Source organism: Vipera ursinii (genome assembly GCF_947247035.1).
Source record: "Vipera ursinii genome assembly, chromosome: 9".
NCBI lineage: Eukaryota > Metazoa > Chordata > Lepidosauria > Squamata > Viperidae > Vipera > Vipera ursinii.
In genome coordinates this window covers 22,489,285-22,591,354 of record NC_139523.1, presented here as the reverse complement: position 1 = coordinate 22,591,354, position 102,070 = coordinate 22,489,285, and the positions used below count along the sequence as shown (strand labels likewise).

Sequence of the window (102,070 nt, the reverse complement as noted above, 5' to 3'; positions counted from 1 at the left end):
AAGGGATCTGTTCTCCCCCCAGGCCCCGTGTGGGTGGGATTTGCAGCTGGGTGGGACAAGGGTTGACTGGGCTATTTAAAAACTTCACCAGCCGAAGGAAACCAGGCTGCTTCTTTTGGCAAAGCCTGGCTCCGTTTTGAAACCGAACTCGCAGCCGGACCGAAGAGGTGGGCATCTGCTTCCCCCGGTCTGGCAGGATGGAGTGTCTCTGTTATGCCAGGGTATTTCCCCCCCCCCACACACACACCAAAAGTGGCTGAGACCAGACACCGGGGCTCTCCGTGGGATGAATGGATCCTTCTCTGGGTCAGACAATGATGGATTACACAGCAGGGTGGAGCCGAGTGCGAGGGAGGGCTTGAGGGCAGGAAACTAACCCAATATTGCTTTTGCTCGTTGGCCAGGTGCTCCAAGAGGGCAGGGAGGGCCCTGCCATGGTGAGAATTCCGGATTTTTTGGCATTCCCTTCCAGAATTGAAATTGGAGCACTGGATTCCATTAGGATGGCTCCATTCATCCAGAGGAAGATCACATCCCTGGGACTGGCATCTAATTCAGCATCATCATCGTCATCATGTCATCAAGGAATAGTAAAAGGTGAAGGTTCCCCCGCACATGCGTGCTAGTCGTTTCCGACTCTAGGGGCCGGTGCTCATCTCCGTTTCAAAGCCGAAGAGCCAGCGCTTGTCCGAGGACGTCTCCGTGGTCATGTGGCCGGCATGACTAGACGCCAAAGGTGCACGGAACGCCATTACCTTCCCACCGTAGCGGTCCCTATTTTTCTACTTGCATTTTTACGTGCTTTCAAACTGCTAGGTGGGCAGAAGCTGGGACGAGTAACAGGCGCTCACTCTGTTACGCGGCACTCGGGATTCGACCCGCCAAACTGCCGACCTTCTGATCGACAAGCTCAGCGTCCTAACCCACTGAGCCACCGCGTCCCTCATCAAGGAATAAGGCAGCATAAAAAACAGACAAAAGGAATGACATCTTCACGGTTTGGGGCTGGGCTACTTGAAGGGCCCTCTTCTTCCTGGTCTTTCTACCTGTCTGATCTGATCCAGCAGGACAAGAATATTACAGTCCCTTGATTTAGTGGTTAAGGTCCCAGGCTAGAAAACTGGGGAAGGTGAGTTCTAGTCCTGCCTTAGGCAAGAAAGTGGCTGGGTGATTTGGGGCCAATGACCAGGAGACGGTGAGTTCTAGTCCCATCTTAGGCATGAACTAACTTTAGGCTGGCTAACTTTGGGCCAATCACTAGGAGACGGTGAGACCTAGTTCCACCTTAACCGTGAAAACTGGCTGGGTGACTTTGAGCCAATCACTAGGAGACGGTGAGACCTAGTTCCACCTTAACCGTGAAAACTGGCTGGGTGACTTTGAGCCAATCACTATGAGACGGTGAGTTCTAATCCCGCTTTAGGCATGAAAGCCAGCTGGGTGTCTGTGGATGAGTCCAACCCACCTTACAAGATTGTTGTTATGGGGAAATAGGAGGCAGAAGGTGTGTTAGCTATGCTTGCCGTTTTGAGGTTATTTGCAAACCTAATAAAAGCTGGGACCTCAATCAATCAGAATTGAGCCAGAAGGGACCTTGGAGGTCTTCTAGTCCAACCCGCCCCCCTGCTCAAGCAGGAGACCCTACCGTTTCAGACAGGTGGCTGTCAATCAAAAACCTAGACAGCGGCCATGCCCAAGACAGGATTGTAGCTGGAGCTCTGCAGATGGGTTTGCGGGCACACGCCGCCGTGCCATGGGCGAGGAGGCGATTACCGAGAATTCTGAATAACTGGAGGAGGCAACCATTTCTTCCTCAGCATCCGAAAGGAACCAAGTGTTTCCAGCTGACAAGGCTTTGCAGCGGGGTGTGCATGCTTCGCTTTGCACGGTCTCCAAAGGTTTAGAGGAGGGGGCAGACGCAGGATTAAGAAAACAAAACAGAAACAGGTCTTCCCGTGGCTGAATCAGCCCTGCCGGGGAACTGTGCCACGTTGGGCAAAGATGCCTCTGTTTCTGCCTGCGTGGGAGGAGGGCCCCCCCACCCCTTATCTGCAGTGTTTACTCAGCTGCCGCCCTGCCTCCTGTGGTCCCGCAGCACCTCTCCTAGGTATGAGTCACTCCCCGGGCTGGTGGGGGCCTGGGGCTGGGACGAGGCAGGTGACTCAAGGGCTGATGGTGTAATTTCGGGCCGTAAAGAGGTATCATTAAAACTGCCCACGGAAGATGGAAATAGCCCCAGGGTCCTCTCCGACCCGGCCCAGCCCCGCAGCCGGGCCTAAACAAAAGCCAGCCAAGCGATGGGGAGGAAAAACAAGTCCTTGGGTCACATCTCCCTCTAGGTATCCAACGGCTACCGTTCCTACCTTGTTCCCAGCTCGTGTCCAGGTGGCTGCTTCCATCATCTGCATCCCGCTACTGAGGATGCTTATCATCCCCTTCCAAAATTCCAAGAATTCCCCAGCCGGGGTGTTTTAAGATGGGTGGACTCTTAGCTCCCTGAATTCCCCAGCCAAAGTGCCTTTAAAATGGGTAGCAGAGCAAAGCCCCATATCCCCCTTCTAGCACTGATGAGGTTACCTAGCCCGGTAATGAAACGTCTGGAAGAAAGTCTATAGAGATTCTCGGTCCTCCAGGGCATGCTTGTCCCAAAGGTGGTTTCTTTTTTTCCAGGAGGCAACTGGACTGCCTTGTTTTTCTTTTGAAGACGTTTCGCTTCTCGTCCGAGAAGCTTCTTCGGCTCTTCCATTGCCCACCGTCCAGTCAGAGCCGAAGAAACCTCTCGGACGCGAAACGAAACGTCTTCAAAAGAAAAACAAGGAAGTCCGGTTGCCTCCTGAGAAAGCATCTTGCGGTCTGCCAGAAAGCCCCACCCTCAGGAAGCCTGCAAAGGAATCTGCCAGGGCTTTTATCTAACCAGGTTGTGGGAAAGCAACCTGGGTTTTGCAACGTTGGAGAATACAAGACCCAGAGCGGAGAGCCACCATCCAGGAAGGCTCAAGAGAATTGGTTTCTTGAATTTTAGACTCCATTGATCTTTGACCATGATTTAAGTATCGCGTCGCCCACCCTTTTGGGGGTAGGGGGGGTGGGGAGAAATTCCTGGGACGCTAGCCTGGCCAAACCGGACTCCCACATAAACCTGGGAACCTGGGCGACAAGCAAGGCAAACCAACAGTTGTATCAAACCACAAGCGTCTTCCAGCCCAAGGGTACCCTGCAATCTTCAAAGCGGTGACCTCAGCTTGTTAAAGGTTTTCTCTTCTCCCCTCCTGGGAATTCAGAAACACGGACAACAGTCAGCTGGATGACCCAGGCCATATGTCCGGGCTCTGCCATAAGCCAGGGGAGAATTTTATGGCTAAGAAGCCTTGCCGAGGAGGGAGAGCCAGGTTCGAATCCTTCCCCCGGATCCCCAAACGCGCTCGGCGACTCTGGATCGGTCACCTCTCTAATTCCACTTTATACAGTTGCGCAGGTAATGCCCGCCTTGCAGCCCTTCGCTTTAGGGATGGTTCAAAGTTATGTTGCGGCACTGAAAAAATGACTGATGACCCGTTTTCGCACTTTTGACCATCGCAAGTTGAAGTCCACGAGTCATAAAAGAGCCAAGGTTGCCTACCCCCCCCACCCTAGGGCAAGAAAGGCTGTGAAATGGGGCAAAATTCGCTAAACAAATGTCTCACTTAGCAACAGAAATTTGGGGTCTCAGTTGTGGTTGTGAAGTTGTTGAGGACCACCTGTAAAAAAAAAAAAAAAGCTAGGCTTCAAGCTGCACGAACCGCGGGTTGCTCTCAGGAGCTTCTGGAAAAACCGAAAGGGCGCAAGGGAACGAGCTTTCTCTGTCCCAAATACCTGTTGCACAGACATGCCTGGCTTTGCACAACGTGTGGAATGGCAAAAATCCTCCCCCTTCCCTGCACAAAGTGGGTGTCTTTTGGGAAGCACAGAGGACGTGATAAACGCACATGCGCACACACACACCCCGTCCAGGACCTCTTACCTTTTCGTCTGCTGGCATCCTCGTTTATTTGTTTGTTTATATCCCACTTTTCTTATTTTTGAGCTGAGAGGGAGCAACCGACCCAAAGTCACTCAGCTGGCTTTCATGGCTAAGGTAGGACTAGAACTCACTGCCTCCTGGTGATTGTCACAAGTCACCCAGCCGGCTTTCATCGCTAAGGTAAGACTAGAACTCGCAGCCTCCTGGTGATTGTCGCATGTCAACCAGCCGGCTTTCATGGCTAAGGCGAGACTAGAACTCACTGCCTCCTGGTGATTGTCGCAAGTCACCCAGCCGGCTTTCATGGCTAAGGTGGAACTAGAACTCACTGCCTCCTGGTGATTGTCACAAGTCACCCAGCCGGCTTTCATCGCTAAGGTAGGACTAGAACTCGCAGCCTCCTGGTGATTGTCGCATGTCACCCAGCCGGCTTTCATGGCTAAGGCAGGACTAGAACTTGCAGCCTCCTGGTGATTGTCGCATGTCACCCAGCCGGCTTTCATGGCTAAGGCAGGACTAGAACGCACAGCCTCCTGGTGATTGTCGCATGTCACCCAGCCGGCTTTCATGGCTAAGGCGGGACTAGAACGCACAGCCTCCTGGTGATTGTCGCAAGTCACCCAGCCGGCTGTCATGGCTAAGGCAGAACTAGAACTCACTGCCTCCTGGTGATTGTCACAAGTCACCCAGCCGGCTTTCATGGCTAAGGCAGGACTAGAACTCGCAGCCTCCTGGTGATTGTCGCATGTCACCCAGCCGGCTTTCATGGCTAAGGCAGGACTAGAACTCACTGCCTCCTGGTGATTGTTGCATGTCACCCAGCCGGCTTTCATGGCTAAGGCAGGACTAGAACTCACTGCCTCCTGGTGATTAGCCTACCAGGGCCAATTGAGCAGTGGGTTCAACTCAATTATTCTAACCCCATTGGGATGGGGATCAATCACTCCAGCTCCGAGTCTTTCATTCTGCATTTTTTCAGTAATCTAGAGACTGAAATGTAGCATTCTATGGGCATCTTCTGTTTGTTTTTTTAATTGGACAACAACCAGAGTCCCTCTGTGAATGAGATGGGCGGTCAAGAAGAGACTGGACAGCCGTTGGTCCGGAATCGTATGGGATCTCTCCTGCCAGGGGCAGAGGTGGTGGTGGGGGGTTGGACTAGAAGACCTCCAAGGTCCCTTCCAACTCTGCTATTCTGCTTTGTACTCTGCTCGTTTGCTTCTGCCAAAATCCGTGACTCAGGCAAATGCTTCGGGCCCATGGAACGGGGGGGGGAGGGAGGGGCGGTGGGAATACCCTCCGCCGGGCGCAGACAGCATCCTGTTTGCAAAGTAATCCACACCGGGCCCCCGAGTAAGAAAACAGCAGCAGTGCCAGGCAGAAGTCGGCCTTCCTACCAGCCTCGACCACGGCAGGCTGAGGCCTGAATGTTGCCAAGCAAGGGATTAATCATTCGGGAGGTGGGGGGTTCCCCGAGGGGTCTCCCCACCACCACACCATCTCAAGGGAAAGTGGTGTCAGATCCAGCCCTGAGCTGGCAAGTCTCTCCTTGGTTGGTTTGTTTTTTTTCCCCCGTCCTGGGGCGGCAGGATAGGGCTGGGTTGAAGCGCCCACGGTGCTGCGTTGCAGCTTGCCGAGAGCCTCAAGCGGGTGCCGGGCCTCTGTGGGCATTCAGGAGAGCAATTGGCAGCTGGCAGGGAACCACGTTGGCAGGAAGGAGAGGCTCCCGCTGGAGGAACGGCCGTCCCGATGCCCGGCTCCCGGCGGTTGGCAGAGAAGTTTTGCAAGAATTTAAACTGCTCGGGGTTTCTAACACCGCGGACTGTGCTGAAATGGACAGGCTTGCGTTGAGGATCAAAGAAAAAAAAAGAGGCAGAATATTTTCAAACGTGGAACTTATTTTATCACTGGCTGGGGAAACGGGATAGAGAGTTTAAGAACTTAACTTGTATTGCTAAGCAAAAAGAATCAACCCAGGCAACACGTTAAGCACTAATGAACTGTAATAATAGAACATTAATCAAATACTATAAAACAAAACTGCTTGGGGTTGGGTCTTGTGGGGTCGGGGGAAACGCAACGGTTTTGGATTCACAAGCCGCCTCCTCTTTTGGCCTTTTTAAGAGGTATTGCTAGGCAACTGACTGCCCGGCCATGCTGCTAGTCCTCTGTGAGTCTGCCCCTGGCAAAGTAGAAGAGGCAATCTGGGATTTGGGAGGACTCAAGTCAATTTTAGTAGGGGAGTATACAGGTAGTCCTTGACTTACAACCGTTCATTTAGTGACCATTTAAAGTTACAACGGCACTGAGAAAAAGTGACTTAGGACCACTTTTCACACTTTACGACCGTTGTGCATCCCCGTGGCCACAGGATGAAAATCCAGACGCTCGGCAACCGACTCATGTGATGCCCTTTTGCGACCTTCCGACAAGCAAAGCCAACAGGGGAAGAAGCCGGATTCGCTTAATAACAATCCGGTTATTAACTTAACAACTGCAGTGACTCCCTTAATGACCGTGGCAAGACAGGTCGTAAAATGGGGCAAAATGTACTTGACAACTATCTGGCTTAGCTCAATTTGGGCTCAATTTTTAACTGGGGTTTTATTTGTTCAGGGACGGATATAATTTTTTAAAATTGTTTTTAACTTTTGTATTTTTTGTTTTAATCACCCTGTAAACCGCCCTGAGTCCTTCGGGAAAGGGCGGTATATAAATATAATAAAATAAAATAAATAAATAAAATAAATTCTGGCCGTATTCCGAGGACTACCTGTAGCGTCTTCTATACAATTTGATTCTTCGCTGAAAAAAGCGGGACTTCCCAGACTTTCCCAAACTTCCCAGAATTCCCAGGGCTTCTCTGGGTGCAGTTTTGCCAAAGGATAGATTTAATTTGGGGGGGGAGTTTTGGCAAAACTATCGTAAATCTACCAAGCTCAGGGAGGGCCAGGGACCCCACGGTCCCCCCGCTTCCTCCTCTCCACGAAGCCCACTCCCTCCTAGCCCTGATGACGTTACCTCGTTGGGTCCTGAAAGGGCCTCCCAGTTTAACCCTGAGCTACAAATAGTCTCTTCTATCAGCACGGCTGAATTTGCCCTTTTCGCTTTTCCAGGCCTTCCTATAATTTGCGGAGATGCTCTCGGGGAAACGTTCCACACTGGGAAACCTGTTTATGAGCATCTGCGTACTTGTGCAAAACAGACAATGAACAAGCCGAAACAAAAAGACCAAAACGCTTCCCCACCAGCCATCAGTGAGCAGAGAGTAACTCCAAGATTTAACACCAGACCGACGATCAGGAAGCGAAAAATACCCCAGTCAAGGAACTGCTGAATAAGCGGTGGCTCAGTGGGTTAGGACACTGAGCTTGTCGATCAGAACGTCGGCAGTTTGGCGGGTCGAATCCCGAGTGCCGCGTAACAGAGTGAGCGCCTGTTACTCGTCCCAGCTTCTGCCAACCTAGCGGTTCGAAAGCACGTAAAAATGCAAGTAGAAAAATAGGGACCACTACGGTGGGAAGGTAACAGCGTTCCGTGCGCCTTTGGCGTCTAGTCATGCCGGCCACATGACCATGGAGACGTCCTCGGACAAGCGCTGGCTCTTTGGCTTTGAAACGGAGATGAGCACCGGCCCCTAGAGTCGGAAACGACTAGCACGCACATGCGGGGGAACCTTTACCTTTACCTTTTAAACAGCCAAAGAAACTCCAAGGCCTCTCCCAGCAACTCTGACAGGGCAAGCCAGTCGAATATAAAAGGAGAGCAGTGAGGATGTTAGTTTGGGTCATGAAAGGCCTGCAAGAAAACCATCAAGCTCAGAGAGCACCGAGGACCCCACAGTCCTCCTTCTAGCACTGATGATGTTCCCTAGCTGGACCGCAAAACGTCTGCAAGAAAACAACCCAGCTAGGAGAGCACCAAGGATCTCTCGTTTCAACCCTGAGCTGGAAATGTTCTCCTTTATTGATGAGCATCTCATGAGGCCATGGGTGCCGCAGCCCACGGCTGGGCCACTACACCTTGAAGGCAGGGGACGGCGGTTCTGCAAGCCCAGTTAGCCTTAACCATAAGATCAATTGTAGCGATGAGGGTCAGATTCCTCTGTGGTGAGAAAAAGGGAAGCTTTTGCGTCACTCGGATGTGACCAAAGCACTCCAGGAGGCCTTGTTGCCTAAGATGAAGTCAGTGGCAACTGGGAGGCAGGATCTGCTGGGACGGTGTCCACATTTCTCTGGACGCCCTGCGTGCCGGACGGACGCCCTGCGTGCTTATCCTTCCAGTTGCCAAAAGCTTTCCACATTCTCAGGTGCTTTCACTTCCGTATGGTAAAATGTGGCCCTCTCTCTCGATTTTTCGCTCCAAATGTTAGGATTAGAACACAGAACATCATCAGAGTTGGAAGAGACCTCGGAGGTCATCTAGTCCAACCCCCTGACCCAAGCAGGACACCGTATACCACTCCAGACAAAGGGCTGTCCAGTCTCTTCTCAAAAGCTTCCAGTCATGGAGCACCCACAACTTCTGGAGGCGAGTCGTTCCACTGGTTAATAGTTCCCACTGTCAGGAAACTTCCCCCTAGATCCAGGTTGCTTCTCTCTTTTGGTTAGTCGGTTAGGAATACATTTTGGGCTGAATCCTAAAATCGCCGCAGTCACCTAAGGAACTCTGGAATCAGTTAGTGGTTAGCGGAGAAACAGGGAACAACAATCAAACAACGAAGGAAGGGAAGAGAGATGCCGTGTGATCAGCCCAGCATCCTGGAGACGGCCTGACCTCTCACGGCCAAATTTGGTGTTTTTTTTCTGCAGTTTCTCCAAACTGGATCTAAGAATCCAGATGTTTACTGGAGACGTGCTGCCCCCTCCTGGCCATAGCCATCCAAAGCAGCTGACAATGATAGGATTTAAGAAATCAACAGAGGTTTTAGCCTATATTTAGGGCTGCGTTCTCGGCTGATACAGAGAAGGATGCTTGGTTTTGCCAGCCCTCTTGGGACTCCAGAGTGTGGGTTGTCGTAAGGGGACAACTAGCTGGGCAAACAGCTGAAATCTCCCCTTGCTCACTTATACACACACCTTGCTTCCAAACCAGATTAAAACTGGAGAGCTGCTCTTACAAGCCAGTTTAGTTCCTCAGAAAAGGGGAAATGGTACAATTTGTATCCTGCTCAAGTCTTTTCAGCTGTAAGGGCAAGTTCCTTGCTCCCTTAGAAGGACTTCAGTTCCTCTCAGTTTATTTATTAACACTTTTATCCCTTATTTCTTTGTTAAGTAATTCAAGGCGGCAAACATATCCAACACAGCTTTCTCCTTCTGTTTTCCCAACAACCACCTTGTGAGGTGGGTTGGGCTGTGAGAGAGGGACTGGCCCCCAAAGTCACCCAACCAGCTTTTGACGCTTAAGGCAGAACCAGAACTCACCGTCTCCTGGTGATTGGCCCAAAGTCACCCAGCCATATTTCAGCCCCATGGGAGAACTAGAACACACCGTCTCCTGGTGACTGGCCCAAAGTCACCCAGCCAGCTTTCATGCCTAAGGCAGAACTAGAACTCACCGTCGCCTGGGGATTGTTCCAAAGTCACCCAGCCAGTTTTCGTCATTGTCTCGCAGTTTCTAGAATGGGGCCTTAACCAAACTAACTCTTCTAATTCCAGAATTAGTGTGAACTCCAGAAGTTCAAAAAAAGTTCCCCCCTTCTGTTTTTTCAACTATACCCCGTTAGAGACAGGGACTGTATCATGCACAACGTTGGACGTCCAATCATTGGGAGCAACGGGGCCCTACGGGAGCTTTTACTGAAGCGGCGAACTTGCTGCGTATTCTGACGAAACCGCTAAATGACGCCAAGCCTTATTTAACAATTTTATTGTTCACTTCCAAATGCTGGAAAACGCACACTTGGTGTCCCAATTGCCACTGAATAGCAGGACACTGGCAGGGTCGGCAGGACGTTTGATTTGGGGCAAGGGCAAACTTTGAGGCCAGCAATGTCTCTAACGGAGACTGATTAAGTTAAAATAGTGTTTCTCACAACCTCGGCAATTTTAAGAGGGGTGGACTTCAACTCCCAGAGTTCCCCAGTCAGCATGAGGAGGTCCACCCCCCTGAAAGTTGCCAAGGTTGAAAAACACCGATTTACAAGTCAAGGGGAAAATGTGGACCCGAGAAAGGAACACGCCTGTAAAATCCACAACGAGCGTGTCCAAATAAAGGGACGGGGCAGGTCAAACCCAGGCTGGCATTCTCTGATCTTTCTGTTCTGCCCAATCTTTTCCTACTGGGCCCTCAGGAGAATTCAGGAAGCAACGTGGTCGTCTCCCCACCGCCTGCGCAAAATGTGTGTGGGCCTCCCAAGCTTCCCTCGGCAACGAGTTCCGGTTTCAACACTCCCATCGCTCTGAAGGTGAAGCTGATTCTTCCACCCAATTCAGCCAAGAGAAATAGAACCTACGATGGGGCATCACAAGGGTATATTTCCCTGCCCTCTCAACAGGATCAGGGTGCTAAGGTCTTCGCTCTGTCTCTTCCGTTTCCATCGTGTCAGCGACTTCAGGGTCCTCCCCGTCAAAATAACGTTCCTCCTCGTCTCTCGAGACAATGTCGAGGTTGTCAAAATCCGGATTCTCGTCTACTTCACTGAGGGAGGAGCGGGAAGTCAGGGGATGAAGGAGAGAAGGAAAAAGGGGTCAGCTTCCACCGCAGGCAGTCCTGGTCTTACGGTCACAACTGAGGCCAAAATTATTGTGGCGAAGCGAGGCAGTTACGTTTGAGTTAATTTTGATTGTGTGACCCTGGGGATGCTGCTGTGGTCCTAAGTAGGAAAACTGGTAGTAGCAAGTCACTTTTTCCCATACTATTCTAACTTTGAACAGTCACTAACCAAATGGTTGTAAATGAAGGACTAGACCTGCATTTCCAAGATGGCGTGCACAGAATAGAAGATATTTTTTAAGAAGCTCCTTGTATTGCTCCACACCTGCATTTTTCATGGAACAGCTACTTAAGAGGCTACTTAAGACAAGTAGCTAGCTCCTGGGACCTGTGTCAGGCCCAAAGGACCCAGAACGGTGCGTGGAGTTACTTTTGAGTAGTTCCCGTGGTAAAAACACTAAGTTCTTGTGCATTTTTCCTCTTCCTGCCAGGGCCGCCTTCTGTTCATGCCGTGACTTTCTGACGACTGGTAATTCAGCATGGGGGAACGTATGTGCTCAGCTACCTGGGCTTGGCTTGCACGATCCGTAAATCCAGCTTAGTATTAGGTGTGCATGCCACTCCTGCAGAGATCTGTCCTGTCCTGAGTCGTCCTCTCCTTACCTGTAGTCGAAGTCCAGATCCTTGCCTTCCAGGAAACGCTGGTACATCCGGCTGGTGAATTCTTCCCGCAGAAAAGCCTTCTCCTCTGTGTCGGGGACCCACTCGTCTGCGTCGGGATTCAAACCCTGGTCTAAAGAAGGAAGAACAGCAGAAGGGATGGTCAGCGTCTCTTCCGGGGCTGGGAATGCCCTGCCCTTCCCTGCTTTTTTTAAAAAAATGACTTCCTTATTTTTTATATATTTCTACCCCAACTTTATTAGGTGGGATATCAGGCAACAAACATATCCAACACACCTTCCGACTCCTATTTTCCCCACAACAATCATGCCAGGTGAGTTTGGCTGATTGATTGACAAAAGTCACCCAGCTGGCTTCCATTCCTAAGGCGGGACTAGAACTCACCATCTCCTACTGATTGGCCCAAAGTCACCCAGTTAACTTCCATGCCTCTTAAGGTGGGACTAGAACTCACCGTCTCCTACTGATTGGCCCAAAGTCACCCAGCCGGCATTCATGCTTAAGGCAGGATTTGAACTCACAGTCCCTTAATTTCTAGCCTGGTGCCTTAACCACTAGGCCAAACTGGCTCTCCTACTACTTAGGATAGTAGAGGCAGCTTCTCCTCCCCTTTTGGGAGACAGAAACCCTCCCTAGCAGTTTATGAGAGAATAAAAAATGGATTAAATTGTATTTAATTTACGATTAAATTGTACATTAAATCCTATCCATTATTCCCCATTTTTTCCACAAAGCCACCAATCCAACAGGTTCTCCACCATTCCCTTCGAAGCAACTCAGCTGCTCTCAGACTTCTGCAGGGCCTGGATCTCTTGAGATCCAACCACTAGGCCCCATTTCCTTGTTTCACCAACCTTCGCTCTCCTGGTCGCTGTCTTCCTCCTCCTCCTCTTGGCAGGCGTCTTCCTGCTCCTGCTGGACCAGCAGCCTCTGCTGGATCACCTGCTCCTGGTAGGAATCTAGGAGGACGCCGGAGAGGGAGCAAGAAGCCTCCAGCTTACAGTGGCCAAGCTCCTGCAGCTCCTCATCGCTCAGATACTGTCCGATGTATTGCTCGTAAAGGAGGGGGTCACGGCCCCGCATCTGCTCATCGCTGAAATATTCCCCACCTACAAGGAACGGGGAGAGAGATGTCTGAGACAAGAAACCTGGAGTCAGGAGTATAGTTGGTGCAACAGGCAAATTTGGACTAGGCCAGGGGTAGGCAACCTTGGCTCTTTTATGACACGTGGACTTCAACTCCCAGAATTCCTGAGCCAGCATGGGGGAACTATGGCCCCCTCATGACTCGTGGACTTCAACTCCCAGAATTCCTGAGCCAGCATGGGGGAACTATGGCCCCCTCATGACTTGTGGACTTCAACGCCCAGAATTCCTGAGCCAGAATGGGGGAACTATGGCCCCCTCATGACTCGTGGACTTCAACTCCCAAAATTCCTGAGCCAGCATAGGGAAATATGGCCCCTTCATGACTTGTTGACTTCAACTCTCAGAATTCCTGAGCCAGCATGGCTCAGCATGGAAACCTCTCCCTTTCCCCTCAGCATGGCTGGCTCAGGAATTCTGGGAGTTGAAGTCCACGAGTCATAAAAGAGCCAAGTTGCCTACCCCTGGACTAGACAAATGGCAATTGCTTCTCTCTCCTACCCTCCTTTTCTCCCTCTCTTTCCCTCTCTCCCTCCCTTCTTCCATCTCCCTCCCTCCATCCTTTTGTCTGTCTCTCTTCCTCCTTCCTCTCTCTCTCCCTCCCTCCCTCTCTAACACACATCCATCATGTGTAGTCCAGACACTAGCAGAACAGTGCCTTATAGTTCAATCCAAGTGAGAGCAGCAAAATTACTGCACCACAACCCTGGAGAACAATTAACAGGTCTTCGTGCCCTCTCCTTCTGAAAAAAAAGAAAGAAACGATTTCTATTTGCTACAAAGACACCTGCGGCCTCTGATCCAGCCTCGTGCGAAGGAAATAATATCACCTACAGCAGACATGTCAAACTCGCGACGTCGCGTGAGGTATCGGAGCTTTTTCCCCATTGCTGGCAATAGGGTGGGCACGGTTTCGTCGCGACGCGTCCGACCTGCGGGCCAGCAGTTTGACACCCCTGACCTACAAGATATGTGGCTAAAACGGTGCCTCATCCTACCCTTAGTCCACAAATCTGCCAATCTACAGGTTTACTTTTAAGCAAACTGTAAACCCTCCCAAAATTCATTCAGGCCCCGGCACCTCTGATGAGTTGTTGCAGAGCTGCGTAACGCTTGTTCCTCATTCTAGTATGCAGAGTTTTGCCCCGGTTTGCTTTGCGGACCTCAGCACAGTAAAAGTCTGCCTCATAATTGCCAGAGAGATGGCGGAAGCAGGGCAAGTGTTCTTCGCGCAGGACCGTCTGGAAGCGCTCCAGGAAGACCAGAGGCTTGGTGTGGTATAAATCCCGTAAAATGTCCAATTTCTGGGCTGCAGTAAAATCTGGTTCATCTTTCTGCTGGCTTCGGACAGCCAAGCGGCTGTTGGCCACAGCATGGAACATGGCAAGCAGAGCGGAGTCTTCCTCCTCCATGGGACTATCGGTCACCCTGCTTGAAGCCAGGGACTTAAAATTTCCATGATTGTAACATGACTTTTTGTTGCCGGAGGTCTCCTCCCCTCTGGGGGTGCCATTTTCAGCATCTGGGTCCTCCAGTTTTTCAGTGCCTTGGTTACCATCTTGGGTAGCCTTGCTCCCATTATTCATGGCTGGGTTTTCTGTCTTTAATTCAGCCCAGCAGCGGGAGAGAGGGGGCATCTCTCTGGACTCGCGTTTGCCTGCAGACATAGTTTGGCCTGGATTCCAAGATTCCCCTTCCCTACGAGAAGGTGATTCAGATGTTCCTTTCCGGCTCAGGGGATAATTGTGTGAATTTGGGATTCCTGACATTTGTTCTCCCCAATATGTCCGACTCAGAGGGGAACTGCCAACCGTTCTAAAGCTGCACATATCTGAGGCTGCAAGATTCTGATCATCACCAGGAGACGCTTGGAAAGACCTATCAGAATCTCTGTTGCTTTGCAAAGGGCAACCTTTGCTTGCTGGAATCTCCATCCTGTGATTTCTAGCCTCGGTTTTGTCTGGGAAAATTGCTCTCCACCCTCTGTGGCAAACTTTCTCCTTTTTTTTTTCCTTAGAGAATTAACACCTTGGTAGAGAAAATATTTTTGTTAGCATTAATTCAAACAGATATCCAATGTCCCCAAGAGAAGGAATCACACCTACTGTACTAGGACAACCTGTGGCTCAGAAATAAATACAAAGAAGCTTGTATGACACTGTGGCCTGAGCCCAAAGGGGTGTTCTGTGAAGTAAATTATAGAGAAGACAAATTCAAAATTATTTTAATGGCTACAAATTTTGGAAGGAAGACCCAAGATGCTGCTGCTGTTATCTTAATATGGAGACTTTAATGGCATTAAAAAGACAGAATAACTTATCCAGTGGGTTTGAAGGAGGGCAGGAGGAAGAAGAACATGGCTCCCCCTTCCCCATTGATACTGATGGGGGGCAGAAGGCCACTCCACCACCCCTTAAGAAGCTCTGGATCCCATCCAAGCAGCATTTCAAAATATTCAGATTTAAGGACACTCTCCCCCCCCCCAGCTGAACAAAACTTCTAATGCGGCTCTCCAAGATCCTTGCTCTACATCCACCGGACAAACTGGAGGGGACTGGAGGCTAAAACATACAAGGAACGGTTGCCGGAATTGGAGGTGTCTAGTTTAATGAAAAGAAGAACTAGGGATGATATGACAGCCCCATTCCAATATCTGAGGGGCTGCCCCAAAGAAGAGGGAGTCAAGCTACTCTCCAAAGCAACTGAGGGCAGGACAAGAAGCAACGGATGGAAACTAGTCAAGGAGAGAAGCAACCTGGAACTAAGGAGAAATTCCCTGACAGTGAGCACAATTAACCAGTGGAACGACTTGCCTCCAGAAGTTGTGGCTGCTCCATCACTGCAGATTTTTAAGAAGAGATTGGAACACCCTTAGACTGAGATGGTATAAGGACTCCTGCTTTGGGCAGGGGCTGGACTAGAACAGCGTATCCCAACCTTAGGAACTTGAAGATGCGTGGACTTCAACTCCCAGAATTCCCCAGCCAGCTGGCTGGGGAATTCTGGGAGTTGAAGTCCACGCATCTTCAAGTTCCTAAGGTTGGGATACGCTGGACTAGAAGACCTCCAAGGTCCCTTCCAAGTCTTGTTATTCTGGACCAAGGAGGACCCGAAGGGGAGCAGGTCGGGGTCGTCCCCAAAGGAAGGGGCGCCTTTCCAGGGCAACCATCCCTCCACGTCAACAGAAGCAGGAGGTGGGGCGGGGGGAGGCCAGGACGGAAGCTCACCGCTGGAAACGGCTCCCGAGGCGTCTCCCGCTCCTTCTTGGCCGACCGTCTTGCCGGGGGAACGTAAACCAAGACGAACAAGCTCTCTCCGAGCGACTTCCGGTTCCCGGGCGGGGCCGCGGGAAATGGCGCTCCGGGTGGGAATCTGAGCTGCGGAAACTTTGGTTCCGGGAGAGTTGTAACTGGACGCCTCCATCGAGCTTCTCAGGCATCCAGGGGAGGGTTGTCCCAAAGGCGCTTTTCCAACAGGCCTTTTTGTTTTTCCCCCTTTTTAAAAAGACGTTTCGCTTCTCATCCAGGAAGCTTCTTCGGTTCTGTCTCCCATCTCAGCACTGAAGAAGCTTCTTGGGTGAGGAGTTTTCTGAGGAAAAATAAAAGCCCAGCTGCCTTTTGGGGAAAGCACCTTTGAGATTCTAACTCAGGGGTAGGCCACCTCGGCTCTTTTACGACTCGTGGACTTCAACTCCCAGAATTCCTGAGCCACCATGGCTCAGCTTGGAAACCTCTCCCTTTTCCCTCAGCATTTCTTTGCTGAGACACGAAACGTTTTCGAAGATAAAAAAAAAACCCAAGAAAGGCCAGTTGCCTTTTGGAAAAGCATCTTTGGGTGGGACCACCATGACCTGTATCAGGGGTAGGCAACCTCGGCTCTTTTACGACTCGTGGACTTCAACTCCCAGAATTCCTGAGCCAGCGTAGCTGACTCAGGAATTATGGGAGTTGAAGTCCACGAGTCGTAAAAGAGCCGAGGTTGCCTACCCCCTGACCTGATTTCAGAATCTCTACAGATATTGAAGACTTGTGGACTTTCAACTCCCAGAATCCCCCACCCAGCCATGCTTTTTTTTTCGTTCCTCCTTTGGAAGGACAGATATTGAAGTTGGAGCTTGATTACTCTGGAGACCTAAGAAGAGAGGACTCATTGGAAAAGACCCTGATGTGGGGGAAAGATTGACGGAAAGGATGTGATGGTTAGATAGTGTCACTGACACCACGAACATGAATTTGGGCGAACTCTGGTGTGTTATGGTCCCTGGGGTTGCAAATAGGTCGGACACAACTTAGCGACTGAAGAACAGCCACAACAATTTTTAAATGCTATGTGCACAGGCAGAGATAGAAAAACACAGGGGCAGTTTAAAGTTCAATATTCATTCTTTTTTCTTCAGATACAAAAAGCTGTTACAATTCAACTCAACACAAAGCATGTTCAGAGTTACAGAAACTGAAACATTGTATAAAAAGTTACACATTTAAGATGATTTTTCTCCCCCTCCACCCCTCCCCTTTTTTAAATCCTCTCCTGTACTGAACAAACAGAAATTGTTATCTTGATGAAAATATTAACAGCTACTGACCCACGGTAAAAAGTTACAGAAAAAAAATATTTCTTTAAAAAACAAAAGAAAAAACAATCGTAATTAAATGTAAAGATAGCCATTTCTCTCCTCCCTCCAGTTTTAATGGTTATTTGCAAAAAACAAAAAAGAGAGAGAGAGAGAGACAAGATTAAAAACACCTCAGAGACAGGTGACACCAAACTGCAAGAAGTTTCCAAATGGTGTAAAGCAAGGGTCTTCAAACTTGGCCCTTTTATGACTTATGGACTTCAACTCCCAGAATTCCTCAGCCAGTCATGCTGGAGGAGGAATTCTGGGAGTTGAAGTCCACAAGTCATAAAAGGGCCAAGTTTGAAGACCCTTGGTATAAGGTTTATGGCCACTAGCAGATTGGATGAGGCGGGCTGGAAATGAGATAAAATGAGTCTGCAGGATGTGGTGAGCAAACAGGGTGGCCACAATACGACCCCTCATTTTTTTTTTAATGTGCATTTTGACCACCCTCTTCTTCGGACCACCCCATGGACACCCCTGGAGAGAACGGGGGGGGGGGGGGGAGGAGTAAATCCTAAGAAGGCCCCCTCCAGAGCTGCCTGGCCTAAAAAAAATAAACAAAAGAACGACGATATGACATTGAAGACCATACTAGCTTCTTTTGGAATCAAAGAAATCTTAAAAGAAGAAGAAAAAAAGGGGGGGTGGGGGTGCTAAAATGGTCTTCAACAAGGAGAGACAAGGAACCATGTAACTTCCTCCTGAGTGATGGTACAAAGGAGATATAACGTGCCTAGCTGTACAAGTAAAAACGCAACCATCCTCAAGAAACTCTAGAGAGGGAAGCTGGGCGGAGACACAAAAGCTTCCTTCTTCTGGATCTCTCGAGATTCAGAAATGCCCGTCAAGATTAAGAACGTGCTGTTCCCTTTCCCGGGGGTAGGAGGGAGAACAACTACCCCCCCCAGCTATCACTGTGTGCTTGAGCCTCCCTGCGAGGTGCCTGTGTAGCTCCCGTAGTCGTAGTTGCCGTAGTACGGGGGCCACTGACTCTGGTTCTGATAGTACTGGTTCCACTGCTGGGTGTACTGTGGGAAAAGGAGAAAAGTGATCGGTGGACAGCTAATATTTCCTCCCCCACTCTCCCCCCCCCAAATAACTTCCATTTCAGTCCGCTGACTCATCTCAAGACTATGCTGAGGTTTGTTTCCTCCCCTCTACAAGGTCCCCCCTTCGCAAAAACGCCTTCCTTGCTCAAAGGCCAAGGACCAACAAGAGACTCAATAGCTGCGTTGGCGCAACATATTAAACCAGAAGTGCCCAACCTTGGCGACTGATAAAAAAGTTTATCGGTAAGTTTAATGCAGGGATATCCAACCTTGGCAACTTTTTAAAAGCCTCCTGGACTTCAACTCCCAGAATTCCCATGGCTGGGGAAGGACGGCGACGGAACCACCGCTCCGTTTTTATTAAACACTAAAACAGTCCTCGATTTACGGCCACAGTTGGGATTAGAATTTCTGTGGCTAAGCGAGGCAGTTGTCAAATGAACCACAGTCGATTTCGCGACTTTGTTAATGGAATCACAGGGTTGTGGTTGTGAGGCCAGCTTCCCCCCCACCGACACTGCTCGTCGGAAGCCAGTTTGGGAAGGCTGCAAATGGCGACCACGTGACACCCCCCACCCAGGGCACTGCAACCGTCATAAATACGTGGGCGGTCCCAAACCCTGAATTCAATGCCTAAAGGGAGTCTTGCTTTTCCACACTTACTTGTTGGTACTGATTGTAGTTGGGCTGACTGTAGGCTGGCGGGGTTGGGGCTGGCGGAGGTGGCGGCGGCTGGGTGTAACTTTGGCTGTAACTGCCATAGGTTCCATAGTTGTAGCTGGGAGCAGTGTAGCCCCCTTGGCTGTAGCTGGCAGGGGGGCTGTAGGGCTGGTTGTAGCTTTGCTGTGGGTGACAAAGTCACAGTTGATTCTCTAAGCTGAATTGTGCAGACACAGACCCTCTAAACCCCGTTTAGAGGGCCCCCCCGCCCTCAAAAACCTCGTGCCGCAAGCTGAACTCGGCCTCATCTGGCTTAGAGGCACAAGAACAAAATCCTTTTCTCCTTGCTGACATCCCCCCCTTTTTTTTTTACCCAAAGGAATATTTTAAAAAGCTGCGTTTTGGTCTAGTGGTTAAGACAGCAGTCTAGAAAGTGAGAGGCTCTGAGTTCTGGTCCTGCCTTAAGAATGAAAGCCGGCTGGGTGACTTTGGGCCAATCACCAGGAGATGGTGAGTTCTAGTCCCGCCTTAGGTATGTAAAGCTGGCTGGATGACCTTGGGCCAGCCACTCTGTCTCGGCCCAACCCACCTCACAGGAGATGGATTGGGGAAAGCAGGAGGAGGGGCTGTTGGATAAGCTTGCCACCTTGAGGAGTTTGTAAAAATAATAAAGGAGGGATACCAATAAAATTTGTAACATATCGTCATGCCAAAGGCTAATGAAGCACCAGGCCTAGAAAGATGTCCTACCGATCGGTACCACGTAGTCCAACGTGATGCCCACATATAACCTGCTACTCCTCATCTTTCCTTTTACCCACCAAGCCACGCTACTGGGGTTGCCTTCTCAGCTGCCTTGATCGTTCCCAGATTCATCCCTTAATTATCCCCCGCTTGGAGGCGGCTTCAGCATTTCCCCAAAGGGAATCTCGAGTGTAACCCTGGGGGGGCACCCTACCTGTGGTCCTTGACTGTACGACCCCGGAGGAGGGTTGGTGGCAGGGGCCACGGCTGGTGGAGCAGGGGCCAAGCTACTGCTCTTGTAAGGATTCTGGTCACGTGCTGGGCTGTAGCTGCTCGGCTGTTGGTTGTTCTGATTGTAGCTACCTCGGGTGTTATTATTGTTGTCTCGGTTTCCACTCCCCCAGCGATTTTGGTTGTAGCCGCCTCGGTTGAAGCCTGAATGGCAAACCAGTTATGAGCTTCCACTAAAGAGCCAGTCTGGTATAGTGGTTAAGGCGCCAGGCTAGAAAGCAGGACGCTGTGAGTTCTAGTCCTGCCTTTGCCATGAAAGCCACTGGGTGACTTTGGGCCAATCACAGGGGATAGCAAGTTCTAGTCCCGCCTTTGCCATGAAAGCCATTGGGTGACTATGGGCCAATCACAGGGGACATAGTGAGTTCTAGTCAAGCTATACTGAAATATTACATTCATGGGGAGACTTTGAACTTTGAAACAACACATAAGGGACTCCCAGCTAAGTTTATTGGAATGTCCAGCGGCTGCTAAGCGACCAGTCATAAGTCAAGGATGTATAATTAAGGCAAGCAACTTTCTCACCTCACCGAGGCCATTAGTCCAGTCTTACCTCCACTTCCGCTGCCACCACCAACTCCGATTCCTCCTCCTCCTCCTCCGCCTCCTCCTCCTCCTCCTCCTCCACCGCCTCTGTAGCCACCTCCTCCTCCTCCTCCGCCACCTCCACCTCCTCCTCCTCCTCGGTTCTGGAAGCCGCCCCGGCTGCCCACTGGCGGGCCTCGATTGTCAAAGCGCTGAAATCCTCCTCCGCCTCCTCGGCCACGGAAACCACCGCCTCCGCCGCCACCCCAGCTGTCGAAGCGTTTTTCAGGGGGCGGGCCTGCTTTCTTGCCTTCGTCGTTGTACTGCCTCACCAGCTTCTCTGCCTCCTCCTGCTGCACCTCAATGTAAACCACCGAGTCCAGGAAATCGCCGGCTTCCGGCAGGGCAAAGTTGGCTGCCGGGAAAGAAACCAGAGATGCTGGTCAGTCACCGCTTAAGAGGGGTGGAATGGGGACCCGCCGAGTCACAGGGGACGCGACCACGTGGAGAGGAGTTCCAGGGATTCAGGAACAGCAGAAAGAGAATGGAAAGGAGGGGGGGGGGAAACAAGTGGGGAGAGAACAGAGGAACACACCTTAAACAAGGGGTCCTCAACCTTGGCAGCTTTAACACTTGTGGACTTCAACTCCCAGAATTCTGGAAGTTGAAGTCCACAAGTCTTAAAGCTGCCAAGGTTGAGGAACCCCTGCCTTAAACCACAAGCAGGGCGGGTTGTTAGTGGTGCTCCTCCCTTCATGCCATGTGACCAGTAGGGAACCTTATCCTGGTTTCAAGCTGGCGGCTTCATAAAGTCCTCAGCTTACAGCCATTCACTTAGCAACTGTTCAAAAGTTACAACGGCATTCGAAACCGTGACTTTAATCTGACCTTCCAAACTGGCTTCCAAACAAACAGAAGTCAACAGGGAAAGCTGGATTCACTTCATGACCGGATGATTCATTTGAGCTGTTCTGGGGTTTGTTTTTTTTCCCTAGAGAAGGCTTTAACTACAGCTTCCCAGCAGTCAGTGGTAAGTAAGGGTGAGGCTTTCAACTTTCAAGAGAGGCTCAAGGCTAAAAGTGGGAGACCCCGAGTTCAATTCTGGTGTCAGCATGAGAACAGGCTGAGTGACTTTAGGCCAATCATCAGGAGACAGGGAGTTCTAGTCCTGCCTTAACCATGAAAGCTAGGCAGGTGGCTTTGGGCCAATCACCAGGAGAGAGTGAGTTCTAGTCCCGCCTTAGCCATGAAACCCAGCTAAGTGACTTTAGGCCAATCACCAGGAGACGGGGAGTTCTAGTCCCACCTTGGGAGTGAAAGCCGGCTGGGTGCCTTTGGGCCAGTCGCTTTCTCTCAGCACATCTCATCTCACAGGATGGTTGTTATGGGGAAAATAGGAGGAAGGTGTGTTGGATATGCCCCTTGCTTTATTTATAAAAACAATGAAGGGGGGATTCAAATAAATAAATAAATAAAATAAAAAACCAACCAGGACAGCTGCAGACCTAAAGCATCAGAGGTATGGGAGTGGGTGGGAGCTTAAAATATTTCAGAGAAGTGGAGGAAAACGAAGAGGGAACTAGAAACAACCGAAGGATCCCTTTTAAACTCCTTGAAACTACACCCGACACACAGTCAGGATCGACCGTCTCCTTCTCGCCTGTGCCACGAATGCAGAGTTTGGTTTTCCTACTTCTGGCATCCTACCTTTCATTTCTAACACTGCGTGATCAGGCACATCTTTCCCCTCCTCATCCGTGCGTTTTATTGTCCGGTCTTTTAAATCCTCGTCCGTGGGACAAATTACGATGGCTTTGCGTTGAAAACCTTCAAAAGGACGCATTTTTCGTCTCTGAGCAGATCCATAAACGTTTGTCTAGCAATTGTAATAAAGAAGTGTTGTTTTTTAAAAAAAAGACCTGGTTGTTATTAGGCAATTTAAGGCTCCCCCCCACACACACAATGGAACAAGGGTTTCAAAGAAAGAAACTCTGGCTTCCTTGCCCGCCCACCCACCCACCAGGCCCATTCCTCCCTCCCTCTATCCCTTCTGGATAGGTAAGAAGATGAGAATTGTCCCCGATAACAAAGCAACCTTGAAGAGAACCTCTCATTTTCAAAAGATAAAAACAGCAAGAGGCGACGCACCTTTTTTGCAATTCAAAGGAACCCCCCCAGCAGCGGTGGCTTTGCTCAGAAAAAGTGCAGTTTGGCTCAGGAGGGGGAAATGAAGCAGCGGGGCACCCAGCGCCCCTTCATTTAAGTGCACCGTTTACGTATTAGAGCCATCCAAGCATTAGAGTTAACTAGCAGGGGGATTTTAAAAGATGTCGTTGTCTTAAAAGACCATCTCTAGACTTTTTTTTTTTTTAGTTGAGGGAAAGAGGCAGGGAGGCTGCAACAATCTGAAGTGTGTGTGTGTGTCTCCAAGCTTGACAATTTGTAGACTTCAATTCCAGAATTCCCCAGGCAGCATGTGTCCACAGGTCGTTGTCAAGGTTAGACAAACCTGATCTGAATGCATTATGTTTGAAAGGCATGAGCTTCAGAAAGATTTATTAGACGCAAGAAGCCAAAAAAACTGGTTCAATTATGCCTTCTCTACCATTTGAAGGAAGGACTGCTGGTTTGCTTTGATTCTGGAATAAAGGTTGCACAACGGCAACCACCTATGTGTGGGTTGAGTGACTACACTGATTAATTAATAAATAAAATGGGGGGCCCGGAAATCTATCATCTAGCTAGCTAGCTATCATTATCTAGCTATCATATCTAGCTATCTATCTATCATTATCTTTTATCTAGCTATCAATTATCTATCTAGCTATCTATCATTATCTATCTTATCTAGCTAGCTAGGTATCTATATCTATCTATCTATCTATCTATCTATCTATCTATCTATCTATCTACCTACCTACCTATCTCAAATAAATAAATAAAATGGGGGGGGGAGAGAGCACACGTCCACCTACCCTAGGCTGGCGCAGCTTGCTACACATCTGCCCCAGACCCCCTCCCAGCTGTCCCCATGAAGCAAAAGGAGGGGCCTCATACCTGATCCAGGATGTAATTCCGCTTCTTCCGCGCTGCAATCTGGATGAGGCGGTTCAGGCACTGTGTCGCTTGCTGGATGAGAACGTCCCAGCGGCCGGCATAATTGCGCTGCCGTCGGAGTCCCATTACCTGAGAAAAGGCAGGGTGGTGAGGGCAGCTGGGGAAAGGTCATAGCAAGAGCGCCCCCTGGAGTAGCTGGCTGGAAATAGGCCTTGCTTCTAGCATTGGGGGTCCCAGGGCAATTCACGCAGGAGTCATGACAGGAGACTATCAGAATAATATACAGGTAGTCCTCCACTCACGACTGTAACTGAGCCTAGAATTACAGCTGTAAGTCATTGTGGTCGTAAGTCGAGGCATCAGGGCCCCAGACCTGATTTTTCAACATTTTTTTGCAGCGGTCACTAAGTGAATCCATTTTCACTAAGCAGAAATCTGCAGGGACTGATTTTCACTTAGTAAAAATCTGCAGTAAAATCTGCAGGGACTCGTTTACTGTTTTATAGAAAAACCACCGGTGACGAAAGAAAGCCTATCTAAGCAAAGGTCTGGCCAGAAAAACATCATTTTCAAAAGAGAGTGAGCTGATCTAGGCTTGGACATACCCGGAAGCTATAAGGGCCGACCCCAAATGAGGAAGCAGATGGGAGAAGCCGGCATTCTCTGCCTTTCCAAAGCTTACCCTCATTTTGTCCATAATGGCGTTTGTTCCCAAAATATTATACTTCTTGCCTGGATTGGCTGCGGCATGCTTAATGGCCCACGTAGTCTTCCCGGCGGCAGGCAACCCCACCATCATCAAGATCTGAAACACAGGGTGTGGTTTGAACAGCTGCTGCAAGCCAATAATGCAACTCCCAACCAGATTTTCCAAAGCAAATCTCTCCTTTACAGATCGAGTGAAAAAATAAATAAATTGGCAGCTCCGTTGGACCGCATCCTTCTAAGGAACTATTCATTCCAGACACAAAAATATGAGATTACAGGCATCTCTTAGCCTCAGAGGCACAGAGAAACCAACATTTTTAACCCTTACATTTTCTTTTGAAATATACAGGTAGTCCTCGGCTTACAACAGTGTGCTTTGTGACCGTTCAAAAGTTACAACGGCACTGAAGAGTGAGATAGGATTGTTTTTCGCATGACCGTTGCAGCATCCCCAGTCACATGTTCAAAATTCAGAGGCTTCGTCAACGGACTCGTATTTATGAAGGCTGCAGTGTCCCAGGGTCACACGATCCCCCTTTTGCCACTTTCTGACAAGCAAATGGTTGAGGCAGATCCGCCTAACCACTGTGTTATTAACTCAACACATTCAGGGATTCACTTCACAACTGTGGCAAGAAAGATCGTAATATGGGGCAAAATTCACTTTAACATTTTTTTTGCTCAGTTGTGGTCGTTGAGGACTACCTGTAAAGCTTTTATCATTCTAACATCCAGTCACTGTGTTTGAATCTGTTGAGTCTCTCTGACTGGCCCTTTTCGCTGCTGACAATTTGAAAATCTGATTATTATTTTTTATTATAAGCAGTTAAGGCCTGGTCTTAAACCCAGTTGATAGAAGACAATTTCAGAGGAAATAAACTGCTTGTCAATGCTGCAAACACTGACATGTTTTTGCACCGACAATATAAGAGATAGCCTTTTTGTTTAAACTGCTTCACTCTGAATCTTGAAGGGAGGGAACTTTCTAACACTATTTTGAGAAGATTAGAAAAGCCCATGTGCAGAATGGGAGGTGAGACCTCTTATGTAAAACTAATTGGATAATGTGATTTATGACGTGTAGATAAGGGCTGGGGATTGAGATTTCAGATTCTAGCATCCCTCCATGAGTGCTGATGTTTCGTTTCATTACTAAGACATTTTAGATAAATAATATGCCTGCAATTTGTTTGAACTGTCTCATTCATTGGAACCATGACACTGCTCTTGTCCGAGTCCTGGTCCACTCAACCCCCCCCACCTGGAGAAAGACCTGCCAACTGAACCGGCCATGGCTGGCTTCTCATTTGGGGCACCTACTTCACATTCCCTTTTGCTCTTTGGTCCAACTGTGCCCCGAACTCGCTCAGACAGGGGGAGGTGCTGTATGAAGGTGAATCCCGGTGGAACCGGAAAGTAAGTGTCTTCCCTTTGGCCAAAGTTGAATTCGATGGCGCAGTTCTTGGCCAGGACATGAGGGAACAGGGCCTGGCCCCCCAAATTCTCCTTCCGTAGTCGATAGGCCACCCCGAGCCATTTCCCATTCTTCATGTAGGACATTTCCACATCGTCACCACACTCAAAGTCCTGAGAAGAAGAGGGAAGGAATCGTCAATCAATCTAGAGCAGGACATTTGAGGCCGGTGGAAGCTTAAAAGTCTTCCCTTTTCCTGCTAGGAGAGAGTAAGGTAAAGGGGACCCTGAGGGTTTCACTCCATTAGTCACAGCCAACTTTAGGAGGCACTGCCCATCTCCTCTAGGCACGCAGCGGAACATGGAGCGCTGTTACCTTCCCATCGAAATGGTACCTGTTCATCTACTTGCCATTGCATGATTCTGAACTGCTAGGTGGGCAGGAGCTGGGGCAAGTAACGGGAGCTCAACCCGTCACGCACAGCGGCACTCGGGTCTCGAACCTAGGCTGTTGGTTTTCCAGCTGACAAGCCCAGCATCTTAACTACCGAGCCATCGTGGCACCTTAGAGGGGTAGCTTCTGAAACTCCACAGGCCGTACTCACCACAAGACAAGTGATGACGTCATTCTCGGTAAAGGTTTCGCCGTAATTTTCAAACTTGCAATTAGTGGATTTCTTTGCCGTGCCTCCGTAGCCGTAGGAGAAAGCCTCTTCACCTAAGGACGACGATAATTGAGCAGAGATCTGAGCAGCCGTGCCGTGGGGGACCAGGTGGCATTGGTGGAGCAAGAGAACTCTTAATATCCCCAAGGTGGTTTTACTTAAGCAGGGAAATTGCATAATTCAAATGCTCCGGTTTAAACTAAAGATACTCAGAAGTAACGACAGCCCAGCGTAGCATGAAAGCTGGCTGGGTGCCTGTGGGTCAAATCGCCAGGAGACAGTGAGCTCTAGTTCCAGCTCAGGCATGAAAGCCAGCTAGGTGACTCCAGGCCAATCACCAGGAGATTGTGAATTTCAGTCACGGTTTAGACATGAAAGCTGGCTGGGAGACTCTCTCTCAACCCAACTGATCTCACAGGGCTGTTGTTGTGCAGAAAATAGAGGGGGGGGGCGGAAAGATGATGATGACGATAATAATGATGATGATGTTGGAAGGGACCTTGGAGGTCATCTAGTCCAACCCCCTGCTCAGACAGGAAACCCTATCCCATTTCAGCCAAGTCTCTTCTTAAAAACTTCCAGTGTTGGAGCATTCACCACTTCTAGAGGCAGGTTGTTCCACTGGTTAATTGTTCTCACTGTCAGGAAGTTTCTCCTTAGTCCTAGTTACGTTCACCCACTTGAGTCGTTTATAAAAACAATACAGGTGGAATGTAAAATAAATAAATAAAACATACCCCAAGGCTTCCCTAGATCCAGCAATTGAAACTACTCACCTAACTGAGTGCTACATGAATCCAGTGACCAGCCAATCCGCACGACGTGAGGATCCGGTTCAGTGGGAGGAAGGTGCTTGACAGAGATCTCTTCATTGACCTGAAGACAAAAAGAAAGCGCCTGGCGTTTAGCGATACTCTTTTTCCCATAATCTCCTCCGCCATGAGGATGCACGTTCCCTCACCTTCATCTCATAGCACACCCGCCCACGTCGCACGCCGTACGTCGCTCGGGCGCCTGACCAGAGGTAAGCAAACCCTTCGATGGTCAGAGGGTACCCACTGTAGCGATCACGGGCAACTTTGAAATGGAGATCACAATTATCTGAAGAGCAAAAACGAAGGTTGTCAATGAAAAGCAAAGGAGATTTAATTGTAGAGGCAGCTGTGGGCTAAAACCCCGTGCAGATTTCAGCCGATGTGTGGAGGGGAGGCTTTCCTTGATGGAAAATGACTCTCCCGATGACGTTAAGCTAGGATAACAGGCAAGGAGAAATTGCTAACTCATTTCTGGGATCAAAACTGCTGCATGTAAATGACTGTATTTAAAGAAAGGCAGAACTCAAAATGGAATAGGAATGGAGAACTTTTACTGGGGGGGGGAATCACTTCTGCTTTGCAAGCTTAAAAAAAAACCCAACAGGCCTCTATTCAATCATTTTCTTGCCAAAATAGAATGGCTTAATGTGAGGCTAAGATGTCTCAGAGACTCAGGACTACTAAATGATCCACTTAGGGGCCTTGTGGTTTTTAGGGAAGAAAGCAATGCCATACACCTTGCCAATATCTAAGGCAGTTACTGCACCATTTAAATCCCTTTCCTACCACCCCTAAACACCTACATATACTGTACAAACCCAAAAGAATCTTGTTGGTTTAACCCAGGGGTAGGCAACCTGGGCTCTCTTATGACTCGTGCTGAGCCAGCTGGCTCAGGAATTCTGGGAGTTGAAGTCCACGAGTCATAAAAGAGCCCAGGTTGCCTACCCCTGGGTTAACCATTCAATTACATCTGACCCTTGGTGAATTTATAGGCAAGTGCTCTCCATGCCACCCTGTCAAGCACACTTCCTTTCAGTTGCTGGATGTTCAACTTGCATCCGATTTGATGTTATCGAGCCAGCGTGTTCTTTTTCTTCTTCTTCCACTAACCATGCCTAGCATGGTTGTCTTCTCCAAGGCGTTTGCACCAGAAAGAAGGAAAACATTTAAAAGTTTTCGAGGGGAGGATTTGCCCACTCCTGACCCAAACTAAAATAGGCCCCATTGTAAAAAAGCTGAATTTTAAGCCTTCCTGTGACGAGGGTCAGATCTGTCATTTTTCCTCTCGCAGGGAACCCATAAATCTAAAGGACTTTTCCTCAACCCCTTTCCCTGAATTTCAAGAATTGTGACCCACACATCCCTCTACCTCAGCTGTTTTTTTTTATCTTATTGCACCTCAGGGATGCGAGGTTATTGAAGGACACAGGAACAGAGCTGAAGGGGAAACTCTGCTATGTGTGTCGGCTCCGCAAATGAACAAGGTGGGGCAAGAGGGGGTCTGCCTTTGGGGGACGGGGCAGCATAATGTTTCTATTTATTTTTTCACATTTCTGAACCACCCTTCTCCCTCAAAAAGGGACGCTTACATTTGCAATAACATTTTTATATTTATACATACGTGTGTGTGTGTGTGTGTGATGTATGTATATGTGTATGTGTATGTATGTGTATGTATGTATGTTAAGTATTTTAGAAAAAGAGCCTGTGGCCTAAAGGTTAGAACAATTGCCTAATGTGCAATCGGCCCAGGTTCGAATCTCAGAAGGGCATGGCTGACTGATGAGAACAAATGAGTTTGAAATGGCCATATTACTCTCCCTTTAATTTAATTTACACGCATATATGTATGTGTATATTATATACACACACAAACACACACACTATCTAGAAAGAAGTTAAAAACAACACTGCAATCTCTGAATCTCACATGTATCGATGGCCACCAGGGAGTCATCAAAATCGTCCTCGTCTTCTTCTGCAGGCGGCTGAGGAGATCGACCCCTGGAAGAGATGCAGCAGGAAAGGGAGCTTCCATCAACCCAGCTTAGGCAAACTGAGATGTGGCCTGCAAGGCAGGCTGAGAAACAAAACACAGTGCCTGATTCCAGGAAACTAGGCCCACCCCTGTTACCATGTTGAGTAAACTGGGAACACTTGGGAAGCTCCTAGCCAAGTCAAATATGGCTTTCCCAGGACTGCAGCCCTGGATTTAGATATAGGAAATCTTCAGTTTTCCAAAAGCGTCTGGACTACAATTCCTAGCATGGCCAAAAGGGAGGGATGCTGGGTGTTGTAATTCAGGAAAACCATGATGATTTCTTTTGGTGAGATGGATGCCTATGATAGGTAGGTGGATAGGACAGACCAGGGGTAGGCAACCTTGGCTCTTTTTTAAAAAAAAATCCCATTTATATCCCGCCCTTCTCCGAAGACTCAGGGCGGCTTACAATCTAGGAAGCACAAATCAATGTGCTTAGCAATAGCCTTCATTCTATGTATATGCCTGCTTATTAGGGCTTCCCCCCCCAAGCAGCATTATTACAAAGTCAGCAATCTGGGTCCTCATTTTACCTACCTCGGAAGGATGGAAGGCTGAGTCAACCTTGAGCCTGGTGGGACTCGAACCTGCACTAATTGCAGGCAGCTGGTGTTACTTAAGGAGGCATTAGCCCACTGCGCCACCAAGGCTTTTATGACTCGTGGACATAGCTGGCTCAGGAATTCTGGGAGTTGAAGTCCACGAGTCATAAAAGAGCCAAGGTTGCCAACCCCTGGTATAGACAGGCAGACAGATACATATATACGTACATACATGCATGCATAGCAGACTTTAAGACTTATATACCACTTCCCAGTGCTTTACAGCCTTCTCTAAGTAGTGTACAGTCAGCATATTTGCCCCCCAAAATCTGGGTCCTCATTTTACCAACCTCAGAAGGATGGGAGGCTGAGTCAACCTGGAGCCCATCAGGATCAAACTACTGGCAGTGGGCAGTGAGTCAGCCTGCAACAGTGCAATTCTAAACACTGCACCACCACAGCTCCTTCACTTACTCACTCACATACACACCAGTATTTATGTATGTCTTAACAAAAAAAGTTTATCAGATGAGAATATGCATTTACAAAGATGTTATAAAACAGTTGTTCATTTCAGCCAAATATCTATTTTATTGTAAAGTTTAAAACTAAGTATCGGTTAAGAAATAGCCCACTCTTAATGCCCAATTTTTCATCCAATAACCCTTGCAATCTTTACAACTTACTAAAATCAAGCGGACGGCCAATGCATTTGGCCAAATCCTAGATGCCTCTTAAAACAGATTCTGCACTCGATGGCACCGCTGGGCTTGGTTCCTTTCCCGGGTGTTTTGGGAAGATTAAAAACAAGCTAGAACAACGTATGTACCGAATCCTTGTCTGAACGTACCTTTTATTCTCACGGTATTCGTAATAGCCACGCCCTCTGGCCTCATCAAATGTCCTCTTATGACCTTGCTGCGGGGGTGGCTGCTGCTGCTGCTGCTGCCATGGCTGATACGAGTCTGAGGTGTTATAAGCAGAGGGGGGCGCGTTGTAAGAGGAAGCCGAGGCATTGTAGCCAGATGCTGATATGCTGTGGCTGGGAGCTGACTCCTCTTGTTTTAATTCTGTCTTCATTTCTGCATTAAAACACAATGGGCATATTTAACTGGGCAAAGCAATCCACATTAAAAAGGAACAACTACTATTCGCTCCGAAAAAGCCAGCAAAAATCACCCTTACTACGAGAGAAAACTCTCTTTCCGTCGCTACCAAATGACTTGGCTCTGAGCCAGGCAACAGTTAAGAACCAGAGCAGAGACGATCAGCAATAAAAGGATGCAAGGATACGTTCTCATTTATCGCTCGGATTTATGTGCCAGAACCAAAACCACTCAAGTACCTATTTTAATCCCCCACAATTTTCTTGCTTCTGCTCTTAAGATGCGCGGATTCTATTATAATAACATAGAGATATGATTAAGATAACAAGGAGAGGGATACTCAGGCAGAGAATTCTAAGGGGAACAATGTAATTATCAATTAGGGCAGTGATCCCAAGTGGAGCCGAAAGAAAACAAGGTGTGTTCCTCACCTTACTGTGCTTTTTTTAAAAAGGGAGAAGCTACAAGTCCACAGTAAACAGAAGAAAAAAATCCATTACATTTTCCTTTAGTGATATACAACAAAGCAAAAATAAATAATAAAATAAAAATAAAAATGAATAAAAATGCATTAACAACAGATTCCCTTCGTGGAAAAAATGAGAACTCTATCATTCAACAACATGCAAATCTTTTACACATAGGTAGCCCTTGACTTACAACCGTCATAAATGAGTCAGTTGTCAAGTTTGATCGCAGGATGTTGTAATGGTTGTTAAGTTTGAAAAACGGACAGTCTCCGAACAGACTCCGAACGGTCGCTAAATGAACTGTTGTTAAGTCGAGGATGACCTGTGCTACATTTTGGAACGTTTATCCAGTAAAAAAGATTGTCCCTCCGCATACTCTAACCTCCAAAGTTTTTTAGTGCAAAAAATAACTGGGGCGTCTCAGTAGCGCTATTCTAAAACTTCCTACCCAAACTTTGGAAAAACTCTCCAGTCAACAAAACAACAAAGGCTCTTCTCCCGACACTCGTTTTTACCTGATCGATCTTGGCTTACAGGTCCCCGCTCGTAACCCAATTCGTTCTCCTGTTTAACATTGAAATGCTCAAAAGACTGATACCCTTGCCGGCTGTCTTGGCGAGTGTTGTCACGGATGCCATCTTGAAAGACAGGAATCAAAAAGAAGGCAGATCAGCGTCACTGTTTCATGCTACTTTGGGGGATGGGGGGGGAGAAAAAGGACCGAATGCCCTGGTTTTTCTTGCACCGTCAGAAAGCGGTTGTACATGGAGGGAGTGGCCATCCCAGCCAGCCAACCCGCCCTTACCTGGATGGCTGCAGATCAGTTATACCCTCAGCGCAATTAAAGAGGCTGAATCTTTTTTTCTGGAGTACCCACAATTCAAGATGCAGATGGGGAAGAGAAATGGCGGGGTTGTGTGTGAGAGTAATGCCCCATCCTGAAAAGCAACATTATCCGTGCAGCAAACTGAAATGCCAGAGAGGAGGTTATTCTGTGCTGTTTTTCTCTGAATACGACTCCCACCCCAGGGGAAGACCAAAATAGTGCTGCTAAGGAGAGGGTTCGTTCCCTGATTACGGCAAGGCTAAACAACACAGGAAACCAGAGGGTGCAGCATGTCCTCCGCATCACAAGAAACAATTGTGCTTGATGTAAGGGGGGGGGGGGAAGCCCTGTATTTTGAGCCCAAAGCAAATCACAGGTGGGATGCTCCCCTCTTTAAATTTGGTACAGTTATCCACTTTGTTTGATCCCAGCTGGAATAATGTTATATCTTGCTGTGATATCTGTATGTTAACCAAAGAAATAACAGGAATTGGAAGGGACTTTGGAGGTCTTTTAGTTCAATCCCCTGCAGGAGACCGTATGCCACTTCAGACAAATGGCTGTCCAATCTCTTCTTAAGACCCTCCAGTAATGGAGCACCCACAACTTCTGTAGGCCAGTTGTTCCACTGGTTCATTGTTCTCACTATCAGGAAATTTCCCCTTTTTCTAGATTGGGACTCTCCTTGATGAGTTTCCATCCGTTGCTTCTTGTTTTGCCTTCAGGGGCTTTGGAGATTAGGTTGACCCCTTCTTCTTTGTGGCAGCCCCTCAAATATCAGAACACGTGTCTCCCCCTAGTCCTTCTTTTCAGAAGACTAGGCAGACTAGAGTAGACAAACCCAACTGCGGTAAAGATAAATGGGAAAAATGCCTGACAATATGACACACCCAAGACAGAAATTTGCGGGTCAGTTTTGTAAGGTCCAAGAGATTCAGAGGCCAATTAAGAATAAGTATAACGAAGAGAACAAGAATAAATGGATCAAAGATTGCTAAAATCACCGGAATTCTAGGTAGTTATCAACTGCACTGTCTTTACACCCACTGTTCAGGGCATGCTAGGTGCTGTTTGGAGATGCTATGGGTCGTTTCTCTGGCTTTCCAAGAAGCAGCTGTGCTGAACCTTCCCTTAAGGCAAGAGGATCACAGGCACTCAAGACAGGAGTCGCTTGGCAACAAAGGGGAACATCAGGGAAAACAAAGGCCCAGATGCCATAAAAATAACACCTTGCACTTTGGGAAGTGAGAAAAGCTCCGGTCTCTTCCCAACGGGCAGCTTGGATCGCCCACAGGCCTCCAGGCCGGGAGGCCCCCGAAGTGGAAGGTCTATGGCAAGGGTCCCCAACCCCCCCAGTCCGTGGATCGGTACCGGGACGTGGCATGGACTACACAAACAAGCAAAGCTCTATCTGCTGGATGCAGGTAGCACATAAAACCAGTCACGGAAAAACCTCTCTCCACGGAACCGGTCCCTGGTCCCAAACGTTTGGGGACCTCCCTCCGGTCTATGGAGATTCTCAGCCATCCAGGTCACGGTTGTTCCAAAGGTGCTTCCCCCCCCCCCCAAAAGGCAAGGAATGTTGCGGGTCCCATCCCCTAAGGCAGGGGTAGGGAGCCTTGGCTCTTTTATGACTCGTGGACTTCAACTCCCAGAATTCCTGAGCCAGCATGGCTCAGCATGGAAACCTCTCCCTTTCCCCTCAGCATGGCTGAGGACCCAGGAGGGCCTTCCCCGTGGTGGCTCCCTCTGCCTGGAACATCCTCCCCCCCAAAAAAATTAGACTGGCCCCCCTCTGAGACTCTTCCGGAAGGCGCTGAAGACCTGGGTCTGCCAGAGGTCTTAGGGAACCCAGAGCGGGATGGAGCCCATCAAATGGCTAGTTTGAATGGGCGGGTGGGTGATTTATTATTTTTCTTGTTATTTTTTTCCCAATAGGTGTGTTTTTATAGCTGTGTGAGTCGCCGCCTGCGAGTAGGCGGCAGCATAAATTTTCCAGATAAATAAATACAGACATACACACATAAGAACTGGACTTTCTTTTGTTTTCCCTTGAAGACCTTTCCGCTTCCTCGGTTTTTCAGTTCAACCGAGGAAGCTTCTTGGATGGGGAAAAAACTCACAAGTCCAGCAGCCTTTTTTGTGTTGGGGGGGAGCCCCCTTTGGGGCTCCGGGGAGGCCGGTCGGCGCGTTGGAGGAAGCGGCGCCGGGGCCTGGGAGGATCCCGGGCGCCTCCTCCAGACCCATGTTCCGCGGCCATGGGAGCCCATGCTCCGCAACGAGGGGCTGCCTACCGTGGGTCCATCCTCCCCAGCCTTACGCTCCCCGAGACCCATCCTGCCCAGCGAGACACTCTCCACCCATCCATGTTCCCCAGCGAGAGCCATGCTCCCCGGAGACCCATCCTGCACAGCGTGGGGGGGTGTCCTCACTGACCATACTCCCCGGCCACCACATTCCCCCCCCGCCCCGTCTCCTCACAACCCCATCTTCCCCAGCGAGTGGCTGCCGCGCACGGCCCATGCTCCCCGGCCAGAGGCTCCCCCCAGAGACCCATCCTCCCCAACGAGCGGGAGTCTTCTTGCCCCCGCCTTAACGTCCCCCGTGAAGACCCATCCTCCCCAGCCAGAGACGCCTCCTGCCGGGCCCATCCTCCCCAGCGACCATCTGCCTCGTACGGCCCACCCTCCCCACAGCCCATGTTCCCCGGCCACCCCGACCTCCGCCCCGCAGGCCCATCCTCCCCGGCCGGCGGTGTCTCCTCACGGGCCCCGGCCTGAGACCCATCCTCCCCAGCGAGGGCCGCCGCCTCCTCCTTCCCCCGCCCGGCCCGCTTACAGTGTCCGTCGGAGAGCGGCTCTCCGCCCGAGCCCAGTCCGGGCGCCCCGCGGGCCTGCTCGGCCTCTAGCGCCGCGTGCAGCCGCCCGGCCAGCTCGGCCTTGAGCCCGCGGGTGTCGAGGCCGCGGCGGCCGAGCTCCTCCTTCAGCTCGCTGACGCGCAGCCTCCGCACATCCATGGCGCCGCGCTCAGTCCCGGCCGCAGGGTCGCGGTTGCCCGGCCATCGGGGCGCCGTTCCGGGCTCGGCTCAAAATGGCCGCCCTCGCCGAACCCCCGCCATGCAACGGGCCCTCCGGTTGGCCGAGCCGGCGGGCGAGGAATAAGAGGCGCTCTCCGATTGGAGAGAGAGTCCCCTGCCTTCGCCCCCCCTCCTCTCTCTCCCTCCGTCTCCCGCTCATTCCCTGCCTGTAAAAGGAGCTCATGCGTTGGACAAAAATAAAGGTCAATCTATAAAGAGCATTCTCATTGGCTGAAAACGGCTCGTTTCCTGCCCGCCTTCACTTTCTCTGAAACTGGTCAGGGAAAGGAGAGGGGAAAAAACAACTGACTGACGAAGGAGGGGGCCGGACTTAGGTTGCTGAAGGCGAATCCCCAGGCCTCTCCCTTCCTCACGTCTCATTGGCTGAAATGCGGGCTTGTTTGGACTGTTATGTGGAGGGTACCCTTCCTCTCTTTTCTATTGGCTGAGCCTTGCGTAAACTCCTCTAATTTGGTCTCCTCCCACCCTCCCTCCCTGGGGATGATGGGAGTTGAAGTCCAACACATCTGGAGAAAATCAACTTAGGAAAAATTGACTCAAGGCCAAACGAAAGGGGTTTTTTCCCCCCCAAACACCTCTTTATATTTATACCTCTACAAGGTTATATACAAGCTTACACAAGCTTATATTAATAAGCTATATCATATATAACCTGCATTTCTCTTTAATTATGCAACTGTAAAAAGCAATATTGCCTCCAAATCGAGCATAAGCTAGTCAAAATTAAATACCTTGTAGAGCTTATTTTACCTACTGAATAACATGGATTTTAAATATAGAGTAACTTTGGCTAGTCTGAGGTCAGATTTAGACATTGAACTAAACCATGTTTTATTAATAAACCACAGCGTACTAGTTGATGTGCTTAGCAAATGATGTGGTGAGGATGATGCTAGTTGATACATCACCTTAAGAACCAGGACCATGCTGGCTGGGAATTCTGGGAACTGTGGTCTCAAAACATCTAGAAGTGTACATTTAGGAAGACACAGTGAATTTTAGAGCATTGTATCTCAGCCTTAATAGCTATGGACTTCAACTCCCAGATCATCTGACTGGGGAATTCTGGGACTTGAAGTCCATACCTCTTAAAATTGCCAAGGTTGAGAAACATTGAAATTGAGCATTTCTACACAGTGCAGAGATTTAACCGCCAGAGGGTAGCATTGTATCAGCCAGACCAGCAATGAGATATTTCCAATCTGATTTTTGTCCTCTGCAGGCTAAACTTTTTTCAGGGTAATTAATTGAAGCTCTTTACAGCTCCTTATTTTGAGCATATGATCCAAAGATCCAGCTCCTTTAAAAATTCTGCAATTCTGGGAAAATTGGAAAGAAACCATGAGCTTCAAGATGGATAGACTTTATTATAGCGGCAGTGAATGCACCCTGAGGCCCTAGAAGACCAGGTTGAGAACAAATCTTCTGAAAGAAAATCTATCTTGTGTCTGGATCTCCAACTTTGGCTGAGGAATTCTGGGAGTTGAAGTCCACAAGTCTTAAAGTTGCCAAGTTTGGAAAGCCCTAATCTATTTGGTCACTAAATGTTGACACCAACTTGATGGCACCTAATCAATCAATCGAATTGGGTTGGGACCCATTTCTTTTCCTTCAAGGGGAGGAGGATTGGAATCTGTGTCTTAGCCACCATGTTGACTTTTTTGACCATGCCTGCAGACACCCCCAACTGAAACAGAGATTTATCTAACACAAGTAAACTCTTGTTTCCCCATTTCTGCATTCTGTACTATTCACTTTCTCTCTTTTTAATTTCAGTTTTCCACTTATCTTATTTCTTCCGAGAAACTGGAATGCCCCATTAAAGGGCTCTGCGGCTAATCAGAAAAGAGTTCAACCCTGATTAAGAGGAATGTGTTTGGGGAGATGAGAGCTCCCTGTGGTAAATAGACTTTCTTGTTTCTCTATTACTTGCTTGGCTTGATTCAACAATGGTTCTAGGAAGCAGTCTTGAATGTGCCTATTGATGGTGGTTTTCCCTGGCAAGCGGAGAGGGAAAACAAGGGATTATTCCCCCCTCCCCCGGTCTTCCGATACTCATCGCATTGGTTTTTAAGCATAAGCAAAGTTCCCTAACTCAACTACCAACAGAGATGCTGAGATCCTAGAAAGAGTGCAGAGAAGAGCAACAAAGAAGATCAGCGGTCTGGAGGCTAAACTGTATGATGAACGATTGTGGAAACTGGGTATGTCCAGTCTAAGGAAGAGAAGGACTAGGGGCAACATGATAGCAGTGTTCCAATATTAGACAGGCTTCTACAAAGAAGAGAGAGAGAGAGAGAGAGAGAAACTATTTTCCAAAGCTCCAAAAGGCAAAATAAGAAACAAAGGATGGAAGATAATCAAGGAGAGAAGCAACTTAGAATTTAGGAGAAATTTCCTGGCAGTGAGAACAAGCAACCAGTGGAATGATTTGATTCCAGAAGTTGTGGCTGCTCCATCACTGTGGTTTTTAAGAAGAGATTGGACAACCATTTGTTTGAAATGGCATGAGTGGAATTTTCCTCCAATGGGATTTTCCCATGTATTTTACCAGGAAACATACATAGGGCAGGCTAGAAAAGTCAATGCCCTCCTAACCATACCCAAGAACTCTGACTTTGTTGGCGATGTCCATTTTTCTCTGAGTTCAGGGTGACGTAACCCTAACCCTAGAGTCTCCTGCCTGAGCAGGGTTTGAACTAGAAGAACTCCAAGGACCCTTAACCTATTGTATTGTATTGTATTGTATTGTATTGTATTGTATTGTATTGTATTGTATTGTATTGTATTGTATTCTATTCTATTCTATTCTATTCTATTCTATTCTATTCTATTCTTGTTGGACTAGAAGACCTCCAAGGTCCCTTCCAAACTTGGTATTCTAAAATAACTGTTAAGATGGACAGGAGAGCCAGAATTTGGTTCCCCCAAGGTGCTCTTCATCAAAACAATTAAAAAACAAAAGTTAGAATATTTCAGACATTTGATGTGACATCCAGAAAAATATTGCATACTCCATTTAATCCTCCAGGGAAAGACTGAAGGCAAATGAGGTCCATGCAGAAGAAGAACATCATGGCTTCAAAATCTAAGGGACTGGTTTGGACAAAATGCAGCAGCACTTTTTCGTGCTTGCAACATGATCACCAACGTCTGATAACAGATATGGGACAAGAAGAAGAAGGTGCTGATAAAGCAAAAGGGAAGATATATTCAAATGAATTCACTGTCCCAGCATCCTCAGAGTCATGTGATCAAAATTCAGTCCTTTCGCCACTGATATTTATGATGGTTGCAGCATGTCAGGGTCATGGGTTTGCCATGTACGACATTCCCAGCTGGCTCCCGATAAACAAAGTCAATGAAGAGAGGCCAGATTCACTTAATGACCTCACGATTCATTTAAGGGCAGTGACTTGCTTAACAACCATGGCAAAAAATTTTTGTAAAATTGGGCATCCTTCACTTAACAACTGTCTTGCTTGGGAAATTCTGGCCTGATTGAGATCATAAGTCGAGGACTTAACCGTTCCATGTTTTAAGTCCTCTTCCCCCCCCCAACTTCCTAAATTTCCCATAGAAATTAAAACTTCGGACCAGATTTTTGTCTCTTATTTTTTTTAAAAGAAAGTTTTTATTTATAAAGCAAAATATACCACAGAGCATTCTCTAAAAACAGACCTGAGTGGAAAATGCATTTTTACAAAAGTAATGAGTGGAAAAACATTTCATATACAGCATTTTTTCTTTAAAAAGTATATACATTTTATATATATATATATATATATATATATATATATATATATATATATATATATATATAATAAGAATCTAAAGAAAGATAATTCACTGGGCTGTGTGCACGTCAGCTCGATAGACTGTAATCTTAATGTAATAGCAGGTAAAGTCAAATAACACACCAGGTGCGAGGAATGTCAAAAGGTAAAGAGGTGTGTTGCATATAAAAAAGGGGTGGGGTTTAGACAGGGCTTTTGCAGCAACCATCTTGACTTTTTTGACCCACCAGGCATGTCCCTGAAACAAACTAAGTGGAACACATTATAGACCCAGAGGTGTCCAACCGTGGCCACTTTAAGACCTGTGGACTTCAACTCCCAGAATTCCCCAGCCAGCCATGCTGGGATTTGAAGTCCACAAGTTTTTAAATGGCCATGGTTGGACAGCCCAGCTTTAGACTAGCAGAAACGTCTCCTTTCTCCAATCTGGTCATTCCTTACAGATCCCCAAAAGAAGATGAGTTTGCATCAATACATAACTGGCAAGTAGAATGGAAAATATGAATTTGAAGCTGAAATGAAGTCCCTGAAAATATGATTCAGTGGCCAGGAAGAAGTTTGGAGAACTGGCATTGCACAATTCTATCTGCTTGTCCCCAGCTGAATCTCAACGTGGAATCATGGATCTGCTGAGTAACATAAAGTTGGAGGGGTGGGATGTCAACCCCCTTTTTTTTTTGCTCTTAGCAACCCCCCTCCCAGACTGCACCCCTTTTTATTATTCTCCAGGCAGGCTCTGAGACTGCAATCACTATAACTACAATCACAGCGCACCCAGCTGTGTTTGCAGAAACCTTAACTCGATGACTAAGTTAAGCACTTTTTCTAAGTTCACACAAGACATTCGGTTACTTTCTGTTTCAAAGGGCCTGGGAGTTGCAAATCAAGGCTCACCCCTACCTCAAACAGGCAAACTAAAGTTCAAACTAACTAGATTAGCATGTGGGCCAAATGCTGCGTTCCAGATCTGGTCCATAACCGGCAGTCTGAAGATACAGTGGCTGCCCACACATTTGCTCATAAATGTTGTGTTTCCTCACAACAGGGATAAAGAAGAGCCTCCATTGTAGAGCAAGATTTCTCAGCCTTGGCAGCATTAAAATGTGTGGACTTCAGCTCCCAGAATTCCCCAGCTGGCATGCTAGCTAGCTTTAAGATGTGTGGACTTCAGCTCCCAGAATTTTCTACCCGGCATGCTCACAAGCTTTAAGATGTGTGGACTTCAGCTCCTAGAATTCCCAAGCCAGCATGCGAGCGAACTTTTAAGAGGTGTGGACTTCTGCTCCCAGAATTCCCCAGTCAATCAATGCTGGCTGGGGAATTCTGGGAGTTGACAGTCACAGGTCTTCGAGTTGCCAAGGTTGAGTAATACGGCTTGGTATGACACAATCAGCTACATTTATGCTGGAAAGTAACATTATCACCATTGGCCAGGATTGTCCAGGTTGGGTTTTTCTTTTCCCAAGGCAGCAAAAATGGTGAAGGAGAAAAACACACCAGCGGTTATTTTCATCTTCCTGCAGCTGTTGAAGGTAAAGACTTTCCCAGGAAGAAACCAAGATGGTGGTTCCCCCCCCCACCCTTCAGGGCATTTCCTAATCAATGCAGGTGGTCCGTCTCTCGTTTCTGCAAAGGCCTTGCAAAAAAAGGAAGAAAGGAAGCAGAGAAGGGCGAGGGTTTGGACTCAATTTTCACCATCTGGATAGGCACTGGAGGTTTCTAAGAAAAGATTGGACCGCCATTGGTCTGAAACGGTACAGAGTTTCCTGCTTGAGCAGGGGGCTGGACTAGAAGACCTCCGAGGTCCCTTCCAGCTCTGTTCTTCGGTTAGGCCTTTTGCCTTTTGCAGCATCCTTGGTCTGAAAGGGTTCCCCGGAGATCATCTCTCTGCAAGTGTTCACTTATGGCTAAAGTAAAATGCTGGCAAGTCTTCTCGATACTTGGGTCTTCTCGAGAATCCCGTAAGCGGTGGAGGAAACCCTGAAGTTGTCTCCAAGAGCGGAAGGGAGCCCAATTACAAGTCCAACTCACTAGATTAGCACATGGGCCAAATGCTGCTATCCAGGCGTGGTCTGGAACCGGCAGTCCCTTTTTCTTGGGATTTAAGTTCACGAGCCAGATCTGGGTGTCCGAAATGTTTCTTGAGAACCAACTGGGCTATCAAAGTTCTTCAGATTAGAAAGAAAGAAAGAAAGAAAGAAAGAAAGAAAGAAAGAAAGAAAGAAAGAAAGAAAGAAAGAAAGAAAGAAAGAGAAAGAAAGAAAGAAAGAAAGAAAGAAAGAAAGAAAGAAAGAAAGAGAAAGAAAGAAAGAAAGAAAGAAAGAAAGAAAGAAAGAAAGAAAGAAAGAAAGAAAGAAATCACTCTGCTCCCTTCAATCTCAGGTTGATCCTCTGCTTCATTTGTCCTTCGGTGCCAGCTGGCACAATACGCTCCATGGGGATGAGCAGAGAATCGTGGCAGTGAAATAGCTGGACGAAAATGAGAACCACGGATGTGTGTGTGGGGGGGGGAGTGGGTAGAGCTGGCTGGAAATCCCTCTGTCCGGTTGACTTGAGCAGGTCGGGTGGTCCATGTGCTTCTCAGCTTGGGAAAAAGCTCAGCAGAATCAGGAGAGCGATTCCTTGCGAGAAGAAGGATGGCTGTGGGTCTCTCAAGGGTTTGTCTTTGGAAGTCCCCCCTTGGGGGCGGAGAGGTGGGGGGCCGCCAGCAGGGTGTCTTGTGACATCTACACCATCGCCCAGCTCGAGGGCCCTGCACATCTTCCCTTTTAGGCGCCTTCCTCAGTGGCGGCACAGCCGAGGGTCTCGGTCAAGAGTCGGCTGTTTTCGAGGGGAGTGGGACACATCACGTAGCGGCCCATCGCCTGCGGGGGATGGACCTCGGCCGAGGTCACCATGACCTTCAGCAGCTGGCTCTCTTTGGCCAGGGATTCCTCGGGGCCCAAGCCTCCCACGGCACCCAGCTCCGCCTCGGCGGGAGCCATGCCGTCGTCCATGTTGACGTAGAGGATCTCCTCAGGGTCCTTGGGCGGCGGGAGGGACTTGAGGGTCTTCTCCAGCTCCTGAGAGAGGATTTCAAAAGTGGGACGGTCGCGGGGGTTGAGCGCCCAACAGCTCATCATCAGCTCATACCTTGGTGGTGGGGGTGGGGATAAAAAGAAGATGAAGAAGTTATTTCTAGACAGTAGATCTTTCTGAGACTCTACGGCAGGGGTCTCCGAACTTGTCAACTTTAAGATTTGTGGACTTCAAAACAGAGAAGCAAAACCCACTCTCTTCGCTGATGAGGTTACCTAGTAGGTCATGAAACGTCTGCAGGAAAATAACCGAGTTCAAACACCACCAAGGTCGCTGCAAATGTTCTTCTTTCCCTTGACTCCCAAATTTTGGCCAAACTTACTCAGGGTAGGCAACCTTGGCTCTTTTATGACTCGTGGACTTCAACTCCCAGAATTCTTGAGCCAGCTATGCTGAGGAGACATGGAGAGGTTTCCATGCCGAGCCATGCTGGCTCAGGAATTCTGGGAGTTGAAGTCCACGAGTCATAAAAGAGCCAAGGTTGCCTACCCCTGGGGTAGGGAAATGGGAACTCCTACATTCTGTGACAAAATGGGAAACTGAGGTGGAAGTACGTACAGACTATCCAGGCAGTCAATCGGCTGCTTGAGGCGGTTGCCTTGACGTAGGTAGTCGTAAATTTCGCTGTTTTCCACCCCCGGATAAGGCGTCTGGCCTCGTGTGGCGATTTCCCACATGGTGACTCCAAAGGACCACTGCAGGGGAGAGGTTAGGAGAAAGAAGGTAAGGGGGGAGGGGGGCAGAAGAAAACTGGAGTCCAGGTGGAATGCAGATGCTCCCGGGGATGCCCAAAAAATGGAGGTCTGTTTCCAGCAGGAACTAAAAGTCAGGCCGATTTACTGGCTGGCGAGGGAAAAAGGGAGACAGCGGCTCACCACGTCGCTCTTGGTGGTGTAAACGCGATCTGCCAGGCTCTCGATGGCGATCCACTTCACCGGCATCTTGGAGATACGACCTTGGCGGTAATAATCACCGTTGTAGATCTTCTTAGAGAGGCCAAAATCGGCCACGCAGGCTGTCATGCTTTCGTTCAGCCTGTGGAGCGAATGCGAAGGGCTCTTGAAGGAAAGGCTTTAAGGGTGAAGAGAGGGGGGCACGGTCGAACAGGCGGAGGGAGTCGCCTTGAGGGACAGGAAGGAGAGCCAGACAATGCTCAGATAACAGAGATCTGAGCCCAAGTCAGAAACGTAATCTGAGGAAGCATCAGACAAGGGCACGGCTAGTTCTCTTGGAGATAAAGGGAGGAAACACATTTAGACTGACAAGGTTCCGAACCAGATGGGTCTAGTGTTAAAGGCACTAGGCTAGAAACCAGGAGACTGTGAGTTCTAGTCCCACTTTAGCCACGAAAGCCAGCTGGGTGATCTTGAACCAATCACCAGGAGATTGTAAGTTCTAGTCCTGCTTTAGGCAAAATAGTGGGCTGGATGACTAGGCCACTACCAGATGTTGAGAGTTCTAGTCCCATCTTAGGCATGAAAGCCGGCTAGGTGACTTTGGGCCAATCGCCAGGAGACAGTGAGTTCTAGTCCTGGTTTAGGCATGAAAACCAATTGGGTACCTTTGGGCCAATCACCAAGAGTCGGTGTGTTCCAGACTCGCCTTAGCCATGAAAGCCAGATGGGTGACTTAGGCCAAGTCCTTCTCTCCACCCCACCAAACAGGGTTGTTTTTGTGAAGAAAATGGGAGGAGAAAGGAGTATGCCTGCCCTGCCCCCCCCCCCCGAGTTATTTACAAAAATCATAAAGGCAAGCTAAAAACAAGCAAAAGAAAAAGGAAATAATAACCTTATAACAAAATTAGTATTTACGTGCAGGACTTTCGTTTCCTAGTCTAGTCACCTTGAAGGCCTGACGTACAGGAACATCGCTACTGAACCCTTAAATAAGAGATTGAAACGCCTTTCCAACAGCTTGTATCTATATCCTCCAACGAATGAAATCATTGTGCACCCCAAAGCCAAGAAGCTTCTGGACTTCAACTCCCAGAATTCTCAGCAAAGGCTGGGAAAGTCTGAGCACTGAACTCCCCCAGATCTGGATAGTGGTGCCGAGATGCAGAACGCAGAAACGGATCCCGATGGGGCCTCATTGCTGATCTCTGCTTCTAAATCCCCCTTTCTAGAGATGTACACTCACATGCAGTTGCGGGCCGCTAAATCGCGATGAATGAAGTTCTTGCTACTCAGGTACTCCATCCCACTTGCAATGTCCACCATGAACTTAACCAGGGTCTGCGTGGGCAGGTACTGTGAAGAAAGAAGAACCCAATCAGAGAAGACCTCCCAACAAGGCCTAGGCTCTGATCTTGGACTTAGTCCCCCTCGGAATGGAGTCCCCTGTTTTAGGGCTAAGAATCAAGGATCCGGCATAATTGCTACCTACCATGGGACTCTCTCTGAGTCGGGAATAGAGCAGGAAGCTATGCAGATCTCCATGTTTCATGAACGGCAAGATCACCACAGGCGATGGGTAGCCTTCGCTTTCCGTGTTCTGCAGACAGACGCCTTCAGGAAAGAGAGAGAGAGAGGCCATTTGTGAATTCTCTACCACAGAAGAAGGCACGGAGTCCTTGGCGCTCTCTGAGCTTGGCTGTTTTCTTGCAAATGTTTCCTGACCCAAACGAGGTAACCTCACTGAGCATTGATGATGTTCCCTAGTTGGGTCGTGAAACGTCTGCAAGAAAACAGCCAAGCTCAGAGAGCATCGAGGACCCCACAGTTCAACCCTGAGCTACAAGTATTCTCCTTTCTCAAAAGAAAGTCTGGCTTTCCTTTGCGGGACTGGCTTTCTTTTCGCTAAACCATGAGGCAGTTTGTCCACTTGTGCTTGGCATACTGTGTGAGAGCAGGTATTGTGGTTCACAAACTTACCTCTTCTTTGTGGAGCCCCATAAGATTTTGGAACACTGCTATCATGTCACCTCTAGTCCTTTTCATTAAACTAGACACACCCAATTCCTGCATGTTTTAGCCTCCCGTCCCCGGATCATCTTCGTTGCTCTTCTCTGCATTCTTTCTAGAGCTGTGATGGCGAACCTAGGGCACGGGTGCAACAGGTGGCATGCAGAGCCCTCTCTGTGGGCACACGCGCTGTCGCCCCAGTCCTAGGCCTTCAGCTGGGTTTTATAAAACCTTTTCGCTTTAGGCCTCTGCCGCTGTGTGCAAAGAAAAAAAGGTTCAATCAATTTCAACTTCTCGCCGGAAAAAAAAAGATCTTGCAAAGTTGGAATTGATTGATTGAACTTTTTAGTCCCACCCAGTCTGCCGTTACCACGCCCAACCAATGGGCCACACCCACCCGGCACCCGACGATACATAAGTGGGTTTTGGGTTGCAGTTTGGGCATTCGGTCTCCAAAAGGTTTGCCATCACTGTTCTAGAGCCTCGACATCTTTTTTATATCGTGGCGACCAAAACTGGATGTCACATTCCAAGTGTGGCCTTACCAAGCCCGAATGTTATTTTGACCGTGTTCCTCTTTAATAGGAACCAGAGGGCAGGAAAAAGGGACAGGGGAGGAGGGGGGGGCAGGAAACTGAGTGAGAAGGCCCCACTTTGCTGCCTGGCAAACCCCAAGCTAGCCTGAGTTGCATTAGCTGAGCTCCCGCCCACCCGTCTGTCAGCCCCATCCCAGTCAGGGCTCCGGCAATCTTGCCAACATCTGTTTTCCCAAGTAACGTTCTCTGTTCCCTCTCGCTCACAGCTTCATCCCCCCAGGGGACAATCTGTCCTTTCTGCTTTCCCCAGCCCTCTTCCCCCCCCCCCCCGCCCCCAAGCCCAAGCACAGTTTCCTTTCTTTTCCATCATTTTTTTTTTCCAGGCTCCAGCTGAAAAAAAGTTTGCCCCAGATGAAGTGAGCAAAGGTGCACTTTGCAGGTCTCTCCAGGCCGGGGCCACCTGCCCCTCCCCCCCGGGCGGAAATTGTAAATCTGCACACGATTGGATGTCAATCTCAGTCTGGGAATTTAATAAGAGGAGGAAGTGCACAGAAGGAGAAAGAGGCAGGCCATAAGGAAAGGAGTAGGTAACCTGGCATGCTCAAGGTGGCTGCCTTGACCGCTCTCTATGGTTGGCCTTCTTGACCGCTCTCTATGGTTGGTCTTGTTGACCGCTCTCTATGATTGGCCTTGTTGACTGCTCTCTATGGTTGGTCTTGTTGACCGCTCTCTATGATTGGCCTTGTTGACTGCTCTCTATGGTTGGTCTTGTTGACCGCTCTCTATGATTGGCCTTCTTAACCTCTCTATGGTTGGCCTTGTTGACCGTTCTCTCTGATTGGCCTTCTTGACCATTCTCTATGGTTGGCCTTGTTGACCGCTCTCTCTGATTGGCCTTCTTGACCATTCTCTATGGTTGGCCTTGTTGACCGCTCTCTATGATTGGCCTTCTTAACCTCTCTATGGTTGGCCTTGTTGACCGCTCTCTCTGATTGGCCTTCTTAACCTCTCTATGGTTGGCCTTGTTGACCACTCTCTCTGATTGGCCTTCTTAACCTCTCTATGGTTGGCCTTATTGACTGCTCTCTCTGATTGGCCTTCTTGACCATTCTCTATGGTTGGCCTTGTTGACCGCTCTCTCTGATTGGCCTTCTTAACCTCTCTATGGTTGGCCTTGTTGACCAATCTCTCTGATTGGCCTTCTTAACCTCTCTATGGTTGGCCTTGTTGACCAATCTCTATGATTGGCCTTCTTAACCTCTCTATGGTTGGCCTTGTTGACCGCTCTCTCTGATTGGCCTTCTTGACCATTCTCTATGGTTGGCCTTGTTGACCGCTCTCTCTGATTGGCCTTGTTGACTGCTCTCTATGGTTGGCCTTGTTGACCGCTCTCTATGGCTGGCCTTCTTGACCACTCTCTATAGCTGGCCTTCTTGACCGCTCTCTATGGCTGGCCTTCTTGACCGCTCTCTGGGCTAGAAGGAGGAGACCATGGATGCTCTACATGTCTGTAAGAAGCCGGGCATAGAAGAAGAGACCTCCTTGTCCCTCACCGATCAGTTTCATGACGTTGGGATGGTCAAAGTCCTTCATGCAAACGGCCTCACTGAGGAAGTCCTCCATCTCGCTCCGGGTGCAAATGGCAACTGCCGAGAGAAGAGAGAAATTAATGCTTTGGTAGCATTAATCCTTGCTCGAGGATTTCTTGGAAAGAAACTCGCTGTTCAATGACAGACAAGGAATTATATGGCCACCATTCACCCCTAATGACTCTGGGCAGCTTACAATAACAATATAAATTAAAATTTAAAAAAAATCTTTACCCAATATAAAAAGGATAAAAACAGTAAAAACAATAACCCCACCCCACCCCATTGGCAACAACAACCAAACAAGCCACTCGAAGGGGTCCCAGCCACCCTGGTTTCCCCAGGCCTGTCAGCAAAACCAGGTTTTCAGGGCGTCATGAAAGAGTGTCAAATTGGGGGGGCACTCTAATCTCTGTAGGGGATGATGTTGGAAAGGGAGGGAGCCACCAGCGCAAAGGCCCTCCTTCTGGGTCCCGCCAGATGTACCAACTCTTAGGAGAGGGCATTCGCAATATGCACACTTAAGACACTTAACACTGAGGAAAAGGAAAGGGAACCTCTGGGTATATGCAGAGTGCCATTCCTTCAGGATTAATTGTGCTCTCTCAGTTTACTGGGGTTGGGGCAGCTCTAAATCTTCCACCGAAAAAAGGATATATATATATATATATATATATATATATATATATATATATATATATATATATATATATATATATATATATATATATTTGTCTTTCGGTTACTTACTCTTCATTGTCTTGACCGCCACTTTAAAGACGGCGCCATCTTGGCTGAGTTGACCCTCCATAACCGAGCCAAATTCTCCTGTCGAGACAGAAAAAAGCAGAAAAAGGCTCTTCGTGAGGCTTCTCTGAGGAAAATCCAATATGGCTGACATCCCTGCCATCTTTAGGACGGCTCTGTGCCGCTCGTATCATCCCATGCTGGAATTGTAAAAGGTTTGTTATTACGGATGGGGTCTTTTTTTTTTAATGAGGATATTATAACAGAATAACAGAACCGGAAGGGACCTTGGAGGTCTTCTAGTCCAACCCCCTGCTCAAGCAGGAGACCCTTAAAGAATCAGAGAATCCCCCCTCCTCTGCTTCCCCCTCCTCTCCACAAGCCCCACTCCCCTTCTAGCACTGATGAGGTTACCTAGTTGGGTCATGAAAGGTCTGCCAGAAAATGGCCAAGCTCAGAGAGCACCAAGGACCCCACAGTCATCTTCCACCACCTCCTCCTCGTCCTCCCCCCACTGACCATGGGGGAAGCTGGTCTCGCTTAACGACTCTGTGATTCACTTAACAACTGTGGTGATTTGCCTCACAACCATTGCAGAAAGCTTGTAAGATGGGGCAAAACCAGTGGTGGGATTCAGCAAGTACCAGTTCAGCGGAACTGGTAGCTAATTTTTGGTTGCCCAGGCCCAGAACGGACATCCGGAAGCAGCATCCACGCAGAGAACCGGCGGTTGACCTGTTTGAATCCCACCACTGGCAGCAACTCCATTGACAACCACCTCACACAGCAATGGAAAATCGGATCCTAATTCGCGCCGTAAGTCTGAGTGTGGCTCAGAGAAACCCAAGACTGATTTCCTCGTCTGTCGGGTATTTGATTGTCCGAATCGGATTGCCAGTTGCTGTGTTTTCTTTCAGGCGCAGTAAGGTTTTTGGATTCGCCTGAGATTTTAATTTGATTTTAGGAAGGCTGGGCTTCTTTTAAAGTTCTGGGGATTCAGGAGCCGGAAGCGAAGAATTTCCATGGAAGAAAAGCAAAGTTATGAAATTCAGCCACGTAGCAGGGGGAAAGGCTGTCATCCAAAGCTCCTCGGGGATTAAATACACCCCCACACACCATTTTATTGTTGGGCGGGAATGAGAAGACGCATTTTCCCCCAACCCAGACGTTATCATGAGCCTGTCCTACTTGAACGGAAGAAAAAAAAAATGGATAGCTCAGATAAGGAAGGGAGAACAGGCCAGATGCTAACCGTCTTTCGACAGAAAAATGACTGATGTTCACCCAGGCTTGCAAGAAACACCATCACCTACGCTGAGTAGTAAACCAGCCAGATGATTTTTACAACAATGGCTTCCTGTTACCCATTTTGAAGGCGTGGGATGAATCTAGCCAGGATCGGCTACTCATAATTAAAAACATTTAGGGAAAATTGAGAAGCCGGCTATTTATTCTCTTTTATAGTTTGTTTTTAAATTTTATTTTTAAATTTGGTCTTTCTGGCTGAACCTGGAGAACATGGAAGCTCCAGAAAGGTCGCTGGCATTAAACCGAACCATTGGCAAGGCAAAGAAGTTGGTGCGCCTGTGCACATAGCTGGTTTAATGTGCTTTCTGATTTATCCGACTATATTTATAATTGGGATATGAGCCGGTTGGTTGTCGTGGGTAAAGGCATCAAAGGAAGGAACCAGAGGATTCTATTCCTGCTTTAAGATGGGCACAAAGCCAACTGAGTGGTTTTGGGCTGGTTCTCCTCTCTCGGCTTTGGAAGAAGGCAAAGAGCTTGGGACAACCTCGCCAAGAAAACTGCAGGGACTGGACCGTTCAGTCGCCAGAGGCCAACAAGGTGCACACGAACACAAACAGGCAAACAAAATTTTATATACAGGTAGTCTTTAGCTTACAACTGTTTGTTTAGTGAGTGTTCAAAGTTACCACTGAAGGAATGGAGGGAGGGAGGGAAGGAGGGAGGGAGGGAGGGAGGGAGGAAGGAAGGAAGGAAGGAAGGAAGGAAGGAAGGAAGGAAGGAAGGAAGGAAGGAGAGGGAAGAAAGGGAGGAGAGGAAAAGGGAGGGAGGAATGGAGGAAGGAGAGGGAAGAAGGAAAGAGGGTGGGCAGAAGGAAGGTAGAAAGGAAAGGAAGGAAGGAAGGAAGGAAGGAAAGGGAGGGAGGAAAGGGAAGAGAGGAATGGAGAGAGGAAGGGAGGAAGGAGAGGGAAGAAGGGAAGGGAGGACAGGGAGGGTGGGCAGAAGGGAGGAAGGGAGGGAGGAAGGAAGGGAGGAGAGGAAAGGAGAAGGAAGGAAGGAAGGAAGGAAGGAAGGAAGGAAGGAAGGAAGGAAGGAAATGGAAGGAGAGAGGGAAGAAAGGGAGGAGAGGAAAAGGAAGGGAGGAAGGAGAGGGAAGAAGGAAAGGGAGGGTGGGCAGAAGGAAGGAAGGAAGGAAGGAAGGAAGGAAGGAAGGAAGGAAGGAAGGAAGGAAGGAAGGAAGGAAGGAAGGAAAGAGGGGGAGGGAGGGGGGAAGGAAGGAAGGAAATAAGGAAGGAAGGAGATCCATTGAGGAAAGCTTCTCTAAATGTTTTCCTCCTTCTGAAATGCTTCCAAACTAATTCCAGCTGTGCTTGAAAGAAACATCTTGGTTTCCTAAGTGAAGCTGGGAAGGAAAGTCTGCCAGGCCTCTGGCCTAAATGAGCAAAACGGCTCTTCGTCTTGTTCTATTTTGACGGCCAGAGAGCCAGGGAGAGTGCTTAGTAATGGTGTAGTAGATTATTATGGTTGTCTTAGAAACCAAGCTTTGCATTTGGGGCCAGTTTATAGGTCATTAAGCTATAAAAATGGATTAGGGGGCCAACCCACCCTGATTGCTGCCCAGGGCAGGACGTAAGCCATCCCAGCCTAATCCAGAGACTAAAACAATTACCATAGCAAAAGAAACAAATCAAACACAACCAGTCAATCAGCAGCCTGAAAAAGAAGTCAATTTTAAGAGACTGCCAACAATCTGAGAAATTCCAGGGACTTGAAAAGAATCCTTGTGCAATCCTAATAAACTAGTAGACATTCACGCAATTATTTCCATGGTGCAATTTGAGGCTTTTCCTGCTAGGATAATTTTGCAAATGTGTGGGTTATTTCCCCCCCCCCTCATAAATTTACATGTCTTTAATCTTAGGCAAGTGTTGTGTGGTGGGTTACTATTTTCCCATCACAGGCAAAAGAAGTCTCCCAGACTGGTCCTGGGCTATGCAAATTCAGAAAACTTAAGAATTAACCCAGTGTTTCTCAACTGGGTTTGGCAACTGGAAGATTTGTGGATTTCAGCTCCCAGAATTCCCCAGCCATCCTCAAGTCTTAAAGTTCAATTACCTTGCTGGCTGGGGGACTCTGGGAGCTGAAGTCCACCCATCCTAAACCTCACTAGCTTTCTTGACGAGAGAATTCTGGGAGCTGAAGTCCACATATCTTAAAGTTCACAAGCCTGATGGCTGGGGAATTCTGGGACTTGAAATCCACACTTCCACACAACGAGAAAGACTGGATTAACCAATCAGGAACTTTCCCCAATTCAGGGGTACTAACTATCAAGGCCAGGTCGTCCACAAGGAGAGGTCAAAAGACGTAAGATGGCGGCTTCAAATGGAAGGCACCATCTTTGCCTCACCCCGCAAGGTCCTCCAACAAGGTCCAACTAGGTTAGCTGGGAGCTGCTACCTAAATTACTGCCTAATTTAATCAGAATGAAATGGAATTTCATTTCTCTGCCCCTTTCTATGTGGTACAGCGCTGCCCTAACCTTGAACCGATTATTAAGCCATAATTGAGACTGGTCCCAAGAACGTACCTTCGCCAAGGGTTTTGCCCAGGGCCACTCTGTGTCGGTCAATCATTACATCCTGAAGCTTCTCCTTCAGTTCTTCACTAATACCCAGACTGTTCACTGTAGGAAGAAAAGGCCTGGCTCAAATCATCCCTCCAGTAGCGTCTAAAGCAGGGCTGTCCAACCTTGGCAACTTTTAAGACTTGTGGACTTCAACTCCCAGAATTCCCCAGCCAGCTATGCTGGCTGGGGAATTCTGGGAGTTGAGGTCCACAGGTTTTAAAGTTGCCAAGGTTGGATACACCTGCCCTAAATCCAGCCAGTAATTGGCAAGGAGAAATATCAGAATTAGGCCTCCTTGAGGTCCAAAACAGAAGTCTCAATTGGGAAGCCAACATAATCCAGTTTTTCCAGCTTAATGTCCTGGAGAGCTGCTAGAAGTGAGGCTGCCAACATATCAGCTAGCGTTGGGGAAGACTGGACTTCTGCTGTTGCTGCAAACCATCTCCAGATCTGGGTTGAATTGTATCAAGGTTTCCCGACTGGGCTATAGGTGGAAACCTTCTTCTCTAAGTTGGCTTGCTCTTCTCCTTCTGAAGGATAAGCGGGCAGACGCTCCCGATTCCACCACGAGAACCTTCTCCTTTGATCTGATGGAATCTGCCTAGCCATTTATGGACTGTTGATGGTTATATAGTACAGAAAGATTATGGACCGTAAGACTTAAAGAGGTCAGCTACATCACAGTCTTGCTCAGCCTGGCACCAGCTGTTGCCTCGGTGGGCATGAGCGGCAACTGCTAAACCTGTGGGGAAATGGAAATGCTCCTTATGCACCGATGATGTTACCTAGTTTGCTCACGAAATGTCTGCAAGAAAACCACCAAGCCCAGGGACCCCAAAGTGAATGCCGCTTGCGGGATCTCAGTGTAAAGTCAGGCCCTGAGACACATTGCATTTGTGGGGAAGAGGAACTCACAAGTAGCTTCGGTGGTCCGGCGGCTGTACGATTTGCGGGCCCGATAGTGAACCACCAGCTCCCCCTGTTCCATGTTGGGCTCAAATGCTTCCCTGAGCAGAAAGAAAACATGAAATGGGGTCCTGACTGGTCCCACCACAAGATCAAGACTTAAACACTGAGTGGCTTTTCTTGAGGGCCACCTTCTCCTTACCCGTAGCGTGTTTCCTTCTTCCTCATACGTGCCAAGAAGATGAGGATGAAGATGGTGGCTGCCACAGCAGTGGCCACTGCAATCACCACGTACCACCAGTGCCAGGAGAAGGCAGAGACAGACAGTCCTACTGTGAAGAAGAGAAACTATTGTTAAGTGAGTAGAGCTTTGTCAGTGGGTAAACTTTTATAGGTAATGATCTAGGCCTCTGAAACTTTCTGGAAGAAAAACCATCATTGGTAGGACCATTAGACGCGCATTGCAAAACTCCATAGCATCAATGGATGGAAGATGTAGTAATCCTAATTGTGGGGAGTTGCCTATCCCAACTTTCCATTTTTAGTGTTCCTTGGAGTCAGAAAAAAGCTTCTCACCTGACTGAGGAGTTGGTAGTATTTCACCTGCAAGAGAAAAAAAACACACATTAAGAACTATGTATATGGAGGGAGGGAGGGAGGGAGGGAGGGAGGGAGGGAGGGATGAGTGATTGGACGCATGGATGCGTGGATGAGTGGGGGGATGAAGGGATGGGTGGATGGATGGATGGAGATAGCTAGATAGCCAGATAGCTAGACAGATACTTGGGCAATAAAACATCTGCAAGCAAACCACCAAGGTCATAGAGAACCAAGAACTCCACCGATAGATGATAGATAGATGAAGATGGTCGATAGACAAGACCGCCATTGCCTCAATTAGAACAAAACTTTGATCTTTTGGGGCCTACCAGACCTACATTAGTGCGTATAGTCAAGGCTATGGTCTTCAATGTATGGCTGTGAAAGTTGGACCATAAGAAAGGCTGAGCGCCAAAGAATGGGAGCCTTTGAACTATGGTGCTGGAGAAGACTCCTGCGAGTCCCTTGGACTGCAAGGCGATCAAACCGGTCAGTCCTAGAGGAGATCAACCCTGACTGCTCTTTAGAAGGCCAGATCCTGAAGCTAAAACTCAAATACTTTGGCCACCTCATGAGAAGGAAGGACTCACTGGAGAAGAGCCTCATGCTGGGAAAGATTGAGGGCAAGAGAAGAAGGGGACGACAGAGAAGGAGGTGGCTGGATGGAGTCACTGAGGCAGTAGGCGTGAGCTTAAATGGACTCCAGAAGATGGTAGAGGACAGGAAGGCCTGGAGGAACGTTGTCCATGGGGTCACGATGGGTCGGACATGACTTTGCAGCGAACAACAACAACAAGAAGACCTATATTTTAAACCAGAGACTCCACTTGACAACTAGCTTATGTTCTAGAACTTTGTCAGTTTCCAAGCAAGAAGAAAAGGGGCAGAAATGAAGAGCCGGGTCAGAACCATCCTGAAGTTCTCCCAAGGTGACAGCCCTCCAGGCGGCACATGGTCTCCCATTTCTTACCTGGTTCCAAGGGGAAGATGGTGATGGCTTTGCTCCAGGGTCCGTCTCCAGCACTGGTGTAGGCTGCAATCCGTACGGTGAAGTTCTGTAGGGTGGAGTTCAGAGTCAAAACTGTCTCGTTGGTCAGTCCCACGTCCACGATCACCTTGGGAGGAGAGAGACAGACAAGGTCTTCGGTGAGATATTGACCAGGGGATGTGCAACCGGGGGCAGCCAGGCGTTACGAGTCCCAAGGACCCACTGAGCAAGCCAACGGGGCAAAAATCACACAGGACCGAGAGCTGTTTCTTCTTCTTTGCCTTCTGCCCTCTGAATTTCTTTCCTTAAAAAATGGCATCGCAACTCTTTGGGAGGTTCGCCTGTCCCAAAGGTCCCTCCCAGCCTTCTGATTCTATGATTCCCAACCCAAATAAGGGAACACTATGCGATACAGGTAGTCCTCAACGTACGACCACAATGAGAAGCAAGGTGGTTGTTAAGTGACTTGATTTTTTACAACCTTTCTGACATGGTTGTTAAGCCATTTGCTAAGTGAGTCGCACCGCTGTTAAGCGAATCCAGCTTCACCCACTGACTTTGCTTGTCAGAAGCCGGTTGGGACAGTCGCAAATGGGGATCACGTGACAACTCCTCCCCCAGGACGCTGCAACCACTGTAAATATAGTCCTTGAATTACAACGGTTCGTTTAGTGACTGTTCAAAGTTACAACAGCACTTATGAGCGTTTTTCACACTTACGACCGTGGCAGCATCCCCAGGGTCACATGATCAAAATTCAGGCCAAGCGCAACTGACTCATATTTACGACGGATGCCGTGTCCCCGGGTCCCGTGACCCCTTCTTGCGACCTTGTGACCATCAAAGTCAGCGGGGAAGCCAGATTTACTTAACAACCATCTCACTAGCTTAACTGCAGTGTTTCGCTTAACGACTGTGGGAAGAAAGGTCGTAAAACAGGGGCAAAATTCACACTTAACCATACTGGCCACATACGCTTTGGGTTCAATTGTGGCTGCAAGTTGAGGGCTGCCTGTAGATGCCAATTGCCAAGCACCTGAACTTTGATCATGGGACCGTGGAGATGCGGCGACGGTCAGAAGTCCAAGGACCAGCCGTAAGTCCCTTTTTCAGGGGTGCGCTAACTTTTGAACGGTCGCTAAGCAAATGGTCGTAAGTGGGAGATGATCTGGAAACTTTCAGCTGGGGGATTGGAACAGGGCTCGGGAGCCAGGAGGCCTGCAGGTACAGCTTACTCACCTCGGGCGACTCCCCGTTTTGACAAATCAGCTTGTACCCCTGAAGGATCCCATTGATGTTGCCCCGTGGCTCTCTCCACTGGATGATGGTGCAGCTGCCATTCTGAATAGCCACAATGTCCTCCGGGGCGGCTGCAGGCACTGCGGGAGAGAGAAGCCACGTGTGCACCGTGGCAGGAGGCCTGCATGCGCTTCCCGTTCGCCGTTGCAAGCCACCATTGCTCTGCGGAACCCTTGATTCCCACAGCGCTCTCTGAGGTCTAAGTCCCCATTTTGTAGGCTGTCTTGCTATTAGCATCTTTCCTCATCTCCTCCTCTGTCTCCTCCTAGTGTCGTATGATTTGAGACTTGTGGTTTATATCTTCTGATTAATGATTATATCTTACAATTTATGACCTATCACGTTGTTGTTGTTGTTTGTGCGTAAACTTGAGAGCTTCTGCACCGGAGACAAATTCCTTGTGTGTCCAATCACATTTTGCCAATAAAGAATTCTATTCTGTTCTGTTCTGTTCTCTTCCCCACTTCACTCCATTCCGTTTTTTCTGTTCTGTTCTGTGCTACGCCATGCCGTGCCGATGTTTTTTTTACTGATCTAATGCTTTTTTACTGTTTTTTATTGCTTTAACATGTTTTTTAAATTTTAATTATAATATATATGTTTTGAACTGTGAGATCCCCAGAGTCATTTGCTGACATCGGGGCTATAAAAATCAAGTAAATAAAATAAAAGGAAATAATAGAATAGAACAGAACGGAACGGAACAGAACAGAACAGAATAGAATAGAGCTGGAAGGGACCTTGGAGGTCTTCTAGTCCAACCCCCTGCTCAAGCAGGAGAACCTATACCAGGGGTAGGCAACCTCGGCTCTTTGATGACTCATGGACTTCAACTCCCGGAATTCCTGAATCAGCATCTCTGATTCAGGAATTCTGGGAGTTGAAGTCCATGAGTCATCAAAGAGCCAAGGTTGCCTACCCCTGACCTATACCATCTCAGACAGGTGATTGTCTGGTAGTCTCTTGAAATAAAATGATAAAAAAATAAAATAAAATAAAATAGTTGTAACTTGAGTCCTCAACGCAAGGAGTAAGAGGCCATTTCTGGCAACAGGGTAGACTTCAGTTTATGGCTGCTCACTTAGTGACCATTCCAGGTTAGGGTGAGGGTAAAAGGGTCAGGCTCTTGACCTCTCAGTCCCCCTGTTTCCCCCCATCTTACCCCCTTCCAAGGTGTCCATGGGCACCCAGTGAGTCCAGGGCGAGTGGCCCTCCGTGCAGTGGCAGGCCACGCGCACGTGGTAGGTGGTGAAGGCTGTCAGGCCACTCAGCGTGTGGCTGAAAGGCGGGACACGGATCTTGCGGTTATACAGCTCGTCGGCAACGGTGCTGAGGTCTTCATCGGAGCGCACAGCCTGGAAGGAGGAGGAGGAGGAGAAGCAGGTGAGGAGGGACCCAAGACAAAGAAGATGCGAGGAACAACTCTCGCCCTGGATTAAACCCTGATTGTGGGGTTGATGGTGTGCCCCAAACAGCAGGGAGATGGTTTTGAGTGGGAGAAAGGAAGACAGAGTCCTATGGCCCAGTCGAGTTTAACTCAGTGAAAATGGCAATCTATTCAACATTATGATGAGGAAATAATGGATTTTTAAAAAAGTATTCCAGATCCTTTACAGCTAGTCATGCATTCAGTGACCGTTTGAAGTTATAACGCCTCTGGAAGAAGGGGTCCTCGCGCTTATGACCGTTGCAGCATCTCCACAGTCACATGTGCTTAGCAACTGGCATGCACGTATGACAGTTGCAGTGTCTGAGGGTCACATGACCCCCTTTGGCGACCTTCTCAGCTGGTTTTCCACGAGCAAAGTCCGTGAGGGAAGCCAGATTCGCTTAATGACCACTCTGTGATTCACTTAACAACCAACTTGTTTAGGAGCAGAAATTCTGGTCCTACTTTGGGGTTGCAAGTTGAGAATTAGCCGCATTTATGATGTTTTAGTCTTCATCTACTCCTCTCTTTTCCTCCTTTTATTTCTATTTTGTTCTTCTTTATCCTTTAAACGCTTGAAGCAAATCAGTGCGTTCCAATAAGCAAAACAAGAAAAGGATTTGATTCCCCCCCGGCTCCCCCCAGATTCCCTGTTTCTTTGGAACTAAGCAATCCATTTTGCTTTTTCAAAATTGGGGACCAGTTTTTGAGGTATAACAGTGACACGACTTAAGGTGCTGGACAGAAATTTTTCTTCATTTTAAAGTGGAAAACAGGGCTCCTTACGTTCAGTCTGACTTTTGGGGGAAAAAATGCCAAACGGCAGGTCTCTGCAAATCCCTGGTTTTCGCCTAGATTTAATAATAATAATAATAATAATAATAATAATAATAATAATAATAATAATAATAATAATAATAATGATGATGATGATGATGATGATGATGATGATGATGATGTTGGAAGGGACCTTGGAGGTCATCTAGTCCAACCCCCTGCTCAGGCAGGAAACCCTATACCATTTCAGACAAATGGCTGTCCAGTCTCTTCTTAAAAACGTCCACTGTTGGAGCATTCACCGCCTCTGGAGGCAGGTCGTTCCACTGGTTAATTGTTCCAACTGTCAGGAAGTTTCTCCTTAGTTCCAGGTTGCTTCTCTCTTTGGTCAGTTCCCATCCGTTGCTTCGGAATGTGGGAATCCACTGAAGGAGGAGAGGTTGCCGTGAAGATCGCTGAGCCCTGCCTCACATTTTGCGGGGGTGAGATTTGTTTTTTTTGTCCATATTCCTCTTTTTTTTCTGCTGAGATTGCCTTTCTTCCGAGAACCACTTCCAGTAGGGAAGCTTCCACTTCTGTGTGAATGACCCCACATTGGAAATACCCCCTTTTAACTATCCGTTTTCATTCTTGGCTCTTGAAAGCTCTTTCTCATGAATTTCAGTTCCCCATCCTTGAGGTTGGGGGGGGGGTCTGTCGCATTTCATTCAGCTGGCGAGGCTGACCGGGCTTGGCAGGGTGGGGGGCGTCATCGTGGGATGAGTAAACCGACGTCCGGAGGAAGCAGATTTTGGCAGGAAATCACTTCTAAAAATAAAACCAGTCTCCTCGGCAATGCTGAAAGGGCGATCGAATACAGGTAGTCCTTTTCTTACCACCACAATTGAGCCAAAATCTTCTGTCCTTAAGCAAGACGGTTGTTGTGAGTTTTGCCCCATTTTACGAACTTTCTTGTCGCGGTTGTTAAGGGGATCACCGCAGTTGTTAAGTTAGTGAGCTGGTTGTTAAGTGAATCTGACCCCCCCCCAATTGACTTTGCTTGTCAGAAGGTCTGCAAAACGGGATCACATGACCCTGGGACAAGACAATACAATGCAATACCAGAGTTGGAAGGGACCCTGGAGGCCATCTAGTCCAACCCCCTGCTCAGGCAGGAAAACCTACACCATTTCAGACCAATGGTTGTCCAGTCTCTTCTTAAAAATCCTCAGGGATGGAGGACCCACAACATTTGGAGGCAGTCCCACTGATTAATTGAACTGGGGTTATGGAATGACAGAGTGGGAAGGGACCTTGGAGGCCATCTAGCCCAACCCCTTGCTCAGGCAGGAAAACCTATACCATCTTAAAAACTTCCAGTGTTGGAGCAATTCAAAACTTCTGGAGGCAAGTGGTTCCACTGGTCTATGACACTTAAGACACTGCGACCGTCATAAATATGAGTCAGTTGTCAAACGTCCAAATTTGGATCACGTGACCACAATCATCCTAAGTGTGGAGAATGTCGTAAGTCACTTGTCTCAGAGCCACTGTAATTTCAAACACTCACTAAATGAACTGTCTTAAACTGGAACCCGTTTCTATTTCTGAACGGAACAGAACGGGGATCAATTCTACCTTAAACCCCCTTTTTTGTACATTGTTGGCTTCTCCGCCGGCGGGCTGTGGAGTTATACCTGGATGGTGCAGAACTCCTGCTCATAAGCGCCGCTAAAGCCGGGCTCCCACGTCACATCCAAGCTGTGGGCAGTGCGATGGGCAGCGGATAAGCCACGTGGCTGTCCAGGTAACACTATGGCGAGAAAATAATTAGCAATATTCCCCTGCCGATCGAGACAAGAGAACGCCGATGCTACAAAAACAGCAGGTTTCGCTCCAGACTTCCACTTATTAGGGCAGTCAGAAACTTGATGGATAACCACTTCAGCCCGCTTCAGCCTGCATGCAACCTTGGCCACTTGAGGACTTGTGGACTTCAACTCCCAGAATTCCCCAGCCCAGTAATGGAGTCCACAAGTCCTCAAGTGGCCGCGGTTGGAAGCCCCTGGAGTAGAGAGGCCCGTTCTTGCATCCAAGCTGTAAGTTGAGGACTGTCGGTATTCTTGTATCTGCGGAAATAAAGCATGTCGGAAGGGGATTGTCGTCGCCATTGATGCCACCCCAAATATAGCGAATTGAAGTGTTTTTAAAAACATGCACCTTGAACGGCATCTTTAACTATACTGGGCAGGTCCCACACACCCCGTTTACGCCGACCATTTGCGCCCGGGCTCTCCGAGACGGATTTACATAGTCCTTTTGCTCACCTTTTACGACTGCGGTTCGGGACGTGCTGACTCCTTTGGCATTGTGGGCTTCGCACGAGAAGGAGGCACTGTGATTCAGCCCTAAAAGGAAGCAACAAACGTCGAGAGAAAAGATGAACTAATTGGGACCAGCTTTAATGCCTTAAGAGTAATGCTTTATAGCCCAGCTTTAGCATTTGTCAATAACACAAGGTGGCACACATACCGAATGTCTTCCTACACTTATTTTCCCCACAACAACAACCCTGTGAGGTGGGTTGCGCTGAGACAGAGGGACTGGAACTCACCGTCACCTGGCGATTGCCCAACGTCATCCAGCCAGCTTTCTTGCCTAAGGCAGGACTAGAACTCACCGTTACCTGGTAATTACTCAACATCATCCAGCCAGCTTTCTTGCCTAAGGCAGGACTAGAACTCACCGTCACCTGGTGATTACTCAATGTCATCCAGACAGCTTTCTTGCCTAAGGCAGGACTAGAACTCACCGTCACCTGGTGATTGGGCCAAAGTCACTCAGCTTGAAGTCCATGCATGCTGGCTGGGGAATTCTGGGAGCTGAAGTCCACCCATTTTAAAGCTGTCAAGGCTGAGAAGCACTGGCTTAGTGGATGCCCAGAAAGGCGTCTTTGGGAAGTCTGATGCCCACAGTGACTATCTTAGACAGCGAGCAAAATTTGAATCTGGGGCTGCCTCAGACTTTGATGCTTGGGAACTCTGCATTTTAAGCTTGCTTCTTTGGCCCTGAGTTTTGTTTTATTTCCTGAGTGATACTCGGTGGTGTTATTGTTGGAGAATCTAAGTAATTCCTCTTTCCTTTCTTCAGCTGTTTTGGAAGAGTTGCCGAGGGGCAAAGTATAAAGAATAAACAGATTTTTGACCACAAAGAATTGGAAGAAGGGATTCCTGGTTCGAATCCTACCTCTTTTTGCGCTGGTGGTCTGGGCTGATCTCTTTGGGAGAAAAGCTGGGGTGATAGAAGTAAACTTGGAAACCTCTTGCCATAGGCTAAATAAATAAAATTTAAAAGTTCTTTCCCCAGACAGGAAATGATGGTTAAACCAAGTGAACTCTGCAAAGCAAAGACGCTAATTTGACTGAAACCTTACGAAGTCAAGAGGGAGATTGATAGGCATTCACTAAACACTGTTTATTTCCCCTGCATGGGAACCCTTGGTGAGGATGCAAAGACAGAGCTCCATCTGCAGAGAAACGAGCACGCTGGATATTTGAGAAAAATATCTGAGAATAATCCCCAGAATTCCCTTGAGGCAGCTCTTCCTTTAATATGAAACAGGAGACACATGTGTGTCAGAACGCAGATGGGATCAAAAAAATCAAAATGTACATGTCCTGGATGATGCAACCCAGTTCAGCGTTTTGATGGGAATTGCCTCTTTGGCTAAATACAGAAAGTCCTTGACTTACAACCATTCCTTTAGTGACTGAACTTACAAAGGCACTGAAAAAAGTGACTTATGACCAATTTGCACACTGCCAACCATTGCAGCATCCCCGTGGTCATGTGTTCAAAATTCAGACGCTTGGCAACTGGCTCATATTTATGACGGTTGCAATGTCCTGGGGGTGGGTGGGTCACGTGATCCCCTTTTGCAACCATCTGACAAGCAAAGTCAATGGGGGGAGGGGGGGGAAAGCCAGATTCACTTAACAACTATCAAGCCCCAGGAAAATCAAAAAATCCAGGCAGTTCGAATGAGCGTAAAGATTTATTGCAAGCTTAAGTTCTCTACAAGAATCTGACCTACTAACGGCCCAAGCAAATTGGCGGTAGATAAGAGTCAATGGAATTCAAGGTGGGCTGGACTTAGATCTCATGTGGGCGTGAAGGAACTCGTGACTGATGATGTGTTTGACACACACCCCTCCCTCGGGCTTAGCCTGATCCTCTTCTACAACGGCTGTGTTATTAACAACTGTAGCAATTCACTTAACAGCTGGCTGGGGAATTCTGGGAGTTGAGGTCCACAAGTTTTAAACTTGCCAAGGTTGGACACCCCGGGTTTAGGTTTCCCCACAGCAGCCAAGTCCTTGAATGCACTGTGGTGTGTGTTGGAATCTAGCCCAGATTGAACAATAAGCAGCATCACAATGGATGTTCCTTGTCCTGATCGTACCGTTCCTGCAAGGGCTGGGTCAAACCAGTGGGCGCTGGCAGCCACCTGGACAAACAGCAGGCAGAGAGGAAACAAGGCAGGGGGCACATTTGTGTGCCATGCGCGCTGGGAGAGAACCAAATGCCACAAGTGCTGAAAACAGGAAGGGACTCGTCGGATTAACATGTCTAGTCCATCCACCGTGGGTTATACCGCTTTCTGACCACATCATTTCTGCAAAGAATGAGTCAGCAACGGGGAAATATTCCCAGCAGCTGGCAGAAACAGATGTCCAGATGTTCAGAGAAGAGCAACTAAGATGATCAAAGGCCTGGAGAGTAAAACATATGAAGAACAGCTGCAGGACTTGGGTTTGGCTAGCTAGTCTGAAGAAGAGAAGAAATGGGGAGACACGATAGCAGTGTTCCAGTATTTGAGGGGCTGGCACAAAGAAGAGGGGGTCACGCTATTCTCCAAAGCCCCTGAAGGCAGGACAAGAAGCAACAGATGGGAACTAATCAAGGAGAGAAGCAACCTGGAACTAAAAGAGAAATTTTCTGAGAGTTGGAACAATTAACCAGTGGAACAACCTGCCCCCAGAAATAGTAGTGGGTGCTCGATCACTGGAGCTTTTTAAGAAGAGGCTAGACAGTCACTTGTCTGAGATGGTATAGGTTCTCCTGCTTGAGCAGGGGGCTGGACTAGAAGACCTCCGAGGTCCCTTCCAGCTCTATTCTATTCTACTGTATACAGGAGATTCAAAAATGTTTATTTTTTATTCTTTTTTTTAATCCTGTCCGTTTCCAGTTCTTTGTCCCACTACTTATGGGAGTAGTATAGGCAAGAAAAGCCAAATGTACAGATACAAATTAGGTGAAATCTGGGTCAATAGCAGTAACTGCAAGAAGGATCTTGGAAGGCTAGTGGACCATCACTTAAACATGAGCCAGCTGTGTGAGGCAACAGCCAAAAAAGCCAATACAGTCCTAGGCTGCATTAACAGAGGAATAGAATCAAGATCACGTGAAGTGTTAATGCCGCTTTACAATGCCTTGGTAAGGCCACACTTTGGAATACGGCATCCAGTTTTGGTCACCACAATGTAAAAAAGATGTTGAGATTCCAGAAAGAGTGCAGAGAAGAGCAACAAAGATGATTAGGGAACTGGAGGCTAAAACATAGGAAGAACGGTTGCTGGAATTGGGTATGTCTAGTCCAGGGGTAGGCAACCTTGGCTCTTTTATGACTCGTGGACTTCAACTCCCAGAATTCCTGAGCCAGCAAGGCTGGCTCAGGAATTCTGGGAGTTGAAGTCCACGAGTCATAAAAGAGCCAGGGTTGCCTACCCCTGGACTAGTCTAATGAAGAGAAGGGTGAGGGGTGACATGATAGCAGAGTTCCAATATCTCAGGGGCTGCCCCAAAGAAGAGGGAGTCAAGCTATTCTCCAAAGCATCTGAACCAACGGATGGTCCAAGATGGTAGCTCCTTCTGCCTGCTATCCCTCCACCCATCCTGAAGACCAGCCTTCTCCAAGCTGGAGCCCGCCAGATGGCCGGAATTCAACCCCCATAAATCTCCACTCAGGAGCCACACACAGAAACACACACACACACACACACACACACACCTTAATCAATTTTAAAGCAAAGGCAGGACCAGAAGTATGGCACTCGTCATTCACCTCCTTATGCTGTGCTTTAAGCCTCGTTTGGAAGAGGCCAGGTTGCCCCCACCCCCACCCCACCCTGACACACCCCTCCTTCCTGGTATTCCTACGGGCTTTGATTCCAAGGCTTGAATCACCAGCCTGTCACCTCCGGACCAACATTCTCTGTCTTTGACTCAGCACCAAACGGAACGAAGATTAGTTTATTGGACAGGACGAGTTGCCGAAGGAACGCAGAGTTGTGGAGCAGAGCCAGGCAGATACCCACCATCCACGCTTGCCTGCAGGCAGTGCAACAACATGGGATCTTAATTAAACATTGCTTGGGGGGGGGGGTGTCAACCTATTCTCCAAAGCCCCTGAAGGCAGGAGAAGAAGCAACGGATGGAATCTAATCAAGGGGAGAAGCAACCTGGAATTAAGGAGAAACTTCCTTAACAGCGAGAACAATTAACTAGTGGAACAGCTTCCCTCCAGAAGTTGTAAATGCGCCAACGCTGGAAGTTTTTAAGAAGAGATCGGATAGCCATTTGTTTGAAATGGTAGAGGATCTCCTGCCTGAGCAGGGGGTTGGACTAGAAGACCTCCAAGGTCCCTTTTAGCTCTGTTGTGCTGTCTTCAGCCCCCACTTTGCCAGACAAAGAAGCCTGGCTGAGCTCGGCCCTGGGGAAGGGGCAGAAAATGAGGGAAAGGGGAACACTAGAAAGACCATCTGGGTGGTCACGGGCAGGGCCTGCTGCGAGTAAGCTGAATTTACTTCAGCCAAATTGCTGCGTTTGTTTTTTCTCCTGGCATAAGCAGAACCTGTCTCGCTTTGTCCCCCGGTTGCCCTCCGGCCCAACTAGTCTGACAAGGTTGGGAAGATTTATCTCAGGGAATTTCATTTATCTTCTACTCATCCCAGAGTTTCAAAAGCCCTTTCAAAAACCTGTCTGACTGCATGAGGGAGAGGCATTTTTACAACCAGGGTGGATCTCTCCTCTTCTGCTTCTGCTTTAAAGAACATTCAGGCGCCCATCTCTGTATGTTTGTGTCGATGTGTGTCTGTGCACAGGTGCATCTGTGTTGGAATGTACAAGACATCCTCAACTTACAACCATGCGTTTACAACAGCATGGGGGAAAAAAGGGACTTACGAGTGGACTTCAACTCCCAGAATCCCCAGCCACCATGTAACTTTAACATGAGTGGGCTTCGGCGCCCAGAATTCCTCAGTCATCCTAAAACTTGAAGGTGAGTGGACTTCAACTCCCAGAATTCTCCAGCCGCCATTTAACTTTTACATGAGTGGGCTTCAGCTCCCAGAATCTCTCAGCCAGCCAAGCTGGCTGGGGGATTCTGGGAGTTGAAGTCCACACATCTGAAAGTTGCTAAGGTTGCGCAATACTTCCTCACAACAATATGGTAACATTCCTGGAACCTTCACAAGGTCGACTTCTTGACTGAGTTGCAAAAAGCATTTTGGGAGAAAATGTCAGGCAAATCATCTCTTGTTGCTGAATTTCCAAGAAAACATCACGGCCCAGAGTCACGAAATTCCCAACGGTGGAATTTCATTTGAAAGAGATTTGGCATTTTTCTTGTTACTCAGAAGGGACACAGCAGTATTGTAGACTCGACCCGCTCAGCCGCGGACTGAAATTACTAAGTCAGAGTAGTAATTGCTGAGTCCAAGGCACGCAACCCTATTAGGGTCAATCGGGCTTTGTCTGGAGCCTAAACACTCAACGCTGTGGTTTGACAAGGCTTCTTACGACTACAAAGACCATTTAGGGACGACAAAGAGGGCCCAGGGAAATCAGGACCGTTCCCCAACCGCAACCATCCTCCAGGGCTGTTTCCTGTTCTCCAGGCATCTGCTTGGAGCTCCCTACAATTGCCCAGTCATCAGGACAGGGTGGTAGTTGTGTTCGAAACCAAGAACTCACAGTAGCCAACATTAGTTGGGTTAGCAACTTGTTTTCAAGGCAAAGGGCACCGGCTGGGAAATTGGGGGGCTGGGGGGAGGGGAGAAAAAGGGACTTGGTCATTTAACCTCTGGACAAGGAAAGGAGGCCAGCAGAACCAGGTGAAGTGCCTTGGTGGAGCAGTGGGCTGATGCCTCCTTAAGTTACACCAGCTGCCTGCAATGAGTGCAGGTTCGAGTCCCACCAGGCTCAAGGTTGACTCAGCCTTCCATCCTTCCCAGGTAGGTAAAGTGAGGACCCAGATTGTTGGGGGCAATTAAGCTGACTTTGTAATAATGCCGCTTAGGGGTGTGTGTGAAAGCCCTAATAAGCAGGCATATACATAGAATGAAGGCTACTGCTAAGCTTGTAAGCCGCCCTGAGTCTTCGGAGAAGGGCGGGATACAAATGGGATTAAAATAAAAAATAAAAAATAAGTCCTTAGCGCTCTCTGATCATGGTGGTTTTCTTGCAGATGTTTCATTACCAAACTAGGTAACGTCATCAGTACCAATAAGGGTTTGTAAACAGAAATTGAATCCCACTCCCTAATAGCACTCATGAGGTTATCTAGTTGGGTCATAAAACTTCTGCAAGAAAACCACCATGCTCAGAAAGCAGCCAGGAGGACTCCATGGTCCTCCTCCTCCTCTGCAAACCCCACTCCCTTCTAGCACTGATGATGTTACCCAGTTGGGTCACAAAACGTCTGCAAAAAAAGCACCAAGCACAGAGAGCACCAGGGACCCCACAGTTCATCCCTGAGCTACAAATATGCTCTTCTATCGAAAGACAGAGGTGGATCAGGAGTTGGGAGAAGGTAGAGTGGTCTAAGAAAGATGGGGCCTTTTAGCCCAGCGGAATGGTAGCCAAGTATGTTGACTCCATGAAGTCGGGCTGCCTCCCGCTGGCACAAATAATCCAGGTGAGACCCAGGGCAATTCATGAAAACTCCAGCTAAGTCCTTAAACATTCATGGAATTGATAAATAGAATATGGAAATACCTGGCTTTGGGGGGGGGAATGGTCTTGTGGTGGTGTAGTGACAGTTTGGTGTAGTGGTGATGACACTGGCTTAGAAACCAGGAGACGGTGAGTTCTAGTCCTGCCTTAGGCAGAAAAGCTGGCTGGGTGACTCTGAACCAATCACCAGGAGACTGTGAGTTCTAGACCTGCCTTAGGCATCAATACCAGTTGGGTGACTTTAGGCCAATCACCAGGAGACCGTGAGTTCTAGTCCAGCCTTAGGCATGAAAGCAACTGGGTGACTTTGGGCCAATCACCAGGAGACTGTGAGTTCTAGTCCAGCCTTAGGCATGAAAGCAACTGGGTGACTTTGGGCCAATCACCAGGAGACTGAGTTCTAGTCCAGCCTTAGGCATGAAAGCAACTGGGTGACTTTGGGCCAATCACCAGGAGACGGTGAGTTCTAGTCCAGCCTTAGGCATGAAAGCAACTGGGTGATTTGGGGCCAGACAGCCCAACCAAGTTCACAGGGTTGTTTTTGTGGGGAAAATAGGATGAGGAAGAAGTATTAGGTATGTTCACCTCCCAGAGCGATAAAGGTGGAATAAAATTCCTGATCAATCAATCAATCAATCAATCAATCAATCAGTCGATGAGAACCAGCTGCAGTGACATCCTGCCAGCTCTTGGGAAGAGGAAGGGTAAGGCCAGATGCCAAGTGACAGCTCATAGCAAAGATGGCAGGCACCCTTCTCCTGCCTTGGCAGTGGGTGATTCCAGGCACCAGCCAGCCTTCCTGGAATCCGGGGAGATTTCTCAGCCCCCTCCCCCCAATTGCGATAAATCCTTCCTCCTGCACTTGGCTCCCCTGCACAGTTATGGAACTCAGTCGAACAGGAGTGTGTGTGTGTGGGGGGGACATATGGGGGGGTCCAAGGCAGCTGGGCCTATCGCACCGTTGTTGTTCTTTCGCTTCCCATCTCTTTCACCCAGGGCAGGCCGATAAACCCGGCTTCTCTGCCTGCCAATTGCCCAAACCGTCTTTGGTAACCTTGGCCCAGCCTGTTCCCACGCTTGGAGCGAACCCCTCCCTGGCTGAGCCATGGGGAATTGTCCCCCCCCCCTTCCATAGAAAAGACGACAAAGGAGCTCGCAAGTTGGGGACAAGCCAGATATTCAGAGGAGAGGACGGGAGAAGACAATGAACAAGGACGGGCGACCGGGGCCCCTGGACGAGGCTGAATGGCAGAGGGAGGAAGGGGGTCTCGCACGCACTGCCGAGACCCCTTTCTGCTGCCTCCTCTCGCTGGTGGGAAACCCGAGTCCCCCTCTTTGCAGCCAACGCAACCGGGCGCCAAAGAAAAGGCTACTTTTTACGGCTTCGCTGGCCAGATATGAAAAAGGGAAAAAAGGAAAAAAAAAAGCAGACGCTGAAAGCTGTGAGCCCGGGGGTGAGGGGCTATGAAAAAGGCGCCCTTTGGAACCCTCATTCCTCTTCCTTTCAGCCCCACAGCTATTTTCAAGCCTGGAGTCTGGAGCAAAATGAAATGAAACCCGCAAAGAATGGGCTATTGAGCAAAGTGGCCCACCACCAGGGGATTCATCCTGTTTGCTGAAGACACGAAACGGCCATTGACGGTGTTCAGACAACACACAAAAGCCCCAAACCACGCAGCCACGTTTGGGGTGGGTGGGAGGCGTCAACGTCTCTGGGTGCCCGGGAACTCAGCCAGGTTAGGGAGGGATTCGAAGCCAGGGCACTCAAGGGGGCAGTGGGATTCACACGCTGTCCTGTGTCGCGACTGTTTAAAACCATGGTTAGGGGAACCAGTCAGAAAGAGACTGTATATTCTTGGTTTGTCTTTGTGGCCTGCCAAGCTTCCTGTTCATCTGCAGAGGTGTAGGTAGGTGGGTAAGGGAAAGGGAAGGGAAGGGGGAGGGAGGGATGGAGAGAAGGAGGGAGGAAGGACAAGGGCAGAGAGGGAGGGAGGGAGGGAGGGAGGGAGGAAGAAAGGAGAAGAGAAGGGAGGGAGGGAGAAAGAGAGGAAGGAAGGAAGGAAGGAGAAGGGAGAAAGGGAGGAAGGAAGGAAGGAAGGAAGGAAGGAAGGAAGGAAGGAAGGAAGGAAGGAAGGAAGGAAGGAAGGAAGGAGAAGAGAGGGGGGAGGGAGAAAGGGAGGAAGGAAGGAAGGAGAAGGGAGAAAGGGAGGAGAGGAGGAAGGAAGGAAGGAAGGAAGGAAGGAAAGAAAGAAGGAGAAGAGAAGGGGAGGGAGGGAGAAAGGGAGGGAGGAAGGAAGGAAGGAAGGAAGAAGGGAAGAGGGGAGGGAGGAAGAGAGCAGAGGAGGAAGGAAAGAAGGAAGGAAGGGGAAGGGACTTCAGAGGAATTGTTAAGGAGCCATTTGTCTCTATTCAAATCCCCACCTTGAAGCTACAGTCGTAATCTATCACACACTCCGAAACCCGCCTTGTAACAAGCTGTGGTTGAGCAGGGATGTCATCTCAGCTGTCCTGGGTGAAATCTTAACCCCCAGCCTGGCAGCTGCTGCCTTTTGAAAGGGGTCACTTTGGCCGCAGAAAAACCGGGCATGGCGTGAACTGACTCACCTCTCACCCCCAAGACGGAGGGGGTCTGGGCCAGGGGATCCGCCAGCGAGTTAAGGGGAGCGCTGTCCTGCAACCAGATCACCAAGACAGGCTCGGGAGGTCCGCGCGCTCCACAGCTGAGGTTGAACGGGGTGTCGGCCGTGATCTCCAGATCTTGGGGCTCCTCGGAGAAAAAGGGGAGGCCTGGCCGCAAGAGAGAAGAAACAGGGGTGCTAAAGCACTCTTTGTTGAATAAGCCCTGATGGCAATGGTAAGCCATGATGGGATGGTTCACACGAGACAAAGATAAAGAACACTATGGCTTAGCTGGGGGGGGAAGTTTTTGAGCCAAACCAGGATGGCGTGGTCAACAATATCCCAAACAAGCAGATCTTGGCTTAATCCTATGAAGGAATCAAGTCAGTGATTCTCAACTTTGGGGACTTGAAGATGGGTGGACTTCAACTCCCAGAATTCCCCAGCCAGCTGGCTGGGGAATTCTGGGAGTTGAAGTCCACCCATCTTCAAGTCCCCAAAGTTGAGAATCGCTGCTGAGATAATTTCTCTCAACCTGGCAGGCCTGTTAGAAAAACAAAGTCCCAGAGTAATGGGTGATATTTGTAATATATATATATGTATACTGTATATACTGTATATATATATATATATATATATATATATATATATATATATATATATATATATATATATATATATATATATATATATATATATATATATAAAGGGAATCAAACCTCGGAGCATTTATTCTGGTTGCTCCTTAAGGCCAGCAGTGAGCAAATTTCCCAATTTCTGAGCATGGCTGTGCCTCCCCAGGTCTCTGCAGGGCACTTCCCCCCCCTCTCCTTCCCCCACCATTACATTTACCTTCTAACTTCAGATAAGCTCCTTCGGAAACAATTTCAGATCCATTCACCAAGGCCACACACTGGTAACTTCCCATGTCAGAAAGCTGGAGGGAAGAGATGCTGGAAGGAGGGGAAGATGGGAGAGGGGAAGAGAGCAGGAGATGGATCAGCAAAGGGGCTTGGAGCATGGGTTGTGTGGTCCATGAGACTTGATGCGTGCGAAATCCAGGCCTGAGCTGGTTTATCAAACTTAAACCAGTGTTTCTCAAAAACATTAAGATGTGTGGACTTCAGCTCCCAGAATTCACCCAGCCAGCATATGTGGACTTCAACTCCCAGAATTCACCCAGCCAGCATATGTGAACTACAACTCCCAGAATTCCCTGGACAGCGTATGTGGACTTCAACTCCCAGAATTCACCCAGCCAGCATATGCGAACTACAACTTCCAGAATTCCCTGGACAGCGTATGTGGACTTCAACTCCCAGAATTCACCCAGCCAGCATATGTGAACTGCAACTCCCAGTCACCTTTTTCAGCATCATTGTAATTTTGGACAGTCATTAAACCACTGGTCCTAAGTTGAAGATTACCTTCAGTCTTGTAAATTTAAACTGGTCATTTCTCCAGCTTAGCCAAAGAAAAATCTCCACAGAATTTCAAGAGGACAGCAGGGCACTGATTTGAGGCACATACTCCAAAACCTCGCTGCCCAAATAGTGGCAGTCCTCAACTTATGACCACAAGGGTCATAAGCCACATTTCTGTGGCTAAGCGAGATGGTGGTTAAGTTAGTTTTACCCCATTTTACGACCTGCCGTGCCACAGTCGTTAAGTGAATCACTGCAGCGGTTAAGTTAATAACAAGGTTGTTAAGCGAATCTGGCTTCCCCCACGGACTTTGCTCATGAGAAAGTCACAAAAGGGGATCACGTGACTCCGGGACACTGCGACCGTCATAAATATGAAGCAGTTTCCAAGCATCCAAATTTGGATCGCGTGAGTGACCATGGGGATGCTGCGACGGTCGTAAGTGTGAAAAATGGTCATAAGTCACTTTTTTTTCAGTGCCGTTGTAACTTTGACCTTCAGTCACTAAACGAACGGTTGTAAGTCAAGGTCTGTACGCTGATTAAGGATCCTCCTGGCATTGGCAAGGCCTCAGCACGAAGGGTCTCCACCCCACGGCTTCGAGGGAAGGAGATTTGCCATGGTCTTTTTCTGACCACTTCAAGGTGGTCTCCAAGACCCCCCTGGGGCCGGATCCAGAGGGTCAAAAATAATTGTAGCTGAAAGGAGGAAAAAAAATAACGCCAAGGTTTAACCTCCCCAGAGACCAAGCCAGTCTTTTAAACGAAGCGGATGTCAGGCAGGGACAGGTTTTGATTGCCCTGACTGACTGTGGTGCCATCTTGACTTTTTTGACCTCCTTTGCCCCTCACCACAGCTGTAGTCAAACACAAGGGCTTCGACAAAGCCGATGAAAGACAAGGGAATCTCAAAGGGACACCGTTTACAGCTACTTAGGGAAAGTTTTCAAGGGTTTTGGGGGGGGGGGTTTAGCATTTATCATCAAGAAAAGGTCGGGAACTTTTAGTCACTTAAAATCAGGATTCTTTCCTCTTTCCTTCCTCAGGATGACTGCAAGGTCAGCAAGAGAAAACGCAGAATTGATTCTGCTTTTTTGCAAGCTTTCTCTCGTGGGCAGTTCCTTAAAACAATTTTTGTTTCGTTCAGCAAAAGCTGTTTCCCCCCAGGCTGGTTATCACAACGGAGACCAAGGCTGCCTTTTTTCTTTTTTTTGCAAAGCCAACACACACACACACACACACACACAAGCAAGAAAAAGAAACTCATGAAAAAGAAAGTTAAGTGTTAAAAACAACAACAACAACACAGATTCGCTGACCCCACATAAGTAACAGGCAAAGTCCATTTTAAAAAAGCAACATCGAATCTAAAAGCATTTCTTTTAACAGAATAACAGAGTCGGAAGGGGCCTTGGAGGTCTGCTAGTCCAACCCCCTGCTCAAGCAGGAGACCCTACACCAGGGGTAGGCAACCTTGGCTCTTTTATGACTCGTGGACTTCAACTCCCAGAATTCCTGAGCCAGCATGGGGGAACTATGGCCTCCTAATGACTCGTGGACTTCAACTCCCAGAATTCCTGAGCCAGCATGGGGGAACTATGGCCTCCTCATGACTCGTGGACTTCAACTCCCAGAATTCCTGAGCCAGCATGGGGGAACTATGGCCCCCTCATGACTTGTGGACTTCAACTCCCAGAATTCCTGAGCCAGCATGGGGGAACTATGGCCTCCTCATGACTCGTGGACTTCAACTCCCAGAATTCCTGAGCCAGCATGGGGGAACTATGGCCCCTTCATGATTCGTGGACTTCAACTCCCAGAATTCCTGGCCAGCATGGGGGAAACTATGCCCCCCCCTCATGACTCGTGGACTTCAACTCCCAGAATTCCTGAGCCAGCCTGGCTCAGCTTGGAAACCTCTCCCTTTCCCCTCAGCGTGGCTGGCTCAGGAATTCTGGGAGTTGAAGTCCACGAGTCATAAAAGAGCCAAGGTTGCCTACCCCTGCTCTACACCATTCTGGACAAACGGCCATCTAATCTCTTCTTGAAAACCTCCAGTGATGGAGCACCCACAACTTCTGGAGGCAAGCCGTCCACCTCCTCGGTAAAAATTAACAGACAGAGGTGTCCAACCTTGGCAACTTTGAAGTTGAAGATGTGTGGCCTTCAACTCCCAGAATTCCCCAGCTAGCCTGTCCTAAAGGTATTCACTTTCATTTTAAAAAAACAACAACCAAGTTTCTATCCCTCATGGGGTCCGAAAGAAGATTCGGCATAAAAAAAGAACTAAAAAAAATTGGTTGAGAAACAAACTAGGATGGGGGAACTCACGCACTGCCTGAAACGGAGGCTTCTGAACAAACCAGAATAGGCTACCTTCATCCATGAGGCTTCCTTGCAAACCAAGCAATCCAGATTAAAATTGAGGCTGCTGAGGGAACCCAATCCTCGTCTCTCAGCCCAAAGGGATGCCACAAGGAGAGAGGCAGGAGAAAACGGTGCCAAGCTTCACTGCCAAGAGTGAACAATCGCACACATAATGCACACCCCTTGCAGGCTCCTAGTGAGTGTCCCCTCCCCACGTGGTTTGGCCCGTGGCTCCAGGAAGCCGGAGGAAGGCATGTGAAGCAGAAGGCAGCAGCCAGCTGGACGTCCACCCAGTTCCCTGGCTCTGCCATTGAGCAACTGGAATCAATATTTCCCATGAGTCATATTAAACCAGCTAGCAGGCTTCAAGACAGCCCTCCCCCCCCCCCGGCAAGGCAGGCAGGCAGAACCCCCCCCCCCTTTCCATGACGAAGAAGAGAAGGACTTGTTCACGTGGAGCAGGGCCACCATCCGATCTTCATCTGAACTTTGCCCATTTTAAGACGACTCTGTCACTTCTATTTCAGGTTAAAAGTGGCCATCTCTGGTCTGGTCTGGCCTCCTGGTTCCCTTGAACTTCAAAGCCCATTGCTCCCAGCCACCGCCCATTTAGAATAGAATAGAGCTGGAAGGGACCCTGGAGGTCTTCTAGACCAGCCCCCAGCTCAGGCAGGAGAACCTATACCAATTCAGACAAGGGACAGGCAACCTCGGCTCTTTTATGACTCGTGGACTTCAATTCCCAGAATTCCTGAGCCAACTATGAATTCTTGAGTCTAGCCAGCCTCTTCTTAAAAACCTCCAGCGATGGAGCGCCCACGATTCCTGGTGGCAAGCTGTTCCACTGGTTGATTGTCCTCACTGTCAGGAAGTTTCTCCTTAATTCCAGGTTGCTTCTCTCTTTGAACAGCTTCCAACCGTTGTTTCTCATCCTGCCCTCTGGTGCTTTGGAGAATAGTTTGACCCCCTCTTCTTTGTGGCAGCCCCTCAAATACTGGAATGCTGCTATCATGTCACCCCTGTTTCTTCTTTTCTTTAGACTAGCCAAACCCAAGTTTTGCAGCCATTCCTCATATGTTTTAGTCTACAGGCCATGGATCATCTTAGTTGCTGTTCTCTGATTTTTTTTTTCCCCAAAGTCCCAACATCTTTTTTGTAGCATGGTGACCAAAACTGGTTGCAGTATTCCAAGTGTGGTCTCACTAGGGTTTTATAAAGCAGGACTAAATACTTCGCAGTGCTGATTTTTCAGGAGGGGAAATTGGAACGAAGGCCGCTTGCTACATGGACACACATACGGGGATTCAGCTCATCGACTTTTTCATGAACTTTCAGATTGTTCAACAACCCTCCAACGTTAATTATACAAAAACAATTTAATAACAATTTAATAAATACTACTTTAAAAAAGGTAAAGGTTCGCCCGCACATGCGTGCTAGTCGTTTCCGACTCGAGGGGGCGGTGCTCATCTCCGTTTCAAAGCCGAAGAGCCAGCGCTTGTCCGAGGACGTCTCCGTGGTCAAGTGGCCGGCATGACTAGACGCCAAAGGCGCACGGAACGCTGTTACCTTCCCACCGGAGTGGTGCCTATTTTTCTACTTGCATTTTTACGTGCTTTCGAACTGCTAGGTTGGCAGAAGCTGGGACAAGTAACAGGCACTCACTCTGCTACGCGGCACTCGGGATTCGACCCGCCAAACTGCCGACCTTCTGATCGACAAGTTCAGCGTCCTAACCCACTGAGCCACCGCGCCCCTTCTACTTTAGTTAATACTACTTTAGTTAATGGTTAATGGTGCTACGAGTCATAGCAATGGGACTTTAGAATTCAGACAGAGGGTCCTTGCCACATAACGCCCTATATAAAAATAATTTAATAAATACAGGCAGTCCCCGACTTACATCAGTTCATTTATTGACCGTTTGAAGTCACAAAGGCAGTGAAAAAAAGTGAGTTATGACTGTTTTTCCCCACTTATGACCATTGCAGTATCTCCACGGTCACTTGAGCAAAATTCAGCCACTTGGCAACTGACTCACATTTATGACGGTTGCAGTGTCCCGGGGTCACGGGACAAGCAAAGTCAATGGGGAAGCCAGATTCACTTAACAACCGCGTTACTTACTGCAGCGATTCACTTGCAGCAAGAAAGGTGGTTAAAATGGGGCAAAACTCGCTTAACAGCTGACTTGCTTAGGGATGGAAATTTTGGCCTCAGTCGTGGTCGTAAGTCGAGGATGACCTGTGCTCTTTTAGCTAATAGTGCTATGAATAATAATAATAATAATAATAATAATAATAATAATAATAATAATAATAATAATAATAATAATAATAATACTTTAGAATTCAGGCAGACAGCCCCCTGTCACGTAACCGCCACAAACTTAACAATTGATCAGAAGAAAGACAAAAAAATGTCTGGATAGTGGATGTGGCCTTGCCTGGAAAGAGCAGAAAGACTTGGGAGAAAAATCATGAAATGCAAAGACCTGCAAGCAGAAATAGAACTGTGGCAAAAGAAAGCAAAAGTAGCACCAACGGTCATAGGCGCCTTGGGAGCAATCCGCAAACATCTGGAGCACCACATCTGCCTTGACAAATTGACCATCCAACATTTGCCAAAGGCTCAGAACAGCTTACATCCTCAGACAATAACCTTTAAAACCACTAAATAAAACCCAGGTCCTTGGGAAGGACTCCGTAGGTGGACAAAAATGCCAAATCCAGACGAAACATCTGGCTGATTATAGCACCAACCATAATAAAAATAATAGAGAGTATTCAAGGTCGCTCTTGCTAGCAGCTGACCATCCTATCCTCGGTTACACAGTCTCCTTGCTGGCCACCTCACCTTCAGGATTAGGGACCTGCCTGGGCTCAAACAGAGGTGCCAACGAATTAATTGACCCCAATTGATCTTCCATTATTGATTGATGGATAATGTTATCCATTCAGTCACTCTTGGCATTTTATTGGGCCAGATCTCTCTACATCTTCTGATCTTCCACTAGCCCCCATTGATTAATCACCTATTGATCCCTGGTCATTTATTGAACCCCTTTTGACCTCCCCCACCAAACATCGATCAACCCTTGGGGGTTGATATTGATCACTTTGGAGAATCTGCCTTACACTGACGTATTTATTTTGAAGGAACTAGCAGTGGGTGACGTTCACACAGCAAACCAGGACCTAAACCTTACTTGGCAAACCATATAATGTGCTGAGCATAAACCAAGCCAATCAGATAAGAGCTAGATGCCGCATCCACAGGCAGAATGGCCTTCTCTACCGAGTTTTCAAGGTATTGGTCAGCTGGTTCCCATTGGATCAAATGGGAGCCGGTTTGGTCTAGGGGCGAAGGCACCAGGCTAGAAAATGGGAGATGGTGAATTCTAGTCCCACCTTAGACATGAAAGCCAGCCTGGGTGACTTTGGGCCAATCATCAGGAGACTGTGAGTTCTAGTCCTGCCTTACGCATGAAAGCCGACTGGGTGTCTCTGTGCCAATCATCAGAAGACGGTGAGTTCTAGTCCCACCACAGGCATCAAAGCTGACTAAGTGACTTTGGGTCAATCATCAGGAGACTGTGAGTTCTAGTCCTGCCTTACGCATGAAAGCCGACTGGGTGTCTCTGGGCCAATCATCAGAAGACGGTGAGTTCTAGTCCCACCACAGGCATCAAAGCTGACTAAGTGACTTTGGGCCAATCATCAGGAGACTGTGAGTTCTAGTCCTGCCTTACGCATGAAAGCCGACTGGGTGTCTCTGGGCCAATCGTCAGAAGACGGTGAGTTCTAATTCCACCACAGGCATCAAAGCTGACTAAGTGACTTTGGGCTAATCATCAGGAGACTGTGAGTTCCAGTGCTGCCATAGGCATGAAAGTCAACTGGATGACTTTGGGCCAGTCTCTCTCAGCCCAACCCGCCTCACAGGGTTGTTGTTGTGGGAAAAATAGGAGGAGGAAGATGTTTTGGCTATGTCTGCTACCTCGTATTATTTGTAAAAATAATAAATGTGGGGAACAAACAGACAATCTGGCCCATTAACAGTGCCAACCAAACTGTCGGACGCTCACCTCAGTTCACTGGTGGTCATCCATTCTTCCTCTTCCAAAGGCACCTGGATCTGGTTACTATCAGCGAATTCGAAGACCTCTCCATCTCTCAGCCAGCTGATCTCCGGCGCCTCGCCCACAGCCAGGACGGAGCAGAAGAGTTTTACATCCTTCCCCAAAGACGAGGTCAAGTTTGAAGGACTTTCTAGAAAGTGTCCAGCTAGGAGGTAAAAAGAGAGTCGGTTGAAATCCTCAAATTAGGAGAAGAGATAACACAACATCAAAACAGCAACCAGGAATTTAGCTCTCAGATCTGCAGGTCAACTCGATTCGGAGGATTTGCCTATACAAGTCATCCTCATTTAGCAACTGTCTCGTTTAGGGACTGTTCACAGTTAACGACGGTGATGAAAAAGTAACTTTGCAACGAGTCCTTGCATGTAGGTCTTTTGCAGGTGTGTAACGAAAAGGGAAGCTGAAGTAAGACTGTAAGCACGGCAGTGGTTTTGCTTAGGAACCGAGTTGCTGGTTCTAGTTGTGGTCAAACACACTGCGGAAACCCAGAAGAAGGAAATGGAGCACCTACACAACAAAATGGAAAGCCGTGGGACTTTAATGAAAAGTGCTTAACCACTCAACCCAATACAGGACGACCAACACAAGACATCTATCAAAAACATCTCAGAAACTTCTCACAGATTATTATAACCATACAATATCATCGTAACGCACTAACCAACTAAAGACTTCCAAAACAATTTAAGTAAACCAAAAGACCCAGCAGCCGCACAAGAAAAAAAAACCAGGAGTCATCTACAACAGGGTCCCCAACTCCCTGGGCCGTGGCCTAGTCGGAACTGTGCAGCTCAACTCGCATGCGTGTAGCTCAACTCGCATGCGTGTAGCTCAACTCGCATGCGTGCAGCTCAACTCACACAAGTGGTGGGCTAGCACGCAGGAGCTTGCACGTGGAGCTCTACTTGCAGTCTTGCTGCGTGTTCAGGCACATGTGTGCTGGCCTGTTGCTTGCACCGCCCAGTTCCCCTCTCCCCTGCCCAGCCAGCCACCAAGCTGGGGACTGCTGAACTACAACATCCAGTGTAAGGAGGGCGACAGGACAGAAAGGCAGAAGACTAGCAGTGGGCATCCATGAACACCAACGACCAGTCAGAAGATAGGATGAAAACTTCTTAATCTCACAACACACGGATAGACTCCACTGTAGTTTCAACTGGGAAACTGTAAGCATCCTAAAACAAGTTAGGCAAATTCCTGGAAGCTCAGGCTAATCAGCCACCAATGGACAGGGAGAGATAAACCATGTTTGCACACCATTCAAAAGAGACAATAAAAAAAGCTAAGAAGGAAACAAGGCATCCTTTTCAGCAATCAGCACCCAGATAAACGGGGATTAATACCAGACAAACAATCTAGCAGAAAACAATAATCAAGGAACTACCGGGAAGAAAACCACACACCCCACCCACATTGCCAGGACAAGCTACAAAATAAATAGGGAGCGCTGATGTTATTTGGTTGTGTACTGAAACATCTGCAAAGAAACAAGCAAGCTCAGAGAGCGCTAAGGATTCCACATTTTAACCCTGAGCTACAAATAATCTTCTGGCAGTTGTCTGCAGGGTTGGTTTTTTTTTTTTGGCAAGGTTGTTTGGAAGTGGGTTGCCATTGCCTCGTTCCTAGGGCTGAGAGAGTGTGGTTGGCCCAAAGTCACCTAGATGGCTTTGTGCCTAAACAGGGACTAGAATATATGGCCTGCTGGTTTTTAGATTGATGCCTTCACCACTACACCAAACTGGTTCTTATTTTGGAATGTACCAATCTGAGGCAGCCGGAGGGAAGAGTGGCATTCCAATCTGGTTGGCTGCAACTAGACATGCTTCTCGATCCTCAGATGGATTATGCCAGCTCTGCCCACCTAATGATGGTTCGGGTGTGGCCTGGCACCCCACAGAGATACTGGATGGGCCTAGACCAGGGGTAGGCAACCTCGGCTCTTTTATGACTCATGGACTTCAACTCCCAGAATTCCTGAGCCAGCCATGCTGGCTCAGGAATTCTGGGAGTTGAAGTCCATGAGTCATAAAAGAGCCGAGGTTGCCTACCCCTGGCCTAGACAGAACACAGAATCAGCCTCACAAAATTAATCAGATTCTGGATGTGCTCTTTGCCTTGGCAGAAATCCCAAATTGGGGCTGCAAAGTTTTGGATGGCCATCAGAGGGCGGTGTAGAGATGCAGAATCCCTGACTCTTTGCTGCCACCTACAGGTCACCTGGAATATTTGCAGCATGGTGCAAACTGAGGTTTATGGAGTTAAGAGTTTCTTGGTTCCCGTAATCTGTCTTATCAGTGTTTCTCAACCGTGGCAACTTTAAGCGGTGCGGAGTTCAGCTCACAGAATTCCCCAGCCACCGTGCGACTGAAGTCCTTGTCAACGTGCATTTTGTATGCAACACAATGGAAAAATAAGCAGTTGAGTTCCAATTCTGCAGTCACAGTGCTGTCTTAATGCCTTGACCTCTCTCGTGGTCATCCCTGCTCTCTGCTTACCTGTCTTTCTCCATTAGTCTTCTTTTAAAAATTCTGCCCAGTTGGATAACATAATTATCTAGTTTGTCAACATCTTCAAATGCAGAGATGTCTGCAACTAAATGGGTGAGGTGAGACGGGGGCCAGAGTCCAGTGGGAGCAATGAGAAGTCAGCGTCTGCTATTATTGCCAGTGGGGCAAGAGTGTTGGGAGGGAAGGAGGGGGAAAGGGAGGGAGGGAGGAAGGAAAGAATGGAGGAAAAGAAGAAAGAAAAGTCAAAAGGGAGAGGGAGAGGGAGGGAGGACAAAAAGGGAGGGAGGGCTGGAAGGAGAACAAGACTGGAGGGAGGGAAAGAGGGAGGAAGGAAAGAATGAAGGAGGAAAAGAAAGAGAAAAGAGAAAAGGGAGAGTGAGGAAGGAAGGAAGGAAGGAAGGAAGGAAGGGAGGGAGGGGAGGGAGAGAGGGAGGAATGGATGGATGGATGGAAGAACAAGACTGGAGGGAGGGAGGGAGGGAGGAAAGAAGCAAGGAAGAAGAGAAGAAGGGAAGGAAGAAGAAAGGAGGGAGGGAGCAAGTAAGAAAAGAAGGAGGGAAGAAGGTAAGGAAGGAAAGAAGCAAGGAGGGAGGGAGGGAAGGAAGGAAATAAATAGAGAGTAAGAAAACGAGAGAGGGAAGGAAGGAAGGCTCTCCCACCCTTCACAGCTACCTCAACACCCACCCAACATGCCCTGCCAAGGAGCCCCCCACCCCACCCGCTGTTTGCCCGCACTCTCAACCCAGCACACTCGGGAGGCTCCCCTTGGAACTTATGAAAAGCCCATGGTCCCCAGCCAGGATGACCATAGCCAGGTGGATATTGGGTGTGTGTGTGTGTTTGGATTCAGAGCAGGAGTGGGCAACTATGGAGACTTTCAGACCTGTGGGACTATAACTCCTAGAATTCCTGAGCCAGGTCGTAAAGTTGGGGCTCGGGAATTCTGGGAGCTGTAGTCCCACCGGTCGTAAAGTTGGGGCTCGGGAATCCTGGGAGCTGTAGTCCCACCGGTCGTAAAGTTGGGGCTCGGGAATTCTGGGAGCTGTAGTCCCACCGGTCGTAAAGTTGGGGCTCGGGATTCCTGGGAGCTGTAGTCCCACTGGTCGTAAAGTTGGGGCTCGGGAATTCTGGGAGCTGTAGTCCCACCGGTCGTAAAGTTGGGGCTCGGGATTCCTGGGAGCTGTAGTCCCACTGGTCGTAAAGTTGGGGCTCGGGAATTCTGGGAGCTGTAGTCCCACCGGTCGTAAAGTTGGGGCTCGGGAATTCTGGGAGCTGTAGTCCCACCGGTGGTGAAGTGGGCTCCGAGGGCGGGAGATGCTTGGGGTCCCTGAATAAATAAAAGAAACTGCCGGCCTGGGAGCCGAGTTAACCCTCGAGGCACCAGGGACGAATTCCAGGGCCTGAGAACCAAAATGCCACACTGGGAAGGAGCCCAGAGTTCACCCCAGAGGCCTCTTCTTCCTTTCTCAAGCCAGATTTGGGGAGGAGGGAAGAGGGAGAGCGCCCACGCCCAGGCCCTGAGCCAGTTCCCAGACCCTCGGCAAGAAATATCGCACTTTCTTTTTTTTTCTTGTTCTCCCTTTTGCCTGGCCTGCTATTCGAAACCCAGTTCCAACCCTCCCCCAGGGCAGAAATCTACCATCTTTAAGCAAGGCTAAAGAATCCGATCAATCAATCAATCAGAACAGAGCTTTAAGGGACCTCTGGTGATCTTCTAGTCCAGCCCCTGGCTCAAAGCAGGAGACCCAAACTCCATGGCCGGATGTCTTTAGGGCTGAATTCATGCAACCGTGCAAATGGATCCAAAGTTGGTTTGGTGGATGGCAAAGACGGAAGCCGGGGTTAGCCAGACAGGGAGTCCTTGACTTATGGCCACTTATTTAGCGACCGTTCAAAGTTACGGCGGTGCTGGAAAAAAGGAGTCATGGTGGCGCAGTGGATGGAATGCAGAATAGCAGGGTAATTCTGCCGACTGCCAACGGTTCGATCCTGACTGGCTCAAGGTTGGACTCAGCCTTCCAAGGTCAGTAAAATGAGGACCCAGATTGTTGGGGGCAATCGACTGTCTCTATAAACAGAGGGCTGAAAAGCACTATAAGTCTCTTCCTTCCTTCCTTCCTTCCTTCCTTCCTTCCTTCCTTCCTTCCTTCCTTCCTTCCTTCCTTCCTTCCTTCCTTCTTTCCTTCCTTCCTTCCTTCCTTCCTTCCTTCCTTCTATGGTGCGCAGTGGTTAGAATGCAATATTGCAGTTTAATTCTGCCCACTGCCGGCAGTTCGATCCAGACCGGCTCAAGGTTGGACTCAGCCTTCCAAGGTCAGTAAAATGAGGACCCAGATTGTTGGGGGCAATCAACTGACTCTATAAACCGCTTAGAGAGGGCTGAAAAGCACTATAAGTCTATTGCTACCTTCCTTCCTTCCTTCCTTCCTTCTTTCCTTCCTTCCTTCCTTCCTTCTATGGCGCACAGTGGTTAGAATGCAGTATTGCAGTTTAATTGTGCCCACTGCCGGCAGTTCGATCCTGACCGGCTCAAGATCGGTCAAATGAGGACCCCACTTGCTGGGGGCAATGTGTTGACTCTGTAAACCACTTAGACGCGGCTGTAAAGCACTGTGTATATAAAATACAGTGGTATATAAGTCTTAAGTGCTTTTCCTATTGCTAGAAAAGGGACTTGGGACAGGTCCTTGTGCTTGTGACCGTTGCATGGGATTGTGATCTAGACACTTGGCAACTGTATTTATGACGGTTGCAACATCCCAGGGTCACATACTCATCATTTGTGACCTTCCCAGCCGGCTCCCAACAAATGAAGTCAATGGGGAAGCCAGATTCCCTTAATGACTTTGTGTGATTCACTTAATGACTGTTGCAAAGAGATTATTAAAATGCTGACAGTCACAGGATGGCTCACTTAACAACGACATCATTTATCAACAAACGTTCCGGTCCCGAATGTGGTCGAGGACCACCCGTATCTCTCTTTGAGCTAGCCTACAGCCCCTAGTATTTCCTTGTGGTCTCCCATCCGGGTTGTATCCCGATCCATTCCCCCGTCAGCTTTTTAAGGTCAGCCAGTGTGACATCCAAGCCAGGGACCCTTGAACTCAAAAATCTGGTCTTGCCATTTGGGGGCTGCCTCGGTTAGTTTGATCCAGAGGACTTCCAGATTTGAATTCCTGCATCCTTAAATCAACCAACCCCTCCCACCCCAGCCCCGTTTTTAATGCTACATGCGTCATCTTTTTGGAGAGACTCGCTCAGCGTTGTCCCAACCAGATACTTGAGACCTTTACAAACAGAACAGGGAGAAACCAGCAGATTTTTTTGGCTTGTCCTGCAAAGGGCCGGACCGACTTTTTGCGTCTTATTAGAAACTGTGACAGCAACGGAGTGATGTAAATGAATTTACCTCTCCCAGCGGGAAAGAATTGGAGCAGGTTTTTTGCCTCCCTCCTCAACTAGCTTTACTGGACACCCAAAAGGTTAGTTCAGTCTCCCCCCCCCACCCCCCAATCCCACAGCCACTGGCTGCAGCCCCTCCCCTCCCCTTCAAACCCTCCACCCAGTTCCCTGCCGTTCCAGCTCGGGATGACTCACCCAATCGAATCAAACGTTTGGAATTTGGGCATTCCAAATGGCTCATCCCTAGATTTTGGTTGCAGCGAAGGTCACCCACCCGTTTTGGCCCAGCCCCACCCCTCGGCCTGAACGAGTGGTCCCGTGTTTTCAATTATTATTTTTTTTAAAAAAAAATTGATTTATATAACCACCCATCTCATGATGCGCGATTCTGGGTGGCTTGGGATAAAATAGGTAAAAAAAAGCATTTTGTAGGAAACCGAAAGGCAGAGCAGCTAAGCGTTATAAAAGAATCGGCCTGCCATCCAAGGAGCCGAAGGAAGAATTGCATAAAAGAGTTCCCCGCTAGTTTCTTTGGATCTAGATAGAACTTAAAGGGCTGGAAGAGGTCTTCTAGTCCAGCCCCTTGCTCAACGCAGGGGAACCTATACCATCCGGGTCAAGTGGTTGTCCAGTTTATTTTTGAAAGCCTCCTCTAGGGATGGAGCACCCACAATTCTGGCAAGCCAGGATCTAGCCAGGATGAAAGCCAGAGAAACTCTTGTTTCGCCCTAGTTAGATTGAGAACTGCTGTCTCAGCCAGGTGGGAGAGAAAACGCCCTGTTGTAAATAGAGCCATCAGGACTGCGATATGCCCAGGGATTTCAAGAAATAAACACCCAATGGATCAAACCTGTCAAAGAATTACATTATTTTCGCACAGGCAACTGGAATTAGGGAGCAGAGCTGCGGGCTTCACCGCCTCATTTGCCAGCGTTTTTTTTACACTGTTTTTGCAATTAACCATGGCTCTGGAATCTACCTTAACGTCAGTCGGGCATAAAGATGTGTTGAGCCCAGTGTATCAGCTCCACCACCCAGATCATTGTGTGAAGTTCACGGTTAGGGCAACCAAGAAGTAGCCCTCCTCTTTCCTTGCCCTCAACACTTGCTCTTCAGACAGATTCTCTCTGCCTTGGGCAGAGGGTTGGACTAGAGGACCTTTGAGGTCCCTTCCCGCCCTAGAATCCTGTACCGTAGTGTCTCAGATGCAGGTTCCAGAAAGTTATTAAGGCAAAATGCTGACAACAAGCTTTCCCTCTTAATCGTCCCACGGGTGCTTTTTCAAAAGGCAACTGGGCTTTTTTCTTGAAGACGTTTTGCTTCTCCTCCAAGGAGCTTCTTCAGTTCTAACCGAAGACTGAAGTCAGAACTGAAGAAGCTCCTTGGATGAGAAGCGAAATGTCTTCAAAGAAAAACCAAGAGAGTCCAGTTGCCTTTCGAAAAAGCACCTTTGGGAGGGACAACCATGACCTGGAGGACTGAAAATGGCCACAGACATTTCCCTCTTAATGTGCTTTTATAAGCTGCAGCAGTGCGTCTCAACTTGGACAACTTGAAGCCGGGTGGACTTCAACTCCCAGAATTCCCCAGCCAGCCATGCTGGCTGGGGAATTCTGGGAGTTGAAGTCCACCCGGCTTCAAGTTGTCCAGGTTGAGAAAAATTGCAGAGAAGCCGCAACAATAGAACAGCAGGGGAAAAAAAAAATCTGGATTTTTTTTCCATGTCTGCCGTGCGATCCTAGGATAGCAGTCTATACTTTTGATTGCAGATATGATGTTCAAAGGACACAACGTGTGCATTGGGAGGAGAGAAAAAAAAAAGCCCAGGCACCCGCAGCCACAACTTTTATTGTTCTATTGTTTCCTGGTCCTCTTGGATATGTCCCAGGGTGATATATACATGATTTATGAGTGTTAATCACCCGGTAAAAAATAGGGTGTCTATTAATATAGAGCCATGAAACTTGTCCACTCTTTGAACCGTTTGGACGCCACTGCTGAAAATCCAGCCGTGCCACAGTTTGATGCCAAGCTTGATGCCGTTCACCCACGTTTATTTCACACAAATATAACTGACCATGGATTTTATCCCTTATTTTCCCTCTGTAAGGAAATCAAATCCTCTGGCAAACACCCCGATTCGTGGGAAAATGGCTTTGCATTTTCACACCTGAAGCCCCAGATTTTTGTTGCTAAGTGAGACATTTCTGAAGGGAAACTTCGCCTCGTTTTACGACCTGCCTTGCTACCGTTGTTATGTGAATCACCGCCTTAGTTATATTTGTCACCCGGTTGTTAAGAGAATCTGGCTCCCCCCCCCCCCAATTGACTTTGTTCATCAGAAGGTCGCGTAAAGGGGATCCATATGACCCTCCCCAGGGGACACCGCAACTGTCATAAATGCGAGTCAGTTGCCGCGCATCTGACTTTGGATCACGTGATCGTGGTGAATGCTGCGACGGTCGTTAAGTGTGAAAAAAAAATGGTCCTAAGTCACTTTTTTTCAGTGTCGTTGTCCCTTTGAACCCTCCCTAAAATGTCGTAAGTCGAGGACTAACTGTATAAGGAAATCAAATCCTCTGGAGGACACCAGGGATTCAAGGAAAGCGGTTGTGCGAATGTGAATTCTAAGTGGTTTGTTGAAGCACAAGATCGGCAGCAGCAGCTAAATTTGATTGTAATAAAAGAGAAAAATGCTTGTTAGCCTTTCCTTCTTCAGTGCCACACAGTGATTTATCTGATTTGATTTTTATGCTGTTCATCGGCCTTATAAGGCGACCCGGATGCATTTATTGGGCACATTGGAGCAGGGACACCAGAGCGTCAGGAGGTTCCTTGGCAGTTCTTAAGATGCCCCAAGGCGGTTTGCCCTTCGCTAAACTTTTAATTTTAAGCCGTTGCAACCAGTGGGTGAGCACTGCAGTCCTTGACTTACAACCATTCATGTTAGCGACTCCTCGCACTTACGACCATCGCACCATTCCCCACAATCATGGGATCAAAATTCAGGCGCTTGGCATCCAGCAGATCCCGGGAATCCTGCGATCACCGTTGGCGACCTTCCCAGCTGGCTCCTCCCAAGCCAAGTCAATGGAGGGGAGCGGGATTCGCTTAACGACCGCGTGATCCGCCGCACTGCCGCGTTTCTCTTAACAACCGTGGCAAAAACAACAACAACCATAAACTCAAGCACAACTACCTTCACAACAATCAGGATCGGCATTTCCACGGCTACGCAAAGCCGTGGTTTCGCCGTGGAACTGCTGATCCCGATTGCGGATGTAAGTCGAGGACGAGGGTAACGAGAGCCAAAACTATAAAGGAACCTGCTGGCTCCTTTTTCCGACAAGCCAATTTTTATTCAAAAGCATAGGAAAGGAGGCTTTGGATTGCAAGCTGGCTAAGATTTGGTTTAGACGGCCCCCGGACCACCCATTCACCGGATCAGAGGGGATAGATCTCTCCAGGGAGTAGCCAGAGAGCCAGCCGGCTGCCCGAAATTCTTTCCAGGGCCTCTCACCACCCCCTGATTTTCCTTTGCAAATCAAAACAATCCGGGTCCGCTCTCCGGGGTTAAAACCAGGGGCAACCAGGAAGAATCTGAGTCTCTCCACCAAGTGACGGAGCCCAGCTGGAGCTGGCTCCCGGAATTGAGAAGTTGTGTGTGTGTGTGTGTGTGTGTGTGTGTGTGTGTGTGTGTGTGTGGTGTCGGGGGGGGTTGTACGTTTTCTTTTATGCATTTACCCCATCTTTTATGCATTTACCCCACCAAAGGATCTATTTGCTTGAAAAGGCAGGGTAGAGCAACTTTAAGACCTGTGGACTTCAACTCCCAGAATTCCTCAGCCAGCCAGCCAGAATAGAGCTGGAAGGGAGCTTGGAGATCTTCTAGTCCAACCCCCCCCTGTTCAAGCAGGAAAACCTTACACCATTTCCCACAAACGGCTGTCCAGTCTCTTCTTAAAAACCTTCCAGTTTTGCAGCACCCACCACTTCTGGTGGCAAGTCGTTCCACTGGTGGATTGCTCTGACTGTCAGGAAATTCCTCCTTAGTTCCATGTTGCTTCTCGCCTTGATTAGTTTCCATCCGTGGCTTCAGCCTTCAGGTGCTTTGGAGAACAGATTGACGCCCCCCCTTCTTTGGGGCAGCCCCTCAAATACTGGAAGGCTGCTATCATGTCCTCCACCTCGCCCCCCCCCAGTCCTTAGAAGAAACCAGAATGGATGGGGGGGGTCACGTATTGCAAAAGGCGCTCATCAAGCACCATTTACATGACCCATTAAGCTCTCCCGAACTGGGTTTACATGAAACACTAAACGGAACCCAAGTGATGATGAACCCCTGCGATTTATGAACCCTAATTACTCTCTCACAGTTTATAGCGAATTATAGGGACGCCACCTTGACGTTCCTGCAAACGGCTGGTCTGTATTTGAACCAATCAAGTCTATCTTATCTCAAGGAAGTTGTGAGTGGCTTACAAGGCTGCGTAAACAAGGGTCGTTTGGCAGCAGACTTTGGAGTTGAGAGGGGATAGCTTGCCCAAAGCTATCCACCCAGTCTTACAGGTAGTCCTTGACTTATAACCATTGATCGACGGTTCAAAGCTATAATGGCACTGCAAAAAGGGACTTATGACCATCACAGCATCCTCAGGGTCACGTGATCAAACTTGGGCACTTGATAACCAGCTTGTAGTTAGGAAAACGGCAGCGTCCCGGGGGCCCTGGGACAGACCATTTGCGACCTTCCCAAGGGGCTTCCGACAAGCAAAGTTAATGGGGGGAAACCGGACTCACTTAATGACTGCAGTGATTCACTTAACAACTTCCTGGCTTAGCGAATGGAAAGTCTGCTAGTAAAGAACTAGTAGAGGGGGAAGGAGAAGTCTTTTAGTTTAGAAGAGACTGGACAGCCATTTGTCTGAAATGGTATAAGGTTTCCTGCCTGAGCAGGGGGTTGGACTAGAGGACCTCCAAGGTCCCTTCCAACTTTATTATTATTATTAACAACAACACTGCACAGTAGGCCGAGGCAGATGTGTTATCCCCCCCCCCCGTTTCTCTCTAAGCGATGTGCGTTTAAGTAGAATTTGGGTCTGTTTCTGCCTGTTGGTAACTACATAGCCGACTTTTTTAGCCACCTGCATCGCTGCAGTTTTTTTTTGTGTGTGGGTGTGTGTGTGGGTGTCTCTGGGTTTCTCCTGGCTCCCATCCTGACACCAACACAACAGCACTCAGCTCACACAAAATAGGGGTACCCAAACACACACTCACCTTCCTGGCTGTGGCTGATGCCCATCCAGCAGGCCAGCAGACAAGCGAGGAAACAGCAGGACACTTGTTCCATCTTCTCCAAAACAGTTTAGTGGCTCATGGGTGGAAGACGAGGAGGGGAGGGGGAAAAAAAAATTCCAGAAAAATCGGTTGGGAAAATCAGATCTCTTCCCCAGCTGCAGCAGGATTCCGCCTTCACCCAACCATTAAAAAGCGGCCGAAGGAATTGTCACTGGAGTCCGAAAACAAGTGACGAAAGAAATCCACGGTGAAGTCAGCACCCAAGAGGGTCAGGCGAGCGATAGATCCAAAGTGATTCTCCCTTCCCCACGGCGTGCCCGAAACTCCTGCCAAAAGCCTGGAGTAATTCCTCAACTCAAAACGTTTCTCTGCTCATTTAAAAAGAAGAAGAAGAAGAAGGAGGCAATTTTAGGGACCGTCCCAGGGAATTTCGCGCGCACACACACACACCCCACTCCCCTTTCAAAATTCCTGCATGAATTTGGCTTTCCTGGTCCGGCTGGGCAACATTGCAATTCTTCTCAGCTCTGCTCCCCTGATGTGGGAGGAACAGCTTTTTTTAAAAAATTATTCTTCTCCTGGGTTCGATCTTGGGTTCCTCCAACTTCTGAGCTCCGATGAGTCTACTCAGACCCTACAATAAACTTGCTTACTCAAGAGAGTCAGCGTCTCTGAGCTGAGTGAATGAGAGAGAAGTGTGTGTGGGGGGGGGGAAGAGCTTGCTTCCCTTTCTTGGCTCACTCCCTGACACAGACACTCCTACACACAGCCGCAACCTTGTGCGATAGCAAAACAGCAGCAGCAGCAGAAGAAGAAGAGGCCTGACAGATTAGCATAGCCGGCAGATTTGGGGCAGTGGGTGGGTGGCTTGCCTTGGAAAAACTAGAAAGAGCAGAGAAAAAAGGGTCCAAATTCCATCCGGCTGCTGAAGGGTTAAGGAGAGGAGGACAAAAGGAGAAAGCAGAAAAGAATTTTCCTTAAAGTTACACTCACCCACATTCTGCAAAGAGGACTTGGCAAGAACACCCCAGCGAGGGAGACAGGCTGGATGGGAGCGCCCTGAGAAAAGAGCAAAAAAAAAGGAAAAACAGGAGAGAAAAAAATTCCCCCAACTTTCCAGACCCACCAGAGGCAACCTTGCCCATTAAGTGCAAAAAAAGTCAAGGAAAAAAATATATAACAACAACCAGAATTTAACGTTGCTTTATGCCCGGCTAAGACACTCTGTCCGTCAACTTTTATGAGGGTCAAAGACCAGTCTGGGAGCTTCAGTCAATCAGTAATTCCCAATTTTCTGGAACACAAATTCCTCTTGAAGATATTTCTGCCTTGATTTTCAGAAGAGAGAGAAACACACACACACACACACACACACACACCCCGGAATCTACAGTTGTGGAGGAGACAGACCGGGCCGGATGCTGCTTGGTAAACAATGGGAAATTTCGGGGTATTTTCTGCTGTAATTCAGCGGATGGAATCAAACCTTCGGTATGGGTTTTCTGTAAACTACTTTAGCCTAACGCGCCCGAAAGGAATGTCTCACCCCACCGTTTCTGTTTAGAACAATTCGCTCATCTTACACAATCCCCCTCGGAAGGGACAATTGCTGATCTTCCCAACCTGCCTGTACTTGTTCTCCCGTGAGTGACTCAGACAAGCCAACATTTTGAAGGAGGGATGAGAAAGTGATCTGACCAGAATGACTCCCCTAACAACAGTTACTTCATTTAGCATCACGGAGGTCGGCGTATGTCAACCTCAGCAACTTTAAAATGGGTAGACGTCAAATTCAGAATTGAGCTGGAAGGGACCTCGGAGGTCATCTAGTCCAACCGCCTGGCTCAAACAGGAGACCCTGTACAGTTTCAGACAAGGGGCTGCCCAGCCTCTTCTCAAAAAAAAAAAAACCCTCCAAGGATGGAGCACCCACAACTTCTCAAGGCAACCTGTTCCAATGATTAATTGTTCTCAGTGTCAGGAAATTTCTCCTTCATTCCAGGTTGCTTCTCTCCTTGATTAGTTTCTTCTCCTGCCCTCTGGTGCTTTGGAGAAGAGGTGGACCCCCTCTTCTTTGTGGCGGCCCCTCAAACACTGGAATACAGCTATCATGTCTTCCCCCCCCTGCCGCCCCCAGTCTTTCTTTTCACTAGACGAGCCATTCCCAAGTCCTGCAACTGTTCTTCATATGTTTTAGCCTCCAGGCCTTTAATGTATCTCATTGGAGGAGAGAACCGGTTTGAAAATGGATTACTGGCTACGGCTTGTCCCAGAGGATGCTGGGAATTGTAGTCTCAGGCAACTCACCTGGGCAGCCTTTGCTGTGGAATTGGTTTAAAGACAGAATGGAAGGGATGGAAGGGTTCTCGGAGGTCATCCAGCCCAACCCACTTGTTTGCCCTCCCCTTGTCCCAAAGCAACGTTTTGAGATAGAATCAGAAAAACCTGGAAAGCTAACAACACTAAAATTTAGAGAATGCCATTTTTTCCCATTGCAGGAGATCGGAGAAAGAATTCTGAGGAATCTTAAAAAGTTTGGGGCTAATTTCTTGTTAGTCTTCTCTACCGTTTTGCATCCTCATTTCTCTTCCTCAACCCTCTCTTTGGCGAGAGTGCAGTCAAGCCCCCATCCCTCCCCCCTTAAATAAATGAAAGTTGAGATGAAAAGGCGTTAAAATGCCCCATTGTCTGTATTTCTGCTGAAGCTCAAACAACGTATTTGCCCAGTTATCCATTTAACTCACCGCAAAGAGAAACTGGGCAGCAGATCAGAAAACTGTGAATTACCACAAAGCAATTTTAATCTTGCTCTACAGCGGTTGGATAAATGTTTTTTTTCTTTGAAGGATCACCTTAAAAACCCAATCTAACCCCAACCCCAACCCTAGAGATAACAGAATAACAGAGTTGGAAGGGACCTTGGAGGTCATCTAGTCAAACCCCTGCTCAGGCAGGAAACCTTGTACTATTTCAGACAAATGTCTGTCCAGTCTCTTCTTAAAAACTTCCAGTGTTGGAGCATTCACAGCTTCTGGAGGCAGGTGGTTCCACTGGTTAATTGTTCTCACTGTCAGGAAGTTTCTCCTTAATTCCAGGTTGCTTCTCTCCTTGATGAGTATCCATCCGTTGCTTCTTCTCCTGCCTTCGGGTGCTTTGGAGAATAGTTTGACTCCCTTCCTTATGGCAGCCCGTCAAATAGGTTGACTCAGCCTTCCATCCTTCCGAGGTAGGTAAAATGAGGACCCAGATTGTTGGGGGCAATAAGCTGACTTTGTAATAATGCCGCTTGGGTGTGTGTGTGTGTGTGTGTGTGAAAGCCCCTAATAAGCAGGCATATACATAGAATGAAGGCTATTGCTAAGCACATTGATTTGTGCTTTAAATTGTAAGCTGCCCAGAGTCTTCGGAGAAGGGCGGGATATAAATGGGATTAAATATATATATATATATATTCACCAAGCAACCCATCACTGAGGTGGCTGGATGAAGCCACCAGCGGATGAAAAGTCAAACCTTTCACCTCTTTTAGTGGATACTTTTTTCTGAAAGTGAGAGACGTGCATGCCCCGCTTTGCTGACTCTTTTAGCCAGCTCAACCACACAAAATTGCATCCCTCGGAGGGTGTCTCCAGCTAAGCCACTGAAACACAACTGCCTTGGGCCAAGCAGAGCTGAGTCTTGGCGCCAAAGCTGGGCCGGCAGTTGTCAGACAGGTGAAGATCAGTCCTGGGCAGGGGATAAAATGATCTGATACAGCCGGAGTGATTACGTATCTGCTAAAAGATACGCTCAAAGTTAAAAGGAGTTGCTCTTGGGGTCTGCAAACTTGGCCCTTTTAAGACTTGTGGACTTCAACTCCCAGAATTCCTTAGCCAGCGTGCCTGGCTGAGGAATTCTGGGAGTTGAAGTCCACAAGTCATAAAAGGGCCAAGTTAGAAGACCCCTGATATAAGGTCTCTGCTTTCGCTTAATGGTCATAATCAGCTTTCTTTGGCCCAGCTATGGAAGTTGATTTTTTTCCCCCAATTTATTTATATCCTGCCTTTGTGATATTTTTCCCACCAATTTATTTATATCCTGCCTTTGTAATATTTTTCTCCTCTACAAATAATTCAAGGTGTGGTGAATATATCAAACACACTTCCCTTCTTCTATTTTCCCCACAACGACCCTGTGAGGTGGGTTGATCTGTGTGTGTGTGTGTGTGTGTGTGTGTGACTGGCTAAAAGTCACCCAGCCAGGTTTCATACATAAGATTTCCTGGTGATTGTCCAAAGTAAGCAGCTGGCTTTGATGACTAGGTCAGGACTAGAACTCACCGTCTCCTGGTTGATTGGCTCAGAGTCATCCATCTGTCATAAGTCACCTTTTCCAGTGCTGTTTTGACTTCCAACGGTCACTACAGGAATGGTCATAAGCCAAGGACTACGTGGGCATGCTGGATTTCCATCTGTCACTGAAGACTCTCAGAAAACTCTCCGTCTCCTGTACAGGTGGTCCTCGACTTAACAACCATTCACTTAGTGACCATTTGAAGTTACAACGGCACTGAAAAAAGTGTCTTATGACCGTTTTTCACACTTAGGTAATATATTTTATTAACCTTTTTAACATAATCATCATTAATATTTGGTAAACAGAATGTTGTCTGGGTTTACACTTACAAGCACCCAATAACAATTTCTATAATTCCATACCCCACATAATAGCTTTGCTTGATTTTCTCTTCTTCCAATAATATTCTCTTTTATCAACCTTACATTAGTACATTTCTTAATAATTTTAAGAGATAACAATTGAATAAAGCCATTTTTCTAGTATTTCTACGAGTAACAACCACATCAATATAAATCTTCTTTTCTAATTAATCACCGTAGTCACCTTATCATAGATTCTGTTTTTAAAGTTCTCATTTAAATTTGTTTTCCCCGCAATGTTCAAAAAACATTTTTCCCTGTTAAGATTTTCTTAAAGTTAATTGCACTTAAATATTGAGGTCTTTTTCCTCCTACAAGCCGTCCCAACACTTTTATATTTTTCATATCTTTAAAAAACAGAGAGAAAAAAAACCCCGTTGCAGTATCCCCATGGTCACGTGATTTACATTTGGACGCTTAACAACTGATTCACACTTATGACAGTTGCAGTGTCCCGGGGTCATGTGATCCCCTTTTGCGACCTTCCTGGCAAGCAAAGTCAATGGAGGAAGCCAGATTCACTTAACAACCGGGTGACTAATTCAACGACTGCCGTGATTCGCTTAAGAAACGTAGCGAGAAAAGTCGTAAAATGGGGCAAAACTCAATAAATTTCTCACTTAGCAACGTTAAATTTTGGGCTCAGTTGCGGTCGTAAGTTGAGGACTCCCCGTATCTTCCTTCCTTCCTTCCTGAACTCAGAAAGCACTTGTTGTTTTCTGGCTGACCTCAGGAGCAAAGCGGATCTTGGCCTCTGTGCAGACAACAGCCGTTGTCTTGTCCAGGACTTGATAACATGACCCTGAAAAGGAGTTTCCAGGGACACCAAGTTTCCCTCGAGGCGGCAAAGATAACAAGCCTACATTCTCCTGCCAGTGGAGGAACCAAGAAGCACAAGGGAAAAAAAGGCAAGGATTGTTTTTTGGCGCCTCGGAAAAAAAAACTTTTTCCCATGAATTTCCAGCGTTGGGTTCTTTGGTCCCTGGAGCGCCCCCTGGTGAGGGTATTTCAGTACTGCGTTTGCATTCAAAACCCCTCCCCCATTTCTGAACTTCATGGTGCCCCCCCCATGCTTCCCCCTAACAGATACAGAGTGTTTTGCATTTTTAACAAATATATTGGAAATTAAGGGAGAGTCGAATCCCGCCTTAGGCACGAAAGCCGGTTGTTGGGTGACTTTTGGCCAATCATTAGGTGACGGTGAGTTCTAGTCCTGCCTTAGGCACAAAAGCCAGCTGGGAGACTTTGGGAAACAAATTCCTTGTGTGTCCAATCACACTTGGCCAATAAAGAATCCTAATCCTATGAATTCTAATCCTAATAATTCTAATCCTAATAATTCTAATTCTAATAATTCTAATTCTATCTCATAATAAATTTTAATTTGAAAAAATGAAAATGAAAACCATGCTTCCAATATCTCAGAGGCTGCCCGAAAGAAGAGGGAGTCAAGCTATATTCTCCAAAGCGCCCGAAGGCAGGAGAAGAAGCAACGGATGGAAACTAGTCAAGGAGAGAAGCAACCTGGAACTAAGGAGGAATTTCCTGACAATTAGAACAATTAACCAGTGGAACAACCTGCCTCCAGAAATAGTAGTGGGTGCTCTATCACTGGAAGTTTTTAAGAAGAGACTGGAAAGCCATTTGTCTGAAGTGGTATAGGGTTTCCTGCCTGAGCAGGGGGTTGGACTAGATGACCTCCAAGGTCCCATCTGTTATTCCGTTATACTCTCTCTCCGGAGGTTATTTGCACTCTGTTCAGCAGGTGAATGGCCCAGTCCACTTTGGTGCCCTACAGAGGAGAGGAAATTCTCCAGAAAGCACTTTTGCAGATTTTGCTAGCTGCTGAATGCAATCCCTTCTTCTTTTTGGCCAACCTACATCATGTTTTGAGTCACCAAATATTTAAGGTCAAGCAAACAAACCTCTCGCTCCCTGGTGACTTCTGAAGGACGTGAACCTGATGCCGAGGAGCCGCAGGAGGAGTTAGTTAGTTATCTGGGACTACTTAGAAAGATGAAGAATGTGCAAATCCCACCCCGTCCTCTTAACCCCCCCCCCCAAACCCGCTTTTACTCTCTTCCCTTCTGCCTTCCTTTTTCTCCAGCCTTCAAAGCCCTCACGGCAGTGGGTAAAAGAAAAGAAAAAAGAAGAAAAAAGCCACGTCCAACCCAGGCTGGGAGATGGACAGAGGCCAACATCTGCGTCCAGATGTTTTCTTCTGCTGCAGCAGCAATCGCACGGAACGGGTCCCAAAAACAGCCGAGGGCCACACCCAGGCTGGGATTCAGATGGGAACAGCCGGTTGTGCTGGGGGCTGTGGGGGCAGAGAAGATGCCCTGCCCAAGATTGCTCCGTAGATTTAGGAAGAGCGAACTGGGGGGGGGAGAGAGAGAGAGAGAGAGAGAGAGAGAGAGAGAGAGAGAGAGAGAGAGAGAGAGAGAGAGCGCACCACCAAAACAGCCACCTCTTCATCTCCCAAGTTCTAGCATCCTTCTTCTTCTTCTTCAGCTTGAGGGAGCTTTTAAGAACTCCGGAACATTTATATTTGTATATTTATTTGTTTCCTACTTTTATTCCTATTTTCCCAACAACCCTGCGATGTGGGTTTGACTAAGAAAGAGGGACTGGTGCAAAGTCATCCAATTGGTTTTCATGGCTAAGGCCAGACTAGAACTCACCATCTCCTGGCAATTGGCCCAAAGTCACCCGGTCGGCTTTCACGGCTAAAGTGGGACTAGAACTCACCATCTCCTAGTGATTGGTTGAAATTGCCACCCCATTCCTTTTGCAGCTTTTTTTTTTAAAAAAAACTATATTTGTAAAATTCATCCCTCTTGAACGCGGAATAACAGCAGTTTTGTGCAAACCCAATGCAATGTATGCCTCGCCTGGTGCCTGCAGCTTTAGGCAACTTCTCCCTTTTGCAAATCCATTTGGCTCAAATTGGTGGCTCTCTGGACTTCTAAAGCTCTGTGTTTGTGTGTGTGTGTGTGTGTGTGTGTGTGTGTGCGCGCGCGCATTTGTGTGCGCGGATTGTATTGTCTTTCCCACCTCTTGCTCCACGAAGCCTTTTGCAGAGAGTGGCAGAGAATGGGGCTCTTTTGAATGCAAACCATGTACCATATCCATCACCAAAGTATGATTATTTCCGTTCCACGGACCGGGGGGGGGCTCTGCAAAAATGGGCCTCTACTCCCCCCCCAAGTCTCTGAGGCCAAAGCATCAGCAGCCACTCTGTCTTTCCTCTCTGTTGAAAACAGCCAGCCCTGCACTCTTTGCTACCTCGTACCAGGGCCTGGCAGCTGAGCATTAATTTCAGTTCCCTAGCAGTCGCTTAAACCCACACATGACTTACTACTTAGAAGGTTACTGTGGGGTAAATTAATATAATGTGGATTATGTGCCTAAATGATTCGCTCTGCTTTGCAATGAATCCATGCTCCAACTACAGAATTCGTGCTAAGGAGCAAGCATGTATGACAATGCATCCGGTCTTCAACTCCAAGTTTCTAGACCTTAAGGGCATGGCAATCAGATCAGGCACTCTGCAGTGGGAACTGGAGAAAACACACCAGGTTTCTAGTCCTAAATTATGCATCACATTCTGTAAAATGTGGCCATGATCCTACACTCCAGTTACAAAATTTACACTAGGAAATATGTATGGCAGCTGATCTGGCTTCTTTTAACTCCATGTTTCTAGTCCTTAAGGACCCTGTGATCAGAGCAGGCATTGTCTGCCGTGGGAATGGCAGAAAACACACCAAGTTTCTCACCCCAAATTAACTGTCCTCCTCTGCAAGAAGTGGCCATTAACCCATGCTCCGACTACAAACTTTGCAACAAGAAGCAAAGTTTCATGGCAACAGATCCCGTCTCTTTAACCCAAGTTTCTAGTCCCTAAGGACAGCTGATCGGATCAGATATGGCCCTCAATGCCTAAGGCAGTCTTCCCCTTCCCCCAACAAATTATTTAAATCTCCATGCCTAATTCAAGTTGAATTCTGGAATGGAAACAAGTCAGTAACCCTGGGCATACTCATCACGTGCAGTGCCAGCCTGTTGGAAGGCATCAAAGTTTATCAGATTAAATTAATTTACATTTAAATCCATTTTAAGCCTGAAATTGGCCTGGGTGATTTCTCTGCTTTTCTGCACTTCTTGCTATAAGCAAAAAAAAAAAAAAAAGGAATGGCCAACGGAGTATTTCCACTTTAAACCTTAAAACATTGCCAAGGCTGGTGAGGCACTCCGTCCCCCCAAAAAAGGCATTGAGAGAAAACCTTGCAAAGAGCATTCCAGAGGCGTGATTGTCTGCCAACTGAGGCCAAAACCGTTCCCTGCCCCTCGACAAAGGGCCGTGGTGGATGAAGCAGCTCTTTTAATCCCCAGATGTTTGGGGTTTGACGCACAGGACTCTGGCACACGGGGGCATGAGACATCTCCGGACTCTCATTTCCAAAGTATGCATAAACCATGCGCTCGAGGAATGCCGAGACTTTGCTGCACGGCATAATAATCTGGAATTAGACCCAGCATTTAAGACGCTGGGATTCGTTCTGCTATCTCCCACCATCCAACGTTCTGCATCTTAATAAGTTGGAAGGGACATTGGAGGTCATCTAGTCCAACCTCCTGCTCAGGCAGGAAACCCTATACCATTTCAGACAAATGGCTGTCCAGTCTCTTCTTAAATACCTCCAGTGTTGGAGCATTCACCACCTCTGGAGGCAGGTTGTTCCACTGGTTAATTGTTCTAACTGTCAGGAAGTTTCTCCTTAGTTCTAGGTTGCTTCTCTCCTTGACTAGTTTCTATCCATTGCTTCTTGTCCTGCCTTCGGGCGCTTTGGAGAACAGCCTGACCCCCTCTTCTTTGTGGCAGCCCCTGAGATACTGGAACACCACTATCATGTCCCCCCGCGTCCTTCTCTTCATTAAACTAGACATACCCAATTCCAGCAACCGTTCCTTGTATGTTTCAGCCTCCAGTCCCCCAATCATCTTTGTTGCTCTTCTCTGCACTCTTTCTAGAGTCTCGACATCTTTTTTACATCGTGGTGACCAAAACTTCCAGGTGTGGCCTTACCAAGGCCTTGTAAAGCGGTATTAACACTTCACGTGATCTTGATTCTGTCCCTCTGTTAATGCAGCCTAGCACTGTGTTGGCTTTTTTGGCAGCTGCAGCACACGGCTGGCTCACATTCAAGTGAGGGTTCACTTGGACTCCGAGATCCCTCTCACAGTTGCTACTATTAAAGGTTAGTAGTTATTATCCTAAAACAATTGTTTACTGTATTTTCTTCCACTGTTAAGGAAAAACATACAGAAAGGAGTAACTATTCCTTCTTTTAGGTAAATTCAAGATTTGGGGGGAATGTCCTTTTGACCGGCTCCTCTGGTTGAAGCCTGTGCTCCAGCTCAAAATATGGAGCTGTGTTGTTTTGCGGAGGGTGTACCGATAGCAAGTGGGAGATCTTGTGGCAGGACTTTGATATGGACACCTTTCATCAACCCCTGATCAAGAATTCTAGTGGCTTATTATGATTCCTCAGTGCTTTTTTTGTAAAAGAAAAAGGTGCCGGAACTCACACACGTCATACAACCCGCCTTGCCTACCCTACAAGGTTCCATCCAAAAATGGTGCCGGAACTCCGTTCTGAGCGTTCTATGAGAAAAAAAGCCCTGTGATTCCTACAACTCAGTGCTTTTTTCATAGGGGCACTCAGAATACACCTTTGATAAAGGAATATACATAATAAGCAAACAAACCATAAAACTGAGTTTAGTCAAAGCAGCAAAGTCTGCCCTCCTGTGGCCAGTGTGAGCTATAACATTTGGCAAAGAAGTCCTGGAGTGGCTGTTTTATTCTTTCATTTCCTTCCTTTGATGAAAGATACATATACACACACATATATATACATACGTGTGTGTGTCTGTGTCTCTGTGTGCGTGTGTATACACACACACACACACACACACACAGAGAGAGAAATCAAAAATAATTTTATGAAAAGTGCAAAAATAATTTCATTGGAAGTTTATTTTGGTAGAACAGGACATTTCTGAATACACCAAAACCCCAAATCCTTACAAAAGACGATCCCCAGTGACTTCAGCAAAGAGTAGAAGCACAAGGTGTCCAACACTGCAGGATCACAAATATAGTCAGGGAAGACTTGAAAGCAGTTTCAAATACCTTGTTGTTTAACACAAGCATCACATCTTCCAAGCATAACCCAGCTGGAAGGGTTTGCACAATTCAAAACATAATAAAATCCTAAAGATAAAATACATAAAAATATCCTCCAATATTTTAAGGATAAAAAGCTACATTTTTTCATTGTAAAGATTACAAAAACAATGATAAAATACCATGATGGGTCAAATAGTTCACTAATTTAAAATGACATTTTTGATAAAAAGGTGAGGTGTAAAAGAAACAATAGTTGTCATCGAAAGATTTCTCTCAGAAGAAAGAAAATGCAACTTCAGTGGTCAAATACATGGATATCACAACAGAGATGGTGATAAGAACGGATACAGAAAGGATACATAGAAACAGACAAAAGATAAAATATCTTGTGTACCATAAGCATCACAACTACTTCACAACAGTAAATCAGGAGTAAAACTCAGCTTTATTACAAAACATACACGTCAAACAGAATGTTACCAAGTCTGAATCCCATTTAGAGATATTTCAGAAACAAAAACATAAATGTGTGTGACAGAAGAAATCAAAATTATTGAGGTGACAGCCACATACTGTGTGTCATGATTATTTACCGGTCAAAACATAACTTACACATTTTAAACAACAGCCAAGGATAAAAGTATTCCCAGACGGAAAAATAGAAATCTTTTATGAATCACTGGCCACATGCTGGTCATTGAAAAAGGCTGCTGAGGTTTTCTTTCTGGTTCTAAGAACCGTTGCCACGGCTAAATTTACACCAGGTAGAAAACGATAAAATCTATTATCAATCACCAGAACACCCAGCATTAAAAAGGGCCAGTGAAATGTTTTCTGGTTCTAAGAACCAACATCATGCCTAAATTAAGCTGACTCTTTCTCCCGGGCCGTTGACTGCAGGGATAAGCAGCCTCCAGCCAATCGGGCAGCAGGCCGAACAGTGCTGTGGGGCCATCGTGCGATGGGGGATCGCAGGTCCTGTGGGCTGCGGCTGCACCCCGCGTTTTGGGGCCTTGCAGCTCTCTCGCCAGGACCGGAGGGAGGGGAGTGGTGGAAGGGGTCACAGCCACTGGGGCCAGTTGGTGGGGGGGCAGTCAGGCAAGAGTGTGTTGGGGGGACCAGGGAGGGAGGGGCGGGCGCCTCAAGGATACTTCACAAACACACATTGGCTTGCAACTCAAACAAAAGCGGGGAGGAGGGGGGTGATGGGGGGTGATGGCGGGCTGGGGGGGCACAAAGGTAAACAGCAAGGCCAGTGTGGCTTTTGCCCACACTTCCCTCCCAAGACGGTCGCAGTTCCACCCCCCCAGCCCTTAAACATTGCCCGTGCTTCCCTCCCAAGATGGCCGCAGTTGCACCCCCCCCAGCCCTTAAACATTGCCCACTTCCCTCCCAAGACGGTCGCAGTTCCACCCCCCCAGCCCTTAAACATTGCCCGTGCTTCCCTCCCAAGATGGCCGCAGTTCCACCCCCCCAGCCCTTAAACATTGCCCACTTCCCTCCCAAGACGGTCGCAGTTCCAGCCCCCCAGCCCTTAAACATTGCCCGTGCTTCCCTCCCAAGATGGCCGCAGTTGCACCCCCCCAGCCCTTGCACATTGCCCACTTCCCTCCCAAGACGGTCGCAGTTCCACCCCCCCAGCCCTTAAACATTGCCTGTGCTTCCCTCCCAAGATGGCCACAGTTCCACCCCCCCAGCCCTTAAACATTGCCCACTTCCCTCCCAAGACGGTCGCAGTTCCAGCCCCCCAGCCCTTAAACATTGCCCGTGCTTCCCTCCCAAGATGGCCGCAGTTGCACCCCCCCAGCCCTTGCACATTGCCCCCGCTTCCCTCCCAAGATGGCCACAGTTCCACCCCCCCAGCCCTTAAACATTGCCCACTTCCCTCCCAAGACGGTCGCAGTTCCAGCCCCCCAGCCCTTAAACATTGCCCGTGCTTCCCTCCCAAGATGGCCGCAGTTGCACCCCCCCAGCCCTTGCACATTGCCCACTTCCCTCCCAAGACGGTCGCAGTTCCAGCCCCCCAGCCCTTGCACATTGCCCGCGCTTCCCTCCCAAGATGGCCGCAGTTCCAGCCCCCAGCCCTTGCACATTGCCCCCGCTTCCCTCCCAAGATGGTCGCAGTTGCAGCCCCCAGCCCTTGCACATTGCCCCCGCTTCCCTCCCAAGACGGTCGCAGTTCCAGGCGCCCAGCCCTTGCACATTGCCCCCGCTTCCCTCCCAAGACGGTCGCAGTTCCAGGCGCCCAGCCCTTGCACATTGCCCGTGCTTCCCTCCCAAGACGGTCACAGTTCCAGCCACCGAGCCCTTGCACATTGCCCGCACTTCCCTCCCAAGACGGTCGCAGTTCCACCCCCCCCCAGCCCTTGCACATTGCCCACACTTCCCTCCCAAGACGGTCGCAGTTCCAGGCGCCCAGCCCTTGCCATTTGCCCGTGCTTCCCTCCGACACTCGCAGTTGCAGCAGCTAAGCTGGCCTTGCTGTTCGCCTGTGTGCGCCCCTGCCCGCCACCACCCCCCGCACCAGCCTTGTTCCTCCTCCACACTTTCGTTTGAGTTGCGAGCCAATGTGTCTTTGTGAAGTCTCCTTGAGGTGCCCGCCCTTCCCTCCCTGGTCACCCCAACACACTCTTGCCTGACTGTCGCCCCAGTGGCTGGGACCCCTTTCACCACTCCCCCTCCCTCCGGTCCTGGCGAGAGAGCTGCAAGGCCCCAAAACACGGGGAGCAGCCGCAGCCCACAGGCCCTGCGATCCCCCATCGCATGCTGCCCCCTATTG

At 48.3% G+C, this 102,070-nt stretch overlaps 3 protein-coding genes across 3 annotated transcripts; all 3 read right to left on the bottom strand.

Moving 5' to 3' along the window:
- Positions 1-9,852: 9,852 nt before the first annotated feature.
- CCDC97 (coiled-coil domain containing 97) lies at positions 9,853-16,024 on the bottom strand. The gene is made up of 5 exons (XM_083369626.1): positions 15,709-16,024; positions 13,563-14,509; positions 12,190-12,444; positions 11,318-11,447; positions 9,853-10,639 (listed from the first exon to the last, which is right to left on the bottom strand). The coding sequence occupies exons 2-5, from the start codon at positions 14,413-14,415 to the stop codon at positions 10,507-10,509; spliced, it is 1,371 nt and encodes a 456-aa protein (XP_083225752.1). The 5' UTR covers positions 14,416-14,509; positions 15,709-16,024; the 3' UTR covers positions 9,853-10,506.
- A 799-nt stretch (positions 16,025-16,823) lies between these two features.
- HNRNPUL1 (heterogeneous nuclear ribonucleoprotein U like 1) lies at positions 16,824-35,123 on the bottom strand. Its single transcript, XM_083369316.1, has 15 exons — positions 34,856-35,123; positions 31,707-31,829; positions 30,466-30,697; positions 28,963-29,036; positions 27,176-27,315; positions 26,991-27,090; positions 26,155-26,267; positions 25,457-25,723; positions 24,111-24,233; positions 23,429-23,557; positions 22,079-22,247; positions 20,400-20,786; positions 19,770-19,990; positions 18,815-18,994; positions 16,824-18,130 (listed from the first exon to the last, which is right to left on the bottom strand). The coding sequence occupies exons 1-15, from the start codon at positions 35,031-35,033 to the stop codon at positions 18,014-18,016; spliced, it is 2,553 nt and encodes an 850-aa protein (XP_083225442.1). The 5' UTR covers positions 35,034-35,123; the 3' UTR covers positions 16,824-18,013.
- A 5,493-nt stretch (positions 35,124-40,616) lies between these two features.
- Positions 40,617-88,418, bottom strand: AXL (AXL receptor tyrosine kinase). Its single transcript, XM_083369625.1, has 20 exons — positions 88,378-88,418; positions 77,135-77,333; positions 70,109-70,209; positions 69,242-69,424; positions 59,947-60,027; positions 59,317-59,432; positions 56,597-56,789; positions 55,375-55,514; positions 54,118-54,262; positions 53,124-53,150; positions 52,750-52,879; positions 52,557-52,648; positions 51,603-51,698; positions 47,768-47,845; positions 46,982-47,074; positions 44,375-44,496; positions 44,129-44,238; positions 42,865-43,024; positions 42,548-42,684; positions 40,617-42,043 (listed from the first exon to the last, which is right to left on the bottom strand). Exons 1-20 carry the CDS (start codon positions 88,400-88,402, stop codon positions 41,680-41,682), a joined length of 2,592 nt encoding a protein of 863 aa, XP_083225751.1. The 5' UTR covers positions 88,403-88,418; the 3' UTR covers positions 40,617-41,679.
- Between the last annotated feature and the right edge of the window lie 13,652 nt (positions 88,419-102,070).

Bases quoted from the DNA above. Each gene is read 5' to 3' on its own strand.
- AXL (XM_083369625.1), bottom strand. From the start codon at position 88,402: ATGGGCATCAGCCACAGCCAGGAAG. The intron at 55,515-56,596 runs GTAAGATGGGGG...TCTCTCCCGCAG, and splicing joins CATGGACACCTTGGAAGGGG to TGCCTGCAGCCGCCCCGGAG. The intron at 52,880-53,123 runs GTGAGAAGCTTT...TCTTCTTCACAG, and splicing joins ACTACCAACTCCTCAGTCAG to TAGGACTGTCTGTCTCTGCC.
- CCDC97 (XM_083369626.1), bottom strand. From the start codon at position 14,415: ATGGAGATTCCAGCAAGCAAAGGTTGCCCTTTGCAAAGCAACAGAGAT. The intron at 12,445-13,562 runs GTGCCGGGGCCT...CGTTCCTTGTAG, and splicing joins TCTGCAACAACTCATCAGAG to GTGGGGAATATTTCAGCGAT. The intron at 10,640-11,317 runs GTAAGGAGAGGA...CTCCTCCCTCAG, and splicing joins GATCTGGACTTCGACTACAG to TGAAGTAGACGAGAATCCGG.
- HNRNPUL1 (XM_083369316.1), bottom strand. From the start codon at position 35,033: ATGGATGTGCGGAGGCTGCGCGTCAGCGAGCTGAAGGAGGAGCTCGGC. The intron at 27,316-28,962 runs GTGAGATTCAGA...TTTGCTCTTCAG, and splicing joins CCTGGTGGCCATCGATACAT to ATAATTGTGATCTCCATTTC. The intron at 27,091-27,175 runs GTGAGGGAACGT...TTTTGTCTTCAG, and splicing joins GGGTGTGCTATGAGATGAAG to GTCAATGAAGAGATCTCTGT.